General features: G+C 44.2%; 12 protein-coding genes and 1 long non-coding RNA gene across 16 annotated transcripts; 7 read left to right on the top strand and 6 right to left on the bottom strand.

Moving 5' to 3' along the window:
• Nucleotides 2,071-2,831, top strand: LOC110432587. Its single transcript, XM_021453343.1, has 4 exons — nt 2,071-2,199; nt 2,267-2,488; nt 2,578-2,749; nt 2,776-2,831. Exons 1-4 carry the CDS (start codon nt 2,071-2,073, stop codon nt 2,829-2,831), a joined length of 579 nt encoding a protein of 192 aa, XP_021309018.1.
• Nucleotides 4,687-5,137, bottom strand: LOC8075081. Its single transcript, XR_002449903.1, has 3 exons — nt 5,032-5,137; nt 4,849-4,941; nt 4,687-4,773 (listed from the first exon to the last, which is right to left on the bottom strand). It is a non-coding gene; the product is annotated as an uncharacterized LOC8075081 (long non-coding RNA).
• LOC8075079 (transcription factor bHLH79) lies at nt 14,684-18,798 on the top strand. Its single transcript, XM_002461583.2, has 6 exons — nt 14,684-15,161; nt 16,062-16,259; nt 16,418-16,483; nt 16,613-16,681; nt 16,765-16,836; nt 18,350-18,798. The coding sequence occupies exons 1-6, from the start codon at nt 14,871-14,873 to the stop codon at nt 18,479-18,481; spliced, it is 828 nt and encodes a 275-aa protein (XP_002461628.2). The 5' UTR covers nt 14,684-14,870; the 3' UTR covers nt 18,482-18,798.
• On the top strand, nt 22,296-29,820 carry LOC8063671 (DDT domain-containing protein DDR4). The gene is made up of 12 exons (XM_002461582.2): nt 22,296-22,865; nt 23,033-23,143; nt 23,647-23,733; nt 23,825-23,862; nt 23,948-24,029; nt 24,565-24,671; nt 24,742-24,919; nt 26,529-26,621; nt 26,714-26,837; nt 27,781-27,823; nt 27,908-28,108; nt 28,189-29,820. Exons 1-12 carry the CDS (start codon nt 22,389-22,391, stop codon nt 28,964-28,966), a joined length of 2,319 nt encoding a protein of 772 aa, XP_002461627.2. The 5' UTR covers nt 22,296-22,388; the 3' UTR covers nt 28,967-29,820.
• Nucleotides 30,200-33,152, bottom strand: LOC8063670 (HIPL1 protein). Its single transcript, XM_002459459.2, has 5 exons — nt 32,941-33,152; nt 32,669-32,826; nt 31,750-32,556; nt 31,436-31,652; nt 30,200-31,298 (listed from the first exon to the last, which is right to left on the bottom strand). The coding sequence occupies exons 1-5, from the start codon at nt 33,041-33,043 to the stop codon at nt 30,481-30,483; spliced, it is 2,103 nt and encodes a 700-aa protein (XP_002459504.1). The 5' UTR covers nt 33,044-33,152; the 3' UTR covers nt 30,200-30,480.
• On the bottom strand, nt 36,417-41,714 carry LOC8063669 (basic proline-rich protein). Of its 2 annotated transcripts, XM_021454409.1 has the most exons (10): nt 40,167-40,260; nt 39,847-39,906; nt 39,707-39,754; nt 39,213-39,298; nt 38,506-38,555; nt 38,350-38,416; nt 38,183-38,264; nt 37,695-38,056; nt 37,043-37,558; nt 36,428-36,954 (listed from the first exon to the last, which is right to left on the bottom strand). In XM_021454409.1, the coding sequence occupies exons 5-10, from the start codon at nt 38,538-38,540 to the stop codon at nt 36,730-36,732; spliced, it is 1,287 nt and encodes a 428-aa protein (XP_021310084.1). In that variant the 5' UTR covers nt 38,541-38,555; nt 39,213-39,298; nt 39,707-39,754; nt 39,847-39,906; nt 40,167-40,260; the 3' UTR covers nt 36,428-36,729. The 2 variants fall into 2 exon arrangements, with proteins under 2 accessions (XP_002459503.2, XP_021310084.1); XM_002459458.2 differs by lacking the exons at nt 39,707-39,754; nt 39,847-39,906 and adding an exon at nt 41,467-41,714 and having other exon boundaries at nt 36,417-36,954.
• LOC8075078 lies at nt 70,769-72,510 on the bottom strand. The gene is made up of 3 exons (XM_002459457.2): nt 72,409-72,510; nt 71,536-71,897; nt 70,769-70,993 (listed from the first exon to the last, which is right to left on the bottom strand). Coding segments are annotated over exons 1-3 (465 nt in total). The 3' UTR covers nt 70,769-70,992.
• LOC8075077 (heterogeneous nuclear ribonucleoprotein 1) lies at nt 74,919-80,723 on the top strand. 2 transcript variants are annotated; one of them, XM_002461581.2, is made up of 4 exons: nt 74,919-75,047; nt 75,287-75,555; nt 75,716-76,898; nt 80,257-80,723. In XM_002461581.2, the coding sequence occupies exons 2-3, from the start codon at nt 75,319-75,321 to the stop codon at nt 76,838-76,840; spliced, it is 1,362 nt and encodes a 453-aa protein (XP_002461626.1). In that variant the 5' UTR covers nt 74,919-75,047; nt 75,287-75,318; the 3' UTR covers nt 76,841-76,898; nt 80,257-80,723. The 2 variants fall into 2 exon arrangements, with proteins under 2 accessions (XP_002461626.1, XP_021309796.1); XM_021454121.1 differs by having other exon boundaries at nt 74,959-75,133.
• Nucleotides 86,134-87,989, top strand: LOC8075076 (AAA-ATPase ASD, mitochondrial). The gene is made up of 2 exons (XM_002461580.2): nt 86,134-86,743; nt 86,870-87,989. The coding sequence occupies exons 1-2, from the start codon at nt 86,193-86,195 to the stop codon at nt 87,801-87,803; spliced, it is 1,485 nt and encodes a 494-aa protein (XP_002461625.2). The 5' UTR covers nt 86,134-86,192; the 3' UTR covers nt 87,804-87,989.
• LOC8063668 (AAA-ATPase At3g28600) lies at nt 88,247-90,570 on the top strand. The gene is made up of 3 exons (XM_021453342.1): nt 88,247-88,306; nt 88,388-88,422; nt 88,832-90,570. Exons 1-3 carry the CDS (start codon nt 88,247-88,249, stop codon nt 90,390-90,392), a joined length of 1,656 nt encoding a protein of 551 aa, XP_021309017.1. The 3' UTR covers nt 90,393-90,570.
• On the top strand, nt 95,606-97,679 carry LOC8063667 (AAA-ATPase At3g28610). Of its 2 annotated transcripts, none has more exons than XM_021454931.1 (2): nt 95,606-96,356; nt 96,458-97,679. In XM_021454931.1, the coding sequence occupies exons 1-2, from the start codon at nt 95,698-95,700 to the stop codon at nt 97,392-97,394; spliced, it is 1,596 nt and encodes a 531-aa protein (XP_021310606.1). In that variant the 5' UTR covers nt 95,606-95,697; the 3' UTR covers nt 97,395-97,679. The 2 variants fall into 2 exon arrangements, with proteins under 2 accessions (XP_021310606.1, XP_002461623.1); XM_002461578.2 differs by having other exon boundaries at nt 95,608-96,356; nt 96,455-97,679.
• LOC8063665 (heterogeneous nuclear ribonucleoprotein 1) lies at nt 117,691-124,153 on the bottom strand. The gene is made up of 4 exons (XM_002459454.2): nt 123,912-124,153; nt 123,350-123,639; nt 122,009-123,191; nt 117,691-118,215 (listed from the first exon to the last, which is right to left on the bottom strand). Exons 2-3 carry the CDS (start codon nt 123,590-123,592, stop codon nt 122,067-122,069), a joined length of 1,368 nt encoding a protein of 455 aa, XP_002459499.1. The 5' UTR covers nt 123,593-123,639; nt 123,912-124,153; the 3' UTR covers nt 117,691-118,215; nt 122,009-122,066.
• LOC110432586 (pectinesterase inhibitor 10-like) lies at nt 123,726-124,211 on the bottom strand. The gene has a single exon (XM_021453341.1). It carries the CDS (start codon nt 124,209-124,211, stop codon nt 123,726-123,728), a length of 486 nt encoding a protein of 161 aa, XP_021309016.1.

Below are 141,582 nucleotides of genomic sequence, written 5' to 3'. Positions count from 1 at the left end.
TCATGGATTAACTAGGTTTAAAAGATTCGTCTCATCAATTTCGACCAAACTGTGCAATTAGTTTTTATTTTCGTCTATATTTAATACTCTATGCATGTGTTTAAAGATTCGATGTGACGAAAAATTTGAAAAATTTCACAATTTTTTTTGAAAACTAAACATGGCCTTATGTTTTTTTTTGCCTTAGCGTGCAAGGTACTCTCCTCGCCCTTTTTTATATTTAGCAATTATATAATATTTCTCTCTCTGATATAGTAACAGCTAACCTTTTTTATCAGCTCACCTCTTTCCTTTATTTTTTTCATCATTTTTTCCTTTGTCGCTTTTGGTCCATTCTGTCCCAAATGCCATGGAAAAGTGGACTCCCAGATTCAATCGTGTTCCCGGCTCCTAGTCATCACGTTTGGCCTTTGTGTTCCCGTGCCCAATCACGTGCTCACATGGGCATGCTATTTTGCATGTGTGCGAATTCCTAACCCACTCCATTATTAGGTCTTGTTTAGATCTAAAAGTTTTTTGGATTTTGACATTATAGCATTTTTATTTTTATTTGATAAACATTGTCCAATTATAAAGTAACTAGACTTAAAAGATTTGTGTCGCAATTTTACAGGTAAACTGTGAAATTAGTTTTTATTTTTATCTATATTTAAGGCTTCACGCATGCAGTGCCGGTCCTAAGATTTTAAGGGCTCTGGCGAATTTGTCGCAATAGCCCCTATAGACTAATGTTCTAAAAAAACATAACTATATGAGTACAAAGTACTAGACAAAAAATTGAACAAGGAAAAAACCGAAGTTCTATATAATTTAGACATAAATTGATTCATAATCAAGATTCACAAACCGCAAAAAGGGCACAAGGATAGAAGACTTTGCCTCAGCTAGTTAGCTTCCTAGCCGCCGTCGATCCATCATCTAGAACGTCGTCGTCTGGATTCTAGAACTCGAGCGTTGAAACGTTGGTGATCAGTGCTGGTGATGCTGATCGTGTGGTGACCTGATCGGTGTTGCGTGCCTACATCTCGGAATTTTTTTTATTTTTAGCCTATTTTTTAAACAAATTTCATTTTTGACACGGTTTTAAAAAAAATTTCAAAACTAGGCCGTTTGGCCCCGCCACCATGCATGGCGGGGCAAAAACATTGCACCCCGCCATGCATGGTGGCGGGGTTCTCCCTGCCACGTCAGCGCTGCATGGCCCTGTGTGGTGACGTGGACCCCGCCGTGGATCATGGCGGGGTAGGGGTTCCCCGCCGTGGATCATGGCGGGGTACGGCCGCGCCCTACTTAGTCGGCCGAACGACCATCTCTTCCCATTTCTCTCCCTCTCTCACCCCGAGTGTCTCTCTTTCTCTCCCTCTCTCACACCCGAGCTCCGCTCTTCTCCGGTGCCCGTCCGCGTCGTCCTTCACCTCCATTGCCCCGCCTCGGCGCCCCTCTCCGCTGCGTATTCCCCGCCTCGTCGTTCTTCACGGTTATTTTTCCGGCCACCCCTCGTTTGGATAAGGTAAATTTCTTACAACCTTTATGTTTTCATAGTTTAGATAAGTTCATTTGTTTATTTTTAATATGTTTAGTAAATCTCTTGTTACGTTACTTTGTTTAGTTATGTGATTTTTGTTGAATTATTTTCGCGTTTTTAGATGGAGGACTCGTATCGTGAGTCTATTTGGCGAAAAAAGGGTCGTCCTAGAGAGTTGTACCCCGATGTGTCTTGCAAGGATGCCCCCGTGCCTCCCGAGGAACCTATTCCTAACTGTGATTGTGGACATCCGGCACACGTGAGCCAGTCGAGACATCCGGATACTGCGGCACGTTGCTTCTATACTTGTTATAGTTATAGCGTAAGTCACTGTACCCTCTGTTTTTCTTATTGGTTTTTTATCTTTTTATTCTCAATGAGACAATTGAAACTCTTTTGTAGCCCTACTTCCGGTGCTTTTTCTTCCAATGGATCGACGGGCCGGACAAGTTTGACCCAAGAATTCTGCTTTTCTACCACGGCGTTGATCATTGCAAACGTGAGTTGTTTACTCGCTGGGTTCCGCCCCCCCTAACCCTCCTCCTATGACGGAGGAAGAGAAGGCCGTCGCCTCTGCACGGCGGCTCGAGGATCCTCCAAAGTGTCATTGCGGAGAACAAGCCGTGATAAATCCACGGAATGAACTAGAGTTCATTTGTCCTCTGCGGCGTGAAGTAAGTTTTACGGTCAATCTTAAAATTTCAGTTGCTTTATGTGTGTTCTAATGTGTTCTTTTTGTAGGATCGTGGTTTTCGAAAGTGCCGTTTCGCAGAGTGGATCTATGGTCCAAAGAGCCATTGGCCAGAGCCTGAGAAGCAGGAGGAGGTTCCAGAGTGGAAGAAGAAGCGGAGGTCTATTGCGCCTCCCGTGATGTGCAAATGTGGTGTTGAAGCTAGCTACGGCCTAGTTCCTTCAGGTCTTGGGATTGGCCACTTCTGTGGCCACATGATCGACTATGATGAGGTTTGCTAGGACTGTGCACATTTAGTACTACTATACTCATATATTTGTTTTTGTACGCTAACTTTGTATTCATATATTTCCCGTAACAGAGCACTCAGAAATGCAAATGGGAATCATCTGATGATGTATTTAAGTTCAAAGATGAGTATAAGGCAAGAGTAGCAGTTCGCAAGACGAGAGGTTATCCTGCAAACTACGTCACTGATTTTGTGAAGGACCATAAGAAGAAAATGCTTGCATTCGCCCAAGAGTTACGTGTTCGTAACCCTGCGAGTATTGCATGGAAGAAGTGGTCCGAGGAGAGGGAAAAGGAGATAGAGGAGTACCGTGCAAGGAAGGCTGAAGAGCATGCAAGGAAGGCTGCGGAGGAGGTTGAGCGAGTTGAGATGCAATGCTTGAACGATACTATTGCCTCATTATGTGCTAGTAAGTCATTTAATTTTTGAAAGTGAAACTGTTTGTTTCTCTGAAATGAATATGTTATTAATTCTTTAAATTTTGTACTTACAGAGATTGGATGCACCGGAAACTGGCAAGCAGATGTGGGCCGTGCTAAGTACGCGGAGAATATGATATTAGGGCGGGACGCTGCAGTTGGTGGCACCGCTAGCCGTCCGATTGTGGTCGAAGAGGAGGCCGAGGCGGAGGAAGACGACGACACCGGAAGGATAGGCGACCTCATTCGTCTTGCCGAGGAATTGGGGTACCCTCAGGACGAGCATGACTATGAAATGGGAAGGATAGGCGACCTACTTCGTCTTGCAGAGGAGGGTGAGGCGTCAGGACCGATGCCTGTCGGTGCCTCAGAGGAGGGTGAGGCTGCATACCACAACCAGAAGACATTGGTCTACGACTCATGGTGGCCAACAGACATGACCGAGGAAGAGGGACAGTTATACTCTCAGGCGGCAGAAGAGGCGGAGGCAGCTTACTACGAGAGACAGGCTAGTGAGGCCAAGACAGCGGAGGCGAGCATGGGTAAGGAGGCTGTAGTGGACGATTGGGAGTCCGAGGACGAGTTGCTTACGCAGTGGTGCACGCAGTTTGATTGATGTGGTAATGTATGTGAGTGGCTTAGGAATGAGACTTTTGTACTTTGAAACTTTTCATGTAATAATTTGTACTCCGACGTATTTCAATTTGATCGCTCCTCGCCAAAGTCCACAGCTGTCAGAATGTTTAACTAACATAACAATTTAAAAAGATTTTCTAATATGTTTAACTAATATAACATTTAAAAGTTTTGTTTCTTGCATGTTTACTAGCTATTTTTTTGTGAAATATTTAAAAAGAAATAGAGGAAGTCACTTTGACTAGTGCCATGAAAGGCAGCAAAGGTTCTGGCCATTTTCTGGCTAACCCGCCATGGCTGGGGGCGGGTTAGCCAGAAAATAGCCAGAACCTTTGCTGCAGTGTCTTTGTTTGGTTTTTGTTAACCGATTGTCCTCGTTCGCAACTGGTTTGGCAAGACTGAGATTTTTACGTAAATACCAAAGATACTTTAGAACGAACAACTTAAATAATTCTCACTAAGGCTTAAAAAAGGTACATCAAATATCTAGAAATATGTCACAGTTACCAACGTGCTGGAAATAACAATATGTCACAGGTACTACATGACAAGTCTCAACTGCTAAACATGTCTAATCTAATCATCGCCAGGGGTGTAGCGGTTTCGCGGCTTCCGTCGCCTCCTAGGATTGGTAGGCACCACGTTGCTTGTCCACCCCACGTCCGTGCGGTCTCGCCGCTGCCTCTCTCGCTGCCGCCTATGGACACGGTCCATCTCCTGTGTCGACGAAGTACCCTGCAAACAAGTACCCTAATGAGTAATTTTAAATTTTGAATCATGGAAATATAGAAAAGTAAAAGCACAGTATAGGCACCTGGTGCTCGACGTGTCTGTACTCCTCCTGTGTGTACTCCACCCCCTGTGTGTACTCCTCCGGTGTGTACTCCACCCCCTGTGTAGCAATAGGAGCACCGCCTAGCTGTGAGGTACCCATCTCCTCGTGACCGGTGAACTCCCACTGTAAATCGTCGTCGTCGTCGTCGCCACTAGTCGTGGAGTACTGAAGGGCCTCGTCGTCATCGTCCACGTCCGCTGGACCCTTCCCTGTGTACTGCGGAGTACGTACAGAGGAGGAAGCGGCCCTAGCCGAAGTAGCTCTGGTGGACAACGAGGCCGTCTGGCTCCTAGACAACATGGGGTGCAACGGAGGCTCATATGTCGTGTCTGCACAGCTCAGCTTAGCCGCTAACTTCTTGCAGCCCTTTTTGATTTTCTGTAGGATAAAATGACAACATGCATTATTCAGTTGTAATTGCTTTGTAATAATGAATTATTTTATCAAAAGTACCTTCACAAAGCTGCGAAGAGGGTTGCTCTTGTCGTCTCTACTCCGGAACAGTTGCCTACTAGCTTCCTCGGAGTAGTTAGACAACTGTTGTGACTACAACATCACACACAACATTAACTCGATCATTTGGACAACTGTTGTGCCATAAACATCAAATAATACATGAAAGTCCAAGGTACTTACCACATATCTATTTAAGGGGGCCCTAAGAACCTGTTTGTCAACCCTTTGCGCCTCGTCGAACGCATCGGCGATGTCATCCTCACCACCCTCATCTGCAGGGGTGTTGGTGTACGGGACCATGATATGAGTCCTCGTACTCCGGTGCAGCCACTGTAGGTACTCCATCCATCTGGTTGGATCGTGCGGTGGTAGTGAGTTGACGAGGGGAACCTGCCTGTGATACCAAGTCTGCAAATGTGCATCGTGCCTGACCGCCCAATCCTTTTGCGTGGACCGAAACCTACGATCAATCCTGCAAAAATATATTGCATTAGCAACGAGCCAGTTAATGGAAACAAACAAAGTGCCATCATACCTATGCAGCTCAGCGTTTGTGGAATACAGCGGTGGAATCCCCTGCAGCCTCCCGAACTGTCTGTAAACCCTGTAAGGGTAGTGCATCTCGACCACGTGGAAGAAGATGAGTGGGCCATCGTAAAGCCAATCGCTATCCTCCTCCTCGCAGCATGGACTAAGGTACCCCTCTAGCTCCCACCGAGACCACGGTGACCATGTGACCTGCAAAATTTGTAAACTTATTTTTAGTATTTCAAAATAAAATGCATTAATAGTGCATTTAGTACTAAAAGTGAATTGAACTTACGTAGTTGTGTGTCAACACGTCTAGCTCGCCAGTGTACTGCCTGTACCTCCTGTCTGCTTCGCCCCTGACTACCTTAGCATCTGTCCAGAGAAAAAGGGCGGTGGGTCCAACATCTTCATGCACCCATACCTGCAATTAACACAAACATAATGTCACAAATGCCTTAAGTGTTATGAACAAATCGAAATAGCAAATGCACTTACAGGCAAACCCGGAGGTTTAGTGGGCCTTCCAACTGGAAAACGCTCCCAAATCCAAACCTGAAGTAGATATGAGCAGCCACCTAGGTTTCCATTCGAAGACTGGCGACGACAGGCCTGGCAAAGCTGACGGTATGTCCATGCAAGCACCGCGGTACCCCAACTGTAGCCGGCAATGTTCTCCAGTGGCTGCATAAGGATTCTCAGGAAAATCCAGCTGATGCTGTCTCCTGAGGAATCAGGGAACAAGAAACCCCCCAAGAAGTGCCACAACCACACCTTTGCATACATCTCCACCTCATGATCTGGAGCATCAGGCGGTGGTCCTGCACCAAAGTTCTGCGTAATCCAAGACGTCGAGACTCCTGAGGTCTTCCTGCAATTACCAGTAAACCAATAATGTATAAATATAGATGTATCTAAAACGGTTGTATTAGTAATTTCAATGGGACTCAAATATGAACTTACTTGGTGCCTTTAACTTCAGCATCTGATGGCCGCCTGCCACAAAACTCCTGTACCAAGTCTAGCCAAGTAGACTCATCGACGACCCCAGTCACTGGATGACCAGACAAACTCAAACACAATATCATCTTCACATCCTGCAATGTGATAGTCATTTCTCCACAAGGTGTGTGGAAGGTGTGCGTCTCTGGTCTCCACCTGCATCGTTATAATGTTGTGTATATCAATTATTTGAGGGCACATATTTAACAAACAAATTAAAGTCATGTAAAATGTTATGTTACCTATCAACAAAAGCAGTAAGAACTGCAGGGTCTAGAGTGGGAAGTCCACTGTTGTAGACCCGGACGATCTCAAGAAAGCCTGCACGACGGATGTACGGCGCGTATCGCTCGTTCCAGCTGTGTACGTGGTGCGTGCGACCACGAAGCACACACAACGGCCTCTGCTGCTCCGACAAGGCCTTGGCCCGGTGGTCCTTGTCGTAGTCCGCCTCAATGAGGCTAAAGCGGGGATGAGGTGCCCGCGCCGCCATCGTGGCCCGCCTGTTTCAAAAATGAAATAAACAACATTAGTACAATTATTAACATTAGTAATAAGACAAAGCAAGTAAATTTGACGACAAATAACATAAATGCATGTTTACTAAGAATTTTGATAAGCACAAAGATTAATAAACAACCTCTTGTCTACCCCTCCTATGAAATCTAGCGTTATGACCAGGTTTCTTGCAAATGCTGCATAGGTTCTGCGCACGTTCTTCGTTGAAGTCACCGCCACCATACATGTCATCGCCATAACCTTTCATATTGTCCATATCGCCTTTCAGTCGCTTCTTCTTCCTCCTTCCCTTCCCTACCTTTCTTAGGTCCGGATAAGGCACGTAGTCCTCACCATAATATGGAGGCCACTGCGACTCGTCAAGGTACGGCTCGAAGCTCTTCTCCCAAACATTTAGGGTGTTGGCACGGAGATACAAGGGTGACATGTATGGTTCAACTGTATGGTCAAAACCTCTAAGCCGACAAGACGTAATCATGTGTGAGCAAGGGGCATGCATGATCTGAGGTACGTTGCAACTGCATTCTACTTTTTGAAGATCCACACGGTACGTTCGCCCACCAAATCGTTCGCCGCCAAGGTTTGTGCCCCCTCTAGCTCGTACGCTAAAAACAAGTCTATCTCGTCCATAGGCCTCGCCAACCTGTTGCTTGGACAACTCCTCAGCCTCCTGCAAATATTCGTGTGCAACCTTCCCCCATCTTCCAAGCTCCTCTTCATTCCTCAGGGCTAGGCCATACCGCGTAACAAAATATTCATTGCACTTCTTAAAAGAGAACTCAACAATACCGGACACTGGTAGAGATCGAACGCCTTTGAACACACGATTGAAAGACTCAGAGGAGTTTGTTGTCATTATGCCATACCGAAACCCACCCTCATCATATGCTAATGCCCACTTCGCTTTATTTTCCATCTGCTGATCTAACCATGCCTTGCCCGCTCGGTTCATCATCTTTTGTAGTTCCGCCATTGTCTCCTTAAACTCGTGTTCCGTACGTTTATTACAAAGTTCCTTTAACTTGTCTGCCACCTCCTTTTTCCGTTGACGGCGCCAGAAATTAGCGGCAAAATGCCTCATGCACCAACGGTGCACTAGGGGTGGGTGCCCATCAATGTGTTCACCGGCAGCATTAAGAATTCCAATGTGACGGTCCGATATCAAACAAATGGTGCGAGAAGGACCAAGGACGTGAAGACGGAGCAGACGCATGAACCATGACCACGAATCATTGTTCTCCCCCTCTGCCAAAGCAAAAGGCAGTGGCACAATTTGATTCTCAGGGTCTACAGCAGCAGCCATCATCAATGTACCTCTGTATTTGCCGGTGAGGAATGTGCCATCAACTAGAACAACTGGCCGACAATACTGAAATGCATGCTTACACTGATCAAAATACCAGAACACACGGTACAGAATATGCCTCAACGGGTTCTGAAGATAAAACCCTCCTGTGTATATGAACCATCTCATGCCAGGGTTGAAGTGTTGCATTGCACACAAAATGCGTGGAACCCTGTTATAGGCTTCCTCCCAACTACCCCACCGAATTGCCAGGGCAATTTGCTTTGCCCGCCATGCCTTTCCATATGTTACCTCATACCCAACAAAAGTGGCTATGGTCTCCTGCAAGAAAGACACCGATACGTCGTTGTCCGCATCTACAAGACCCAATATACGGCGAGCAAGGTACCGAGCTGTCAACTGGGGATGGTACCGTTTGCCCTTGTTAGTCTGGCATCTGTGCGGCTGGTCCACTGAAGTTACCTTCCACTTCCCATCACTCGACCGTTTCCGTGCATTCAACTTCCACGTGCACGGAAACCCTGCCTTGCATACTATTTGAAATTTTACCTCCTTGTCGGAATGCCGAACCGTGTACGACCTATGATGATACACAGCATAGTCCTGAAGGAACAACTTCATCTCAGACATCGTATTGAAAAGCATTCCCTTCTTGTGTATTAAATTTTCATGGTTGTACAATGATTCCTTACAAATCTGCAAACCCGTGTCACAAACCGCCATATGCGACATGCTGACATCCATATAATTTGGAACACCGGTAAAGGGCAAGCCAGCCTCCCTCAGCTGTGTAAGCTCTGCCGATGTATAAGAGGGTGGTGCAACGTAAGGTTGTGCCTCTCTAACCCGACCCCATCCTTCATATTCCTCTACATCAACTGGATACCCTGTGGCTAAATTGCCCTGAGTCTGCGTTGCATGAAGTACCTCAAGCGAAACGCCTGAGGGCATGCCACGAACCGGTGCACACATGCCAGGTGAACCTACTTCCTCATTTTCTGATTCTTCAGAACCAGAGCAAACATCATCACCAATCATTTCATCCTCTGCCGCCTCATTCTCCTCATGTTCAAACTCGTCTACATCAAAATCATTTCTTATTTGACCAACTGGAGGAGATTGAACCCGCTCCTGCGTCCAATTACCATCCAAGTCCATACTCTCCATAGTTTGTTGGACCTGCACACCACAATCACCATCGTCGTCGAAGGACGCCTCCTCATTCTCAACAGTTTCCAACACCAACTCAGCCATGCCCACATTCGAACCTTGGATGACCCTATTGTATCGGGACCACTCAGCTTGGTTGCACAACTCCATCATCACATAGTGTGCCCTATTCTTTCCAACATCAAACCTACCCTTTAGTGTGAAACCATCGCCAAACTTCAAACTCAAACGCTCACATAGATCACTGAAACTAGGGGGACCATCAAACCATTCCAAATCCTCAGACATATCCTCAAACTGACAATCCTCTCTCCTAACACTTCCTCCGTAAAAAACTCTTACACCGTAATCCATCTACAAAAATGCCCAGACATCCGATAATTAACTAACCGAGCAATACGGTAAAACAAATTACTACATAACTAAGTAACTAACTAAGTAATACTACTCGACTAACTAACTATATTATTAAATAATAACTAAAACTAATTAACTAATGAACTACTAAACAATTAAAAAACTATATTATTAACTAATAACTTAAACTAATTTATTAGTAAACAATTTAAAAAACTATATTAATAAATAAGAACTAAAACTAATTAACTAATTACCTACTAAACAATTAAAAAATTATATTATTAACTAATAACTTAAACTTATTAACTACTAAACAATTAAAAAACTATACTATTAAATAAGAACTAAAACTAATTAACTAGTAAACAATTACAAAAATTATATTATTAACTAATAACTTAAACTAATTAACTACTAAACAATTAAAAAACTATAGCAAAATTAACTAACAAATAAAATTTAAACAAATTACTAACTAGCTAGCAAAATTAAACTATATAAAAAATTATATAACAATGTAACTAATAAATTTTTTTAGAAAAATACCTTAGGCGACGAACGGCGGTGGGCGGGGCTGCTGGGGCCGGGGCGCGGCCGGAGCGGGCCGGGCGCCGGCCGGACCGGCGCGGCCGGCGGCGAAGGGCCGCGGCCGGGAAGGCGCCGTCGCCGCGCGGTCGGGGCCGGGCGCGGACAGCGAGGCGCGGCCGGAGCTCGGCAAGGGCCGGGGCGGCGCGGTCGGCGGTGGTGCGCGGCAGGGGCGGCGCGGGTGGCGGGGTCGGGGCCGCGGGTGGCGGGGTCGGGCGCGGAATGGATACGAACAGAAGACGGATGTCCTTTTGTGCACGCGGGCGTGCCCCGCCATGATCCACGGCGGGGTTGCCGTAACCCGCCACCGGTCATGGCGGGGTCCACGTCAGCCCCCGGGGCCATGCAGCGCCACGTGGCAGGGTCAACCCCGCCACCATGCATGGCGGGGTTCAGTGAATTTGTCCCGCCATGCATGGTGGCGGGGCCAAACGGCCTAGATTTGAAATTTTTTTGAAAAGCGACCTAAAATTGAAATTAATTTTAAAAATGGGCTAAAAATAAAAAAAATTCACATCTCGCTGTCTCACCAAGTGCCGAAGTGCGAAACAGAGAAGTCACAATCGCTATGTGCCGTGTGTAGGGTTGCGGACATTGGCAACTCGACTCCTCACCTTCTAGAAAGAAAAAGACCAAAAACTCATTTTGTTGATGAGCCGCTGCATCTTCTCGTTATTTCTAAATGACAACTGTTAAAGAATATGAAATCTTATATGCCTAGGTTTAAGCCTCTATTCTGTTTGGGCCCTCGGCTGTCGCACCTCCTACCCATCTTTTAGGACCGATACTACATGCATGTACCTCAAGATTCGATATGACGAGAAATTTTTAAAAAAATTTGGTTTTTGGATGAACTAAACAAGGCCTAAATTCTATCTATGACAAAACAGCTTCAGCGGTCGGGCTCAGTCAGTCACTAGTAGATCGCCTGCTCAACTGCGACTTGGTTATCTTTCCAAAAGAAAAATCGACTTGGTTTGATCTGAAAATTTCTGAATGCATAATACGGGCTTTGGAAATCACCGGTGCTGCTGCTGCTCGGCCTGTAGAGGGGCTACTCTTTCGTGGGCCCCACCAGCCCAGTACTTGCGTGGCTTGTAATAATGGGCCTACCATGGGTGAACCTTAAGCCCAAATAAGCAAGCACCCGATATGCTCCTCTGACCATTTTAGAATTTTGCATGTTCAGTTTTCTCACGACGGCAAAGCTCACACAAAATGTTGTACTATAGCACAACACCAAGATTAAAAGAAAAGGAGTCCTCAAGTATATTACCTCACATTTTTCTTCTCAATTCTCAGCGGTGAAAATGGAAACACCCAACATGAATTGTGCATAATCACTATAGGTGAAAATGGAGTCTAACGATATAGGTATAGAGTCGTTAGCTAATTCCAATCTAACATCAGTTTGAATGCCCAATCGTTATGTTATCCATGTGTGTTTCAAGTGCTGACCAGTCAAAAAAAAATTATCCATATCAAATCTTACCAACGAAAGTTAGGTCTTCTTAGCTAGCCGAATGATTGAATTCAAAATCTGAAACTAATCTACGCTATCCAGAAATAACATGTGAGAAGCAAACGATAATGGCTAAGAGGCTAGGTGATGGGATAAAGAGATGGTGTTCGTATATACTTCTTTTGTCCTTGAAAGTTGGAACATCTAGAGTTGTCCGGAGTCAAAAAAATCTAAAATTTTGATCAAATTTATAGGAAAAACATTAAAATTTATAGTATCAATTTAATACTGAGATTTATCATAGAATAAATTTGTATAAAATATTCATTTTATGTCTAAGTATTAATGCTCTTTTCTATAAAGTTAGTCAAAGTTAAAAAAATTGACTGAGACAGATCCTATGAGTTAAAACTTTCAAAGAGACACATAGTAACCTTTTTATACATTTGCGACTTTTAGGGCATGTCCAATATGGTGGTACACGTTTGTGACTTTAGGCGTGTCAAATATGGTGGTAGAAAATATCTAGCACTAGCAAGTTCTCAAGCGTCCGGCTGGCACAGCCTCCAACGTCACTTGTGTCACTGCTCTCACCTAAAATACTCGCGTTGTTACGGTACTTTAGTTTTCTTATACTTTATTTTTCTCACTTTGAATTGAGGCGGTGATTTGCAAGGAAACTATTATAGTTTCTCTAGATATTTATTATAGCCTCACATAAACATTTTGTTGATATGACAAGTTAGTTATTTGAAAAGAGAGCAAAAAAATCACAAACTGGATCTTAAGTTAGAAACCATGTTCACAAGTGGTACAATTGGTTAAGAATGGAGAGAAAATGAAAATGTGATTGGATAAAAAAATATTCTACAAAAACTATCCATTGGAACTATGACTTTTATATATAGTGTCTACAGAAATTAATAGATATAGAAACTATGCATAGTTTTTAGCATTGGGACTGCCCTAAAGGTCACTCCAGACGCAGTTATGATCTAATGATCTAGGGACATTCACTGTGGCCTTGTTTAGTTTCTTCCCAAAACCCAAAATTTTTCAAGATTTCTTGTCGCATCGAATCTTTGAACACATGTATAGAGCATTAAATATAGATAGAAATAAAAACTAATTACACAGTTTATCTGTAATTTGCGAGACAGATCTTTTAAGCCTAGCTAGTATATAATTGGATAGTATTTGTTACATACAAACGAAAGTGTTACAGTGTTCGTTTCTCAAAAAATTTTGGAACTAAACAAGGCCTGTTGGTGCCTGTTGGAGGAGAGTGATGGACACATGTTGGGTTGGTTGAAACAAAGCAATGAAGGGTTTGACTTTGAAGTGGGGTGCTAAAAGCAACTCCTACAGCTTGGCTATTATTGTTGTGGATGCTATTTTAAAATTTACATAGAAAAAGTAGGTTCTAACATGTTATCTGGTTTTATAAAATAGAAAGTTAGATATCTCTTAATTTTCGGTGGACATATATAGCCAACCACTGACACCGGTTATCTAATTCTATAAAATAGCAAGACTGTTATGAACTTCTTCTTTTTTAGAAAGTTTTATATTTTATAAAATGGTTAACCAATGAGATTTAGCTACTAATTTTAGCTAAACTTTAAGAGTTCCTCTAAAGTCAACTAAACTATTTTGTAGCAGATGGTGTATGTACACCGCGGGGAAGGAGAAGTTGAGGATCATCATCGCGTTGATTGAATGGAGAACAAATGAGGCCTTATTTAGTTAACCCTAAAACATAAAAAAAAAATTCAAGATTTTCCTTCACATTAAATCTTGCGGCACATATATAGAACATTAAATATAGATAAAAAACAACCATTTATATAATTTGCCTGTAATTTGCAAGACTAATCTTTTAAACCTAATTAATTCATGCTTAAATAATAATTGCTAAATAAAAACAAAAGTGTTACGATACCCTAAAACTTTTCAGCTTTTCAATTGAACAATGTCTTCTATCCTAAAGATAGAAGAAGATATACTCCAACCTAAATCCAAACCCTTTAAATAAAATATAAAAACTTTACTCTGTTTGCACCAATATTCTAGCAAAGTCTTATAAGGACATGTTCAGTTCAAGTTTCATGACCTAGTTTTAACACATCTATATTATTAAAAACAGTGCAGAAGAATTTTATTTCTATGAAACTCTCTCTATTCCCCAAAACTCTTACCATATCTCTCTTCATTAATACAGTGTCACATCAGCATATTTAATGTCCATAAAACTCTAATAAAACTCCATTAAAACTGGCCTAAGCTTCGCTTAGACAAGCCAACGATAGTATTTTGAGTGCAAATCATAAACTTCTTGTTCCAATAGAGCAGCAATAAACTATGCCCTTTCTTAGCACTCAATTCATCCAAAATTATAAGTTATTTTAGTTTTTTTTTTAAATTAAAGCATCTTAAGTTCGACCAAATTATCGATAAAAATCGGAAACATGTGCGTTGGTGTTATTTTTTGAACCGTTTAGTAGGATTACCTTTTTCATTTGGTAGAGTTTCTACTGCCTTTTTAATATAAGGCCTTGTTTAGTTTGCGATTTTTTTATTTGGATACTATGACATTTTCGTTTTATTTAAGAATTAGTGTTTAATTATAAACTAATTAGATTCAAAAGATTCGTCTCGCAAATTATATAATAATAATTAGTTATTTTTTATGTATATTTAATGTTTTATATATGGGTCTAAAGATTTTATGTGTTGAGATGGAAAGAAATATTTTTGGAAACTGGTTTTCTGTGTCTACCGAACGCACAAGATTTCACCAAACTGTTTTGCTTCCACTCCGGCGGTCTTCAGAGGGCAGCGGTCCAGCCGATTAGTGGTGCCAGCTAGCAGTAGCAGCCCCACCGGAATTTCAAATTATTTTTTTCCCAGTCGCGAGCGGCGAGTCGCATCGGCATCGGATCTCTTCCTCCGGTCTCCTCTGAGCTCTGAGCCTCTGATTCCGCGCCCACACTGCCACTGCCTCTGGCTCTGGCAGCCAGACCCACCTCCCCTCCCGATCTGGGAGCCGAGCTCGCCTCGCCTCTCCCAAGGCGGCGGCGGCGGCGCATGGATCCCGCCTCGTCGGTGGCCGCCGAGCTCTGGCGACCGCCGCACCTGCACCACCACCACCACCTCGCCTCTTCCGCCGGCCGTCATCCCCACCTCGAGGCCTCCTCCTCCTCCGTCGTCACCGCCGCCGCCGCCGCCGCCCGCTCCGGGGGCGGCGGCTCCAGCAGCAGCAGCCGCAGGAGGGCGCGGCGCGAAGCCGCGGCGCCGCCGGCCGAGGAGGAGCCGTCCAAGCTCGCCTCCACGTCCGGGACCGCCGCCAGTAGCAGTGCGGCAGGCGGCCGGGACTCGGTACGCCTGCCTCCTCCAATCGACCAATCCTCCTTTCCTCCCGCGCCGCATTGGCTCGCTGTGTGTGTGATCTGTGTCGCGTTGGTGGGCCCTGGGGTTCTGGGTTTAGCTAGCATGGTGGACTGCAACTGCGACGCCGGGAAATTGTTGCTTCGGCAGCTCGCCGCCGTGATCCGCTCGACCGTGCCGTCGGATTTTACTCTCGTTTCTGCTTGGCGCGCGGTCGCGGAGGCGCGGTTAGTATGCAGCATCGGTACTCAAATCAAGGCCCTCAGTGCGTCCAAATCAAAGCTAGTCAAAGTTGATTCTACTGTCTGAATTGCTGCCCTGCTGGCTCGTTGAGCTACCTGGTGAGCTTAAACCTCATGTGAAAGGGGGTTTTACTCGATGATGTTCGGGTTTGCTGGAAAACGACACGTTTGGGCTCGTATGTAATTTTACAAGTGTAGGCCCTATGTAGCTTCTAGTCAAACTAATTGGTCGAATATTGCTGTCATGGGTGTGGAATATTGCTGTCATGGGTGTGGAAATTCTAGTGGTTGCTTTCAAATAAACTGAAACCACGGCCAAATAGGTAGTTGCAGCATCGTTGTTTTGTCTCACCACGTGAGCAACGGTGTGCATTGTGCTGGTCCGAGAGCAGCTGCAGGGTTTTGGCAGCACATGCTCTTATATGACGCTGGTGCAGCATTTTGGTCTTTCCTACAACCTCCTGTAGCTTACATGCAAATTGTGACGCTTAATTGATCTCATTCTCTGTTTCTTACAGGCATTTACATTACCTTTCTATCATTGCAATGGGACAGGGATGAATTTCCTTGGTGTTTTTAAATACACAAAATAAAATGAGGTTGTTTCAGTTCAATGGATTCATGTGTATTTGTATATTCTTTTTCTTAGGCTGACCCAGAAGCAAAACGGTTGAAGCAGATGACACCTAGTGAAAATAATGACAGAAGGACAGAAGCTGGATCAAATTCAGGGAATGCTAGCAAGTCTGCTGATAAAAAGCCTGCACCTAAAGAGCCACCAAAAGACTACATCCATGTGAGGGCTAGAAGAGGTCAAGCAACGGACAGCCATAGCCTCGCAGAAAGAGTAAGCTCGTACCATTCTCATGGACTTCTCACCAATACTTTGATGCTTTCTTAATAGTTTGATAAGAGATCAGAATGCGCAACTGTTGTTTATAGCCTATGATAGAGTTGCAGTTGTTCAAATTAATGATCTGATCAACTCAATATGTGTACTGCTAGGCGCGACGAGAGAAGATAAGTGAACGGATGAAAGTTCTTCAAGATATTGTCCCTGGATGCAACAAGGTACATGTTGAAACCCATGGATTCAAAGTTCTGTTTTGTCATGCTTTTAGTTCTCAGTTACCATGTGAGCATGTGGGTGTCTTCTCTGCGTCCTTATTTTCAGTAAACTTTATATTTTTCTTTTGAAAGGTAATCGGGAAAGCATCAGTCCTTGATGAGATAATAAATTACATCCAGTCTCTACAGCGTCAAGTGGAGGTATGTGGTCTTGGGTCTCATCATCTCATGTGAAATGGTCTTCTTGTATATATTCTAATTAATTACTGACCTGTTCTATGCAGTTTTTGTCCATGAAACTTGAAACCATTAATGCTCATATGAACAATGCGACTGTAGCTTTTCCAACGAAAGATGTAAGTTTATTCATCAACTGTTCAATCTGAGTTTCCAGGATTCTTAATAAAAATGTTCAGCTTAGAGCGAATCATTGCACACCTTGTTTTCTCACACATACACAGGGTACCGGCTTCGGTGTTCTAACTATTTTGTATAACTTTTTATCTTTATCCTACTAAAATATTTTGGCGCACCTCTTGCCAGATTTTTGAATAAAAAACAGAGTACTGGCTTAAGTATTATAATTTTTCTAAATGACCTAATCTCGTTGCCCCTGTTAGCATTTCTATGTCTCACAAATCACAACCATACTAGCCATCTTAAGCTGTACTAGTCTATATGGCAAACTTTGGTACACTAAAAAAATATTTTTTGAATTCTGAAGCTTTGAACTCTATATTATATGAAGTCATTTGATGCTCCATCTGAACCGTTATAAGAGCAAGTATTATAGCAGGTTGTAAGCCAGCTAAATGCTGAGGTGGAGGAGAGAGAGAGTAAAAGCGGGCTGTAAGCTTACAGCCGGCTCAGACACAAAAACCAAGAAAATCTGTAAGACAGACAAGTGGGCCATGTATTAATAGTGATGAGCTAACCATTATAAGAGTGGGCTGCAAGAAGGCTGTAAAGAAATCTTACAGCTAGCAGCTGACTGTATTATAATACTTGCTCTAAGTGTGTCGATCAAGACTCATGACAAATTCCTAAATGCATATGCAAAATCCTTAACTCAAAACATTGTACTTCTGCAAACCAGATCATAGAGCTTAGCTGCCATCCCATGAGTTACTTTTCAGCTTTGTTCATGCTACATAGTAATATGGTCATAATAGTACTAAATTATGTGACAAGCTGCTGCTCAAGTTCCAGTTTAGACCACTGCTGTTGTTGCTCGAAACTGTAGATTATAGGAACAATACATTGTTGAATGGCATGTTAGTGTCTTTTTTATTGAGGTCTAGTTTAGATCCAAAAACTTTTTGGATTTGAACGTTGTAGCACTTTTTTCCAAGTACATTGTTTGTATTTGACAATTACTCAATCCATTCCAAATTGTAAGTCGTTTGACTTTTTTAATAACAAGTTTGACCACTCGTTTTATTCAAAGTTTTGTACAAAATATCACTTTTTTTTTGTTGTGTATTGGTTTATTAATAAAAGTTCTTCAAGAATGACTTAAATTTGACTATATTTGCACAAATTTTTTGAATAAGACGAGTGGTCAAACTTGGGATAAAAAAAGTCAAACGACTTACAATTTGGGATGGAGGGAGTATTTTCTAAGTATGGACTAACTAGGCTCAAAAGATTCGTCTCGCAAATTGTAGACAAACTACGTAATTAGTTACTTTTTTATCTATATTTAATGCTCCATGCATTTAATATGACGGGAAATCTTGAAAAGTTTTTGGATTTTAAATGGAACTAAATAAGGCCTGAGTTTTATTATGATGGTGTTTATTCTGTTAAATGTGCCTACAAACTTTCACAGAAGTTCAAAAGGGTTCACCAGTGCCTGCTTTCTTGCAGTTTGGTGCTCCGCCATATAATACTGCACCTAGTCTGACGTTGGATCCACAAACACCAAGGGAATATGCCCAGGGCTCGATGTCAGATTGGCTTCACATGCAGATCGGTAATGCATACGAAAGAGTGACATGAATAAAATGAGAACAAAAGTGAATTCCTTGTGATAGCCATAAAGAGTACCAGGATCAATCAAGTCCACAGTACCAGGTCCATTTTTATTTTCTCGTGGTTATCGTGTCGCCAAAGTTCTTTTATTCCTAATTTGGGGGCATAGTGCCGTAGATGCATCATTCCACATTCGTCTAGGAGGAAACACCGTCTTTCATTGTCTACGGATTTCGTGATGTATCCCGGGAAATTTTTGTAGCTTAGGAGAATCTGAACCTAACATTTGTTTTCAGAACGTTTCTCTGTTTTGAACCAGGAAAAAAAGAGAACTGCTCCAGTCCTCCCTTTTCTAAAAATGACACGAATCTCAAAAGAACTAATAAAAAAATAATTATTTTCTACTTGATTTATTTATGGGTCACGATTGGTCTTAGCCTATCCCCCTGAGCCCAGCCCATCCGCTGCTTGGTTAATTCGTTGGAGACGGCGTCGCGAGCAGCAACAGCGGCTGGCGGATCATCTCTACTCCTCCCTCGATCCCATATCGTCGTGCTGGTGGCCTGGCGTCTTCTTTCTCAACGACGACAGCGGGCGCCACCGAAGCTTCTTGCCGCAGCACGACGAAATGGGATCAGTAGAAGTTAGGGAGGACTGGAGGTGTAGAGAGCATCGGCCGGCCGCTGCTGCTCGCGACGCCGTCTCCAACGAATTAACGAAGCAGAGGATTTCTAGTGACTGGCCTAAATAGGCCTAACAAGGAGTACCGGAGCAATTCCCGGAAAGAAAACCGCCTAAATAGGTGTTTTCTAGTGACTGGCCAAATAGTTTCACTGAATTCTTACCAAGTGTTTCTGTTTCACTGTAGAAATGTTTTTAAAAGAAATTTTAAAACGTTTTTAGGAGAATTCGGATTCCTACCAAACATGTCCTATTTGATAATAATCTTGAGTGGAACTACCTCTGTCACAAAAAATAAAGAGTGGAACTATCTACATTTAATGGAAGTTCGCTAGTAGATCGCAATCCAACTTTTTCAGTGAAGAATCGAGCTAGCGGGCTGCCCTGAATTTACCCCATGGTAGCGTAACTCCGTGGATTCTAACTGTTTCACTAAGAGCGGGCTGCCCTGAATTTAGCCCATGGTTGGATGCGCGATAAACTGCCCGGTGGCCGGCGACCCTCGGACAAAATTTTCTTTGCCCTTCATCCGTTCTGTTCCTACTGCCGTCCTGTACAGTTCTCCGTTTTCTTCTTTGTCACGTCTTCCCCCGCTTGTTCTCGTTCCGTCTATGGCCTTGTTTAGTTCCCCAAAAATTTTGTAAAATTTTTCAGATTTCCCGTCACATCGAATCTTTAGACGTATGCATGAAGTATTAAATATAGATGAAAATAAAAACTAATTGCACGGTTTAGTCGGAATTAACGAGACGAATCTTTTAAGCCTAATTAGTCCATAATTGAACAATATTTGTCAAATACAAACAAAAATATTACTATTCCTATTTTGCAAAAAATTTTGGAAGTAAACAACGCCTATTTTCTTCCGCGTCCACCTCCGTTCCGGTTCACTCCGCCCCCCCCCCCCCACCCATCCATCCACCTTGTTGTAACTTCTTTCAAATTTTCCCATAAAAAAATGGTAAATATCATGTTCCGTTTTCCCTCCCACGTCACTCCGTTCTAGCTTCTTTTCATATTTCCCCATAAATATAAAAAACAAATAATTTCATTTTCCATTCCATATTTTGATTTTTCTCACATATAAATATAAAAGTATTATGGACCTTTGAACAGAAATTTCACCACCAAATCGTTAATACACTTTTCATATAAATAAAATTTATAACCTAACTAATCAAACCATAATCAGTTTGTTGTCTACCCTGGTCCAAATAAATATAGCTACAAGTTAACATTGTCAAACCAAAATTTCAACCACTTTTCGTCTTATCAGCATTTCTACCTTATGATGAAAAGCAAAAATAAAGTTATTTATATGTCTTAATTGTGCTCTCTCTATTACAAACGCCATTGTAATCCTTTACCGACTATCTTCACCTTTATTACTATTTTTCGTTATTAAGTTGTTTGAACGATTCATATTTTTTTAGATGTGAGTAATTCATATTGGTGGCATCAAGAAACCAAAATTTTAATCCTTACTCCCTAATCATATTGATTGGCTAAATTTTATTCTCCATCAGCGAATTGAATTGCTTTTTTCACTTGTGTACGACAACGCTATTCTACACCTTAGGTGTAGAATATTATTCTATACTGCAAGCCACAACTGAGTAGCAAAAAATACTAAGTAGTACTGAACAACGTTCAATATCATTTAGTACTGCACACAGGACCATAAAATACTGAATAATACTGAAACGTGAATACTAAATTCTGTTCAGTATAATAATTCAGTGTAGAATACACCTAGAGCGTAGAATAGCGCGCGCACACGCACATATCCTTTTTAATGCATCCTCGCTATATATTTAGTTATAACATGATTATAACCACCAACTATCTTCACGTTTATTTCTTTTTTTTTTATAATTACACAGTATAACTTAGTTAATCACAACCCCTGCATAGTCACTCTTATGAAAACACGTGTAGAAACCCGTGGTTGCCATTAAGTGACCAATAATTTGGTACACACTCATCTTATTATATTTTTACTATCAATGGACAAACTGTTTCTCTCATGTTCTCGTGCACAAATAGAAACAAAAGTACACTCCCTTGAGCCACAAATGTATGACACCCCCATTAAAGTTCGATCAAACTTTTGAGACTTTGACCATTCATATAGCTCCCAAATTATCTAGTTTTTAAATTAAAATACTATACTATGGGCAGATTTATCTTAAAAATCACTTTTTCAAAGCCATGTGTATCAAACACCTCAAAGACCATCAAAAATAAAAATGTCATACATGTCCTTAGGGAGTATGTGGTTTATTTGTAAGTGACTTTCTATTTTCGGTTAAGAACACCTATGCAAAGCTGCTGCCATCGACCAATGTTTTCAAATAGTAAATTTAATTGCTCTTTCATATGTTTCCCAAGTGCACAAGAAATAATTTCGTCAACCTCTTAAATATGTTTGCACCATACTAGATTATACATGCCACCGAGTAAAAATATAGAGTAACTGATAAATTTATTACAATGATAACTACAATATTTATATGTGTATTATATTAAAAAGAGAGAGTACAATGACAAGTAATATTTTTAGTAATAACTAACTTCTAACTCTAATGTCTTGTAAACATCTAAACACATGCATGGACATAGTTTGATATTCTATATTCCACTAATGCATGTATTTCTTTCATTAGCGGCAAAGTCCAACAAAAAACTTATATGATTCGAGGGTTAGTCGATCATAAACATTCGTAAAAAGGTGTGCATGCATACAAGCATGTGTGTTTGTCTATAATCCCACTAAAAATGGCCTATTTGTAGAATCACCGAGAAAAATCCGCTTTGCATCTTTATTACTAAATAGTGCATGAACGTTTTCAACTTTTCAAATTCAACTATTGCAAATACTCACATGTTCAATAAAAAATTACATCTACAAATTTGTTAACAAAGCTGTTTTGCATCCGTGCTAACTGCTGACACAGCACGCAGTCCTTTTGAAATTCAAAATTTCAAAATCAACTCCATACATGCAAAGCTAGTAAAAAAAAACGCTCGTGAAACGCAAGTACCCAACCAAACCAACCCCCCCGGACGGACACGGACACGCCGGCCACCCACGAGTCCCAGCCGGACTCCAATGCTTCACGTTGACGGCTTGACGCCACCACGCCTCCCCGGCGGCCCCGGGCCGCCCGGCTTTCCCATCCTGCCCCTCTCCTCTCACCTCTACCACGCGGAATCCCATTTTTACCCTTCTCACCTCCTCCGCTCCCCTCCCATGGCCTCCACCTCCGCCTCCCCGCAGCCCCCCGCTTCCCCTTCCCACCCAAACCCTAACCCTAGCCCCGACGCAGATCTCCGATCAGATCGCCCCATGCCTGACGCGGACGACGCCTCTCCGGCTTCCCCTGAGAAGCGGGAGGAGGAGGAAGAGGAGGAGGCGCCGGGAAAGGCGGCGAAGCGGGCGGCGCCGGCGGCGGAGGCGGAGGCGGAGGAGGAGCAGCAACCGACCCCGCGGAAGACGCGCCTCCCGCGCGCGTGCAACAACAAGCCGAAACCCGCGCCCCCCCCGCCGCCGCCAGAGCGCCCGCGCCGCCGCGCCGCGGCGGCGGGCGGCGGCGGCGGCGGCGCGGACGAGACGCCGCAATGCCGCGTGGTCACGCCGCTCGTGTCGGAGCCCGAGGCGCCCGCGGAGCTGCCCCGCTGGCAGCTCCGCTGCATGTGGGAGCTCGGCTCCGTCCTCAACTTCCTCCACGTGCGCGCTCCCTGCCCTTCTTCACACTCTCGTGTCGTGCTCCGGCGCTCGAGGGTCGCCGCCCCCCTGGAGCTCCGGGGGGGTTTAGGCTTGTGTGCCGTGGGTGAGGACTTGGCAGCTAGGGTTTGGGTTTGATGCCGCCGTTGCACTGTTTTTGGTGGGCGCAGGTGTTCCGGCCTCTGCTGAACATCACTGCGGAGTTCACGGCGGAGGAGCTCGAGGCGGCGCTTATCACTCCCAACGAAATTCTAGACGATGTGCATATGCCGCTGCTAAAGGTGGGCCTCTTGGTGGTTCAGCTTTAGCTTGTTTTCCCTTTCCTGTCTGTCAGTGAGTGAGGTGTATGTGTGCAAGCTCTTCATGTAGTCTACTTTATTTTTTCTGCTGCATGCTGTTAATTGCTTCATAATCAGATACTAAAATGTTAAACGTGTTAAGTTTTTTTTTCTGTAATCACCAAATTCGTCCATTTTCTAAGCTTGCGTGTCTTGTGTTACCGAGTTTGGAATGGGATGCTGCCTTCAGTTCATAGAAGCTTGCCATTGATATTTATGCTTACTTTAATTTAATGCCCACATGCAATAATGGCATCGCGCCCCACCATTATTCTTATTTGGTGAACTTTGCACTTGCTTGATAGGTTGATGACCCAAAGTTACATTTTTGTAACTGATCACACATACTAGCTGCCTGCTTATAGCCCCTTAGACAGTTTTATCCAATACATTTTAGCCATGCAAACATTGTCCTTGATTCTCATGCTTATTGATCATATCTGCAGTCAATTCCTCCTGTAACTCGCATGGCTATGGGACGTGGAACCTGGGTGACCGTCCTATGCAGAAAGCTGAAGGATTGGTGGCATTGGGTATGTGATATATCCCATGTTGCAAACAGTTTTAGATAGATGCAAGTAACAGTATTCCATTCAGTTGGACCTAATAAGGAACTAAATGCAGGTTGCAGAAGGTGATCTGCCAATAATTGCATCTCATGGGTTAGTCCCGCACACAGACATTCTTGAGTAAACCTTGTACTGCAACTTCACATTGACAAATTTTCCCAATCACTTCATCCTGCAGAACTGAAATTGAAACGTACAAAACACTAGAACCAGCTATTCGTTTAGTGATCTTGAAAGCGATATGTGATATCCGCGTTGAGGTAAGTGCTAATTTTATTTTCATTAACTGTGAACCAAAAGAAGTTTGACACAATGGATACTTCAGCCTTTCCATCTGTATACTCTTGCCTCATTTCTCGTAGTGTAGTACAATCATAATTGTGTGTATCAATTTCAATTGAATCTCAGCCTCCCAGTTTTTTGGAAACCTTATTTCCATGTAATGGTTAAATATTAACATGATCAATATCCACATGTTTGCATTTTTCGAATTATTTAACGGTTTAGCCTGCACATTTGAAAAATTCACTATCGAAGATAAATTCCTCCATGCTTCCTTTATTGAAATTTCAACAATACTTGCTGGCTATTGCTGTCTGTGCCTGTGTTATGAACTTGTGTTTGAAGCGAAGATATTGCTAGAGAAAAGCATACATTTTGCAGCATGTGTATTAAGTGCGTTTGACATTAGCTGATTGGTATGTGTATGGACATAGGTTGGAAATTTGTATTTGACATTAGCTGCAAGTTGATTTTAGCAACATAACTTATTATGAATGGATTTTGCTTTTGCAGCAAGAGGATATTCGGATCTTCATTGACAGTTCCCTTAAGCATGGACATGACATTTCTACTTTTCGTAAAGAACGGATTGGAGGGGATTCCCTTGGAATCTCATACTGGTACTACTTTATTTATCTTGAATGTAAAGAATTTCCATTATTTTGGTTTCATGCAAGGCCATGCAAACAGGTATGAAGATGATGAGATTCTCGGGCATAGATTATATCGTGAAATTAGACGAGTAGAACAGGTCAAGAAGGAGCCAGGAAAGAGGTCCAGGGGAAAAGGAGGATCTTCAGCTATTTCAGTTGTGTCCTACCAATGGGAAACTGTTGCGTCCACCTTTGATGAGTTTGATGATGTTGCAGTAAGTTTTGACTTTTGAGTTCCTCATATCTTCTCCCATAGAGTGAATAAGGCCCCGTTTGGTCCACAGCACTAAAGTTTAGTCGCTGTCCTCTTATCGAATATTTGGACACATGCATGGAATATTAAATATAGACTAATTACGAAACAAAATATACAGATTGAGACTAATTTGTGAGACTAGTTTTTTAAGCCTAGTTAGTCCATGATTACTGACATCAATCCATGTTTGCTACAGTAAATATGTGCTAATGATGGATTAATTAGGCTTAATAAATTTGTCTCGCGGATTACTGACGGAATCTGTAATTTGTTTTTTATTAGTATGCGAACACCCTATGCGACAACCAATGTGACATCCGATGTGACACCTATTAAACTTCAGTCCCTACATCCAAACACCTCCCTAAAATTGTATTAAGGTTGCAGTTAGTAATCTTTTGTGTACTAGTGAAGTATTGATTTATGCTGGATATGATGATATTATGAATTGGTTTTTTTATGTCATTACCAAAATAACTATCCTTGGAAGTTTACACGTAGGTATCCTGATATATAGTTTTTCCTGTAGTTTGTTTGTACTCCCTCCATTCCAAATTGTAGGATGTTTTGACTTTTCTACATAAATAGCTTTTGCTATGCACTTAGATATACAATATGTCTAGATACATAGTAAAAGCAATGTATCTGAGAAAGCCAAAACGTCTTACAATTTGCAACGGAGGGAGTACCACTTTATTGTGTTTTTCTGCTCAAAACAATATTGCTGTGGAAATCTTGGAGATGACCAAAATAGGGAACAATAGTGTAGGTAGACCTTTGTTGTGTTAGCCAAAATTCATATTTCAGAGTTAGTCTGCACAAACACTACTAAAGCAATTCAGAGGAAAATACAATAATTGACTAAAATATGCTAGTATTTATTTTGCTGGAGTTTTCCTTTGTTCTACTTGTATGGAACCCGAGAATTATTCCAGCGTGCTTAGATCTTATCAATGTCTACTTTAGCATTTTGGTTGATAGATTTGTTTTGGCAGAGGATTGTTTGTTTTGAGCTTGCTAATCAAGGATAGTTATTTTGGCAGATAAACTTTTTTTTTACAAATATTTATCTATATATATATATTACTATTTACTAACATGCAGCATTTTCTTTAACACAAGATGAATTACATATGTTCCAACCATGATTTATATCCAAGATAAAAACGGGAAAACTTTTTGGTTGTGACACATGGACAGGGTAAATGCATGACTGTCTTGTAAAACTGCTACCTTAAGAATTTAGTTGGATCATTTCCAATGGTGGTAGCAAGTGTTTCACAGTGTACACGGCACACTTGTTTTGAAGACTATGTTCATGCAGCCAAGTTATAATCATGTCCTGCAACCCATTCATCCAATTCTAAATAATGTGTCAATAATGCATCAATTTCTAGTTATAAGTTTCAATCAATTAACCATAGGTTGGCTACTGAATATAGTGTGCATGGTAGAAAATGCTGGTATGAAATATTAGTCAGATGCTACCTTTCCTTCGATGTCAGTTGTTTTCATTCATCATTTTTTTATTTTTGATATTAGCTACATTCATTTCCTTTGCTATGTAGGAAAAGCTCTTTTCAAGTCGGAACAGGACAGAGGTATCACTTGGAAAGAAGTTGAAGATTGAGTATCTTCCAGAGATAGAAAAGATCCATAAAGTGTGTAGCTCTAATACGCAGCCTGATAGATTTGTTTTGGCAGAGGATTGTTTGATTTGAGCTTGCTAATCAACTCTTTCTGATCCATGCAGAAGAAAGAGAGGTTGCTCAAAAAGCAACAGAGAGAAGCTCTCCTTCTTGATAGCTACTTGACATCAGATGGACTTACCACCGGCCGCTCTCTACGTGATAGAAAGCCCGTGACTTATACATTTGGTAAGCTTAAATACTGAACTAAGCATTTTAGGGGCCAAATTGCTCAGTATTGTCATGGGCTATCAAGTGGAAAATATCATAAATGCTTCGCTGGCATGTGACTATAGGCCTTATTTGCAGCCTCACAATGGATGGCATTTTTTAAATTGAGCATCTTGGTGATGGCACTGATATTTTTCTTCCTTGATTTGAACACAATGGCACTTAAGTTCTTATCATTGATCAACCTCTCTTTCTTAATTAATAATCCATTGTTCCCTTATCAGCAACCTATAAGCATAGTTACTTGTTAGTAGTATGAGTTCTTGGACCTTACACCAGGTTGATGTCTGAATTTTAATGTAACCTTTGCAGTTCTCTTATAGTATAACAATGGCTGTGCTTCTCTATTCAGAAGGCTGCAATTTAAAGTTAGGTCTTCTGTGTAGTACAAATTTGGAAGTGAATCTATGTTGGCCCAACATCCAACTGAATTCTAGTTATGGTCAAATGAAAAATTATCTTTATAATAAAGGAGAATGCTTTTCATACAACTCAAGTACTAACATGTATCTAAACCACATCCAACAAAGTTATGATCATTCTATCCAAGTGATTTCAACCACTAGATCATGATCCTGAATTTCAATCATTAGATCATTGCGTTAAGAAGAAAAAGAGTATAAATACAAGCTTTGTATAGCTATCAATACTCGTGAAGTGAACTTAATAACTTTTTGCTGTAACTAATTGGAAAGTTAATACAAACCTTGTATTGGTATGGTGGAATGATCCAAAATTTACCTGGTTCTAAACCCTTTTCCAGTGGTATCTGAAATCTATTCGTTTCAGCATACACTTTCGTTTGTGATGATTGGAATATGCCTTCAGTTTTACATTTTGATTGTTTGGTTAATTTCGTCATCTATTATAATTACAAGGTTTGAATTTGTTTTCAATGCAGATGACTATGATCGCTCAATAAATGAAGCCATCAAAATTACAAAGTATGCAAGTGATTCCTTTCTTGATAATTCTTATTCATAAGGAATATACTATATTGTAATCATCCCTTTACCATTCTTGTATAGGAAAAGAGAGGAGAACTCGGCTGAGCCTGTTGCTCCTACTGCCAATAGAAGGGCGCTTCCTCCAAGATCTGAGGCACCAAGCAATGGGAAGTTAAATGGTCCCTCACCAACAGCCAATGACTCAAATGATGGGAATTCTTCAAAGTCAGATGACTACCAAGACAGCGATGGTGAACAAGAAAATGAGGCACTTGATCGCAGGTACTCTTAGCGTGTGGTTTTTATCATTACCATACTCATGTTAGCGGGTGGCTCATGAGCATTTGTGTTTTGTGTCACAGCAACCGGCGAAGGAAAAGATCTCAGAGATACACACAAGACTTTGTTGAGGCTGTCTCGGATATTGATCCTAACTTTGATAGTGATGATGATATCATGGGAGAGGCAGTGTATGATGAGGAATACCTGAGAAGTCGCAAACAGAATAAAGCATCAAGTGCCTCTGAAGAGGATGAAGAGTTCCGGTTGGAAGAAGATGCTGAAGATGATGATGAAGAGGAATATTCATTAAGTAGCAGTGAAGATTTAGAGGAGCCGCAACCACAACGGCATAAAAAATTGGAAACTCGTGGCCGGCGAGGTACCAAGCTGAGATCTGTTGATGAAATCGAAACAGGTCTCAGACGCAGCAAGCGTTCTTCTCGTCCTCGTATTAACTACCGCCAATATGATTTTTCGGACTCGGATGCGGAGCCTGGAAAGGCATGGAAATCTGATGCATCAGATCCTGATGCTGGCTCCGATGCCGAGAATGATATGGAGCTCTCGACATCGAGTCAAGAGCAAGAGGAAGAAGAGGATGATAGTCGTGATGAAGAAAATGGTAATAATGTGAATGATAAAATGGAGGAGGACCACGCTGTGGCAGAAAATAAAGTAGAATCAGAGGAGGAGCAGAAGGAGCAGCCACAACAGCAGCCTGTAGAGAAGATGGATGCTCCCAGCAGGGAAAGTAAAAGTGTAGGAAGAACATTCCTAGATCTAAACGAGCTTGCACCTGGAGGTGGCTTTGATGATGGCCCAAGCTTGACAGTGAAAGATGACATGGACAACATTTAGGAAATAATTATTTTTTGATACATTTGAATGCTGTTGGTCAGTATTCTGACTTCCAAGCAAGGGCAGATCAATGGGCATGATGTCCTGCAATGAATGGTGCAACTATATTTTGGTGGTTTGAGCTGATGGCTGCTTCATTGATTTGCAGTAACAGGAGAGTCAGGTTCCACTGGAAGCGACTTTGAGCTTCTTCGGAGCTATTTTATACTTGGAGGCCATGAGGAGGTAGTTTTGCTTTTGATTATGTATACTACATGAAGGTCGCAATCGATCACAGCTGTGTTGTGGCCAGACTGATGCTGCATTGTGGCCGGTCTGTATGTAGGATATAAGTTTATTGCCTCCATTTATTTAGTTTTAGGCATGGTGATGTCAATGAGAGCATGGAGGGAAACCTGTACACTGAGTGCAGTGTGTCGGCATTTGCGACCTTTTCCACTTGTAGATTGTAGCTTTTAAGTCCGTGCAGGATTAGTTCTGTATCTATTATATCTGACAGACTGATTTTTCTGTCACACCTGTGTAGCTGACATTGAGCTGTCCTTAAATGCACCGGCATTGCTTCTCATTCACCCTAGATGGAGAAGATACTGCATGTATTCAGCTGATGTTGTAGCATATGGACATATCCATTACACTGAGAGTGGCTGGCCTGGAGATTGCTAATTTGCTGTATGGTTTATAAAATCCAGAGTTGTCCTCTGTGCATATTGGTTAGCCACAAAATTATGCAATACACAATCTAGTTCTTCCAATAGGCATGGCAAATTTATGTGAAATGTTTGGTGAATTGGGCTTCATATTTGTTGGAGGATTGTCTGTACATCACACAATACTATTTGCTCCTTGTTTCACTGTTTAATCTTCATATCTGTGTACATGATGGAAGAGATCAGTATAGAGATGCGTGGCTAGGAAAGGTCTCGTTTCATCGCCAAAATTGATGGGACTGACGAGTACAGGAGAATAAAATACTGAAGTTCTTATTTACGGAATGGGAAATTATCATATGATTTTTCCAGGAACTGTATGGAGTCCATTGAGGTCCTACCATATTCTGTTGCTACGGGCCATATCCCGAAAGGGTTGTAGAGAGTTTTTAAGAATTTGTTCCCTGATATGAATCGTATTGCTACTCATTACTGACAATTGCTACTCATTACTGACAAAGAAGCCTCATGATAGATGCTTGATAACAAGTGTACTGTTCCTGTAAAATAAAAGAAGAGAAAGTAAAAGTAACATGTTTACAATAATGTGCATCAAAATGGTTGTAGCCTTGAAGGTTTGTGTCGTAGTTTTCTGCTCAAATAATTGTAGTTTTGTGGAATTTACCCCCAACTGTTAACCAATGTTTCCCGCTTGAACCGAAACAAAGATCGGCAAAGAATTACCGGAAGAAAATCAAATGCTAACCTGCACATTTAAGTTACGATACATACATACACACATCAGCACGACCATCTGAAAATCGACAAATCGCTCTCATTCCAAAAACAGAGCACACTCCCTCCTCAAAAGCTGAAGCTCAGGAAGCCGAGCAGCGCTCCCGCCAGCAGCGTCGTCGCCAACGCCGCAGGCGCGTGCGCCATGAACGCCGAGCTCGGTGCTTCGGCGGGCGGCGGCGATCCCGCGCCCGGGGCCGAGCTCTTGACGGGGCACGCGTAGTTGCACTCGGCGGGGTCGACCACCCGGTACACGCCCTTGCTGGTGAGCAGGTAGACGTCCCTGTCGTTGTCCTCGCCGAAGGAGAAGATGTAGCCGAGCGACGGCAGCGAGCTCCCCGCGGCGAAGTCGCACGGGATGGGCGAGTTCTTGGAGCAGCCGAACGCCAACGCCGACACGTTGTACACGCCGCTGCCCTCCGGCGTCTCCACCCCGGCCCACATCGACTTGGCGTAGAGGTCGGCGTACAGGTACCGGCCGTTGAGGCAGGGGTCCGTCATGGAGCGGTAGACGTAGCCGCCGGTGATGGAGGCGGAGCCGACGTTCTTGTTGACGGCGTTGTGGTAGTATCCCATCACGGGGGCGATGGCGTTGATGGCGTCGGCGGAGGTGTTGCCGCCGGGCGTGGACGGCGGGTTGAACAGCAGGGGTCCCTCGAACACGCGCCACCCGTAGTTGCCGCCCTTCATCACCAGGTCCACCTCCTCGTACGCCGCCTGGCCAACGTCGGCGCAGTACAGGTACGACGGCTTGCCGGAGTCGAAGCTGCACCGCCATGGGTTCTTGAAGCCGAGAGCGAAGACCTCCGGCGCGAAGCTCGGGTCAGTGGAGACGGGGTTATCCTTGGGGATGGCGTAGTTTCCCCACCCAGCCGTGGTGTTGCCGCCTGCAGATACACCGCCATGAGTTCTTGTCAGGATCAAGTTAGATTCAGAGCTTGTTTGGTCTACTGTGATTTGTTACTGCGAACAAAATTCTTGATGCGGTAGTAAACTAGTAGTAAATCGAGTGGGATTTATTTACTTGGCATGGTGTTGACGTCGATGCGGAGGATCTTGCCGAGCAGCGTCTTCTTGTTCTGCGCGAAGTTCCAGGGGTCGCCGACGCTGCCGCCGTCGCCCATGGCGAAGTACATGTAGCCGTCGGCCGGGCTGAAGAGGATCTGCCCGCCGTGGTGCGTCGTGAACGGCAGACCCAGCGTCAAGATCCTCCTCACCTCCGCCGGGTTCGCCGAGGTCGCCTGAGTGATCGAGCCACATCCACATCGCATCGCGAGCGAATTAGTTTGACGGCGGCGATGGTTTAATTAGTCAGTGGACCGATGATAGATACGATACCGTCGCCGGCGTGCCGGAGGTGGAGTTGGCGCTGTACTCGGCGACGACGCTCTGGTACTGGCACGGCTGCTTGCCGTTGTCGGCGCCGAGCTTGGACGGGTCGCACCCGACGTCGGAGTTGCAGGCGCAGCGGCCGGCGCAGGTGGCCGACTGCGTCTTGTCGCAGTTGTAGGAGACGAAGAACCGCCCGTTGGCGGCGAAGTCCGGGTGGAAGGCGAGTCCCATGAGCCCGAACTCGTTGTCGAGGTGCACCTCGTCGGTGATGTCGAGGAACGGGTTCGCCGCGTCCAGCTGCAGCGTCTTCCCGGACCCCTGCGGCGGCACGGTGGCCAGGAACACCTTCCCGGCCTGGTTGCTCAGGAACACGCGGCCGGACCCGTCCGGGTGCGCCGCCATGTTGAGGTACGAGCCGTTGCCCACGCGCTCCAGGCACATGCCGTTGAGCGGCAGCGCCGGGCGGGAGGAGGAGTTGAACGCCGCGCCACCGCCGTCGAGGCACGGCGACGACGGCGACTTGCCGCCGCCGCCCAGCGAGCCGCAGAACTCGCTGGAGGACTGCCACAGGTCCGTCAGCCGCGGCGCCGGCGCCGGCGCGGTGCCCTTGGGCGCCTGGAACGGCGACCCCGGGATGGGCACGTCCTTGCAGGTGTCCCACACCTCCGTGCAGTAGTCCGTCGTCGTCGTCGTCGCCGCCGCGGGATTGGTGCTGCTCAGGCGGCTGGACACGCCGGTGGTGCTGCACAGCAGCGGCACCGTCCGCGGGGCCGTCGTCACGGTGTACAGCTCGCCGGCGTACGGGTTGCATCTCTGCGTGCGCAGCGCAGGGACGGCGAGGACCGATCAGCCGCGGCGGAGAAGAGAGCACCTCGAAAAGAAAAGAAATCATGGAATTGAAACACAGACAACCAAGCGACCGTACCGCGCACAGGATGTTCTTGACGATGTCGCCGCACGGCGTGCCGGAGATGTTCATGGCGGCGAACTGCTTCTGGACGGCGGCGTCGTCCGTGGCGTTGCAGCAGGAGGTGCCGTTGTAGCCGCAGAAGGATAGAGACGCGTTGATCGTCCTCGGGAACGCTGCTCATCACCATGATCACACACACACATCAGTTGCAACTTACAACAGCATCAGATGAACACAGCAATTAGGAGACTGACGACAAATGTGAATAAATTCCAAGAAGTGTGTACTTGAGTCCATGCACAGTTGCGCGCAATGGCCATCCCGGGCGGCGACGAGGAGCAGCACGGCGGCGGTGATGAGCATTGCCCCGGTCATCGTCGACGCCCTCATGGCGGCGCCTGAAAGGAGGAAGAGTAGGAGGAGGGGGTGTGAAATTGTGCAGAGGCAGAAAATGCTGTGCTACAACTTGGCCTTTATGGAAAGGAGGCAAGCAGGCAAGGCGTTGACCAAGGATTGGGATCAACAAGACAACCAATTGGTTGTTTGAGTAAGATAAAAATTTTGATGTACACATGCCATGCCGGATGGCGACAACTACGTGTATATACAATATCATCTGGGATGGCATTATGGCATAGTACCTGTATAGAGTCTCTTCTCGTGCATGGGAGGGGACAAATGTACCTGTATAGATTGTGAAAGTGGCAAGGTGAAACTGATGGAAAGATTGTCAACGGGGGATGGATCGGCACTCTGAAGATTGCCAAATCTGTTCAGTATTTTTCCGTACCTGAAACAGTGAACCTGAAGGGATTTGAACTCGCCATTGGGCGGCGCCAAACCTTAAATATTACAGTATAATAAAGTGCTAACCTATCTATCGGTTTCTTGAGGTCACCGCACTCCCTGATTTGGACCATCGAATTACTGGCCGCCCAAAACTCACACAAGTGGTTGTTGATCCAGCTCAGCTGCAATAGTTGACCTTGGGAGAAAAAGATACTATAGCTTAAGTCGTTGTAGACTGCTGGATTAATTGGAGGAACAAAAGGTGGTCACTTTGGACACTGCATCCTGTGTTTCTTTTATTTAGGGCCCCAAGGGAGGGTTTTTTTTGACAGTTCAGTACTGTGTGTACATGGGATGGGAAATGCTGAAGTCAACGAGGATGGGGCAGCAAGAGCCTGCTCACTCCAGTTGGAGCGAGTGCACGGACAAATTGGGGGTTGACGATATATGCATACTGAAGCCTGAACAGGCTTATAAATTGCAGGTAATTTGTCATTCAGCCGGTTTGTTGGGGGAACTGATTGGTGTATGGTGACGATGACCTGAACTGAAGCATGTGTGAGATTTCAAATTGCAAATTTCCGAGTCAACGCTGTGTGTCTGTGTGTATAATTGAGGAAACAGTTTTTGAACCCCAGTTGTGGTCATTCAGTAGTGGTTGGCTCTGGTTGCAGATGAGTCACTTGTTGGCGGCATATATGGTATGTATAGCTGGAGCTCAAAATTCCACTGGTTATGCTCATGTCTGATACTGATACTGATCTCCCTTCCAATTTCGCCGAGTCATATTTCTAAGCCTACATCTGCAACGTAATTGGTACAGAGTAATTTCAAATTAAAAATTCCAAATTTAAAATGTTCCTTTCGGAATTAATTAGATGTGCAGTTCAAATTTGATACTCAAATCTGTGTATCAGAATAAATGGGGACCTGTCCAGTTCGGCCAACAAACCATATAATACAATACAAAAGCTCAGGACAAAAGAAAACAACAAATTTGAGTTCATAACTTTTTTTGAAGAACTAAATTTGAGTTCATAACAGGTAAGTACTAGTAGCCCGTGTCCCTAAGTTTCCATTAATCGAAGCAACCAACCATCTAGCTGCAGCCGCACCCTTATCCAGATGCAAGTTTTTTTAAAAAAATTTCCTACACTGCAGCGCAGGCATGAAAAATCCACTACATTGTTTTGAAAGCTTCCTTAGAAAATAAAAATTTCTAAAAGTAGTGGATTTTTCATTGGAAATGCAATTGTCAACTTTGCGACATAATATGTTCTGTCTTAGCTTGTCTAGGTTCAATCAATTCATGTATGAAGGTACCTCAAAATTTAATCATGCAGTGATGCACGAGGTCTGTCTCCATGCTCCCTTGTACAGAGTTAGGGAAACAAGGAATATTTTCGGTTGCTCGTGGCCTAGATAAAGTCAGACTGTTTGTACAAAACGTGAGTAAAAGATCAGTCAGGATATGCTCAGTTCATATCGTCCTTCTGGCACGATAAGTCAACCAATCGGATGCTCTTTTTTTTTAACAATGTCAACCCAACTGCGTGACTGAACATTTGTACTTCTCACAACGTAAACCATGTCACCGGAGCCACCCCCCCCCCCCCCCCCCCCCCACATCCCCCTTTTTTTCTTTTGGCATTGCAGCATTTGAACATCAGGAAATTGAGACGTTGTGATCTTATTAGTAATGGAAATAAGTCATTACCTCCGTCAAATAAAAGAATGCAATTCTAACTCTAAGTTTGACTAAAATTATATTTGAGAAAATATCAATATTTACATCACAAACTATGTGTATTGTGGAAAATATATTTCATGATTAATCTAATGACACTTATGTAGTTGGTATTTTTTTTGTATAAACTTGATTAAACTTAGTGTTTTACTCTGGTACTATGCTCGATTGCATTCTTTTTTTCTTTTTGTTGGCAGTGCAGCGTTTGAGTATCAGCAAATTGCGTCGTTGTTAGAAAAAGTACCTCCATCCAAAAAAGAATGCAAAAAAGAATGCAATTTTCTAATTCTAGGTTTAATAAAATTATATTTAAAAAAACTATCAATATTTACATTACAAAATATGTATATTATAAAAATATATTTCATGATTAACCTAATGACATCGGTTGCATTCTTTCTCAGATAGAAGGACTATTTATGTGCTTCACAAGCCAAGTTGTTTGATTGGTAAAGAGTTAAAATATAATAATCTTCTATCCACTTGATTCTAAATTACATATAGGTACTTAACTTTTGCTATGTATCTAGATATACTCTTTTTAGATCCGTAGGTTTTACTGTGTATTTAGAAAAAACTAAAACAACTTATAATTTAGAACATAGAGGTTATTCGTTAATAAGTTAGTGATGGCCAGCCAGATAGAAGGTTGATGGGGTTGTAAGGCTCAACAAACTACTCAACATTCGCCTTTTCGATACTCCGATTCAGTTTCGATTTCCGGAGTGAACCCAAGCTTGTCCAGCTAGTCTGCCTAAATTGCTCGAGCTCTGCCCACATTATGCCGGCTCAAGTTTTCGTTGTTAGTGATATTCCTATACACACGTTAAGTTAGGACGATAATGTTTCTTATTGTGAAAGACAAACTTTATGAGTACTTGCTACAGCTAGACGATGAACCTTGATACGCACAACTGTCACAAATTCTTCGATGGTTCTGCCAAAAGACGTGGAGGCCTGAAACATGAACCTGGCCAGGTTTCATAGTGCGACTCACGTACAAAGATGGGTCACTTTCCAGGCATATTTGCAACATAAATGTTACACAGTTTGTAAACAGATATTCCCATCTGGTCGAATAAAATTTGTTAATTCAGATTTCAGTACAAACAGCACGAAATTCAAATGCTGCAGCATTATAGAACCGATGCCGACATTTGTGAATATCGCTAGTTCGCATGGGACCTCAGGTCAGCAGTTCTGTCATGGTTTTCAATGCAAATGCCCAGACACAAATAGAGCACATCAATAGTATTACCCACGACTATTAATATCTGCAAATCAGCCAGGGCACAAATACAGCTGGGAGATATTTCTTTGCTGCCAGCTTTTAAAGTTTCAAAGATCTCCAGCTTGTACAGTTGGGTCACAAAGAGCCTAGTATTTAAAGGTAGATTACAATTGTTTTCCCAGTTTTCGATTAAATCAAGGCAAGATTTTCCTTTGGGACATACGAAATGATCTCCGACTATTTAGGTTCCATGTCCAGGTTTTCATGAATTAAGCTGCTAAGTGCAATCAGGCATTTACTCTACTTGAGTTACCCATCAAGTGCCCCTAGTTCCTTCATATCTTCCAAGAATGCCATATAAGAATCATCCATACTTGGCGGCTTGGGCGCTGCTGAAGAAGGCTGGGCATCACTTCTTATGAGGGTCACCGAAGGCTTTGAAATGGATGCTGTTGATGACTGCTGCTGCTGCTGCACCTTTGGTTTCGGTTTGGGGAGAGCAGATTCTCTCTTGACACGAACTGATGCAGGAACCTGTAATGATTCAAAGGCGGAATGAGCAATCATACTACTCTGAAAGAGAGAGAATTCAGTCAAAAAAATACAAAGACAGATGGCATACCATGGCCGTCAGCTCAGGAGTGTGCTGTGCTAATGGTCTCTTTACAACTGTTGGGGCAGCTGACTTAACATATGATGGCTGCTGGGGTAACTGAGGCCTTGGTACGAAGGCAGCAAACTCATCTAGTTGCATAGGGGGTCCTGGCATAAATGGAGGCCTAAGCATCGGTGGCGGACCAGGGAGCACACCATACGGTGGCATTGGCATTTGGGACGGCGGAAATCCTGGAGGAGGTGGAGGGGGCCTGGTAACTCCTGGAGCCATAAGGGGTGGCCTTGAATCTGGTGGTGGCTGAGGTGGTGGAAATCTCATGGCTCCAGGAGCTAGCATATCAGATTGCATTGGAGGCCTTGGAGGTAAAGGTGGAAAACTGGGTGGAGGCGGTGGTGGTAAGACCCTCACTGCAGTATCTTCTTTAAGTCCAGGAGTGTCCTTTGAAGTGCTAGCGGCCTCCATGTCAGTTGATTTTGGTGGCAAACCAGGCGGCGGGGGTGGTGGAGGCAGGACAACTGACGGCTGCAAACAAGGTTACGTCAGACCAAATCACAAAGGACAGCATCCAAACATTTAAACATGAGGAAAGGGGATTTGTTGCATTAACAAATGGATTAGAAGCACTAGTAAATAAACAAAAGAGATCCAAAGTAGGTACCTGGGAAGAATTTGTTTTGCTCCCATTTGCACTAGACGCTGGTGGTGGATTTGATGGGGGTGGAGGTGGTGGAAGTACTGTATGACCTGATACAGGTTCTCTCGGAGGTGGGCCAGGAGGAGGTGGAGGTGGCGGAGGTAAGCCTGGTAGTGCTGCGTCACTGTTAGGTTTAGGGGGTGGTGGGGGCGGTGGTGGGAGTGGGGGCAAAGGGAAAGGTGGAGCAGATGGATCAACAGACTCAGAGGTGGCTGGCAATGGTGGTGGCGGTGGAGGGGGTGGTAGGGTCGATGGACCTTCTTCAGACTCTGACATGGAAGATGAGGCCCCAGCGCTGGATGAAGAAGGCAGTGGGATCCTTGGTCCTGCATGTCAACCAAGAAATGAAACTGAGAAAAAGCTAGTGATGATTACTAACTGTAAGGAGATAATTTTATGGACTTGAATTTTTTAAAAGAATATATTCATAAGCAAAAGAGAGAGGAATATACCTATAGATGATTTGTACATAGGAGGTTTTCCAGGTGGTGGTGCTCCAGATGGATTTAAGGTTGGATGATAGTAAACAGAGTCCTGTAGTATAAACATGCTAAGTATCTATTCAGATATGCAATAACCTTTACAAACAATTCTACATCTTATAAATAACATAACATACCTCAGGCTTAGGATTAGCTCTATCATCTTCATCTGCTGTAGGCCGCCTCTTTGGTGGTGCAAGATGGCTACGAGGAAAAAGAAAGCATATTGGCTGAGAAGGTCAGTAACATATCCATCTAATATAATCAAAGCATAATATATCAGTAAACCTCACCTGAACATAATCGGTTGCTCACCCTTCTCTTTCATTTTCTGTTCATATTCCTGGAAAAGATTATGAGAAAGTAATGAACTTCTATGTATGAATTTGAATTAGCAAGTGCCCACGCAGAAGTTGTCTACAAATTATAAAACTCCAAAATAGACTTTAGTGCAGAACTTGTGTCAAACTCAAAGCCAACAATTAATAAACATTCACTTTTATACTATGTAAAAATGTGTAATTAGACAATAGTTTCACCATGAATGCAAAATAGATTAGGAGCAAATAACTCCACATGTATAATCAAAATTCTTCTAGTTCCAAATCATACAATGTTGTCAAATCAAAACATTCAGTCAAGATAATTGCAATAATCACTGAAAGCATAAGTGGAACAAAATCCTTATCATAGTTCACTAGCAAGAGAGTGTATTTTACTACAATCATTCAAGATACCACTTTCCTATATCATGGTAAACTTGCATAGAAAATTGTGTGGCACAAAATGTCATGTCATAAATTTATTTTTAAAAAAAAAAACAGAACACCAACATTACATTGCACAGCTAATTGCCATAGCACTGCCTGAAAACATGTCCAAGTGGATGAAATATTTATGAAAAGGGGACAGTTTACAAATTATTACAATGTTATGAGTAGGATAGGTTGAAAAACATATAATATTAAAAATGTAATCTGGACTTCTGAAACCAAAATACCTTTCGTTTCTTAACAATAAGATTGTATGTATCCTCAAGCTGTCTTTTCTTATGTTTCCTAGCCTTGTCGAGAGCACCATCAGCCTCTGCACCAACAAAATAAAAAAGAATTTCAAGATTGACAAGCCTTAGAACAGACAAAAGTAATCATCAGTGCTACACTTCCACAGTCCCCACATGCAAGTAGATCTTTGAATTTATATGAAAGAAAATCAACAACGCTGCAAATTTACTAGCACAACTACAAGAGGCATGGTATTATAATTCAAAAAAGTACTCATGATGGATTCCAAACAGAAAATCTGGCCTAATAATCAACATAAATATAAATTATTGTAGCTGAGCCTTATAGTCGTACTGATTAAAATGCTCAAGAATGAACCATTAGATTTCCTATGCTAATATGAGCATTGATCACAAGACCGATGATGATCAAGACTATCAAGGCCTCTAGAAACAATGCTCATGGGAAACTAGAAAGTGAAATGAAATACCATGATGAAAACAGGGCCAAAGTAGCTATCAATTCAAAGAGGCAAATGCTGCAAAATATAATGCTTCATGAGGTCAGTACACACATATTTGGTAATTCCATGCTAATACCCTATGATGCTTTAAGATGCCTGAGACATACAGTTCTTTCAACAATAGGGTCATACTTGAAACACCAGACCAGAGAGAGATAATTAGCCAACTGCAAGAGTGAAATCAATGGAAAATTGCATTCAAACTAAGTTAGGAAAAACCAATAATCAATGAATGTACAACAAATGTTGACGAACAATGTGCAAACAATGCTACAGCTACGGATTAAATTTGTCATAACTATGCCAGAACAAGTAACATGATCTCTTGATATATGCATGCAGAACTAAATGTTCATCAAAGTGACTATATACTTTCTAGAAACATCATTTTCTGAATCGTTGTTCCAAATGCAGCTAATGTACTTACTCATCTTCTCCAATTTCTCAATCTGCTCACGTATAGCCTCCGGATCCTTTTTCAAAATACCAACTTCCCGCACCTTCTTCCTTTCCTTTTTGTTCTGGAAGATACAAGATAGGAGACAAAAGTTAAGCAAACTGAATCTAAAAAGCACACAACAATTGCAGGCAATTAGCTTGTTCGATACGCCAAACTAGTTTGATCCTCTAGTGCCAACTGCCAACCAACATGGCTTTGCTACTTGTACACGTAGATACATGTTCTACCACCAGAAAATATGCCTCAAAACTATTATTTTCATAACACAAAACTTACAAAACTCGAACCACCATTCTGTATTCTAGGCACAACATCCTTGGAGCAAATACTGATGCCTTTTGGAGGGCATACTATAGCAGAAGTTTCTATACAGGCATTTTGTTTTGCATTTTCGCGACAAATCTTCTCGAGTACTCCATTTACCTAACCACAAGGACAAACCAAATCTAGCAGGCACTAATATAACCTATAAAGAAAATCAAGGAACTTCTTATATTTCACTAAAGAGATATAGCCCAAAATCTTCCTAAAATAAACCGGCGACAATGCTAAACAAAATTACATATCAGAACAACACACAATTCACAGTCAAGCTGCCAAAATACTAGCACTAGTCACATGGTTATTTATCTGGTTCTTGTATGCCATTTAAGATCTTCAATTCACGAGACGTTTGCTTTGGTGGCCTTGCGGGGTGACCTGATCACAGCGCCAAGCCGCCAACCACTTACGTTATTTCTCATTTGTTTAATGTTTAACCTAACCAGTTGCCAGGGCAACAGAAGCCGCGCTTTCACAAACTCATTCCCGCTCGATTTGGACGGTTAAAGATTCCAGCAGTGAACGGTTGCTCAACCAAACAAAATAAGGACATTTCGGGCCCTTTACCATCATTTATCCATTTACTTCCTGTTGCCGTCCCGTTTCTTGAACCAAACGGCACCTAATTCAACATGTAGCACCACAAGGAAGCATCTTGGAAGGTATATGAGCTTTCCCATATCGAAATACTAGGTGATAATGCTTGAATCCACGGTAACGGACACTAAAGCAGACAAATCAACACCGTCATCAGATGAACCAATCTAGGCAGCTACCGCCACCACTCCCACCCCGGACAACCCTAATCCACCAGAAACAAGCCTAGCGAGTGAATCCACCAGCGTCATCATCGCGACTACGAAGCGAATATAGCCGCCGGCACGGAACCGACAGGGGTCGCGGGGAGCGGGGATAACCCTAGGGTTGGGGGCGGGCAGGCACTCACCCGCTTGAGCTCCTTCTTCCGCTGCTCCTTGCGGAAGGCGTCGGTGGGGTTCATCACCTTGCCCCCCTTGGTCGTCTTCATCTTGCCCCCCCCCCTCTTCCTCGTCCCTCTCGCCCTCCGGCGACGGAACTGCGGCTGCGACGGCGACGAGGGGTTCACGAGTGCGCCCGACCCGAGCGTGGAGGGGGGAGGGGAGGGGAAGGGGAGGATGCGTCCGGCGTGGGATCCGCCGCGATGGGATGGGACTCGGGTCCCGTCCGTGGTTATCTGTGGCCACGCAAGGCCCAAATAAACCGCCTCTCTCGCCCGGTAAATCCAGCCCAGCCCAGCCCATCAACAAAGGTTGGCCCAAGCAACCTGTGCCCGAAGGAATGACCCGCCAAAACGGAGTGAAAAGTGAAAACATCATCATTGCCCAAATGCGTTACTGCTTTTTTTTTTGAAAAGAAAATGCTCAAATAAGTATTTTATTTATCCACGTCATTATGTCATACAATCCACTAATCTGCATTCTAGCAGCAACGCGCGGGATATCCTCCTAGTATTTTATACTCCAATAACCTTACAGACGGTCGAAAAATACCTGCATGTAGCCTATGGCACCATCTAACAAAAGGCATAACCATCAATTAGAGAGTGCATTATGGAGATATTGACTCCATCACTGTAGACCACTTTTGTTCTTGTGTTATTTCCATCAATGCACGAAAGTCCAAATCAGTCATGTCAAATTCCCCAGCAAAAAATTGTAACATCCTAGCCTAGGGCTTAATAGGATGAATACTAACAAGTTGCAACTTCTTTTCCAGAAGCTCATCTCCAAAAAACTCTAAAGTTGAGCGTGCTTGGCCTAGATATATTTAGAGATGGGTAGCCGACCGTGAAGATCTTCCCGAGTGCGTACGAGTAAGGACAAAGTGCGCAGAAAAGACTAGTGTTGGTTTGTGAGGGTAGTATATGTCCTACAAAAGTTGCCAGATGTACGTAAGCGGGTCCGGTCTCGTGGAGACGGGACATTACAGAAACTCATGTCACACTTGCCTCCTTTTGATTTGTCCACGTCGTCCATGCCTCTAATCAAACAAGAAACATCCTTCGATCTGCCATAGATATAGGTCAATGCATGGGTAGCAACACAGATAGACTTGATCTCATTAAAATGATTCAGATCCTAGATCGATTTGAAGGTGGTGCTTGGCTTCAAACTCCATACAGTGGGTGCCGTGGCGACCTCAACATCTCATGTAGAAAAAAGAAGAGAGAGAGAAGTATAGACCTAGCCCAAGAGAACAACCTACGTTGAGAATTATGACAACCTTGGACGTCGCTGCACATGTGGATTGTCACTTTTGGCTCAAGCCAACACAGTTGTTAGCCTTTGTTGGTCAAGTCCTTAGAGTGCATATAACATGTATGATTGAGCCTATCTATTTAGGACAAGTATCACAGTCAAATCATCTATAGCCTTCTTGTACGTGACAACAATATGGACACTTCATGCAACATATTATTTGTTAGGTTGTTTTGCAATAGCTCTATATTAGTTAGTGGTTGCATATATATGACATACATGATGGTTAGAGTGATGTCTATCATATATTGTGAAAAAAAAAACTATTGCTTCATAGGTGATTTTACTCAATCTATTCGTCTACTCTCTACTTTAAAATTGTTCACATAAGATCTTATATATGACACATTTATTTCCTAGATACATGTGTGTAGGCTATAACAGTTATACAACAATCCTCTATAAGTTTTTGCAATGTCACATATAAAGATAACAATATACTCATTGTTTACAGATGGGACATACAATGGTTACACTAACATCTACCATAATATATATTAACTTGCACTAGTGTAGACTAAAAATGCTTACTTATAATATATATTATAGTAGATGTCACTTTTTTCTTTGGGCTAAAAATGCTTAGACTAAAAGTGCCTCTACATGTCACTGTAGATGTAAGCATTTTTTAGTCATTCTTTAGACGTATATATTATAAGGTTCCGTGATGGAACCTTATAGACATCTTTTTTTTGCCTTTGTACATATGACATTTACAACCTACCAAGATTTTTAGTCATATATACACAGCAGTAACTCCACAACCTACCTCAGAGGACCTCCCTTCATGACATACTTACATACTATCTCTTCACTACCTTCTTCACACGCTACAGTATGGTACAAACCATCTCAGACAATCATACTCTTATGCAATAAACCAGTCTTACCATTTCCCCACCATCTATTACATAGCTCCTACCTTCGCTTTGTGAATCCAAAATGCTTTAAAATAATACCAACGCCTATACTAGGCTAAGCCAAAGAAAGTTAAGGCTAAGAAAAAAAAGGTAATTGTTAAGAGTGGGAAAATAATAAAAAAATGATACCAACTCTAATCATATCTTCCATCCCTGACTACTTCCACGGAGCGACAATTTTAACCATTTAATGTGTCTTGCCTATATTACCCATAGGTTTTATGGAATTATTGCTACGTCATTATTGATTTTTCATTATTTTCTTTAGGCTCTCTCATCTGTAAGGAAAAGAATACGTGGTTACATAATGAACAAGTCATAGTATAGTACACAAAAATGGAAGACAAATACAACGCAACCTTACTATTTAGTAGTTTGTTCAGGTCATCGACTGCCCACATGCATGTGTTACTAGGCCTACAAAAAGATAGGCTCAATGAGCCACTTGAACTCAATTCGTGGAAATGATCATTTGTTCAAGCAAGTTGAGACGAGCGTGAGCCTAACCCTGTCTCATGCATGATCCTTAAGCCTCCACAAACCAACCACAAATACTTCTTCCATACCCATATTAGTTGTTGTTCTGGTTGACCCTCCTGTTTTTCGTAAAGGCTGTCGCCAAGCCACTGGATGCGGTCTTTAGACGTGTTCGCCCCTCGCAACGCGAACGCCCACATGCGAGCAAACTGTGGCCGCGTCTAAAGATGAGCAACATGCCGGCCCGGCACGGGCCCGTACTAGGCACAGCCCGATAGGGCACGGGCTTGTATGGCCTGCAGGCCACTGGGCCGTGCCTCCACAGGACACCGTGCCTGCCTGACGGCCCAGGCACGACACGTGGGCCAATTTTTGGGCCAGGCTGGCCTGAAAAGCACAAGGCCCAATAATCCTTTGGGCGGCCCATGGCCCGCTATATGAAAAACACCAAATTTAATACAGAATTCAACAAAACATAAGTAAATCACATTCGAGTTACACACATTGATACTTCACAATTCACATAACATAATATACTCACAGATCATATTTCACATGCCAAAAGTCATAAGTTTCACAAGTCACAAAACTTGATACTTTAAGTTTCACAAGTTCTCTCATACTGGGCCGACACCGTGCCTACTGTTTAGGCCGGGTCGTGCCGCCCGATGGGCCGAGGGGTCGGCCCAAGTACGGCCCGCTACGTGCTTTGGGCCGCCACGGGCACGGTTGGGATCGGGCCGTGCCGTGCTCGGGCGGGGCCAAATCACTGTGCTTTGGGCCATGCCTTTGGCCCGCGAGCTGCATGCTCAACTTTAGTCGCGCCCCACATGCAAGCAAACATAGCCTTACTGCAATAGCCATCTAAACCATGTTTGTTTCTCATAAAGAATGCACTTGCAACCATATTTAATAAGGGTAGACATAGAAAAATACCTCCTAGTTAATAATTCCTTGGTAGGCACAATTATGTCCTAAACGTCAACTAACCTGGGTGTGCAGGGAGTATATATATTGTGCATTTACATTGCATGAATAATATGAAACGCACATGTATAAATATATCTATTCTATGAGTTTTACTAGTACAAGATTAAAATATAAATATATCTATTTAGTAGTTTGTTCAGGTCATCGACTGCCCACATGCATGTGTTACTAGGCCTACAAAAAGATAGGCTCAATGAGCCACTTGAACTCAATTCGTGGAAATGATCATTTGTTCGAGCAAGTTGAGACGAGCGTGAGCCTAACCCTGTCTCATGCATGATCCTTAAGCCTCCACAAACCAACCACAAATACTTCTTCCATACCCATATTAGTTGTTGTTCTGGTTGACCCTACTGTTTTTCGTAAAGGCTGTCGCCAAGCCACTGGATGTGGTCTTTAGACGTGTTCGCCCCTCGCAACGCGAACGCCCACATGCGAGCAAACTGTGGCCGCGTCTAAAGATGAGCAACATGCCGGCCCGGCACGGGCCCGTACTAGGCACAGCCCGATAGGGCACGGGCTTGTATGGCCTGCAGGCCACTGGGCCGTGCCTCCACAGGACACCGTGCCTGCCTGACGGCCCAGGCACGACACGTGGGCCAATTTTTGGGCCAGGCTGGCCTGAAAAGCACAAGGCCCAATAATCCTTTGGGCGGCCCATGGCCCGCTATATGAAAAACACCAAATTTAATACAGAATTCAACAAAACATAAGTAAATCACATTCGAGTTACACACATTGATACTTCACAATTCACATAACATAATATACTCACAGATCATATTTCACATGCCAAAAGTCATAAGTTTCACAAGTCACAAAACTTGATACTTTAAGTTTCACAAGTTCTCTCATACTGGGCCGACACCGTGCCTACTGTTTAGGCCGGGTCGTGCCGCCCGATGGGCCGAGGGGTCGGCCCAAGTACGGCCCGCTACGTGCTTTGGGCCGCCACGGGCACGGTTGGGATCGGGCCGTGCCGTGCTCGGGCGGGGCCAAATCACTGTGCTTTGGGCCATGCCTTTGGCCCGCGAGCTGCATGCTCAACTTTAGTCGCGCCCCACATGCAAGCAAACATAGCCTTACTGCAATAGCCATCTAAACCATGTTTGTTTCTCATAAAGAATGCACTTGCAACCATATTTAATAGGGGTAGACATAGAAAAATACCTCCTAATTAATAATTCCTTGGTAGGCACAATTATGTCCTAAACGTCAACTAACCTGGGTGTGCAGGGAGTATATATATTGTGCATTTACATTGCATGAATAATATGAAACGCACATGTATAAATATATCTATTCTATGAGTTTTACTAGTACAAGATTAAAATATAAATATATCTATTTAGTAGTTTGTTCAGGTCATCGACTGCCCACATGCATGTGTTACTAGGCCTACAAAAAGATAGGCTCAATGAGCCACTTGAACTCAATTCGTGGAAATGATCATTTGTTCGAGCAAGTTGAGACGAGCGTGAGCCTAACCCTGTCTCATGCATGATCCTTAAGCCTCCACAAACCAACCACAAATACTTCTTCCATACCCATATTAGTTGTTGTTCTGGTTGACCCTCCTGTTTTTCGTAAAGGCTGTCGCCAAGCCACTGGATGCGGTCTTTAGACGTGTTCGCCCCTCGCAACGCGAACGCCCACATGCGAGCAAACTGTGGCCGCGTCTAAAGATGAGCAACATGCCGGCCCGGCACGGGCCCGTACTAGGCACAGCCCGATAGGGCACGGGCTTGTATGGCCTGCAGGCCACTGGGCCGTGCCTCCACAGGACACCGTGCCTGCCTGACGGCCCAGGCACGACACGTGGGCCAATTTTTGGGCCAGGCTGGCCTGAAAAGCACAAGGCCCAATAATCCTTTGGGCGGCCCATGGCCCGCTATATGAAAAACACCAAATTTAATACAGAATTCAACAAAACATAAGTAAATCACATTCGAGTTACACACATTGATACTTCACAATTCACATAACATAATATACTCACAGATCATATTTCACATGCCAAAAGTCATAAGTTTCACAAGTCACAAAACTTGATACTTTAAGTTTCACAAGTTCTCTCATACTGGGCCGACACCGTGCCTACTGTTTAGGCCGGGTCGTGCCGCCCGATGGGCCGAGGGGTCGGCCCAAGTACGGCCCGCTACGTGCTTTGGGCCGCCACGGGCACGGTTGGGATCGGGCCATGCCGTGCTCGAGCGGGGCCAAATCACTGTGCTTTGGGCCATGCCTTTGGCCCGCGAGCTGCATGCTCAACTTTAGTCGCGCCCCACATGCAAGCAAACATAGCCTTACTGCAATAGCCATCTAAACCATGTTTGTTTCTCATAAAGAATGCACTTGCAACCATATTTAATAGGGGTAGACATAGAAAAATACCTCCTAATTAATAATTCCTTGGTAGGCACAATTATGTCCTAAACGTCAACTAACCTGGGTGTGCAGGGAGTATATATATTGTGCATTTACATTGCATGAATAATATGAAACGCACATGTATAAATATATCTATTCTATGAGTTTTACTAGTACAAGATTAAAATATAAATATATCTATTTAGTAGTTTGTTCAGGTCATCAACTGCCCACATGCATGTTGAAAGAGCATCTAGGCCCTTAGTGATTTCGGTGATTAATGACATTGTTGGTTACTATGACTAACGTGTGTTTTGCAGTGGCAAAGTCATAGGTAAGGTCATGGTAAATAGGTACTCGATGGACAGGGACGTACATGCCAACTTAATAGTGGAAATCGTTTTCGGTTTTCAAAGGACGGATGGACATCGTCAAGACTAGACTAAGTCTAAGTGCCATACGGTGAAGAAGGGCACTTAGAGTAGTTTAGGACTTTGTTTTTCTTTGACCGTACTATTAAGAGGGGCTTTGATCTAGTAGCTTGACTTAGGCAAGGCTTTAGGTTTAGGTGTGGTGCACACTTGGTAAACCTAGCACTAGGCAGCTCAGAGATAGTCCTTAAATCGAGAGGAACAAACTTCGTGTTGGAGCGTTCGCGTTTCGACAAAGTTCGGGTGCCCAAAGGGGCACCGGACGCTGCACCGGACGCTCTGTGAGTGCGTCCGGTGAGGTCCTTAGGCGTCGGAACAGTTTAGTGCTTAGGGTTAGGCACCGGACGCTGGCACCGGACGCACCGGGCAGCGTCCGGTCCCTTACCCAGGGAGCTTGCGAAGTTCCCCTGAGCACCGGACGCTAGCACCGGACGCACAGTGTAGCGTCCGGTCCCATGCGCAGGGAGCATGTAAATTTTCCCTTAGCACCGGACGGTGCACCGGACGCTGAGAGTTAGCGTCCGGTGACCTGTCAGAACGAAGTACAGTTAGCCGTTATGCAGCACCGGACGCTCGGTGCAGTGCGTCCGGTGCAACATAATGTGCGTCCGGTGACCCCGTTTTCAGTGGAAAACGGTTGGCTGACCTTTGGACTTCGTGGATAGTATTTATACTCCTCCACCTCGTCCATGAGAGCTCTCTTGCCCATTTGAACATCAGAGAAACTTGTTGTTGGAGCAAGAGTGTTGCAAGAGCCTAGAGAGGATTGAGATTGGAGTGATTTCTTGAGAGAATCCTTCTCTAGTGAGTTCCAAGAGTCAAGTGTGCATCCACCACTCTCTAGTGCCTTGTTTGGGTCAAGTGAGAGTTCTTTGCTTGTTACTCTTGGTGATCGCCATCACCTAGACGGTTCGGTGGTGATTGGAGGCACGAAGATCACCCGGAGTTCTTGTGGGTGGCTCGTGTCAAGCTTGTGAGCGGTTTTGGGCGATTCACCGCGACGGAGTGTCGAAGAATCAGCCCGTAGAGAGCACTTGGTCCTTGCGCGGACCAAGGGGGAGCAAGACCCTTGCGAGGGTGCTCCAACGAGGACTAGTGGAGAGTGGCGACTCTCCGATACCTCGGCAAAACATCGCCGAGCATTTTTTTTTCCACTACTCCTTTACTTTCTAGCATTTACTTTGTGCTTTTACATTCTTAGAATTGCCATGCTAGAATAGGATTGGAACTAGGTTGCAAAACTTTTATCCGGTAGCTCTCCAAGTCACACTAGGCACAAGGGGTTGAATTGGAGCTTATAGGTTGCTTAAATTTTTAGAGAAGCCCAATTCACCCCCCCTCTTGGGCATCTTGATCCTTTCAATTGGTATCAGAGCCTAGTGCTCTTTATTTAGGCTTCACCGCCTAGAGAAAGATGTCTAACGGGGATGGACCGCCACCCATGTTCGATGGGGATGACTTCCCGTATTGGAAAATACGGATGGAGTCATACCTTGAGGCATGCGATATAAAGTGCCTAAAAGCCGCGACCGAAGGGTTTGCCCCTCCGGAAAGAGCCACCGCTCTTACTCCACAAGAGCAAGAAAACGAAAAGTGGAATGCAAAGGCCAAAAACCACATCTTTAGAGGTCTTTGCAAAGAGGTGTTCAACCGTGTTCGGAGTCACAAAACCGCCAATGAACTTTGGAAGGAACTTTGTGCGCTCCATGAGGGAACTAAGAGTGAACACGAGGAACGGTATCACCTAGTGATGAACAAGCTTAATACTTTTGAAATGCTTCCTAAAGAAAATGCTAATGAAATGTATTCTCGCTTGAATGTCATTGTAGAGGAGCTAAATGGACTTGGGCTTACACAAATGAGTACGGCGGATGTAGCAAGGAAGATACTATGTGTGCTTCCCATTGAGAAATATGGGCACATAGTAACCGTGCTTCATCAAGGCGATCTTTCCACCGCTACACCAACCACCATATTGGGGAAGATCAATGCTCATGAGATGTACATGCACATGAATCCTCAAGATGGCTCCTCATCGGCCAAGAAAGAAAAGAAGGACTTGGCTCTCAAAGCTTCTCACAAGGGCAAAGCCAAGAAGATTGAAGTTGAGTCATCAACTTCAAGTGATGATGATGCATCTATTGCCCTCATGGTAAGAAGAACCACAAAAATGTTGAAGAAACTCAACAAGAATGGAGTCAACTTTGACTCCAAGAAGAAGAAGTTCTTCACAAGTAGCAAGAGGAAGCCCATCTCCGAAATGGATTGCTACAATTGTGGTGAGCTTGGTCATCTTGCTCATCAATGTCCAAAGCCCAAGAAGGACAAGTACAAGAAGAAGAACAAAGAGCAAGATGACTCAAGTGATGACGAGAAGAATGACAAGAAGCAATACAAGAAGAAAGGTGGCAAGAAGAAGGAGCACTACAAGAAAAAGAATGGCAAGGCTTATATTGTTGGTGATTGGCTCACCGACATTGAAAGCTCAAGTGGTGATTCATCCGGAAATGAAAGTGATGATGAGAAGGTTGCCGCCATTGCCATTGATGCTCCATCACCATCATCTTCACCACTATCTTCATCCTCTACACATCTATGCCTTATGGCTAAGGGTGACCGGAAGGTACAAAGTGAGGATGAGAGTAGTGAGAGTGATAGTGAATATGAATCACCTTCTTATGATGAACTTGTAAAATTGCTTAACAAATACACAAAAGTCATAAGAAAGACTAGATGTGAAAATGAAAAGCTTGAACTTGAAAATGAGACACTTCTAGCAAAGCTTAACTCTAGTGATGAGCTTAGAGAACAAAATGAGATCATGACCACTAAGCTCAAGGAGCTCAAACTCTCTCTAAAAGAGCTCAAAGAAAAACATGATAAACTTGAGAGTGTTCATGATGAGCTTATCACTAGATATAGAGCAATGAAAGAAGAACTAACAACTCTAAAAGCAAACTATGACAACCTAGAGATTGCTTATGAACTTGCAATTGATGAAACACATGTTGCTACTAACAATGTTGCTAAGCTTGATGTAGCCACATCTTGTGATGACTTACTTGTGGAGAGCACAAGCAAATGTGTTGATTGCAAGGGCAAGAAAGTGGTAGTGGCCGAGAATGATGAGGACACTATCAAGCTCAAGGATGAAATTGTCATGCTCAAGAAAGAGTTGCAAGATCATGCCAAGCACAAGACATTTGTGATTGAGTCACTTGATCAAGACAAGAAGCTTGCATATGAGAACAAGTTACTCAAAGAAGAGAATCAATATCTTAAGCTTGGTTTGATGTATGACAAGCAAGAAGAAGATGAGACATTCATCTTGGATGAGTTAGCTAGCAACAATGACCCAATCATCAAGAAGCTAACTCAAGAGAACAACAAGCTCAAGAAAGAGAAGGAACACCTAACCATGGGGTTAGCAAAGTTCACTAAAGGGAAGGACCTTCAAAGTGAGCTTTTCATGAACACCGTCATGAAGATGGACAAAAGTGGGATTGGCTATAAGGCTCATCAAACAAAGCTCATCAAATCTCTAGCCACTCATGATCAAGCAAGCAAGCCAAAGCCAAAGAGATGTTTTGAGTGTGGTCAAGAAGGACACTTTGCTCATGAGTGCAAGGCGCCACTACCACCACCCTTGCCCAAGCATGCAAGACCATTTGCCTTCAATGCTCACTACATTGTAAGGAAAGACAAGAGTGGCAAGGTCAAGGTTAGCTTCATGGGGCCATCAAACAAGCAAAGGCCAAAGAAGATTTGGGTGCCAAAGCAACTAGTTGAGAAGGTCAAGGGCCCTAAGCAAATGTGGGTCCCTAAATCTCAAGCTTGATCTCTTGTGTGTAGGTGAACTACAAGACCGGTGGATCACATTGGGTAATTGATAGTGGTTGCACTCAACATATGACCGGAGATCCCCGGATGTTCACCTCTCTTGATGAAGATGTTGACAATCAAGAGAAGATCACATTTGGTGACAATTCAAAAGGGAAAGTCAAGGGTCTAGGAAAAGTTGCTATTTCAAATGACAACTCCATCACAAATGTGCTCTATGTGCAATCCTTGAGTTTCAACTTGCTCTCGGTTGGACAACTTTGTGATCTTGGATTTGAATGCCGATTCAAGAAGAAGGAAGTAATTGTGACCAAGGAAGATGACAATGAAGTGATATTCAAAGGCTTCCGACACAACAACTTATATGTAGTTGATTTCTCATCAAATGAAGTTGATGTCAAGACTTGCTTATTCACCAAGACTTCGCTTGGGTGGTTGTGGCATAGAAGGTTAGCACATGTTGGAATGGGCACACTCAAGAAGTTGATGAAGAAAGAATTGATTAGAGGCTTGAAGGATGTGACATTTGAGAAGGACAAGCTTTGTAGTGCATGTCAAGCAGGCAAACAAGTTGCAAACACTCATCCAACCAAAGCCTACCTCTCTACTTCAAGAGTGCTTGAGCTACTTCACATGGATTTGTTTGGACCAACCACATATGCTAGTCTTGGAGGCAACAAATATTGTTTAGTCATAGTTGATGATTTCTCCCGGTACACTTGGACATTCTTCCTGCAAGACAAGGCCGAAGTCGCATCAATATTCAAAAAGTTTGCAAAGAATGCCCAAAATCAATTTGATGTGAAGATCAAGAAAATTAGAAGTGACAATGGCAAAGAATTTGATAACACCAACATTGAAGAGTATTGTGATGAATTGGGAATCAAGCATGAGTTCTCCTCAACATACACACCACAACAAAATGGGGTTGTAGAAAGAAAGAACCGGACATTGATCACCTTGGCAAGAACAATGCTAGATGAGTACAACACTTCGGAGAAGATGTGGGCCGAGGCAATCAACACCGCATGCTATGCATCAAACCGGCTCTTTCCTCACAAGTTCCTAGAGAAGACACCTTATGAGTTGCTCAATGGGAAGAAGCCCGATGTCTCATTCTTTAGAGTGTTTGGATGCAAGTGCTACATATACAAGAAGCGCCAACACTTGGGAAAATTCCAAAGAAGATGTGATATCGGCTACTTGGTTGGCTATTCATCAAAGTCCAAAGCATATAGAGTTTTCAACCATGCCACAAAGATGGTTGAAGAAACATTTGATGTTGAATTTGATGAAACTAATGGCTCCCAAGGAGCAAGTGATAATCTTGATGATGTAGGTGGTGAACCTTTGAGGGATGCCATGAAGAACATGCCGGTGGGAGACATCAAGCCAAAAGAAGATGATGATGATGTACAAATCATTAAGCCACCATCCACCTCACAAGGTCCACAAGATGAAGACAAGGATGTGAGAGATGCTCATGAAGACACCCAAGTCACTCATGAGCAATCGGTGGCACAAGCACAAGATGTTGATGCTCCCCAACCAACTCCTCAAGTGGCACCAAGAAGAACATCACATCTCCTCCAAGATCACTCTCAAGATCTCATCATCGGGAGTCCATCACGTGGTGTAACTACTCGTTCTAGACATGCTTTATTTATTGAACATCACGCTTTTGTGTCTCTTGAAGATGAACCAAAGACTATAGAGGAAGCTCTTCGTGATGCGGATTGGATCATGGCCATGCAAGAGGAGTTGAATAACTTCACTCGCAACCAAGTATGGACACTTGAAGAGCGGCCCAAAGATGCAAGAGTGATTGGAATAAAGTGGGTCTTCCGCAACAAGAAGGATGATCAAGGCAAAGTGGTGCGCAACAAGGCAAGACTTGTGGCAAAAGGCTTTTCACAAGTGGAAGGTCTTGACTTCGGTGAAACCTTTGCTCCGGTGGCAAGACTTGAAGCAATCCGTATCCTACTTGCATATGCATCTAGTCATGATATCAAGTTATTTCAAATGGATGTGAAAAGTGCTTTTTTAAATGGTTATATTAATGAGCTTGTCTATGTTGAGCAACCCCCCGGTTTTGAAGACCCCAGGTACCCCAAGCATGTCTACCGGTTGTCCAAGGCTCTCTATGGTCTCAAGCAAGCTCCTAGAGCCTGGTATGAGAGACTTAGGGACTTCCTCATTGAGAAGGGCTTCAAGATTGGGAAAGTTGACACAACACTCTTCACCAAGAAAATGAATGGGGAAATCTTCATTTGCCAAGTTTATGTTGATGATATTATTTTTGGCTCTACTAATGAAGATTTTTGCAAAGAATTTGGTGATTTGATGTCCAAGGAGTTTGAGATGTCCATGATTGGCGAGCTATCCTTCTTCCTAGGATTTCAAGTCAAGCAAATGAAGGAAGGGGTCTTTATCTCTCAAGAGAAGTATACTCAAGATCTTCTCAAGAGATTCAAGATGATGGATTGCAAGCCAATCAAGACTCCCATGGCATCAAATGGGCATCTCGACTTGGATGAGGGAGGTAACCCTATTGACAAGACTCTCTATCGTTCCATGATAGGAAGTCTACTCTACCTCACCGCATCTAGGCCTGATATAATGTTTAGTGTGTGCATGTGTGCTAGGTATCAAGCAATGCCTATGGAATCTCACTTGATTGCGGTCAAGAGAATTCTTAGGTATCTAAAATACACACCGTGCCTAGGCTTGTGGTATCCCAAAGGTGCAAGATTCCATCTTGTAGGCTATTCCGATTCGGATTATGCCGGGTGCCGGATTGATAGAAAAAGCACATCCGGAGGGTGTCATTTCCTAGGTAGATCACTTGTCTCTTGGATGTCAAAGAAACAAAATAGTGTTGCCTTGTCAACGGCCGAGGCGGAATACATAGCCGCCGGTGCTTGTTGTGCACAAATACTCTATATGAAACAAACTTTGCTAGACTATGGAGTAGTGCTAGACAAAGTACCCTTGTTGTGTGACAACGAAAGTGCCGTAAAACTTGCAAACAACCCGGTTCAACACACCCGCACAAAACATATTGACATCCGCCACCACTTCCTTAGGGATCACGTTGCTAAAGGTGACATATCCCTAGAGAATGTGGGAACGGAAAATCAATTAGCGGATATCTTCACAAAACCCCTAGATGAAGCTAGGTTTTGTATGTTGAGAAATGAACTTAATGTGCTTGACATGTCTAACTTCACTAAAAGATAAAAGTTGTGTGTTGAATCTTTGTAAATAACTTTTGCTTTGCATTTCATGCATACTATATCTAAAATCAAACTTGCATGTAGTGCTTGTCTAACATGGTTAAGATAACCCCCTTGAGTGTGTGAAAAAGCTTAACCTTGGAACAAACTTGACAAGTTTAGTTTACTTTCAAGAATTGCACTACAACTCATTTCATATGCATTCTTGTTAGTTGATCTTTTCTTTTCGGCTATTCTTTGAGCATCCGCTGTGTTCGTCCATAGATAGGGGGAGCATTCCAAGCTCATTATGAATTAAACCCCTAGCTTTATGGCCATACGATGCTCCTTGGTGATTTTCTCGAACTATTTTCTTAAAAATCTACTAAGCCTATGGCTAATTATTTGAGAAAACTTGAGGGTTTGAGAGGTGTCACTCATACCAGTTCCATTTTGTGTTTAGTTGTGTACTTTTGAAGATGGAACCTGGTTGGGTCAAAGTCGGACGTGGTGCTTAGTTCAAAAAGTGCTCAGAGGAGCACCGGACGATGCACCGGACGCTGCCTCTGAGCGTCCGGTGCGTTGTGTGTGCCAGACTGCACTCACCGGACGCAGAAACAGTATCCCTGTTGCGTCCGGTGCGGTGCGTCCGGTGCTCACTAGGCGTGACCCGAAGCACCGGACGCTAAAGCCAGCGTCCGGTGCCCGTCGTCCGGTGCAAAGCCTAAATGCAAACCTCTCTGCGCATGAGTCCGGTGGTCACCGGACGCGTCCGGTGCCACTTTAAGAGCGTCCGGTGACCCCGCGGCGGGCGCATAAAGCCCGCGCCCAGGGATTTCGCGCGACCGTTTTCCCTTCTTTCTCCTTCGATCTCGCCGAGCCGCGCCCTTGCCCCTCGCCCCGTGCCCTAGCGCCGCCGCCGCCGGCGACCTCGTCGGATCCCGGCGCTCTTAGAAGCTTGGCCCCGGCGCCCAGATCCGCTCCGAGGTCTTCTCCATTCTCTTCCTCGCGCAGATTCAAGTCTTCTCGCGAGTCTTAGGGTTTGGGTGAGTTTCAAATCCCCTGCTCTCAAGGTGCTTGATCTTATGTGTCTAAGGCAATTGATTTAGGCTTTGATTCCGATTTCGATTGTCTCCGCGTTGCAGCACCTTGAGGAGAAGTTTCGCGTACTCCGGTGATTGTCGATCGAGAGATTTCATCCGGAACGCGTCTCGTCCGTGGATCGTAAGCCGTTCGCGTTCGTATCTTGTCTATTCTTGCGATCCATAGGCTTATCTCATCTCTAGTCGATACGATTGCTTATATAGACCTTATCTTGTCAATTCTCTGCAGTACATTGTTCTCCATTGCCCGTCAGTTGCTTGTCGGACGCTTGATTTGCTATGGCTCGTACCAAGAACGTCAGTGGACCGACAGCCGGCTCAGGAGGTTCCCCAGGAGGCGATGGTGGAGGTGATCCTCCTCGTCGTTTCTCAGCGGCAGAGAAAGGCAAGGGAAAGAAGCTGGCCACCAAGAAGCGCAAGACCAGTGACAGAGATGCAGAGGTCGCAGAGGCAGTTGCAGCAGCAGCTGAGGCAGCCGAGAGGGGTGGTCGTTCTGGTTCTCTGAGGATCGGGGATGATCTCACGCCACGTCAGAGGCGTGCAGTGCTTGAGGCAGAGGCTTTCCATGGATCCCCTCCAGGGACCGTGACGATTGGAGGACAGAGGGTTAGACTTGTGGTTAGGGATCCGGCTCAGGAAGGTACGGACACAGAGACAGAGACCCAGGCAGAGGGTCCAGCAGAGGGACAGGAGCAGGAGCAGCCACTGAGGAGGTCGACTCGTGCTCGTACTCAGGTCACTCCCCGGACTGGTACGCAGGGTCAGTCCGCCTCCACAGCTCGAGCCACTCCGGCTAGAGGCACTCCAGCTTCCCGCCAGAGGCCAGTCAGGATCCACAGGGATCTCACCCTTGTATCAGCCAGAGAGATCCAGCAGCTGCGGTTCGTTCCATTTCCGACTTGGTTTCCAGCTGCCAGGGATCCCAGAGCCGGTGCCCGCTTCTACACCGTAGTCCAGGAGGACATTCACGAGGCATTGGTTCGCTCTCAGTCACAGTTCAGGGAGCACAGGGTGATTGACCTGGAGATTCTTGGGAACGTGGTAGGGGCAGATATCCGTCAGTATTTTACGTACCTCCACGGTCTCCCAGAGCTGCTAGCGCTTCCAGGTACTTATTGCGAGCAGTGGGTCAGAGAGTTCTATGCGTCAGTGTGGATTTCTCCAGATCACACCTATATCCACTACGCACTGGCCGGGACAGACTACAGAGTGACAGCTCAGAGGGCTAGAGAGGTGCTTGGACTGCAAGCCTCTCCCACCAGGATTCACCAGCTGTGCTACGGGAACGTGGATCCTCCTCGTCGTCCTCACGGTGGTGAGATACCACCAGTTGACTTCGTGGCTCCATGCTTCCGTGCACCTTTTGGGGAGGGCTCCAGCAGGACAGTGGCAGACTTGACACGCCCAGCCAGGATCCTCGACTTTGTGTTGAGAAAGACTCTTCTTCCCAGGACAGGCTACAGAGACGGTTTCACTCGTATGCAGCAGTGGCTTGTCGCTCATTTGATCTCGCAGACAGAGTTTGACTTGTGGGATCTTATTGTCTCAGAGATAGAGGACACCATTTCAGAGAGCTTCAGGGGCCGGCGTCAGTTGCCCTACGCACATTGGATCACCCTACTTATACTCCGTGGTAGGCCACTGCCCCTGCCAGCTCACTTGCAGAGGGAGTTGACAGAGTCCGACACCGTCTTCCCCCACTACGACCCCCGACAGATGCTGAGGGCGCACCACGACCTTCGCGGTGCACCTCCTCCTCGTGCTCCACGTAGACCGGTGCCCCCACCTTCTCCTAGGGGCACCCGCAGTACAGCAGCTGTTGCAGAGACAGAGGAGCAGCAGGATATAGCTATTGGGGCGTTTGCAGATGCAGAGGCAGAGGGCGAGTTTGACTTCGCCTCAGACAGTTCAGATGACGACTATCAGCCGCCAGTGACAGATCTCCCTCCCAGAGCACATGACCACGAGGCAGGCGGTTCTTCGAGTGCTTCAGACCCCGCCCTGCTTGCTATTCTAGAGGGGATGAGGGCAGATCAGCGCCGTGCAGCTGAGGAGCAAGCGAGGCGGGACAGGGATCAGGCTGCCATCAATGCAGCCATGCAGGCCAGGCAGGATGAGCTCCAGCGTCAGCTTCTCACCTTTCAGGAGCAGCAGCTTGCTTTCCAGGCCCAGCAGACAGCGATGATGGCCGCTCTGATGGCTGCCTCCGGGATTCAGCTTCCGCAGCTCCCAGGCACGTCATCTGTCCGACCACCTACTCCTGCGCCCCAGACTCAGAGCCCGTCTCAGCAGCCGCCACAGCTACCAGCTCAGAGTCAGCCGTTTTCGACTCCACAGCACCAGGTCTCTCAGGGTGCTATTTCTTCAGGCTTTGAGCAGGTACCGCAGTTTACCCCTCTCCGCTCAGGCTTCACTCCTCAGTCAGCTTCAGCGTCACAGCTAGTGTGGGACTCGCAGACAGATCCGCACCTCAGCTTCACCTACAGTGCTCTGACTGGTGACCCTACGCCTCCTCCTCTGCAGGCCCCTGCAGTCTTTACGGCGCCAGTCACCACTACAGAGCTTCTGTCGTCATCTGTAGCGTCGTCCGAGCAGCTTGCACCATCTATCACCATACCAGAGACGACAGCTACAGCGACCGAGTCCGTGCCAGCCTCGTCAGCCGGACTCGAGCAGCCAGCACAGCCTGTGACAGCTCCAGAGCAGACCCGGACCGCTTCTCCAGCACCTGCAGCTTCAGAGGGTCACTCCACCTCCTCCGCCTCGACGGCCGACAGTTCAGATGATGCAGCTCGCTTCGTGGCCGTGCCGAGGGACTTCACTGCTCCGCCTCCTCCACCGGCTTCTTAGGTTTTTGGCGCTTGATGCCAAAGGGGGAGAGAGTGCGTATGAGAGAGTTAGGAGTTAGGGGGAGCTAGAGAACTAGAGAGGGAGTTTATTCTTTTGAGATTTTTTCTATGTGTGCTACTCCATCATGCATCATGTTTACTTCTATACATTGCACTTGTGTGAGATACTATAGTTTATGAGACATGTTTTGAGCTTAACATGATATCTTAATGTCTTGTGTTTTGGCTCATATTCTTTTTGCTTCCGCGTTTCTACTCCGATGTTCTTATGAGCCTCATGATTATATCCTGTTGTATATCACTCACATATTTGGATGCAGGGTATTGGACTTGGTTGATATAAGCATTACTAATCCTTTGATTCTTATTGTTATATGCTTATTGAAACCAAGTCACTTTGAAAACCTCAACTCTTTTTACACCCGAAGTTCTTGTCATCAATCACCAAAAAGGGGGAGATTGAAAGAGCATCTAGGCCCTTAGTGATTTCGGTGATTAATGACATTGTTGGTTACTATGACTAACGTGTGTTTTGCAGTGGCAAAGTCATAGGTAAGGTCATGGTAAATAGGTACTCGATGGACAGGGACGTACATGCCAACTTAATAGTGGAAATCGTTTTCGGTTTTCAAAGGACGGATGGACATCGTCAAGACTAGACTAAGTCTAAGTGCCATACGGTGAAGAAGGGCACTTAGAGTAGTTTAGGACTTTGTTTTTATTTGACCGTACTATTAAGAGGGGCTTTGATCTAGTAGCTTGACTTAGGCAAGGCTTTAGGTTTAGGTGTGGTGCACACTTGGTAAACCTAGCACTAGGCAGCTCAGAGATAGTCCTTAAATCGAGAGGAACAAACTTCGTGTTGGAGCGTTCGCGTTTCGACAAAGTTCGGGTGCCCAAAGGGGCACCGGACGCTGCACCGGACGCTCTGTGAGTGCGTCCGGTGAGGTCCTTAGGCGTCGGAACAGTTTAGTGCTTAGGGTTAGGCACCGGACGCTGGCACCGGACGCACCGGGCAGCGTCCGGTCCCTTACCCAGGGAGCTTGCGAAGTTCCCCTGAGCACCGGACGCTAGCACCGGACGCACAGTGTAGCGTCCGGTCCCATGCGCAGGGAGCATGTAAATTTTCCCTTAGCACCGGACGGTGCACCGGACGCTGAGAGTTAGCGTCCGGTGACCTGTCAGAACGAAGTACAGTTAGCCGTTATGCAGCACCGGACGCTCGGTGCAGTGCGTCCGGTGCAACATAATGTGCGTCCGGTGACCCCGTTTTCAGTGGAAAACGGTTGGCTGACCTTTGGACTTCGTGGATAGTATTTATACTCCTCCACCTCGTCCATGAGAGCTCTCTTGCCCATTTGAACATCAGAGAAACTTGTTGTTGGAGCAAGAGTGTTGCAAGAGCCTAGAGAGGATTGAGATTGGAGTGATTTCTTGAGAGAATCCTTCTCTAGTGAGTTCCAAGAGTCAAGTGTGCATCCACCACTCTCTAGTGCCTTGTTTGGGTCAAGTGAGAGTTCTTTGCTTGTTACTCTTGGTGATCGCCATCACCTAGACGGTTCGGTGGTGATTGGAGGCACGAAGATCACCCGGAGTTCTTGTGGGTGGCTCGTGTCAAGCTTGTGAGCGGTTTTGGGCGATTCACCGCGACGGAGTGTCGAAGAATCAGCCCGTAGAGAGCACTTGGTCCTTGCGCGGACCAAGGGGGAGCAAGACCCTTGCGAGGGTGCTCCAACGAGGACTAGTGGAGAGTGGCGACTCTCCGATACCTCGGCAAAACATCGCCGAGCATTTTTTTTTTCCACTACTCCTTTACTTTCTAGCATTTACTTTGTGCTTTTACATTCTTAGAATTGCCATGCTAGAATAGGATTGGAACTAGGTTGCAAAACTTTTATCCGGTAGCTCTCCAAGTCACACTAGGCACAAGGGGTTGAATTGGAGCTTATAGGTTGCTTAAATTTTTAGAGAAGCCCAATTCACCCCCCCTCTTGGGCATCTTGATCCTTTCACATGTGTTACTAGGCCTACAAAAAGATAGGCTCAATGAGCCACTTGAACTCAATTCGTGGAAATGATCATTTGTTCGAGCAAGTTGAGCCGAGCGTGAGCCTAACCCTGTCTCATGCATGATCCTTAAGCCTCCACAAACCAACCACAAATACTTCTTCCATACCCATATTAGTTGTTGTTCTGGTTGACCCTCCTGTTTTTCGTAAAGGCTGTCGCCAAGCCACTGGATGCGGTCTTTAGACGTGTTCGCCCTTCGCAACGCGAACGCCCACATGCGAGCAAACTGTGGCCGCGTCTAAAGATGAGCAACATGCCGGCCCGGCACGGGCCCGTACTAGGCACAGCCCGATAGGGCACGGGCTTGTATGGCCTGCAGGCCACTGGGCCGTGCCTCCACAGGACACCGTGCCTGCCTGACGGCCCAGGCACGACACGTGGGCCAATTTTTGGGCCAGGCTGGCCTGAAAAGCACAAGGCCCAATAATCCTTTGGGCGGCCCATGGCCCGCTATATGAAAAACACCAAATTTAATACAGAATTCAACAAAACATAAGTAAATCACATTCGAGTTACACACATTGATACTTCACAATTCACATAACATAATATACTCACAGATCATATTTCACATGCCAAAAGTCATAAGTTTCACAAGTCACAAAACTTGATACTTTAAGTTTCACAAGTTCTCTCATACTGGGCCGACACCGTGCCTACTGTTTAGGCCGGGTCGTGCCGCCCGATGGGCCGAGGGGTCGGCCCAAGTACGGCCCGCTACGTGCTTTGGGCCGCCACGGGCACGGTTGGGATCGGGCCGTGCCGTGCTCGGGCGGGGCCAAATCACTGTGCTTTGGGCCATGCCTTTGGCCCGCGAGCTGCATGCTCAACTTTAGTCGCGCCCCACATGCAAGCAAACATAGCCTTACTGCAATAGCCATCTAAACCATGTTTGTTTCTCATAAAGAATGCACTTGCAACCATATTTAATAGGGGTAGACATAGAAAAATACCTCCTAGTTAATAATTCCTTGGTAGGCACAATTATGTCCTAAACGTCAACTAACCTGGGTGTGCAGGGAGTATATATATTGTGCATTTACATTGCATGAATAATATGAAACGCACATGTATAAATATATCTATTCTATGAGTTTTACTAGTACAAGATTAAAATATAAATATATCTATTTAGTAGTTTGTTCAGGTCATCGACTGCCCACATGCATGTGTTACTAGGCCTACAAAAAGATAGGCTCAATGAGCCACTTGAACTCAATTCGTGGAAATGATCATTTGTTCGAGCAAGTTGAGACGAGCGTGAGCCTAACCCTGTCTCATGCATGATCCTTAAGCCTCCACAAACCAACCACAAATACTTCTTCCATACCCATATTAGTTGTTGTTCTGGTTGACCCTCCTGTTTTTCGTAAAGGCTGTCGCCAAGCCACTGGATGCGGTCTTTAGACGTGTTCGCCCCTCGCAACGCGAACGCCCACATGCGAGCAAACTGTGGCCGCGTCTAAAGATGAGCAACATGCCGGCCCGGCACGGGCCCGTACTAGGCACAGCCCGATAGGGCACGGGCTTGTATGGCCTGCAGGCCACTGGGCCGTGCCTCCACAGGACACCGTGCCTGCCTGACGGCCCAGGCACGACACGTGGGCCAATTTTTGGGCCAGGCTGGCCTGAAAAGCACAAGGCCCAATAATCCTTTGGGCGGCCCATGGCCCGCTATATGAAAAACACCAAATTTAATACAGAATTCAACAAAACATAAGTAAATCACATTCGAGTTACACACATTGATACTTCACAATTCACATAACATAATATACTCACAGATCATATTTCACATGCCAAAAGTCATAAGTTTCACAAGTCACAAAACTTGATACTTTAAGTTTCACAAGTTCTCTCATACTGGGCCGACACCGTGCCTACTGTTTAGGCCGGGTCGTGCCGCCCGATGGGCCGAGGGGTCGGCCCAAGTACGGCCCGCTACGTGCTTTGGGCCGCCACGGGCACGGTTGGGATCGGGCTGTGCCGTGCTCGGGCGGGGCCAAATCACTGTGCTTTGGGCCATGCCTTTGGCCCACGAGCTGCATGCTCAACTTTAGTCGCGCCCCACATGCAAGCAAACATAGCCTTACTGCAATAGCCATCTAAACCATGTTTGTTTCTCATAAAGAATGCACTTGCAACCATATTTAATAGGGGTAGACATAGAAAAATACCTCCTAATTAATAATTCCTTGGTAGGCACAATTATGTCCTAAACGTCAACTAACCTGGGTGTGCAGGGAGTATATATATTGTGCATTTACATTGCATGAATAATATGAAACGCACATGTATAAATATATCTATTCTATGAGTTTTACTAGTACAAGATTAAAATATAAATATATCTATTTAGTAGTTTGTTCAGGTCATCGACTGCCCACATGCATGTGTTACTAGGCCTACAAAAAGATAGGCTCAATGAGCCACTTGAACTCAATTCGTGGAAATGATCATTTGTTCGAGCAAGTTGAGCCGAGCGTGAGCCTAACCCTGTCTCATGCATGATCCTTAAGCCTCCACAAACCAACCACAAATACTTGGTAGGCACAATTATGTCCTAAACGTCAACTAACCTGGGTGTGCAGGGAGTATATATATTGTGCATTTACATTGCATGAATAATATGAAACGCACATGTATAAATATATCTATTCTATGAGTTTTACTAGTACAAGATCAAGTAGCTGCTTTGCTTAGGTTTATCAGTAGCGTGAGCAACCTACCGTTACTCACAAGTAGATCAATACTACTACTTGCTCATGATAAAAGTGAAAGGAAAATGGTGACCAGTTAGGGGAGTGGATTGGGTATCGGTGGGTGTGAGATGTTATGTCCCGCGGCCATGGGGCTTAGCTCGGTTACATTGTTTTCCCTATCCGTATTGATTGAGGACCGTCAATTATTGTGGATGGTAGTGAGGTCACACATTTTTTTATCTTGTGCATATACTTTCTTATAGGAGCGGGAAGACTCATTACTCTCTTGTCGTGGGTTTCAGCTCTTTCTAGACCGACTGGTTGCAGGCGGGGATAGGTGAAAGGTCCTAATATGGCTAGAGGCGGGTGAATAGCCTATTAAAAATTCTACAAACTCACTAGAGCAAGAGATTAGTAATTAACAAAGTGAAGCTTTTTGCTCTAGCTCTAATGGGGTGTTTGCAAGCCACCTATCCAACAATTCTAGTTGATATGATCACTAGGCACTCAAGAGCTATGTCACTACAAGCTACACTAGTGAACTATGCTACACAGAGCAAGACTATCAACTAAAATAGTTACACTACTTTGCAGTAAGTAAATAGAGAGGAAGAGATATTTATACCGTCGTGTAGGGGATGAACCAATCACCAATATAAACAATCAAGCATCAGGAGAATGTCAATCAAACACAATTGAGACACCAAATTTTCTCCCGAGGCTCACGTGCTTGCCGACACGCTACATCCTCGTTGTGTCGACCAACACTTGGTGGTTCGGCGGCTAAGAGGTGTAGTACGAACCTCGGCCTCTCTAGGACACTGCAAGAACCTACCCACAAGTGAGGTAGCTCAATGACATGAGCAATCCACTAGAGTTGCCTTTGGCTCTCCGCCGGGGTAGGCACAAACCCCTCACAATCACCGAAAGATGGCCACGAATAATCACCAACTCGTGTCAATGCTCCTCCGCTGCTCCAAGCCGTCTAGGTGGCGGCAACCACCAAGAGTAACAAAAAAACCGTAGCTAGAACGATCCCCAAGTGCCACTAAATGCAAACACTCAAGCAAATACACTTGGAATCACTCCCAATCTCACAAAGATATATTTAATCTATGAAGGAGATGAGTGGGAGGTGTTTGCTTAGGCTCACAAGGATGTCAAGTATGCTAGAATGCCAAGAGGGAGAGCCCCAAGCCGGCCAACATGTATTTATAAGCCCCTCAAACAAATAGAGCCGTTGGCTTCTTCACTGGGTTGAAATCGGGGTCACCGGACGCAACGCAGGGAACCACCGGACGCTCAAGCCTACGTCCGGTGCCCTGAAAATGGCCACATGTCACCTTTTTTACTTTTACACGTCGATCTCTTAGCGGTCACCTGCAGACCACTGGACGCGGTCAAGTGAGCACCGAACACGTCTGGTGCACACGGTCATGTACGCAGAGAGGTCTGCAAACACACGGGGTCACCGGACCCACACTACCGGACGCGAGCCACTATAAACGCTCAGGGGCACCGGACGCGAGCCACTGTATGCACCCTAAGCGTCTGGTGCCCTTAGATAGAGTCACTCACAGAGGTCAAGTAGCACCGGACGCACCAGCAAGGTTTAACCCGCGTCCGGTGCAGAGCGTCTGGTGCCTAACCCTAACACAGTCAGGCACTGACAACACACCAGACGCGCAGGCTCAGCGTCCGGTGCCTCTGCGGCCTGCGTCCGGTGAGCGAGAAACACTCTCGCAACTTCTCCAAACTTCCCACCGGTGCAATAGAAAATATACATTACATTTTCTCAAAAGCGTCGAATCCCGCTGAGCTTGCTCGGCGGGAGGGAGAGAGGAACCCAACCCCTCTCTACCCTTCAACCTCCATCTCCTTCTCAAAGTGTGCCAACATCACCAAGTGTACACCACGATGTGCAAGTGTGTTAGCATTTTTACAATCATTTTCTTCGAAGGAGCTACGTTAGCTCACTAGGTTCTAAATGCATGCACATGAACAAAGACACCTAGTGGCACTTGATAACCGCTTAGCCAAAGAATTCCCCTCTTTATAGTACGGATATCTATCCTAAATGTGATCACACCCTCTATGGTGTCTTGATCACCAAAACCAAAACCCTAAGCAATACCTTTGCCTTGATCTCCATAGGGTTTTGTTTTTCTCTTTCTTCTTTTCCAAGTTGAGCACTTGATCATCTTGTGATCATCACCATCATCACCATGATCATCACTTGCTCCATCACTTGGCATGTACCAACCTTATTAAGTGTACACACACTTAGTATAGAGGTTAGTACTAGGGTTTCATCAATTATCCAAAACCAAACTAGGGCTTTGAATAGGTGGAGGTCTAAGCACCATAGTAAGGCTGGGCCTTATATGTTGGGGCTTAGGGTCCATGTTTGAATAGGGACCTAGACCCCCTCGATATGAGTGGAGTGGGTTGGTCTTGTTTGTACCTGGGGTGCAGGCGAAGCATGTGTTTCGAGGTACCCAATTGGGATACATTGATTCACGAATCGCTGTTGTTTTGACGGTATGACTTGACTATGGTCTAGCACCGTAGCAAGAATTGAGGAGAAGATGGTAAAATGGTTTTTCTTGCTCAACTCTTGCTTGAAAGCAGAATAGGTGCTTATATAGAATGGTTAGCTAAGTAATCATGACGGATAAATAAAATAAATCCTAAGGATGAACTCCTACTAATGGTTTCTGTAAAATAAATAGCACACCAATCACATAGTCTACCATGTCCTTAGGAGTTAGAAATATATCTCTTCAGTCTTGCGAGTACATTGTATACTCAGGGTTTATTTTATCATGTTGCAGGTGCAGCTTGAGGAGCTGACTTTGTGTGGAGGATTCTACTGGTGGGCATAGTTGGATCCTTCTATCATTTCTGTTAGATTTATTTCCGCTGTTTATTTTCTGCACTCTGAACCTTGGTATTGTAATAATAAAATTTGAGACTTTATGTTGTATGAAATGGACTAAGTATTGTAAGTTCTACTCATTATTGGATTTTGGATGTAAACATGGATTGTTTCAAGTTCTCCTGGTTGGGTGTGCTCGACGAAACTGTCTGAAATAGTTATCTTTTGGGGTATTTAGTGTCTAGTGGAAGACAAGTACTACTGAAGGTGCGTTAGGTGTGTTATTTCAGAAGGTTCCACCATATTTCTGAAGCTAAAATTTAAACTAAATTTAGCCTACTTTTGAAAGCATATTTTAAAACTTCTATTTTGAAGAGAAAAACCTATTCAAGCTTTAATATGATTTTTAGTTAAAAAATACTTAATAGGGTTTTCAATTTCATTTTGTAGACAATAAATTAATGCACAAGTGTGAAATCAACAAACAATCAAGTTTATTATTTTTTTAAAAATCACATTTTCATTATAAAATGGAGAACAGATTAAACAAAGATGGGAGAATTTTAGAGAAATAATAAAAAATATTTATTTTATTTATTTTTTTATTTGCATCCCAAAATATATTGAAATTTTGGGTGTGACATTTTTTCAACTTCCTGCACACCATCGGCTCCGTGGACACTGCACCATATCATCCACCGGGGTATATTTCCTTTCGATAGTTGAATCTTCGACTCATTGACACTAGGTCAGTAGGCCCTCATTATCCGATGATCTGCTGGCTTTGTCCTAGTGCTACCAGTGTATCTATCATCCAGTGGAACTATTCTGGGTGGTGGAGGAGAGGGGTCTAACCATGCCACACTTATTGATGAGCATTGTTCCACTCGTGGTTGAACACAAACTTTTCTTCCTTGTCATTGATGTTAAGATTAATCTCTCTAGCTCCCACATCACGTTTACATTCACGGTGCTCAAAAATAGCCTCCTAAGGATGCAATGGTTTTTGGTGTCCACTTTGATGTCGAAGGCCACGAAGTCCATGGGGATGAATAAATCCAGATTTTGACTGGAATGACTCTCGATAGGATTGGTTGGTTAGATGCAAGCACATAGCAATAGGGACATAATGGTGATTCTAACCAGAATATCCCTAGTAATTCAGTTTATTAAAGACTGCCTTGGGCATGATGATGATGCTCGCTCCAAGGTTATAGTGTATGGTCGAAATGGTATGTCTTAATTGAGCATGTGATTATCTTCCAAAAAATTGAGCATGTGATTATCTTCAAAAAAATTGAGCATGTGATGGTGAGATAACTAGGATTCTTCTTTTTTAGGAAGATTACGTGTTTAGGATCGCCGCCATGCTACACACTTAAGTTAATTACCTCCATAGTGGAAACTGGACGTTTGTTATTGAGGAAGTCTTTGAGTTATTTTGCATTTCATAATTACCTCCGCAAATCCCAAACTAATCATCAACGGTAGGCTTCCTATTGTGATGAGGGAATGGTAGGTTTGTGGTGTTGTATAACCCATGAGGAGACATCTTTCTCTAGACTTTATCACTAGTAGGTGATGTCGTCTCTTCTCCTCCTCCTCCCCCTCTTTGTCGGTTGCTTCCTTGTCCCTTTTCCCTATTTCAAATGGATGCGGTAGGTCCCAAGTGGTTTTACCCCTCTCCTGGTCACCACATCAACATTTTCTCTAGGGGCACGAGAAAGGGATCATCCTAATGCCGCTAGATCCAATGTGGAATTAGTTTCCTTGTTTGTGTCCCTTTAGGGATAAAAATAACACCATCTCTGTCCTCTAATAGGGAAACTCATGAGAATCAGAGATCAGGACCTATTGACATCCCTAGGTTTGATACTCTAATTATCTTTATCACTTGGAACCTAGGTTGTGTTTGATTTGGGAACAAGGAGAGACAAGAATGTCCATTACACTTTTAACACGGCTTAGTTAATTCTTGACTTTACCTTTGCTAAACCATATTCTATAGGCCTCACTCAGTTCTGTATAAATTAAGTGCAATTCAATTTGTTATTGACCTCATTTTGCTTTCTGTCTATCCACTCCTGCCCTACCTAGTTCGTTTCCTATGACCCCGGTGCTACATCCTAAAATGCAAACAAGCAAGCTCGTGTATCCACGGGACAAATCCCATTTGAAATGGATGGTGTGAGTTTGTCAAATGCTTGACAAGCCGCTAGATTAGCGGTGCATAAACCATGTTCGTCAACCAAGTTTGTTTAGTGGTCGTAACGTAATTGGTTAGATATTTTACAGATTCCCTATATATATTTTTATTTGTTACACTATTTCTGTTAGGTAAGCCCACTTAGCTCAGAGGTTAGAGCATCGCATTTGTAATGCGAGGGTCATCGGTTCAAATCTGATAGTCGAATTTTTTTCTATTGATGTTCCATGAACAAGAATTTCTTTTTTTCTCCAAATTAAATGGCGATGGGATCGCTCCATGCCTATGTTTGGTTGAGGGGCCAAGAGCATCCCTATTTTACGTTTAGTATGAGGGACAGAGAGACAAAAGATACAAGGACATTTGAGATCTTTAGACAATCAGTGGTACCTAAATGTCAGTCTCTTTCACCTTCTTATTCTCTCCTCACCACAGACAACCTTCATTTGTTGCCTCCGTGCCCCTCGTGCCTCATCTAATACCTTCCAAAACCACGACCGCCCTGTATACCACCTTTGCCACCCCTATTTGAAGGTAGAGTCAACTTGCCCATAATAGGCCAATCGTGCTGCTGTCCCGTGTCCCTTTGCCTCATTCGCAATGGGCTAAGGGTGTGCTCGGCCCGAGCTCATTGCCTCCCTTCCTCCTTCATGCTATGAGTGAGCTTGGGCGCACTAGTGCTGAGCTTCCCTCTTTTTGTGGGGGTGCGGTACTATGAGTCTTGGCTCGTCTCCAAGCAACACGCTCGGTAGAAGGCAACGCTAGAGTGTCATGTCGATGAGTGGGCGTGGGGTAAAGCTGACATGTGTACATGAGGGAAATAGAGATCAACATTGTAAGTGATGTACAAGCTTGTTCTTGTTTCCTTAGGGATAAAGCTAACCCTGAATCTAGAGGGATACTTTCTGAGAGGATGACTCTTCCCCTCGTGTCTCCAAACCAAACGTCACTAAAAGTAGGATTGTCCCATGCCATCTCATTCCATCCTCTTAACGCCGCACCACCTAAAAGGATGTGGAGAAGGCTTCTAATTGCATACCATCATCTAGCCCAATGACTCCTTTTGACTTTTTATCCCTTCTTTCTCTTGTTCTTCTTTTCTCGGTCCCTAATTATAAGTCAAAGCATATTAAGTTTAACCCAATTTATATAGTAAAATAATAATATTTATGATATCAAATAAATATGATTAGATTCTTCGTTAATTATATTTTTATAGTATACCTATTTGATTTCATAAATATTCTTTTGGTCAACAAATGATGCCATAAATTTTTGTAGTTCTATAATTTTGGTCAAACTTTAGATGCTCCGACTTTAAAAAAAGTGGGATGACTTATAATATGGAATGGAGGAGACATCTTTTATCTGGCTGTTTGGACACTTTAATGTTCTTTATCCTATTTTTTATGACATCCCTTATAGAGTCTTCACTTAGGTTGAATTCTATATTGGACTTTCTTTTTTAAAAGATGACCTATATAAAAAAAAAAATGGCTTTCTAGAAAATGGAAGTGCATGTGGAGTAGAAAAATAGGCTCCTTTGAAGGAGCACATTAAAAAATGCACCCCCAACCAAAAAAAGAAGGGTAAGGGGTTGACACTTCTTGACTACGCAGTAACAACAGTAAGTATGCATTCATTCTGCAATTTCTGGCAGAGTCCATTTTACTGCTGACGGCGTATTCATAATTTCACTTCTTGTCCTACGGAGTATTATTCTGACGGTGGTAACACTGTTTATTTTATCATTTAATCCTCACAGAATGCGAAACCAATTAGCCACGGAAATTAGCTATCAACTTGCACCGTCAAAGTTAATGAGTAACAGAAAATCTATCCATTATATTCTAAAGTTACAGATAGATGATCACACAATTCCACATAAGTCTTAAGTGCACAAACAATGTCAAACAACAGCAGCAATCTGCGTTCTGGTGTCAATCTGCAACCAATCAGCAGCTACATTTGTCTCATCTTGCTCACTGCTCCCAGCTAAATATGCTATATACGTACAAGATACTAGATACATGTGAAAGTTGATGGACACAATTTTGCACCTTGCATTAGGACTTCTCGATCCTTGAAGGCCACCATCTTGCAACTTTGATCTCAGCCCAAATCTCTGAGGTCCACAAGACAAACACATAGTTGATATGAGCAATTAGAACAGGAAAACAAAGTTGTGATTTTGATAAGATATGACTTACGAGGTGGCCTCAATATGGATTAACAGAGCTACATAAGCAATGTTAAAGGCTCCCCTCACTAAATCTACATATACAATATTAATTGTGCAAATCGCTTCACTAGCAATACAGTTACTGATATCATGACATTTTGTAGCCTTCAGATTTGATTTGGAGGACCATTTGTGGAACTTCGGCTATCACACTCCTAGAGTGTATGATCAAACATAAGGTCTACCAACCTAAACACTTTGTTAACCAATAACTTCACTTCTTTTATATTGTTTGGACCTTTACATTCAGATGAAGCCTCAAAGCTCAACTGTTGTTCTATGAAACAAAGATAATAGGATCGTCATGTTAAGTGGATATGCTAGTGTCCATTAAAAACTTGTTTCAGTAAAAGAAATACAGACTAGTCACAATAATTATATCAAATTAAATAAAGAAGAAGAGTGAGGTCAGTCAGAATCATTACCAGTTAGGGCACACATCCCATCTACTTGGTCGCTTCCTCTTAGGAGGCAACATTTCCACAGGATTTGGTACATCCTTTTTTGGAAAAACTACAGGCCTTGCTACATCAGAAAGCATTTCTCCATCTTCTGGTTCACTCTCAGTGTCAGACTCTTCACTGATCCATCCATAGCAGGGACGCCTTGCACGAGGAGGTCCTTTGGCTGGAGGCAGTGGCAGTACATGTTCTAGGGTAGGTGAACTGTTGGGAGAAGCTTGCCGTTCAAAGGCTGACTGAGATTCATTCGATGCCTCACAATCCACACATGAAACTTCCATACCATTTTGTGGTGATGCCTCTTCTGCAGCTGCTGCTTCTTGTTTCTACATAACGAAGACACATCCATTTGAAATTCTAACTGGATGGCAAAACAAATCCCAAGAAGTAATTTGTTAAAAATGAGCGACTTTTCTTGACAACTTCTTGATGACTAGCAGAAATTTTGATCATAATGTTGTATGTTTCATTGTGAGTTTTGATAGTAATTATAAGCAGGTTTGCAAATACTGACAGGGCTGAGAGCTCGACATGGATGTATGTCCATAAATATGCAAATTTAGAACATCAAGTTCCTGCTTAGAAAATATTGTCCTAAGGTACCTGTGTACTTGGATCGTAGGATAGTGAAAATGCTTAAAGATTTCAATATTCCAAAGGAATGTATGCGGCACATATATGTATTTGGGGATCAATGTTACAACTCTACATACTAGCATAAGAGGCTATGCACAACTAAGATGTAAAATTCAGGCAATCAGAACCCACCCAAGCGATGAAAATCAAGAATAGTGACAACGAAGTGCCACAGACAGGCGAGAAAGAAAGGGAATTCACCTGATCCTGCTGCTCCTGTTCTTCCAGGAGTCTGTCAAGCACGACACGGTATGATCCGTCCTCCAGCAAGAACCACCCATCTTTCCCGTACACCTGTATCATCGAGTATCATGGACAAAGCAGTCAGTATTCCTTATTCTTCAGTCAAACATTTGTTGCATTTGTCAGAGAAGAAAAGGAATTCCTCAATCAAATACCGAGTCATCTCTCTTTCAAAATCTGAACAATCAACAAAGAGCACAACCAACTAGCCTCCAACATTCAACTAGAGTTTCTCTTTGTAATCTCCCACGTGGTGAGCACAACCCCTCTCACATTCAACTTGTTTGGAGGCCCAAACAAATCACAACACGGTGCCCGATGATCCCTAGCTCCAAAGCATCTAGGTGGTTGGAACCACCACAAATAACAAAAACAACAAAGCCGTCGTACTCAACTAGTGCCACAAGATGCAAATGCACTAGAGCACTCTCAATCCCAAATTTGATCTTTTATGATCAAAGTGAGTGAAGTGTGTGTCTCAAACTCTAAAGGGTGGGGACATATGCAAGGAATGGCAAGAGGATGGCCATGGCTGGCCACCACCTCTATTATAAGCCCACCAACCAATGGAGTTGTTACCCTATAGTTGTGCTTTATGTGGGCGCACCAGAGCTCCGATTGAAGTTCTCAATGACAATAAAACTAGCCATTGTGTCTGTTAGTCTCTTCGGTTCTCTCTCCAATGAGGGCACTAGAGAATACCAGTGAATGTTGGCTGCCAAACCCCCCAAACAACCTCTCTAGTTAACTATCCCGATGCGTACTCTAGTACCGCACCGGATGTCTCTGATAAGTCTCGATGGACTAACTTTCCGGTGGATCCACAGGAGATCACGATATCCATTTTGAAATTTCCCACGAGCCTGGCCATGCTCTAGCGCAAGTTTTGGTGACACCACTCGGTGCAAACCTGAATTATCAACTTCTTTTTTCAAGGAAAGAATACCCTGAACTTTGAACTAGACATTATTAGCATGCCTTGGTGGGGTCTCCAGTGAGCCCACTTGGCATGTGGTATTTTTAGTGCGGAAAAGTCTTTCCCTCCCTCAATTTTCATGGAAATATATTTTCCTCCGTCAACTCCAAAATCAGATAAACCACCTCCCTCAAACTTTTAAAATAGTGTATTTTATCTCTCTAGAGCAGTTTTGAAAGGAGTTTGATATTTTGCTATAGTGGTGGTGGTTTTGTCTTCTTTTTTTTTATTGTTTTGGCTGAATCTTTGAAAAATTATAGTAAATCACAGAAAAAACATAAAATAGAAAATCTAATTATGTTGGACTCTACATGAGTAGATCTACACAGTGAATATATAATATGATATGTTTTAGTAAGTTTTTGCTATGAAGGTTTTGTCTTATTTATTTTTTATTTGGCTGAATCTTTGAAAAGTATAATAAATCATAGAAAAATATAAAATAGAAAATCTAATTTTGTTGGACTCTACATGAGTAGATATACATAGTGAATGTATAATGTGATACTCCGTATCGGATTTAGAAATCGTTTTGGACAAGGTTTGAGTTAAACATGGGAAATATAAAATCATCAATAACTTTTAAATTGTTGAGTTTTGCAAATATGAAAATTATATGAATAGGTCTGTCTTAAAAAATACTTTCATAAAAGTACAAATATATTATTTTTTTCTAAATATTTTTATAAAAATAAGAGGTCAAAGTTGTGTTTTGGAGACCGTGCCATTGTCCTAAATGACTTATAAATCCTATATAGAGGGAATATGCTTTAGTTCAACAAAATAATTATAGAAGTTGCAACTATGAATTATTTTATTTAATTATAGAAAAGCATAGATCGAAAGCTACAACAAAAAATTGTAGTAAAGCATACCATATTATATGTTCATTATGTAGATATGCTCATATGGAGTCTAACAAAATTAGATTTTCTACTTTATGACCTTTTTGTAATTTACTATGATTTTTCAAAGATTTACCCGAAATAAATAAAGGAAGACAAAGACAAAACCTTTATAACAAAAACTTTGTACTAAAGCATATTATATTATATATTCACTGTATAGATTTACTCATGTGGAGTCCAAAAAATTAGATTTTCTATTTTTATGATTTTTCAAATAATTTACTATGATTTTCAAAGTTTTAGCCGAAATAAATAAAAAAGAAAAAGACAAAACCACTGTCACTGTAGCAAAACAAAACCATCATTCACTATAGCAAAACCGTCTCGAAAACTGCTTTTAGGGAGATAAAATACATAGTTTAAAAAAATTACTGGAGACAGTTTGTCCGGTTTTAGAGTTGATTCAGGAAAAAACGGGTTTTCGTAAAAGTTGAGGAAAGAATAATAGACTTTTTCGTTTCAATGGTGCTGTCAAGCCCAGTTCGGCAGGCAGAAACCCGAGCCCGGCCTGCAGGCGATGAGAAAGCAAAGGCCGGGCGTGCGGCCCAGTATTGGCGTGTTTGGTGCCGAGCGCGAGCACCCTGCTGTGTCGTGTGTCTGTATGTATGAAGAAGGCTAGCTTACCCTCTGCGCTGCCTCTTCTTCACCCTGCCCTGCGTCGTCCTCGGATTGCTGACGGATCCCTCCTCGCCACCGCCGTCGCGGACCCACCGGTAAGCGTCCCGATCCCCCTGCCCGCTCTTCGTGTACGGAGGCTCTGCCCCGATCGGCGCCGCTCCGCCGGATCGCGCCGGATCTGGTACGGATCTCGCCCGCCCCGCGCGTAATTCCGCGATCGCCGCGTCGCGCCCAGCTAGGAGATCCAGCCCCGCGCGCGCGCGGGAATGTGGATAAGTACCGGCGTGCGTTTCTGGCTGACGACGTGCGTCTGTCCGTGGTGGGTTGGTTGCAGGGGGGAGAGGAGAGGGAGGGGAGGCGGGAGCGATGGAGGCCGCCGCCGCCGTCGCCGACTACGGGAAGCTCTTCGTCGGCGGCATCTCGTGGGAGACGAGCGAGGACCGCCTCCGCGACTACTTCGGCCGCTTTGGGGAGGTCACCGAGGCCGTCATCATGCGGGACCGCAGCACGGGCCGCGCCCGCGGCTTCGGCTTCGTCGTCTTCGCTGACCCCGCCGTCGCCGAGCGCGTCACCATGGACAAGCACATGATCGACGGGCGAATGGTACTAATCTTCCCTTCCCCTCCCCCTCCCCTCCCGGGTGGCCCGCCCAGCGCCCAATTCTGCTGCTGTAAATAAAGCTTCCGCCTTCTGTTTGTTTGTTTGTTTGTTTACCCTGTTGATTGACAGCTGAATTGTCCTGTCCCTGTTTCGATTCATTCAGGTGGAGGCGAAGAAGGCGGTCCCCAGGGACGACCACAGCATCGTGAGCAAGAGCAACGCGAGCAGCATAGGGTCGCCGGGGCCTGGACGCACCAGGAAGATCTTTGTCGGAGGCCTGCCCTCGAACGTCACCGAGGCGGACTTCAGGAGGTACTTTGAGCAGTTTGGGGTCATCACTGACGTGGTTGTGATGTACGACCACAACACGCAGAGGCCGAGGGGGTTTGGGTTCATCACCTACGATTCGGAAGACGCCGTGGACAAGGCCCTGCACAAGAGCTTCCATGAGCTGAATGGTAAGATGGTCGAGGTCAAGAGGGCTGTTCCGAAGGAGCAGTCGCCTGGACCTGTCGTGCGCTCGCCTGTGGGAGTGGGGCAGAACTATGCTATGAACAGGGTTCATAGCTTCCTCAACGGCTTCAACCAGGGTTACAACCCAAACCCCATTGGAGGTTATGGCATGAGGGTGGATGGAAGGTATGGCTTGCTTTCAGGTGCACGGAATGGGTTCTCTTCTTTTGGCCCAGGTTATGGGATGGGCATGAATGTCGAAGGCGGGATGAGCGGAACGTTTGGTGCAAGCTCTGGTTTCATCAGCAACTCCAATGGGAGGCAAATGGGTTCTTACTTCAATGCAAGTTCCAACAGGTTGGGTAGCCCTATGGGGTACCTTGGTCTTAATGATGTTCCAGGATCAATGTTGAGCTCCATGTCTAGGAATGTTTGGGGTAATGGGAGTCTAAACTACCCGAGCAATCCTACAAACATGAATGCTTTTGCTTCACCTGGAAATGGGGGTCAAGTCGGTATTACTGGCGACAGTTGGGGAGGTCTCCCTTCTGCTCATGGGATGGGAAGCATTTCAAGCCTTGGGTCAGGGAATCTTGGTCGTGGAGCTGGAGATAATACCTTTGGTTTGCCTTCTGGCAGCTATGGGAGAAGCAACTCAACTGGTACAATTGGTGAGCCTTTTTCTGCATCAGTCAATACGTATGAAGTGAACAACCCAGATACATATGGGAGCAGCTCTATTTATGGTGGCACAGCCTGGAGGTTCGCATCATCTGAGGTTGACATGCCTTCTTTTGGTCATGATATTGGAAATGTTGATCCAACTATCAAATGAGACATGTCAGCAAGTCACATGGGCAACTATCCTGTTAACAACAATCAGCCAAGCAGAGGTCAGTTTTCATTTCAACATTTTTCTCTGAAGTTCTGAATTGCGCATAGATTTTCCATTCTGTAAAAAGGAACTATGCTACATAAATGTGTTAATTACTTCAATGGCTGGGGGGAAAAGTGAAGCGCACCTCCTCTTTTTGGTTTAAGAAAGCATTGCATCTATCCAATCTGAATACAAGTTTCATGGCACTGCCTTTGTTGTGGGCTCCTCTAAATTCCATTTATTATTCAAGTAACTTGAGTACTGGATCCATAACATATTGGTTAGTCTGGCTCTGTGCTAATTAAAGCTTGAGTTTTGTTACGTGTTGGTTGACTGATGTATTGATGTTCTTCCATAACAATAACATAGTAAAAATAGAAATCATATAGTTTTGACGTCCTGTACTCCTATGACATTTATAGAACTTGATTGACAATGGATAATCAGTACATTTATAAAACACTTTGTGGACTTGTTCTCATATGAATGTGACATGTGCGTCTTCACAGTTAGATTGTTACTTTGCAGCATAGTGAATTTTTCACGCTATTGTTTCCAGATATTCAAATAGAATATTTGATTTTATTTGTCTTTTCTAAGCATTTTCTTGCTTTCTTCAGTTGAGTTTTAACTTATGCCAAGAAGATTAATAGGAGTAGACTGTAGATCTGAATTGTAATAAAATTATTTGAAGTCACTGGTCTATTGGTCCATGCATTTAGTGTTGCACTGTTCAATTTAACTGTAGAAGAAGCACTGTACAAGCTTCTTGCACTTGATTTGGTGAGATTAGGATAGGATATTTGACTTGATTTGTGCTGAGTAAATCAAGGAGTTTAGGAAGCAATTTATGTATGATGTTTTCAACATTCTGGTCAAACTCTGGATATATTCAACGATATTTGACACACTGGCCGGGAATTTCTAGTGGCCAATTTGTTCCTGCTGAGCGCCAAATTTTGCTACAATTAGTTTTGCAGCATTGTCCTGTAGCTGAGTGTTCAGTACACTGTTGGAATTGTGTAGTGCTGTGCCTATACTAGGTAGTGTATCAACATAAAACTGATGAAAAGATTATGAAAAAGAGGGATATACCATCAGGTTTTCTTAACATCATCATGTATATATGTGAAGGTTGGTACTGTATAGGTGAGAGCAAATGATTTTATCCAAATATGTTGCTCGTTGGGTAACATCACCAATTAATCATTAGGAGTTTGCTCCATGGTCCAAAAAGAAATTGAAACTTTTGGCTTTTCTTCAAGGGTTGTTTTTGTGCTCTTGTTTCCTATGGTATTACATTTTTCACATTTGCTTGCTGTTTGTAGAAGTAAAATAGTCATCAGGAAACTTGACAAAATTGAGACTCAATAAGGGAAATGCCTCTGCTTTTGTAGAATCTATCATGGCATAACATGGTCTACTTAGCTTTATAAACTTTCATAACATGGTCTACTTAGCTTTATAAACTTTCATAACATGGTCTACTTAGCTTTAAATTTTCATAACATGGTCACTTGTTGTTAATGTAGTTTAGTATACTGCATACCATTTATTTTTATTACAAATGTAGTCTTAATCTTTCAACTATGGTAAATGTAATCTAGAACTTTGTAGGATGTGTTCTTGATTACTGTTTCCTTCTAACCCAGTAGAGCTCTGCATCAAGCAAAACCAAAACCCTTATCATGCTAATAATTTTCTTACAATTATAAATACTTGCAATTAGTTACTATGAAAATTTGTAAAACTAGTACAGAGTAGGAACCAAGTGGAGACCAGCCAATCAACTTTTGCACCAATTTATAGCTGATTTATGGTAGTTTTAACTAGTCTGTCTGGTTACCCGAGCTGAAAGTTTATATACTTACAGAATATGGAAGCGCTGATTAAACGAAGCTTAGAGATTAGGGAGGATCCGCTCACCATTGGAATAGAACACCACAAAACCAACCATTATGCTGCTTTCTGGGCATTTGTTCCATTTCTTTCTTTCCATTTTTCATACACAATGAAATGGGAAACATCTTAGTTACTGAATATGTCTTATAATGGATGTTTAATATTTCAAGTTTCTTTTGCTCAAGTTTAATCACATACTTTAATGACATAAAGTGGGCGTTGGTTAGCCATGGCTAGGATTCCTGGAACAAGAGCCACTTCATCGTTTTTGCCTTTTTTCATTTTTTTATTTTTAGTGTATTGTTTTAATTGCATCAGTTAAGCATAAGTAGTTCCACCAAATTGTGGGTTCATTAAATCCGTTATTCTAAGTTATGAAGCATATTTCTCTTTTTGCTTGACAACTGTAAAACAAGCAGCATTGTTCTTATATTGTACAATAGAGACAGTTGTTGTCTATTCTGTGTACTTGTTCGCCAAGATGCAGAAATTGAGGACAAAGCATCTATTTGTCATACTCTATGGGACTAATACTATTTGAAATGTTGAAATAAATGTTTAGGTCAGTACATGCTATTTCACCTGTACATTCAAACTAGAGCAGAATTTCAGAAAAATGGTGTTAAAGCTATTATGAATAAGTTGATAACATTTGTGTTTCCTACATCTAATCGATTAGATTTCTGGAGATTCTGTTTTGTTGTTATCTTTTAAAAACAAAATATCAATCAGTTGCAATTTTAAATGGGAATTTTACTGTGGGTAGGTATTATTATACCTGGCTAAAACTGAACTGGAAACAGAATCAAATTTGAATGATATACACAAGGAAGCTTGATGCTAGAAGATGTTAGTAGTTGGTTCACTGAGACTTGAGCCATCTTTCTCAAAACTAGTGTCCTAGAGATGTAAGATATAGATTATAATTAGGATGGGCAGTTCATTTTCATGAATAGATCTGGCCAGCACAAATTCATTATGGTGTAACTTGAAATTCAATGCTGCAACTTAACATGAGAATTTTGCTGTAGTTGTTGCCATACTTGGCCAAAATTGTCCAGCAGAGTTGAGAGCATACTGCTGGAACACCATTTTTTTTGTTCAGAAAGATTATCTCAGTAGTATGTCCCTAAGAATTGAGTCATCTGCTCAGCTAGTGTTCTAGAAATGTATGATATATAGATTTTAAATTGGATGAGCAGAAATGCAGAATCTTCATGCATGGAGTATCTGGTCAGTTCCAATTTCGTTATGGTGTAAGAAAGGCCTGCTTTTCACCCGAGCTGTAGTCCATCCTGAACATGAACTTTTCCTATGTAGTACACTTTTTCCCCCCTTGTATCAGATACTAAACTATATATATGATTGTTTGTTTCTTTATTTTTATAAAATGAATTTAGTTTGTTTGTTACATAATTTGAGGACAAATCATAATTCAAGATCTAACAATGATATGATGGCTCCTTTTGCAGGTATCACTTCCTAGGGAGAGTATTACTATATTCCATATATGACTTGGGGTAGATGAAGCACCCATTCAGCCAGGCATCCAGTCCAGGTGCATGGCTGTGAATTGGTGATTGTCAGATTAATATACAGGTTAGTTTTGTCTAGCTAACCAGCGGTGTGGTTTGCGAACACCAACATGCTAGAGGTGGAGGAGCTGCTAGAGGAGGGAGCGGATACAGAAACATTTTGTGAATGTCTTTTTGTTTTTGGGGTCATGTTTTAGTTTTGATTCGTATGCGTGGTGAGGCCTTTTGGTTTTTGAATGAGATGTAGTAATTATTGCGGCACATATTTAGAAGTCCATGTTCCAACATAAGCTGGAAAAATGTCTGTATACGGATGAACATGTATACCAACCAAAGGGATGCTGTATTATACATTAGCCTGTGTGTTTTTTGATCCGTTTTTAACCATTTGTTTTCACTCTGGAGATTTTGCTGTCTTGCTCATGACTTATGCATGCAGTGGTGTTTTCTCCCCCTTCTTTTTTTTTGGCTGTACATAACTGGATCTGATTATTTGGCATATGTACGTTATTATTGTTAAAAAGCATTCCTGTGAAATTGACAGGTTAAATTCGGCTTCTCATGGTAAAAAAAAAGGTCATATGTTTTAGTTAGCATACATATGGGCATGCCCTTGTTTTGCTTCTCCTTGGAAAACGACTTTTTGCTCCATGTGGATGTGGACATTGACGCTGGCATTTGTGTGACTTGGGGCTGTGGGCTAAATTTCGGCGGCTGAAACGGCCGCCCCAAATTGGTAAACTGCTGACTAGGCACGACCGCTGGGACAAAACCAAATTATCATTTGGGACAAAACCAAATGATAATGCTGGTACCTTGTTTGGTGTTGGTGAAGTTTTTAGTTCTCACCAGCTTCATCTCAATAACGTTAACTTAAAAAAAATTAACTTCACCGACTCCTTACATTTGATAATTCACTAGCAAATATGCCACTGTGTTGTAACGGGAGAAAAATATTAAATGACCATAGAAAGTGATGACATAATATTACATATCTATTTATATTTATCTTTTTTATAAAATTAAAAGTCCACTATTTTATTGATAACCATGACATTTATGGTATTAGATAGTTAATATTTATAATAATATATAGCTTAGAGACATATTTATTTAATAATAAAAATAGAAATTAGTCAAACTTTATCTTACTCTAATATTACCTCTTAATATAGCTTAGTATTATATTAAAATATGAGAAGTTTGTTGCTAATTTTTTTTATTTAGATTAGATTCCTATGAAATATGATATATCAGTTAAATATATATAGATTATGAATACATGCGTTTATGAAGTGTTCATATGAGTTAACAACACATCGTGCAAAGGTAGTGTAAGCACCCTCAAGTATAAATTTAGGTAAATTAGTAAATTAGTGAGATATGCAGAAATGGTGCTAAAACTTTTACCACAAATCAAGCATCATATTAAATAGACTACCCTAAAATTTTCATAATAATTAGAGCAAAATAACTATAATTTTAATTTTACACTAAAAAACATAGGCAAGCATCTTCAACAAAAAATATACTAAAATTTATGATATTTTTTGTTTACTGCATGGATCTACATATGTGTAGCTGAACAAAATTTATTTTGTAATTTTTAGATTTTTCTATGAATTACTATGCATTTATTAATTTCAGCCGATCAATTTTACACTAAAAAGCATAGTCAAGCATCTCCAACAAAAAAAAAAATTTGTGATATTTTTTGTTTACTGTATAGATCTACATATGTGGAGCTGAACAAAATTTGTTTTGTAAGTTTTAGGTTTTTCTATGAATTACTATGTATTTATCAATTTTCAGTCAATTAAAATAATAAAAGAAAAGTAAATTAATAGGATAAATATTTTGTATTTAGACCCCTATAGTTTCTTTAATCTCAATATGTTGTAATATATAAAGAAGATTTTATATTGAAAATCTTAAAAAAACTTTTATTCTTTTTTCCTCTCTGCTAGTGGAAGCAACGATTCCATCCAGACGGACGGACGCGTGGGCGGGCTGAGTCAGCACTGACGAGCAGAAAATTTTTTGACAGATTAAAATTTTTACAATTTAGTAGTAGGAAATAGAAATAGATAGATTTTCAACTACAGCTATAGAAAGAGTTTGTGCAACAGTAGCAAATAGTGTTGTTACGTGATGAGTAGCCGGAGCCCGTTATGGTTGGGTGGCTAACTTGGGCCTTGGATTTCTAGAGCTAAATTTGGTTGGTTTAGTTGTCTGTAAACGGGCTAGAGCCTACCTTTGTTGGCCGAAAGTACCCCTTTAATTTAGAGAATAACCAAATTGATCGTTCAATCTAGGCCAGGCCAGAGCCAGCTCCTGTGGTCGTTCTCATTACCTCTCCTGTCCTGTCCTTGTCACCACCGCTGATCCTTCTGACCGATACTTTGCGCCTCTCCACTAGAGCTCCTGCCGGTCACCACCCCATCATATCGGATCTGCAACGAGCCACTCCGTCAGAGCCCTCGCTCGCCAGCACGCGACCATTGAGAGCGTCGAGGTGGGCTGGGAGGAGGATGCCTGGCGCCGACACCAGAAGCGTGCCGTGGAGGAGGATGGAGGAGAGGTCGGCAGCTCCTTCACCGCGACTCGCCATCGGACGAAGCCGCTCCTCCTTCACCTCCCCCGCATCTCCTCTGCGTCCTTGAGCTCCGACGAACTCCGCTGGCTAGATCTCCTATGGGCTCACGCAGCACACGGGGCCAAACGGCGGTGCGTGCGATGGTGGCGGCGACGTCGTCGTCGGAGGAGCAGCAGGATGCTGCAATGCGGTGGTGGCGTGCCGGAGGAGATGATGGACTGCTGCTGGTGCTATCTTCCATGTTTTTTTTGTGTTCGTGCTGAGCTCCGTCCGGAGCTGCTGCCCCTCCGATGGCGTTCATGAGAAGTGGTGCACAGCAGGTGTTGTTCGACGAATTATAAAGAGATGACTCTATTCAAGCTAAACCAACCAACCAAACACACTAAAAACTAGACAGATTTAGATAATATATACAACCAAACAAGTCCATCTTGACTCGCTAGAGACAGGCTCAATCTGCCTAGCTTATTTTCTAGCCACGCTAGAAGAAAGAGGGCCTTCCAGCAGCCAAGGAAGAGAAGTTGCCGTCTTTGATGTTGTGTTGCGGAGCATGATTCGCTTTCACGTCGTTGGAGTCTCTGGCATCTTTTACTCGCATGCAATGTGTGTCTCCGAAATTGCTGGGCTCCAAGGATGCTTTTCCCATCGTCCCAGCTGGTTCTAAGTTCTAGTGACTTTTGTCAAGTGGTTTTACATGCATTGTGGCTCACGTACTAATGACTGGATTCAGCACTAATCAGTTTACGTGCAGTGTGACTTTTGTCAAGTATATATATAGTTTTATGTTTATTAGAGTTTGGAGGACATATACGTGGATGGCATGATGATCGATCCTCTGAACGAAGTACAGCGGCCACCACCGCCAGCACGAGCTTGTCGTGATCGTGACCCGCTAGCCTTTTCAGAGGATAATGCCTCCTCTGGCCTCTGCTGTTGGCAGACGCCGGACGAGGATAGGATAAAGCACCGCTTTCTCCCAGGCTCAGTCGCTTCAGAACCCTTTCTGGTCTGCTGCCAGCAAAGTCACGACTCCAACGGTGCAGAAACAAACAAGTGAAACAGTTGACGAGTACATGGTGATTGTCCAAAGACAAAATCAAAGCTATTAGTGTTATAGGTTCTCCGTTCTCATGCAAAAATTCAGAATCAGAATGATCTTAGATTCTACGGACAAAGCCACTAGACAACACATGTAGAAAGTTGGTTAAACTTTTTTCTTTTTCAATAATACTCTGTATGATGTTGATAGAAAATCATAAAAATAGCATCCAGGTTTGCTAAGGGTCTCTCTTTGTTATGGCTTTGTGGGGCTTTAGCTTATAGTAACATAGCTTTAATTAACAAGCCGAAGTCAGTGAAGCCTAAAATACATGGCTTCAGTAGTTAGTGAAGTATAAAAAAAATCCTTGCTTTAGTACTAGTGCATTTTATGGTGAGAGAGAAAAATAGCTCGCGTTACTACAGTACCCTTGACATGACAGGAGGAATGAGCTTGTAAGCTAAAATCACTTTTACTTTTCAGTTATGGAATATTGTTTTTCTCTCGCAACAAATCAGCATCATCATCAGCCAAAAAACAGTTAGCCGAACTGACCCGACAATAAAAACTATGCCAAAGTAGGCCCTAAGTGTAATAAGAAATGTCTGAAATTAATTACTAGTACGTAGTATGACACACAACCCACATTAAGGATTACTGGTGGAGTTCGATCAAGATTTTAGGTGTTGAAGAACATACCTTTGGGTGTTTCTAGTGCTGGTCGTCGAACCACACCGACCACTAGTGTCCCCACCATGAAGCATATATACTTCCTTTTTTTTTTCATCATCCACCACACAACTACAGCCGAGGCAAATAACACCCCTATTGACGACGTGTAACGTGTTGTCGTGTCGAATAGGGGCGCCTCCTCATCCACACCCAAACACCAACGTGAACCATTTGTTGCTCCTCACCAGTCACCACTATGCATTAGCCGCAACCGATGCACTCTGTATTCATGGTCACGACTAGCAACCACATCGTCGCTGCCACTCCCATATTCCGATCCCCTCTTCGTGAAATCTCTCCTCTCCTACCTAATCTCCTCTCATGACCGCCACAATAATGGTGCAGCCGACTACTCCTTGTTTGTAGAAGCTTCAACTCACAGAATCCATATCGGTAAAATTCTTTAAACTTCCATTAACTTTATAGAAAAAAGCATAATATCTATGATATAAAATGAGTATCTTATAAAAATATATTCTATGATAAATCTAATAATATTAATTTGATACTATAAATTTTAGTATTTTTTTCTATAAATTTGGTCAAAATTTTTAAAATTTGACTTAAGACAACTCTAGAAGTTACAGCTTAATTACAGGGATAGATGGAGTAACAATTAGGGGTAGCCGCACCAGGCGTAGATTGGTGACACGACGTCAAGAAACTACGGTTCATTTTGCATGAAAGATCGAATACCATGTGGCGGAGGCAGTATTTCGTATGCCACGCTAGTAGCTAGGTGGGGCATAATTGAAACACAATGCATGAATCAAGCATGTATACTAAGGCTCCATTTCATCAGGCTTCCACTGTGTCTAGCACAAACTTTGAATGCATTGTTGAACATCATTGACCACTGTAGCAAAAATGGTTCCAACTTTCACAAAATCTAAAATAAACCATGGACAAGATCTCAACGAGCCGGTTATTTTAAGGCTTCATGGGTTCCCACTATAATAATCGTACGACCGAGAACATTGTAGCACTTTCATTTACATTTAACAAATATTGTCTAATCATAAATTAATTAGGTTCAAAAAATTATCTCCTAAATTACGAACAAACTATATAATTAGTTATTTTGTTAATTTATATTTAATGCTCTATATCTGCCGTAAAATTCGATGTGACAAGAAATCTGATTTTATAAAATTTCTCGGAAACTAAAGGAGGCCTAGTATTGAGAAGTCCTTTGGAGCTTATGCTGCTCAGTTAATCACGAGCAAAATGTCCAAAATCAGAGGACGCCGCAGAAGGCCGAACCCATTGGCAAGTACGAGCATTGAGCAACGGCAGCCAGTGGGTCCCACACCCTGACAGGCACCTTTTCTTCTCCACATATCCACCACCCGGTAGTGCACAGCACAGTCCACGTTCCGCAGTGCACAGCAGAGGAGTGCCCACATGCCGCCACACCCGAGACCGAGAGCCATGAAGAGTCCGGCGCCGGTCTCGCCTGGGCTGCTGGAGCAGATCGGCGGCCTCTGGTCGTCGCTCGCCGGCGTGATGCTCGTGTGGAGCATGCTGCGGCCCTACCTCCCGCGCCAGCTGCTGGACCACTTCGCCGGGCGCTTCCTCCGGCGCCACGCGCGGTGGCTTGTGGCGCTCGCCGACCCTTACCTCACCGTCACCGTCGCCGAGTACGACGGCGAGCGGCTGAAGCGCGGGGACGTGTACGAGCATGCCAAAGCGTACCTCAGCCACCGGTGCGCGCGCCGTGCGCGGGCGCTCCGCGCCGAGCCCGCGCGCAACGCCGACCGCTTCGTGCTCACCCTGGGCGACAACGAGGAGGTCACCGACGAGTTCCGCGGCGCCACCGTGTGGTGGCACTCCGTGCCGTCGCCCTCCCGCCACCATGGTCCCATCACGTGGTACGGCGGCGGCGGCGGCGGCGGCGGCGTCGTCCTGGACGGCGCCGGCCGCACGTACCGCCTCGTGTTCCACCAGCGCCACCGCGACCTCGTCGTCGAGTCCTACCTTCCCCATGTCTGCCGCGAGGGCCGCGCCATCATGGCCGCCAACCGCCGCCGGAAGCTCTTCACCAACTCCGGCGACAGGTGGGCCGGGACGGGACCTATTGTTGTTGTCCGGCCGGCCGGAGCCGGACCACGCACTGGTGGTCAGTGCTTGATTTCCTCGCGATTAACCCCTGCGCCGCCGTGCTCTGTTCTTCTTGGCAACAGGTACGGGAACTGGAGGCACGTGGTGTTCGAGCACCCGTCGACGTTCGACACGCTGGCCATGGACCCGGCTAAGAAGCGGGAGATCATGGACGACCTCGACGCGTTCCGGAACGGGAAGGACTACTACGCGCGCATCGGCAAGGCGTGGAAGCGCGGCTACCTCCTGTACGGCCCGCCGGGGACGGGCAAGTCCACCATGATCGCCGCCATGGCCAACTACCTCGACTACAACATCTACGACATCGAGCTGACATCCGTGGCCACCAACACCGACCTCCGGCGCATGTTCATCGAGACGAAGGGCAAGTCCATCATCGTCATCGAGGACATCGACTGCTCCCTCGACCTCACCGGCAACCGCAGCAAGAAGAAGCCGAAGAAGGCGCCGGTGCTGGTTCCCGGTCCCGGTCCCGCCGACGATGACGTGACGAAGGCGCCGCCGCCGGCGTCCGAGGGCGAGCAGTCCTCACCCCGCGACGCGACAGCCAGTAAAGTGACGCTCTCCGGCCTGCTCAACTTCATCGACGGCCTCTGGTCGGCGTGCGGCGGCGAGCGCATCATCGTGTTCACGACGAACCACGTGGAGCGGCTGGACCCGGCGCTGATCCGGCGCGGCCGCATGGACAAGCACATCGAGATGTCCTACTGCTGCTTCGAGGCCTTCAAGTTGCTGGCCAGGAACTACCTCGCCGTGGACGCCCACCCTCTGTTCGACGACGTCCGGGCGCTGCTGCAGGAGGTGGACATGACGCCCGCCGACGTCGCCGAGCTCCTGACGCCCAAGTGCGCCGCCGCCGCCGCCGCCGAGGACTCGTGCCTCGCCAACCTCGTGAAGGCGCTGCAGGTGGCCAAGAAGGCCACCACGGCTGAGGCCTGTGGCGCCAGTTGCAGCATCGTCATCCACGACGACGAGGAGGTAGTGGAGGATGAGTAGACCTAGCTGATCCAAGATGTCGTTTGTTTAACTGCATCCTGTGTTATGTTGCAATCCTTATGGGAGTTGCATTATTCCTAATGTACTGTAGTGGTCTGTGACTTTAGGTTCATCTTCAGACATGAATTGAGTTAACCTTGTTTGATTATCCTTCTTTGGTCAATCTGTGCTTAGAGACACTCGTAAGGTGTTTTGTTATTGTTTGGCCTTCTCTATGGATGGATTAATTAGTTGGCATTGGCTGAGTGTAGAGGTTCAGAGGTGGAGTGAGACAAGAACACTAACCAAATTCGCCCTCGGTTCACTGCTGTTCTTCATCTGAAATTCTGAATACTTAGTGTTGTGCTTCACACCAGTTCCGGTGCCTTGGCAGCCCTATCTTGCTGAAAAGCTATGACAGAAAATACTGGTTGCTGATTTATTGTGAGAAAAAAATATTACTGATGGATTCAGTTGATAAGCTCAAGCGAACAGGATATCCTGCTAGAACAGACAAAACAAAGGTACACATTTCTCACAACAAATCAACAACGAACAATACATTCTAAAATTTAAAATAACCTTTAATTTGACACAAAATGCAGTTACTCGCTGCAATGGTTGAAGCAGTAACATGGGTGTAAGGATGAGAATAGTGGTCTAAACGGGTATTTATGATTATTCTCTATTTAATTTAATGAACTAAATAAATAATTTTTTTCTCATTATTTATTTATTTTATATTTTATTAAATTAGACTAGAAAAGGACTATGAATATCAATTTAGAGCTCTCATCGCCATCCTTACAAGTTACAACTACAAAACGAGCAATATGTCCAAAGACAGAAAGCCTATGGCCATGGGGCCCACAACCTGACAGCTATCGACCGTTCGTCTCTATGGGTGTGTTTGGTTGGTAGCCCACCTTGGCCATGGCTCATTTGGGTCAGTTTTTGGATGTTTGGTTGACTAAAATCATCCTGGGTTCTGGCTGGAATGGGCCTGCCGTACCGCTGGAACCTGGCCAGCTTTGACCGGATGAATTCAGAGTCACGCCACAGTCCACAGTCCAGAGCCTGCAGCCTGCAACACAACATGCCGCCGCGCCCAAGAAGCATGAAGAAGAAGAACCCAGCGCCGGTTTCGCCCTGGTCAGCGCTCGCCGGCGCGATGCTCGCGTGGAGCATGGTGCGCTCCTACCTCCTCCCACACGAGCAGCTACGCAGCTTCGCCGCCAGCTTCCTGCGTCGCCACGCGCAGCGGCTCCTGGGGCTCGTCGAACGGGAAAAGCACGACCGCACACCGTCGCCGAGCACGACGGCGGGGAGCGGATGAAGGGCTGCGGGGACCTGTACGAGCACGCCAAGGCCTACCTGAGCCACCGGTGCGCGCGCTGGGCACGGGCGCTCCGGGCCGAGAGCGCGCCCGCCAGCAGCGGCCGGGACCGCTTCTTGCTCAGCATGGGCGACAACGAGGAGGTCAGCGACGTGTTCCGCGGCGCCACCGTGTGGTGGCACTCCGTGCCCGCGTCCGCCGGACGCCACCGTGGCTCAGACGGCCGCGACGACGTCGACGACGGCGGACGCACGTACCGGCTCGTGTTCCACCGGCGCCACCGCGAGCTCGTCGTGGACTCGTACCTCCCCCACGTCTGCCGCGAGGGCCGCGCCGTCATGGTCGCCGGACGGCAACGGAAGCTCTTCACCAACGCCGGCGGCGGGTGGTGCTCGATGTGGAGGCACGTGGTGTTCGAGCACCCGTCGACGTTCGACACGCTGGCCATGGACCCGGCCAAGAAGCGGGAGATCATGGCCGACCTCGACGCGTTCCGGAACGGGAAGGAGTACTACGCGCGCATCGGCAAAGCGTGGAAGCGCGGGTACCTCCTGCACGGCCCGCCGGGCACGGGCAAGTCGTCCATGATCGCCGCCATGGCCAACTACCTCGACTACGACATCTACGACATCGAGCTCACGTCCGTGGCCACCAACAAGGACCTCCGGCGCATGTTCATCGAGACCAGGGGCAAGTCCATCATCGTCATCGAGGACATCGACTGCTCCCTCGACCTCACCGGCAAGCGCAGCAAGAAGAAGAAGAGGCCGAAGGCGCCGACGACCGAGGGCGAGCATTCGTCAGCCCGCGACGCGACAGCCAGTAAGGTGACGCTCTCCGGCCTGCTCAACTTCATCGACGGCCTCTGGTCGGCGTGCGGCGGCGAGCGCGTCATCGTGCTCACGACGAACCACGTGGAGCGGCTGGACCCGGCGATGGTCCGGCGCGGCCGCATGGACAAGCACATCGAGATGTCCTACTGCTGCTTCGAGGCCTTCAAGGTCCTGGCGAGGAACTACCTCGCCGTGGACGCGCACCCTGTGTTCGACGACGTCCGCGTGCTGCTGCGCGAGATCGACATCACCACCGCCGACGTCGCCGAGCTCCTGACGCCCAAGCGCGCCAACGACGGCGACGGTGGCGGCGGCGGCGTGGACTCGTGCCTGACCGGCCTGGTGGCGGCGCTGCAGAAGAAGGCCAAGGCCAAGGCCAAGACCGGCGGCGCCAGTCGCAGCGACGTCGTGGTCCAGGCCAAGGAGGAGATACAAGATTAGGCCTTCGATAACAATGTCGTTTGTTTAAGTGCGTCTTGTTGTGTTGGTAACTTGGTAGCTGCAGCAATTAATCCAATCATGTTGGAGTTGCATTTGTAATGTGCTGGGTGGTTTAATAAGGAGTTTCTCCATCTTCAAACATGCATTGAACTAGCTAGCAGCCTTGTTTATTGGTACATCTTCAGTTTGAGCAAAACATCAAACATGGCCCAAAAAAAAACCGAGAACATACGCGGCATGTATTTCATTAAGCAGAAATATGGTGAATTGAAGTGTGAGAGAGGCCAGGATCTGCTGTTCTGCTCATTAGACTACTGCGATGTACCGTGTGGAAACATGCGTGGATGTGCATGGGATGCACGGCTTGCGCTCCGGAAAACAGCAGGCCTCGTGCTTGTGACAGGAGAAGGTTTCACAAGAGACGTGTGGCCTTGACCAGTGCTAACTGCTAAAGCAGCAGCAGCAGCAGCATACTTCAGCGTTTCTGGGTTCCCTTGTTGAGATTATGCCTGACGAGTCACGGTGACTGGCCTGACTTGGACCGTGAAAACTTTTTAATTTGCAATTGTAGGAGTACTATTGTTTTGTGCAACTCTATGTTCCAACAACTTGATTTCTACAAAAAAAAAAATGACGCTAGGGCCATTATGTCAGTGAGGAGAGGGAGGCGGAGTTGGGGCTGGCCCAGGTGGGGAAGAGGAGAGAGTGAAGGGAATGGGCCGGGAAAGTGAAGGAGAGAAGGAGGAAGGAAGAAGGACTGCGACCGAAAAATTTAATCATAATTACTATATTTTTAATATTTTTTGTGGGTGCGCTCGCACCTTATACTATCTATATAGATCCGTCTAATTCGGAACGCGTCGAGGTCGTCCATGATCTTTCTTCTTGGCCGGTTCCATGGCCAGCGTGTCGAACGTTGTCAGGTGGTTGAAGTTGACCTAGCTCCATGACTTATGGTGAGGCGCCGCCGCTCCTGCTCGGTAGCAGGTCGTCCAGCACCACTGGCGGAGCCACCGCCCGGCCACCTCGGGCGACCGGCCGGGTTTCTCCCCAAAATTTAAAAGGAAATTTTTTTTATAGATTCGTATAGAATTCTATAATTTTATAATTAAATATTTTTTTTTTCTTAATAAAAATTGCCCGAGCTCGTAAAAGCTTCACCACTGGACCAGCACCACCGAGGACCAAAGCACCCGCGGAACTTGTCGGTGACGTCCTGGCCGTCGCGCATGCTGATGACGAGGCCGTCGCCGCCCTCGGCGCGGAGCTCGCGCGCGTCCTGCAAGGTGCAAGCACACGGCGCCGCTCAGGTACGCCGTACGCCTTCACCTCCTCGTAGTCGGTGGTGTCGGTCTCCGCCAGGGGCTGCAGGCTGGAGATGAGGCGCGCCAGGGCCGGGCACTCGAGGATGTCGACGGAGACGTAGAGGTCGACGACGTTGAGCAGCCGCCGCACGTGGAGTGCGGCGGAGGAAGAGGTACGGTTGAAGTAGGTCAGGAACAGCCGCCGCGGCGCGTACGTACGCCGTGAGCAGCGGCGCCAGGAACCACGACGACGCGAAGTTGGCCAGCCACCCATCGCCGCACCCGCGCACACACCGCGCCGGGATTGTTCGCGGAGGAGGCAGAGACATGGCGCCCGTGCGGGTTGCGACGTCGAGAGGCCTCTTCTTGCACGGCGCACACGAGATTCTATGGGGCCACGCGCCGGCTGTAGTACGTGCCCGTTACAGTTTCGAAATGTCAGCGTACGATTGGGAGCCCGTTACAGGGTTCTTCTAGGCCTGTTTGGATTCCTGGGCCTTGTTTAGATCACCTCAAAATCTAAATTTTTTCAAGATTTCTCGTCCATATCGAATCTTATGGCATATGCATAAAGTATTAAATATAGACAAAAAACAAAAACTAATTTTTACAGTTTATCTGTAATTTATGAGACAAGGCCTGTTTGGATTCCTGGGCCTTGTTTAGATCACCTCAAAATCCAAATTTTTTTTCAAGATTTCTCATCACATCGAATCTTATGACATATGCATAAAGTATTAAATATAGACAAAAACAAAAACTATTTTTTACAGTTTATCTGTAATTTATGAGACAAATCTTTTGAGCCTACTTAATCTACAGTTGGATAATAATTGTCAAATACAAACGAAAGTGCTATAGTATTAAAATCCAAAAACTTTTCGGAACTAAACAAGGCAAACAAGACGAATTGAAAATGTTTTCATGGGTCTTGTTTAGTTGGTGAAATTTTTTAGTTTGACTATCGTAGTATTTTTGTTTGTATTTGATAATTATTATCTAATCATAGACTAACTGACTCAAAATAATTCATCTCATAAATTATAGGTAAAGTGTGTAATTAGTTATTTTTTTTTATATTTAATGCTTCATGCATGCGTCTAAAGATTCGATGTGACAAAGAATCTTGAAAAAATTTGGAATTTTTTTTGGAACTAAGGCCTTGTTTAGTTAAAAAAAACTTTGTAAAATGGACACTGTAACACTTTCGTTTGTATTTAACAAATATTATTTAATCATGAACTAACTATACTTAAAAGATTCGGCTCGCAAATTACAGACAAACTGTATAATTAGTTTTTTTAATCTATATTTAATGCTTCATCATGAACTGTAAGATTCTATGTGACAAAGAATCTAAAAATTTTACAAAATTTATCCGAACTAAACAAAGTCTAAACAAGACCGTGGACTGGCCTGTTTGGCTGTGCAGTGAATTGGAGGAAAATACGATTCCCTTTCCCAGGCCCGAGTCGAAGGCCTGCATCAAATTCAGAGGCTGGCAGAAAGTCCATAGATTGCCATATATTAGCTCAAGGTCCATGACCCCAGAAAATAAAAAGAAACCCCGCGGCGTCCATTAAGGACAGGGTATCACACAACTATAGATCGCCATATAGCCCAAGGCCCATGAGTCCAGCCCATGACATGTTTTCTTATGAGTTTTGTTTGGGAAAACAATAAAAATAACAACCCTCATAGAATCATCTTAGATAATGGGCCAATGATTATGTTAGTTGAGCGAGGCATTTCCATACACCGCCTGGAAAGATTTAAATCACTCATTTATATGTAGATGTCTTCTCAATCCTTATTATTAAAAAAATAAGCATCTATATCAAGTCGAATCTAAATGGACACAGATCCACTAAAAAGACGTATCAGAGCTACTCTTTGTTCATTAATATGAACTGTCCTCTTATTTTTAAATTGTAAGACATTTAGCTTTTGTGGATACATTGATTTGTTATGTATCTAAATATGATGTATAATACATAGCAAAAGCAGGAAAGTTCCATCATATCACCATGTCTAACGCAATGGTTCCATCAAAGTCTTGTTTTCTTCCAAACACTTCTCTCAAGTGCCGTTGTAACGTTATGTTTTTTGTTTAAAAAAACAATTGTATTTTGCAATTTCTCCTATGAACAGTTAAACCTGCAATGTCATCGTGGTTTAAAAGACGACTATGGGATTTTAGACCATAAGTCCACAATGATAAAAGTCAACGCAGAAGTCTACGGTCCGGCACATACTATGGCCTTGATTAGTTCACCCTGAAAAACTAAAAAGTTTTTAAGATTCTCCGTCACATCAAATTTTGTGGCACATGCATGAAACATTAAATATAGACGAAAATAAAAACTAATTACACAGTTTAGCTGTAAATTATGAGACGAATCTTTTGATCCTAGTTAGTCTATGATTGAATAATATTTGTCACAAACAAACGAAAGTGCTACAGTACCGAAATCTTTTCACTTTTCGGAACCTATATGGTCCGTACGTGTTCGTGACGGCCACGCAAACGAATATCATGGCCTCGCAGACCGTCACTTTCACGTGGCAAGATGATGGAGAAAGTTTAACACCAGTAAACAAAAAAAAAAAGAAAAGAGGACGAAAGGTTCTTCCTGCCCGTTTTTTATATTTGCTTCCGACGACGACAATGCCGGAGACTCGCTGGAATGGACCGCGATGCGACGGGGAACCACCTTTGTCTACGTGGAGACGACGAAGCCGTGTGACGATGCTTTCGGTTCAGGCCTTGTTTTGGTTTTCAAAACATTTTGTAAAATTTTTCAGATTCCTCGTCACATTAAATCTTTAGACACTTACATAGAGTATTAAATATAGATAAAAATAAAACTAATTGTACAGTTTGGTCGGAATTAACGAGACAAATCTTTTAAGTCTAGTTAGTTCATGATTGGACAATATTTGTCAAATACAAACGAAAGTGCTACTATTCCTATTTTGCAAAATTTTTTGAAACTAAACAATACCTCAGACCACGTGAAGACGTATAGAGTATTATTTGAATTAATTAGGATAATTCAGATCTCGATTCTCTCTACGACTTATAGAGAAAAACTGACTTGATTTGAGATCAGCACAGCGCCTAGCATCTCGAATCTCTCTACTCTACGGCTTGGAACAGAACTCAAATTCGGATCGCACTAATGGCAACTTCAGTAGTTGAGGTTCAGCATCTAGTCTAGTCGTCGTAACGGGGCTCCGGCCAACTGTTTCTTGACTCATTCCACGGCCCATCGTCAACACACATCAACTTCATCCAAAAAAAAAAACCTCGATCTTGGCTTTTCTTGCGTTTGACAGAAAAAATGGGTATATGCAACTTGCAAAACTGTGGAGCGTGTTAAGTTGGATGGACCGTGGTAGTACTTTGTACACGAAAGCTATCTTCGACATCTTGGCTATTTTTTTACGCAGATTATTTCAAAAAGTATGTTTCAATAGATGTATTATTTGGTTTTATAAAATAGAGAGTTGTCCATGATTTTCAGCGGTCATATAGCTAAGCACTGTATCTAACTTTATAAAATAGCAAGGCTGTTGTAGACCTCTTTTTTTTTAACAAGTTTTTATATTTTACAAAATAGCTAAACAATAGAATTTGGCTTCTAATTTTAGCCAAACTCTTAAAGTTGCTTTTAGGCCCCGTTTGGTTTGTATTGATAAACTTTAACTTATATCACATCGAATGTTTAGACATATACGCATGAAGTATTAAATATAGATAAAAAATAACTAATTATATAATTTATATGTAATTTATGAGACGAATTTTTTGAGCCTAATAAGTCTATAATTAAAAACTAATTGCCAAATAAAACGAAAATACTAATCAAACACGCCCTTAGAGCCCTTAGACGGTGACTGATGAAGAGTTCATCGGCGGCAGCAAGCACGGGCTTCTCCAGCTACTAATAGGCATCTCCCTGCTCGCTCACATTGGCACCGCCGCAGCCGTAGCTGCCATGGCAGAGCACGGCAACAGGGCTCTGGCGCGGTGGCGGCGGTGGGTGCTGGCCAACCTGGGCTCCTTCTCCGCCCTCTTCACCAACACCAACTTCGGCTCGGCGTGGCTCATCCTTGCGCCGGTGGTGTCGCTGGTGGCCACCTACGCGCCGCGGCGGCTGTTCCTGACCTACTTCAACCTCTTCCTCCGGCGCCGCGCGCGGCGCCTGCTCAACGCCGTCGACCCCTACGTGACCATCGACATCTCGGAGCCCGGCGGCGAGGTCCGGTACTCCCGGTACGGCCCCGTCTCCGACAGCGACACCACCTACGAGGAAGTGAAGGCGTACCTGAGCGGCGCCGCGTGCTCGCAGGACGCGCGCGAGCTCCGCGCCGAGGGCGCCCGGGAGGGCAACGGCCTCGTCGTCAGCATGCGCGACGGCCAGGACGTCGCCGACGAGTTCCGCGGCGTCTCGCTCTGGTGGTCCTCCGTCATCGTCAGGGACGTCCAGGGCCAGCGCAAGGGCGACAGGCGGTTCCAGCGGCTCACCTTCCACCTCCGCCACCGCGGGGTCGTCGTCGACGAGTACCTGCCCCATGTCCGCCGCCAGGGCCGCGAGATCCTCTTCAGCAACCGACGCCGGCGGCTCTACACCAACAGCAAGTCACGAGATCCCTAGTACGCATCGCAAGCTCTATTTCGATGGATCCATTTGATTTGATTGCTGATTTTATCTGCGTCGTCGTCCATGATGTGAATCTGATCCGTCCAAGCAGCAGCTACGAGTACAAGTCATGGAGCTACATCGACTTCGACCACCCGACGACGTTCGACACGCTGGCCATGGACGGGGCCAAGAAGAGGGACATCATGGACGACCTCGACACGTTCCGGAACAGCAGGGACTTCTACCGGCGCGCCGGCAAGCCGTGGAAGCGCGGGTACCTGCTGTACGGGCCGCCGGGCACGGGCAAGTCCACCATGGTGGCCGCCATGGCCAACTACCTCGACTACGACATCTACGACGTGGAGCTGACGGTGGTGCACACCAACAGCGACCTCCGCAGGCTGCTCATCGAGACGACCAGCAAGTCCATCATCGTCATCGAGGACATCGACTGCACCCTCGACGTCACCGGCGACCGCGCCAGCAGCAGCAGGCCGCGGCGGCGAGAGGCGGCCGACGAGAAGCCGCCGCCGCCGCCGCCGCGCGACACGGTGACTCTGTCCGGCCTGCTCAACTTCATCGACGGGCTGTGGTCGGCGTGCGGCGGCGAGCGGATCGTCGTGTTCACCACCAACCACGTCGAGAAGCTGGACCCGGCGCTGATCCGGCGCGGCAGGATGGACATGCACATCGAGATGTCCTACTGCAGGTTCGAGGCGTTCCAGACGCTCGCCAAGAACTACCTCGACGTCGACGACCACGAGCTGTTCGGCGCCGTCGAGGAGTTCCTGCGGGAGGAGGACCTCACGCCGGCCGACGTCGCCGAGTGCCTCATGGTGGCCAGGCGCGCGGGCTCCGGCGAGCCTTCTCGCTGCCTTGAGATATCGATCGATGAGCTGAAGAAGAGAGCGGCGGAGAAGGCCAAGGCCGAGGCAGAGGCCAAGGCGAGAGCAGAGGCGGAGGCCATGGCGTGGGCGGCGGAGGCAGAGGCCAGGGCGGCGGTGGAAGCAAATGCGGCGGCCGCGAGGGACCGTGGGAATTCGCGGTAATTTTGAACACGACGAACAGAAAGTTTGGATGTGTGGGAATTTACTAGTAGCAATCCTGAAGGCCTGTTTGGCTGTTTGAATGCCTATAGGATTTTGAAAATCAGACTGGATTCTTGCGATGCCCGAATCCATCAGCCTCAGCTGCTTTAGGTCCTGTTTGAATCCTTAGGAGTTTTATAAGAATGTACGTACTAGATAAAAAAAAATCTAATATGTGTTTTATTAGATTCTGTGTGTCTGTTCGTTAAAACTCAGTAGGATTTTAACAAGACTTCTTTTTCTACATTTTTGAAATCTCTAAGGACTCAAACAAGGATTCTAAAATTTTCTTTTTCTAGATTTTGAGCTGAACGACTCTAAGGACTCAAGAATTACCGACACGGAGCCTCGTCATTCTGTTCTTCCTCTCTTCAAGCACGCTGGACAAAAAAGCTTTTGAGCTGGCTTGGTGGCTCCTCTCAAAAGTGCTTCCATTGAACTCATTTCTCTTGTTACCTTTTAAAATGACATTGACTTGTTTTTGAATGAAATGAACTCAGATTTCTGAAAAGCTCAAGAAGCGCACACTCCTCACCTCATTAGGCTCGGCTCACTGAGAGCAACTCCAGCAGGGCCCCTACTTGAGCCCCTATAGCTAAATATGGGTGCCCAGGTAAAAAACAGCACTCCAGCGGGGCCCCTACTAGAGCTCCAATTTGGGGTGGGCACCCAAATCTTCCCTGCAGCCCTTATTCCTATTGGCCCAACAGCCCAGCCCTCATCCTGCGTGGTGTGGCAATTACCTCATCACACCGAACAAGCGCAGCTTCGCCCATCTCCCTCCAGCGCTAATTTTCACTACCGCGCTCCCTCCCTCCACCTCCGACCTCCACCGTTGGGCCTCGCCGCCATCCCTTCCGGTGAGAGTGGCCTCTCCTCGATGAGCGGGAGCAGCCCCAGCCATGGTTATCGTGAGCGTCGAGCCTCCCCTTCTTGTGGCCATGCAATAGCGAAATGTTTGACCCAATGACGAGTGGGTCCCACATGTCATTGTCTGCCAGTTTGGATTTGGGGGCCTTCATTTAGGTGGTACTGTTGGAGTGGAAGCAAAAATTTTGGGCACCCAAAAGTAGAGGGAGCACCCAAATAAAAAGTAGGGGCTCTGTTTTGGGGGCTACTGCTGGAGTTGCTCGCTCGGTTTAAAATTGGGTCTTAGCATCCCTCCAAACCAAAGTTCCTAGCATTTCTTGCCAACCCATGGTGCTTATTGAACAAAGCTTGAAGAACAACAAAACATAAGCTCGAAAAAAGAAATGTTTGGCTCAAGACCAGCTATTTATTTCAAATGTTTTTGTACACAAAATATCGACATGTGACAGGTTAGATATATATAATTTTTCAACCCATGAAAAAACCACTTTTTTCTTTTTTACAATCTGACTAAGAGCATCTTTCCCTAAAAAAAAATTAAGAGCATCTCTAAGAGGCTTCCCAGAATGTACATTTAAGTAAACCTGTTTTCTATATTTTTTACCCTCCAATAACTTTTCTATATCTTGTGTACACTCTAAAGAGTCATGAGTCATCCTCGCTTTCTATTTTTGACTAGTCTTGAACCGATGATGTTTATATCTGAAGATTCAATTAGAAAGACTGTTTGAGTTTTTTTTTTACCAAAATCTTGGCCATTTTGACGCTGCCCCGGACTCTAGTTGTAGCCGCCTCCCCCGCCGTCCAGCTACGGACGTTGTGGCCGGCAAACAGAATGACGAGGCTCCGTTGTCGGTACCCGTGACCGTAAAATAAGCTGCTGTCACAGTGCGCGCGTGCCTACTAGGAAACCTCTGACCGCCAAGGCAGCAAGCAAGTGGAAACTGTTGCTTTTGCCCTGTTTTTCTATGCGCGCGCATCACCTCACCAGCGTGGAACTGATGAAATAGCCGATGTCAGTGGCAAAGTTCACAAGTGTGACCACCTTCCTGCTTTCTTGCCACTGATAGATTAGTAGTAGTATCCTACGACGTGATGAGGAGGATAATGGCCCGTTACATCGACGACTTGTGACATATGGGTGCAACATCCAGTCACCGTTTACTTTGTTGCCGGCCGGCGCAACCACTCCTCTTTTTTCATATAATCTATACTTTTTTTTCCCAATATATTTTGATGGTCATTGCCTTGCCTATGTGTCCACAACAGCGCAAGGCTTGCGGCATGAGGTGTGGTGAGCTACACGCCCACACCTATTCCTTCTGCCTTTTCTCGAACAAATGGGGGGAAAAATTATTCCTTCTACTGGACTTTTTTTTAGTGTTCAACTGAGCCCTCACTCTGTACTTACGAATGAGTCACAGGCATATGACATATTGTTAGTTAAAAGATTTATCATTTATTAACTGTACTTATTGGCATGAAAACCGGCCCGCGCGCTGTGCCTTGGGCCGAAGGCCAGGCACGAAACCCGTAAAGGCACAACCCGCTAGACATGACGGCCCGTAGCGGCTCAACGAACACGGCCCGTTGGACATATATAACCTTAGTAGAGGAAACCGATCCCTCAATGCTTGGGCCACTTGGAGCATAGCGAAGGGCTCAAAGATGAGGACGGTGCTTCAAACGGGTACCCGCGGTTCTTCTCTAGTGTAACTAAATGGACTAAATGAAAAAAAATGAGAGAAGGAATTGCATATTTAGTTCATTTAGGCTCTCTTTGCCACAACTCAACTTCACTAGTAAAGCTGTTTTTTTAGAAAATAGCGTCATGAGCAACTTCTTAAATGAAGCTAAACTATTTTGGAAAAAGTGTTTGGTAAAATAGCTTCAGCAACTACTTCTTGCATAGATGGAAAAAAGAAATGAGGGAGAGAGCTGCAATAAGCTATTTTTTTCAGCTTCATCCCACTCATGTTTTTGTAAGAGAAGAAGAAAACAACTTCACTCATGAAGCTGTACTAAATAAGGCTTTAGTAGAACCACGAGTATCCATTTGGAGGGTTATCCCATCTCAAGCACGTTTGCCAATTCTTAAGGCAGCGGACACATGCGTAAAAAAATCATATATGTAATAGGGCAAGAACAGGACACCGCGCCTCGTATCGTGATTGCACTACCGGATTGGGGGGGTTTGCCGTGTGCCTGGGGCACACGGCAAAGCCCAAATCGCTCACGGCGAAGGCTTTGCCGTGTGTTGCTCACGACGAAGAACACACGGCAAATTCTCCCACGGTAAACTTTAACTTTGCTCACGGCGAAATTGCGGGCACACGGCGAAGTTTTGCCGTGAGTCAACACTGACTCACGGCAAAAAAAAAAGGTGACGGAAGGCGTGAAACGGTGGGGGACGGTTTGACGGCAACGTTTGCCGTGTGTTGCACACGGTAAACCTTTGCCGTGAGCTAGAGTGGGCACACGGTAAACATTATAATGAATTTTTTATTTTTTTAAAGAGGGTTTGCCGTGTGCCTACATGGTAGCACACGGCAAACATTGAATCTTTGCTGTGTGCTACCATGCAGGCACACGGCAAAGTCTCAATATTTGTCGTGTGTCAGGGTGGGCACACGGCAAACCTCCTTCCCAGGTATGGACTAGGCGGCCTGGTAGGCGGGTTTGCTGTGTGCTATGGTCATAGCACACGGTAAAGATTGGTTTTTGCCGTGTGTTATGGCTCTAGCACACGGCAAACCCCCTTTCCAGTTTTTTTTTGTTTTTGCAGCCACATGTATCATAGCACAGCTTACATTAATCACACATAGCACACAAATATCACAATATATCACACACTTGCCACAATAACCACGATATACCAAATCTCTCACATACATATAACGTACATGTCACATACATAAACACATGTTCATCAGCAAGTCCATCACAAGTCTGAGGAAACCACAAGTTCAACAACACGTCCGATAAAACGACAAATTCCATGAACAAACTACAAGTTCACCAACCGAATCCATCTCGTCTGCCCCATGAATCGCCTGGAGGTTGGTACGGATTGACATGGTCGCTCCACCCACCGTCTTGAGGACTTTGCTCATTGGGCGCTTGAGTAGAACCCTGGGAGTGAAGCTGCACAAAGGATGAGACAAACGTGTCATAAGTGAATTTTGAGATTAAATACTTGAAGTTGAAGATATACATAGTGGTTTCAAATGAAAATTTTGGCAGCACCTCCCGTGCACGGGGAGGTTCCCAAGACCTGCAAGAAAAGCATCAGCACGAAGGCCGACAAGCACAGCGGCACGATGGCCGGCCGACATCCACAGCGGCTCGATGGCATGCAACCACAATTACATCTACATCTACAATGGTAGAGATTGCATGGTTAAGTGAAGTGAAACTCACTGGGCTAGGTCCACCTAAAGCGGGTGGAACGTACAAGTTTGGTGGCGGAGGTGCTCCCATCTGAGCCCACGAGTTCGCATGTAGATGGCCATCTCCCTGTATTGTGTCTCTAACTCGGTGATCCTGACTTCCTTTTGCGAAAGCTGGGCCTACAAGGTTGAACACTTGTGTTACAAAGCTATGTTATGATTGAACGATTGAGCGTGAATGAAACAGTGAGAACCTGGAGGTTGGTGATGATGCAGTCGGCTGCGGTCGGCCTCGAGCGTACCCCAGAGCTGCTTTGGCCCTGGCGCCTGTCCTTTGCTCTGATCTGGGAGAGAGTAGGAGTCCTCGAGGAGTCAATCAAGGGGTCGGCAACCCAGTACCGCCCATGTTGCTTGCCTCCCCCTGCCCTCATGGCTGCTTCTCCACTAATGGCCTCATTATAGGGATCGAAGTCAGGGCCATGGATCGCATGTGCTGAATCACAGTATGAGCTGATCCGGCTATGGACGGTGGAGTTGGTGTACGCCTCAGGAGGGTCGTCCGAGCTGTAGGTGATGTCGGCTGTCGCCTTCCCCTTCTTGGACAGAGCATAGGCCCCCAACGGGCCTATATCCTGCCCAGGGTGTGCGGCTTCCTGCGAAAAAAACAAGAAGATGATTAGAGGGTATGCACATATGACCGTTAGAATAAATCAATAAATCCTTATACTTACATATCTTTCTATGTATTCCTCGAGGGTAAGGCTCCCTTGATGGTGTGATGGACCTGGCATCTTTCTGCGTCGCACGCGGGCAGCGTCGTGCTGGTCCCACCATTCCTGGCTGCACCACCAGTCCACCATCATTTCCCAGCACATCCCTTTGCCCTCCACCCAATGCGGTGGCACCTACACGTGATCAAGAACATGAAATTTAACAAGACCAAATTAACGTTACTTAAACTACCAAGAAATTAATGTTACTTACAAGCATGAACTGTTCCTTGGTCAGTGTAGTGTCCCTGGCGACATCTTTGTGTATCTTCACATGCTCGTACTGGGCCTTGTAATTTATGATTGCCTGGATGCGCGCCTCTGAAAGGTCCTAATATGGCTAGAGGGGGGGTGAATAGCCTATTTAAAAAATTCTACAAACTCACTAGAGCAAAAGGTTAGTAAATAACAAAGCGAAGCTTTTTGCTCTAGCTCTAAAGGGGTGTTTGCAAGCCACCTACCCAACAATTCTAGTTGCTAAGATCTCTATGCACACAAGAACTAAGACTTTACAAGATACACTAGAGAACTAAGCTACACAAGTCAAAGTAAGCAACTAAACTAATTACACTAGTTTGCGGTAAGTAAAGATAAGATGAGATATTTATACCGCCGTGTAGGGGATGAACCAATCACCAATATAAACAATCAAGCACCGGGAGAATGCCAATCAAACACAATTGAGACACCGATTTTTCTCCCGAGGTTCACGTGCTTGCCGGCACGCTACGTCCCCGTTGTGTCGACCAACACTTGGTGGTTCGGTGGCTAAGAGGTGTAGCACGAACCTCGTCCTCACTAGGACACCACAAGAACCTACCCACAAGTGAGGTAGCTCAATGACACGAGCAATCCACTAATGTTGCCTTTGGCTCTCCGCCGAGGTAGGCACAAACCTCTCACAATCACCGGGAGATGGCCACGAACAATCACCAACTCGTGCCAATCCTCCTCCGCTGCTCCAAGCCGTCTAGGTGGCGGCAACCACCAAGAGTAACAAGAAAACCGCAGCCAAATCGATCCCCAAGTGCCACTAGATGCAATCACTCAAGCAAATGCACTTGGAATCACTCCCAATCTCACAAAGATGTTTAATCTATGAAGGAGATGAGTGGGAGGTGTTTGCTTAGGCTCACAAGGATGTTATGTCTGTTAGAATGCCAAGAGAGTAAGCCCCAAGCCGGCCAAACACGTATTTATACCCCCTCAAGCAAATAGAGCCGTTGGCTCTTTCACTGGGCGAAACACGGGGTCACCGGACGCTCTTAAAGGGGCACCGGACGCTCAGCCCTTGCGTTCGGTGCTCCAACGTCAGCCGCGTGTCAGAATCTAACGGTAACCTGCAGAGCACCGGACGCTGAGCAGGTTGGCACCGGACGCGTCCGGTGCACACCGGACTCATGCGCAGAGAGCTCCACAAACTCGCAGGGTCACCGGACGCACCCTCAGCGTCCGGTGCTCACCGGACCCATGCGCAGAGAGGGTCGCAAAACGCCCGCACACCGGACGCTAACCACCGGACGCTCAAGCCAGCGTCCGGTGCCTATCGTCCGGTGCCTAACCCTAACCGAGTCGGGCAGCCTGCACACCGGACGCTCAGACACAGCGTCCGGTGCCTCTGAGCCAGCGTCCGGTGAGTGTTCCTCAGCGAGAAACACTCCCGCGACTTCTCCAAATTTCCCTCCGGCACAATAGAAAATATGCACTTCATTTTCTCGAAAAGCGCCGAATCAAAGTGTGCCAACACCACAACGTGTAAACCAACAAGTGCACGTGTGTTAGCAATTTCACAATCATTTTCTTCGAAGGAGTTAAGTTAGCTCACTAGGTTCTAAATGTATGCACATGAACAATAACACCTAGTGGCACTTGATAACCGCTTAGCCAAAGAATTCCCCTCTTTATAGTACGGCTATCTATCCTAAATGTGATCACACCCTCTATGGTGTCTTGATCACCAAAAACAAAACCCTAAGCAATACCTTTGCCTTGATCTCCATAGGATTTTGTTTTTCTCTTTCTTCTTTTCCAAGTTGAGCACTTGATCATCTTGTGGTCATCACCATCATCACCATGATCATCACTTGCTCCATCACTTGGCATGTACCAACCTCATTAAGTCTACACACACTTAGTATAGAGGTTAGTACTAGGGTTTCATCAATTATCCAAAACCAAACTAGGGCTTTCAGCCTCGTAGTGCATGTCCTTGATGCTCTTGACACATTTTGTTCCAAAAATGTGATTGGCCTGTTCCTCATATTTGGGCTCCACTCTAAAGAAATCCTGCATGTACACGTGATGTAGACAGTCATTATGTATAGAAGGACTAAAGAATGTGAAGTGGTGAGCAAGTGCGAGGAATTCTTACCCACATCTCCTTGATCACCCTCAAGGCCTTGTTGCCGAAGTTCCTGCCAAGTACATCTGTGGTATCCGGCGCGCCTCCGTAGTGCTGAAATGTCCATGCCGGCTCCGGAGCCCCCGCAAGAGTGACCACGCCAGGGAAGTGCAACCTGCACAAGCCACCAAGGATGGTACTAGGGTGTCGTTGGTGAGCAACACCCGCTACTAGTACCTTAAAGGACCTGCACAAGTGGTTAACCAAAATTAGTAGTTCATATTGTGAATTTGAACATAAGGAATGTCGAAGTAGTGCTTTGAAACATACTTTTGCCCTCGTGGCCGAATCAATGGGCGATGGTCGATGAATATCGGTCGATTGGGAAGCTGATTGGGACCTCGTTGCCAGATATCTGGCGGGGCCCCGTCGTCCTCGTCCTCGTCCTCGTCCTCGTCCTCCTCCTCCTGCTCCTGCTCCTGCTCCTGCTCCTCGTGCGCCCCGGTGGTCGTCTCCTGCTCCTCCTACTCCCAGGTGGGCGTCTCCTGCTGCTGCACCATGGGTGTCTCTCCCTGAAGACTGCTAACGCTCCTGGTCCTCCTGCTCGAGGTCCGCCTCGACCGGCTCCTCGACCTGCTCCCCGACCCCTCAGGCTGCTCCTGAGGCTCCTCCCTCGGTCGGGCGTACCGTGACCTCACGTTCCTCATGCCGCCCACCATCTTTGTTCAGTGACCTGCATGTAAGAAGAGTAAATCAGTAACCACAATTAAACATCATGTACTTAGATAGAGATGCAAATTAATGATAACATAATATTACATGTATTAGAAATAATCATCATCTTCATAACCGGCATTCGGTGCATCCTCCATCTCATCATCTGTACCAGCCATGTCTAGGTACTCATCACTAACTGGAGGAGCATCGATATCGTTATTGTCATTGTCTAAGCATAACTGCTCAAGTAATTGTAAGTCCCTCACATCTTCAACCTCAACGTCATCGTCATCTTCAACAATAATGGCCACATCCATGGCTTCAGTTAAGTCTATCACAAAAGTCCCTTCTAGACCCTCTTCTTGATAGAACTCCCCTTCATATGTGTCCGTGTCAAGGTTGTAATCTTCCTTGTTTGGTACCGGTACTCCACCGTGCGGCGATACCTTGTGCACAACATCCCAACCCTTAAGACGTGCATCAGTTTTGCACGGGTACGACGTATAATAAACTTGTGTGGCCTTTTGGGCCACAATGTATACATCATCTCCTGGTAAGACGGAATCCTGTCGAATTTCGACTAGCCCAAGATCATCAAAACCATCGACACGTGGTCTCACAACCTCCTCCCTCGTGCGATCACCTTCACCGTGGTAGGTCCATCGGGTATAGCCCTGCATAAACCCAAACTTGCAAAGATGCTGCCCCATGACCTCCTTCGTACGCTTCCGCGTGTTTGCACACTTCACGCATGGACACCAGGTCATACGGGCGCCTTTAGCCCTGGCGAATGCTTGCTCTAAGAAAGCCTCGATCTTCTCAATCCATTCCAAGGAGATGTCTCTCTGACTTGGCCGGCCAGTGTACATCCACTGATGGTCATCCATCCTCTAACATATCATGCAGTAATGTAAGAACAGAATGCATCTACACGATAGCCCTATTAACTAATAGGTGAGGATAGGTCCTAATCCCACCCGAGGATGCGTAGATGGAGTTAGTTTCCATGTCAACTCCGATCTGAGACGAAATTTCGGCAGCACCTCCCCGCTGTTCTCCAAATACACGTCTCGACGGGGAGGTTGTGTACCCGGAGAACAACAGGGAGGTGATGCTGAAACTCTATCTCAGATCGGAGTGGACCTGGAAACTAACCCCATCTACGCATCCTCGGGCTGTCCAAATAACGTGGACAATTCGAAATAGATACGGTCGTTTCCAACCGTATCTCTTTCGAACGGGAGACGCCTAACTCGGTTACGTAAACGACGACACAAATAGAATGTGCGGTTATACCTTGGGTGGCGGTGAAGTCAGGCTAGCGATGCAGGCAGACCCACGGCTTCGAGGAACGCCTGTGCTCCCACGACCTAACGTCCTCCTGCAAAAATAATAGTGTCAAATGAAAATTTCGGCAGCATCTCCCCTACACGAGGAGGTTTCCAAAACCTGCAACAAAACAGCGGCACGATGACCGTCAAACACAACGGCACGATGGCCGGCTAACACAACGGCATGACATCAATATATGTTCTCACCGCTACATCAATTAATTCATCTCTGTATAAGTAGTAATCAACTAATCCATCTCTGTTCCCTAATTGAGTTAGGGTTAGAGATTTGGGGAAAATAGTTCAATGACAATACCTTTGCTTCAGCAGGGACAGGGAGGAGACAGCCGAGGCGCCGACCGCCGTGCACCACCGCGCTAGGCGCCTCCGGGCTCTGGCCAAGAGTGGGCGCGGGATGCCGCGCAGCTGGCGGCTAGGGAGGCGGGCGCGGGGTGCAGGGGGGTGGTGGCGCAGAGAGGGCGGCGGCGCGCGCAGCGGCGGCAGCGGCGGGTCGTGCAGAGGACGGTGGCGGCACGGCGGGCAGGGAGCGGTGGGGGGCGCGGCACGGCGGGCAGGGAGCAGTGGGGGGAGGTCGGCGACGTGGCAGGGGGCGCGGCAGGGGCGCAGCAGGGCGGTGCGGGGTGATGGGGGGCAGGCAGGGGGCGCTGGGGCCTGGGGGCGCGTGGATAAGGCCCGAGGGGGGTTTGCCGTGTGCTAGATCAGGAGCACACGGCAAACATGGCCTCTTTGCCGTGTGCTGGTTAAAGTGGCACACGGCAAACACTAAACAACATTTTATGTTTACAAACATATTAAACAATATTTTATATTTACTTAATAAATCAATTTTTTATGTAATTTCTTTGTCAAATGAACTTCACAATGTATATTCCATGTTTACAAATATATTACACCATTATTTCATGTGTTTATTTCTTTAATTTGAATTTTCTCGTTTCAAAATCAATAAATGCTGAAAATAATTAAGAAATAGCAAACGATTCCGAAATATTCCCAAATGTGCACACGACACAACCTATGTGGTGTAGTGCCTACAGAAAAAGTTTCGAAATCAAACTCAAATATGAAAGTCGAATCTACTTCAACTCATACTCCTTCACTCATAACTCTCTCATACTTCTTCGAAGATTGTTTGGTTTCTACACATCATATAAGGCAACTTGTTTGAAATCTCCCCAAACTTTTTTTATGACTTCTATGTATTATAACATGACATATGTACAAGTTTCAGGATTTACGGGATCAAATAACATTTATTAGAATTTTTGAAAAGTACCGACGCATGTTCGGCGTCGTGTCTCCTAACCACGGCATTCGAAAGTCATTTCCATTTCGAATGTGGGTTCTTAGACAGGGTTGGGTAACATGAAAATTATTTTTTCCGCATATTTTTCCAACAATTTCACTGAGTCGTAGTTCAAATTTGACCGCATCCGGAAAAATGAAATTAAATGCTGTTAACTGCAAAAATATAGCAAACATGTTTCAAATTTTATGAAATTTGAGTATGGAGTTACAAATGGTGAGTGTGTAGACAAGAAAAAACTTGGAGGGCAAAATCTAAAGAAAAAAAAGACAAATTGTTCGCCGTGTGTTGCACACTTGGCACACGGCAAAGTTTGTGTTTGCCGTGTGTCAGCCACAAGCACACGGCAAACCAGGCTTTGCCGTGTGCCTAACGGCCGCACACGGCAAACGTTGACGGCGGGGGGTTGGCGTTCGTGTGGAGTTAGTTTTTGCCGTGTGCCTTGTTTTTGCCGTAGGTTGCTCACGTTAAAGTTTTGGGGTTGCCGTGTGCCTGGTGTTTGCCGTGAGCAACACACGGCAAAGACCAGGTATACCGTGTGCCTAGCGTTTGCCGTGTGCTTGAGCCGGGTACACGGCAAACCCGACCTTTGCCGTGTGTTGCTCACGGCAAACTTTCGGACACACGGCAAACGCCGGCTCTCCGGTAATTGCCTAGTGTAGAATCGAATCACACTTGAGCCTCTTCTTTAAATTGTGTCGTCGTTTCGATCTTCATCATTTGAGGGCCTTGAACAATGCCATCGTTTCGCAGCTCACCCGACCGACCAGCCGTCGCCACCGTATCTTTCCTCGACCGGATCGACGCGGTATCTGCAGTCCGCAATCCTGTGTGCGTGCTTTGCTCTGCTGAGAATAAGGAAAAGTAGGGAGGTCTAGGTGCAAAACGTTTGTTTTATTAGTTTAGTTTTTTTTTATTTTTTAAATCGGTTGAAAATTGATAAATCTTTTTCTAATATATAATTATAAAAATTTCAGTTCACCAAGTATCTTTATGTCTGTCAATATTCTATTTCTCGTGGGTGGCTGTCTAGGACTCATCAGCTCTTGCACCACTTTCATGGCCAGCCAGGACTCGGAAGACAGCATAAACAATATATAATTAAAATTAAACATGAACTAGCTTATGGAGCTACATGTCGACGCAGCGTCGGCACGATGCACCTGGCACACCCAGCGCACGCACACACCCAAGATCACATCATACCTAAGGGCGATGAGTCTGTCTTGGCATTGAAGATCATGTTGATTGGGAGGCCCGGCCCGACGCTGCTCCCCGACGACTCCTTGGAATTGATCTGAGTTAGCAGTAGCGCTAGAGGTTGTGTCGGTGCATTTCAAGGCCCCTGCACGACGTTGAATAATTGACAGAGAGAAGAGAGATGCAGATGGTCGGAAAAGATAAATCCATAGCGGCATGTACTCATACGAGGTACAATAGCTCGTGTTAGCCAATAGTCATATAGAGTCCCAGACAAAACATATTGAATCATGTCTTCCGTATCTATATCTATATACCTATTAATAAAAGATAAAATTTTAGATTTTTTTCCATCCATCTATTCTTTTTGTTGTCTTCCTCTAACTCTTTCACTAATATATAATGTCAAAATTTTAGTCCGCCAGAAAATTTTGTCTGCCAACTCTTTGTTGCTAGGTTCGGTTCGAACTACGTTTGGACTGGTTCTAGATGGAATTGGTTTGCTATTGGGTTTGATTATAACTGGGTTTAACCAGATGATATAGTACTCCAGGACGAGACAATGAAAAAGAATAGAAAAAAGGTAAAGTAAAAAATAGAAAATTTTATATGTTTTTTTATTTGAATAACTTAAAGATGAGTAATCTATTTATATTAGGATTAGGATGAGGATTTCTTGCTATCAAGGTTACCATATATAGTGTCAATATAAATCTAAATCAAACTCTTGAACTAGAATTTCTATTTAGATTACTCAAAAGATTGAAGTAATCTATTTATATTAGGATTTGGACTCTTTGTAGCTATCAAGGTTACTATATATAGGACCTATATAAAACTGGAATCAAACTCCATATCATGTAGACAAGAGCTATTTTAACTTGTATAAGCACGAGTTATATATAAGTTCGGATAGAAGAAACTCTGCATTGTTCGGTAGTATAGATATAGATTTGATAGCTTTTTTCCTTCCGTTACAACACATGGGCATTTTTGCTATGCATAGTAATTCGTAGAAAAATAAAAAAATAACAAACAAATTTTGTTCAGCTCAACATATGTAGATCCATGCAGTAAACACAAAATATCACAAATTTTAGTATATTTTTTTGTTAGAGATGTTTATCTATGCTTTTTAGTGTAAAATTGAAATTGTAGTTATCTTGCGTAATGAATATATATTCGTCTAACAAAACATGATTGATCCACTTGCACACAGTCCAACATGGGTGCAACTCTTGAGTTATAATCAAATTTGCTGGAATTCATTGTATCCATCATTTGCAAAAGGTCAGAATCACATCGTTAATATCTATTTAAGACATTCTGCAAAAAATAAGTATTGCTACAGGTAAAAGGTAAAAATAAGTTGAAGAGGGAAGTTAGACTATCTCCAACAATCATTACCCAAAACACAAGACTTATTTGTCTTTTTGGGTAGTGCTACAGGTAAAAGGTTCCATATCTATTTTTAATCTTCTCCAACAACAAGATCTAAAAGACAACAGTCTCTACAAATGGGTCTCGAGGAGGGAGGATACCCAAATTTGGGTTATGCCTCTCCTGATATCCAAAATGGGTCTTCTATGGATACTCTATTGGAGGCTATAAATAATGTGTTGGAGACCCATTTTAGATTTAGGTTCCCAAAATAAGTCTCCTATTGAAAATAGCCTTAGGTGATCACACGTGAGTCGTTCTTGAGCTTTAGATGTTCTCTGCGATCTCCGGTTCAAGTTCAAGGGACTTGCGTGAACAGAACTCCGAAGCTCCGTCTGCTTTGTGTACCTGCACATGTAGGTAGAGCATATCTACCATACGACATACAAGTTAGGAGTGTCTCGGTGGGGTATAGAGTTTGATTTTAGGTTGGATTTGAATCAAAGATACGATCAGTGAATAGATCTGTGAGCCGTAAGTCAATATGAACATGCAACATGTTACCGTTTAGCACAACTCAATTTCACCAGCCAATCATTTTTTTTCTTTAGCTCTATGAACACATTTACCGGTAAACTAAAGTTATTTTGATAAATCATTTAGGAAAAATAACTCTGTATGTAGATTTTTTAAAATACTCTCACAGAATCGTACATATGGCCCATAAGTGTGAGGTGAAGCTGTGAAACGCTATTATTTTTAGCTTCATTCCATCCCATTTGCTTGTGAGAGCATAATTTTAAGAAATTTGATTGGTGAAGTTGTTTGTAAAATACTTATTTGACACAAAACTGCTTCAAACAGTTAGTGATGTTGCTATATATAAGCTGTGCCAAACAGTTAGGGACATATCTCTATATATATTTGATAATTTGCAGTATTTTCTTTCCTGTCAAATCAAATCAAATCAAATCAAATCAAAGTAAACTATAAGACGCATTTGCTACTTGTCGGAAAGATCATCGTCGTCTGTATAGGCCCTGTTTATTTCTCACCCAAATTTTTTTCATCCATCCTATCGAATCTTTGGACATATACATAGAATATTAAATGTATATAAAAAAATAAACTAATTACACAGTTTGGTTAAAAATCGCGAGACGAATCTTTTAAGTCTAGTTACTCCATGATTAACCTTAAGTGCTACAGTAACCCAAATATGCTAATGATAGATTAATTATACTTAGTATATTTGTCTTGCAGTTTCCTAACGAGCTATGTAATTTATTTTTTTATTAGTTTCTAAAACCCCTCCCGACGTCCTTCCGACACATTCGATGTGACATCCAAAAAATTTTCATCTTCAATCTAAACAGGGCCATAGTGTATACTCGTAGTCGCTGTCGTCGTCGTCATAGTCATTTGCATCTATATATAGTGCCGTTCCCCGTTTCCTCTATCAGTAGCCATGGCTTCAATTCCATTTCGTCCCTGCCCTTAGTCACCGGGATCGCGGGTCGACGCGGCGATCCTCGTTCCCGGGAACGTCGTCCCAAATCGCGGAACGGGAACGCGCAGGGACGGCTGCCGGAACGCCGGCGGAACTCGACCCCGCCGCCCGCGGGAACTCGACCGCGCCACCACGCGAACTTGACCGCGCCGCCGTGGGAACTCAACCGTGCCGCCGCGGGAACGAAAGGCCAAGCGCCGCATCAGGAAGAACAAGAAGTCGCGCGGAGCGTCTGCTGCATCGGGGCAAGGTGAGGGAGGCGAAACGCAAGCGGTCAGCAGCGCCCATTAATCAACATCGAGAAGGTGGAAGGAGCCGAGCATCTGCAGGAACGTTGTTCCTTGTTCCTTCTCGTCCCTCGTTCCTTCTCGCCGTTCCGGGAACGTAGTTCCAAATTAACTTGGATCACGCTTCATGTTAATTTAGAACGTGCTGAAGCTGTATACTCAGTCGTTCCGAACAGTATTGAAAATTGGCGTACCACGTTTCTCGTCCCGGTTCCTCGACACGGTGACTAAGTCCCTGCCTCCGGCCTCCGCCTTCGCCTTATCGTCATTCGTCGCTGGAACTGGAACTATCATCATCACTGAGATCAAGACAGTCATCATTAATGGCCCCCACGCATGTCTCCGTTCCACCATTAGCCATTGCTTCCGTTCCACTTGGCTTCGCCGTCGCCGTACCGTCGCCTCCGTCCTCCTCCTCCTTGGCAATGGCAACCTTGGTGACCCTACGGATAGATTTCGCGTCTCGTCCACAGCGTGGTGAAGGCCGCTCGAAGCAGCAGTAGGACATCTCTCGACGTGCATGTCCATCCGCCCGCGCCGGATCAGCGCCGGGTCCAGCTTGTCGACCAAGTTGGTGGTGAACACGATGATCCGCTCGCCGCTGTGCGCCGACCAGAGCCCGTCGATGAAGTGTTGAGAAGGCCGGACAGGGTCACCGTGTCTCGCGGCGGCGGCGGCAGCGGCTTCTCGTCGGCCTCTCGCCGCCGCGGCCTGCTGCTGCTGGCGCGGTCGCCGGTGACGTCGAGGGTGCAGTCGATGTCCTCGATGACGACGATGGACTTGCTGGTGTCGACAGGCGATCACCCAGCTGGACAGGCCCTCTAACAAGTGCTTGGTACGCTTGTGATGAATTGGGTTCGCCGACATATACACTGCAGATACATTGTCGCAAATAGGTCATAGTTGCCTTCTGAACGCTGCACTGCAGTTCGCCAAGCAATTGACGCAGCCATATGCACTCGGCTCCTGCGTTGGCAACAACACGGTACTCCGCTTTCGAGCTGGACCTAGAAACTGTAGGTTGCTGCTTCGACGACCAACACACCAGAGAGCATCACCGAGGAAGACACAGAACCCTAAAGTTGATCGTCGAGTGTTTGGACACCCAGCCCAATCAGCATCAGAATAGGCAGTAACAGAAAGCTCATTGTTAGCACGCAACCACAGTCCCATGTCGCTGGTGCCACGGATGTTGCGGAGGACGCGCTTTAGAAGTGCTTGATATGGACTCCGAGGATCATGCATATGAAGGCACAACTGTACACTCCATTGTCACACACGCTCGAGCAGGGATTTTCAAACCTAATCCTTGCTATGCGCTTACTTCTTCCTTCCCATCGATTAACGGCTCTATTTCACCATTGTCGTCATCGGTTCGGGTTGCCCTCCTCGATCCTCACTGGTATGTGGCTATGGAACATGAATTCACTGCTTTGTAGGCCAATCGCACCTAGAGGCTTGTTGATCACCCCCTGGTGCCCACGTAATTCCTGGTAAATGGTTGTTCACTCATAAACTCAAACCTAACGGCTGTCTTGATCGATACAAGGCCTGGTGGGTTGTGCGAGGCTTCACCCAGCGAGCTGGTGTCAATTTTGGCGAGACTTTCACACCAGTCATCAAGCCAGCCACGATCCGCACGGTACTCACCGTTGCTGCTTCCCGGAAGTGGCCGACACGACAACTTGATGTTTCTAATGCTTTTCTTCATGGGCATGTCCACGAACATGTCTAGCAACCCACTGGCTTTGTTGAATCTTTGCGACTGAACGTTGTATGCCTACTACTAGACAAATCTCTCTACGGCCTTCGCCAAGCACATCGGGCATGGTTTGATCGCTTTGCCAAGTTTATCATTAGCATTGGGTTCAAACCGACACGGTCAGATGCATCACTGTTTGTTCTTCGCCATGGCAAGGACATCGCCTACTTACTGCTTTACGTGGATGATATGGTACTTATTGGGTCTAGTGAACCTCTCCCGTGTCGTGTCATTGACCATTTGCGTGCTGAGTTCACGCTCAAAGACCTTGGTGAGCTACAGTTCTTCCTTGGGATTGATGTCAAGCGCACTCCAGCTAGTTTCTTCCTGTCCCAGCAGCGCTATGCCGACGATATCCTCGAGCAAGCGGGCATGGCGAACTGCAAGCCAGCCACGACGCCCATTGATACCAAAGGGAGCTGACTTCTGATGGAGAACCGATCCAAGCTGCCACCGAGTACCGCAGTCTGGCCGGGTGTTGCAGCACGTGCCCTCAATATATCCGTCATGGAAAATTATATATTTTATGTGGCGGACGTATTAAGATGTCCGCTGCGGTAAATTGATTTACCGCAGCGGGCAAAAATATCCGTCGCGGTTAATTAAAAGTGCCCACTGCGGTAAATCGCACAATTTACCGCAACCGGCAAAAAACACGCTCGCCACGGAGTGAACAGTAGCAACGTCACGGAAGTTTATTTCTGTAGTAGTGATGGCAGCTACGGTTGGCTGCGGCGCTGCCAATGTGAGTGAGCAGGGAGATGCCTATTAGTAGCTGGAGAAGCAAGTGCTTGCTGCCGCTGACGAACTCTTCATCAGTCACCGTCTAATATAGCTTTCCTGTACAAGGTTTTCCCTTACCCATGGTTGGCAATCCCTCCACGGTTATTTTTTTTCAATCTGTCTAACTAACAACTAGTTATTTTAGCACCTCACAACAACTAGATTTCTACCCATGCACTTACACTATCTTACAGTATTTACAATGATCTTTTCAGCGTATTTTATTGAATAAAGTGATGTAATATGGAAATAATTGTATATCTCAAAAAAAAATATGTCAAAATTTTCAAAAGATGTACAAACTATTTCTATGAATTATATGTCAAATTATTCATAAATTTCAGACAAAAAATGCAAATCTTCGCAAATCGAATCGCGGGGGGAGGGCAGCCGCAGTGGAGGGCGGCGCTCGGACCGGTCTCACTAGTTGCGAACATCCATTCAAAATAAATCAAGCGATCAATTCTTTGACCAGACATAATAGGAAAGTTTTCATTCTCACTTTTTTAGACAGTGTAATGGTATTTCACTTTACTTCGCTTCTCTCTCTTTTTAAACAGGCATGGTGGACGAGCAGGCATTCACTTCATTTCACATAAGTCATACATTCTAAATATTTTAATGTTTAAAATAACAAAATACAAAATAGAAGTTGATAATAAAAAATATAAGTTAATAGAAAAAGTAAGATAACTATACACATAAAACACAAGTTAAAAACATAACTTTTAACAGTAAGTTAATCAAATAAGTTAGGGAGTATACATATGAAAAGAAAAGTTAGACACATACCACTATATATAGTCAAATAAATTAGTTAACGTATCATCAAATAAATTGGCTGCTGGAAGGGCCTCTTTATTAGAGCTCTAACCGGTTCCGGCTACTCATCGCGTAACAGCACTATTTGCTACTGTTGCACAAATCTCTCTTTCTACCTATAGTTGAAAATGAATTATCAAATGTAAGGAATCGGTGAAGTTAAAAAAATTTACAGTTAACGTGATTGAGATGAAGCTGGTGAGAACTAAGACCTTCACCAACACCAAACAAGGGGAACGAGATCCTCTGCAGTCGGGGGCAGCAACTGCTCCCTACAGTCAGAGGCATCCACGCCGTTCATCGAAATCAAACGGCCACTGACTCGCAACATTGTTTTGCCCCTGAGTCTTCCGCAGCGTTTTTTTTTTGTCCCTGAGTCTTCTGAGTACTGCTGCCTTGTTTAGTTTCCGAGAAATTTTATAAAAAATTTCAGATTTTTTATTATGTTAAATCTCACAACATAGGACTGTAGGAGTATATATGAAGCATTAAATATAGATTAAAAAATAATTAATTACATAGTTTGTTTATAATTTGCGAGACAAATTTTTTGAGTCTAGTTAAGGTTCTGTTTGCTTGTCTTATAAGCCGTACTTTTTTCTGTCACTCAACAATGTTTTTTCTCTCACAATAAATCAGCGAACATTACTCTCAGCTATGGCTTTTCAGATAAGCTGTACATGATTGAATAATATTTGTCAAATACAAACGAAAGTGTTACAGTGTCCAATCATGCACTAACCTGTCAGTTGGTCTCAAAAGCCATGGTTGAAAGTACTGTTTGCTGATTTATTGTGAAAGAAAAATACTGCTGTCTGACAGAAAAAAATACAACTTATAAGACAAGCGAATGGAGCCAACTAGGCTCAAAAAATTTGTCTCGTAAATTACAGATAAACTGTGCAATTAGTTATTTTTTAAGTTATATTTAATGCTTTATATATGTGTTGCAAAATTCGATGTTATGAAAAATCTCAAAAAATATCGCAAAACTTCTTAGGAACTAAACAAGGCCTAAAGAGCATACGTATACGTACCTCGCGCTAAAAACGCCAGCAACAACGTTGTGTTGGTTGGCCAAGGCTCAGCGGCGCTTGGAAGACTCGGCCACTCGGGCCTTGTTTAGTTCGTAAAAAATTTTAGCTTTGGCTATTATAGTATTTTCATCTGTATTTGATAATTATTGTCTAATTATGAACTAATTAGGCTCAAAAGATTTGTCTCGTAAATTACAGACATACTGTACAACTAATTTTTGTTTTCAACTATATTTAATATTTCATGTATATGTTCAAAGATTTAATATAATAAAAAATCTTTAAAAAAATTTGAGATTTTGAAGCGAACTAATCAAAGCCAGGTGCAAACAAAGCGTTCGCAATTGCCGTTCAATACTCCTGACTGCAGGGAGCAGTCGCTGCCCCTAACTGCAGAGGATCTCGTTCCAAACAAGGTACCAGCATTATCATTGTTGAGATCCTAGCTGATTTGTTATGAGAAAAAAACACTGCTGAATAGCTGATAAACTCAAGCGATACTAAGACATACCATCGTCAATGTCCACATCCACATGGGGCAAAAAGTTGTTTTCCCAGAAGCAGGAGAAGCAAAACAAGGGCATGCCCATATGTATGCTAACTAAAACATATGGCCTTTTTTTATCATGAGAAGCCGAATTTAACCTCTGTCAACTTCACAGGAATGCTTTTTAACAATAATAACGTACATATGCCAAATAATCAGATCAAGTTATACAGCCAAAAAAATGAAGGGGAGAAAACACCACTGCATGCATAATTCATGAGCAAGACAGCAAAATCTCCAGAGTGAAAACAAATGGTTAAAAAACGGATCAAAAAAAAAACACACAGGCTAATGTATAATACAGCATCCCTTTGGTTGGTATACATGTTTCATCCGTATACAGACATTTTTTCCAGCTTATGTTGGAACATGACTTCTAAACATGTGCCGCAATAATTACTACATCTCATTCAAAAACCAAAAGGCCTCACCACGCGTACGAATCAAAACTAAAACATGACCCCAAAAACAAAAAGACATTCACAAAATGTTTCTGTATCCGCTCCCTCCTCTAGCAGCTCCTCCACCTCTAGCATGTTGGTGTTCGCAAACCACACCGCTGGTTAGCTAGACAAAACTAACCTGTATATTAATCCGACAATCACCGATTCACAGCCATGCACCTGGACTGGATGCCTGGCTGAATGGGTGCTTCATCTACCCCAAGTCATATATGGAATATAGTAATACTCTCCCTAGGAAGTGATACCTGCAAAAGAAGCCATCATATCATTGTTAGAACTTGAATTTTGATTTGTCCTCAAATTATGTAACAAACAAACTAAATTTATTTTATAAAAATAAAGAAACAAACAATTCATGTTCAGGATGGACTACAGCTCGTGTGAAAAGCAGGCCTTTCTTACACCATAATGAAATTGGAACTGACCAGATGCTCCATGCATGAAGATTCTGCTCGTCCAATTTAAAATCTATATCATACATTCCTAGAACACTAGCTGTGCAGATGACTTAATTTTTCAGGAACATACTACTGAGATAATCTTAACAAAAAAAATGAGGACATCATTATGTTCCAGCAGTATGCTCTCAACTCTGCTGGTCAATATTGGCCAAGTATGATACAACTACAGCAAATTCTCATTTTAAGTTGTAGCATTGACATTTCATGTTACACCATAATGAATTTGCACTGACCAGATGATCTATTCATGAAAATGGACTGCCGGTCCTAATTAATCTGTATCTTACATCTCTAGAACACTAGTTGAGCAAGATGACTCAACTCAAGTCTCAGTGAACCAACTACTATGATCATCTTTTCAAGAGAAATAAAGATCTTCTAGCATCAAGCTTCCTTGTGTGTCATTTAAATTTGACTCTGTTTTCAGTTCAGTTTTAGCCAGTTATAATAATAGCCAGACACAACAAAATTCCCATTTTAAATTGCAACTGATTGGTATTTTTGTTTTAAAAAGATATCTACAAATTCTATTAAACTTCATGTTATTACTTTATAGACAGAATTGGCATAATGCCAGAATGTTAAACATTAATCACCGAAACAGAATCTCCAGAAAACTAATCAATTAGATGTAGGAAACACGAATGCTATCAGCTATTCATAGTAGCTTTTGAACACTAATTTTCTGAAATTCTGCTCTAGTTTCAATGTATAAGTGAAATAGCATGTACTGAGTTGTCTAAACATTTTTTTTCAATATTTCAATTAGTATTGATACCCTTTCGAGTATGACAAATAGATGATTTGCCCTCAATTCCTGCATCTTGATGAACAAGTACATAGAATAGACAAACAACTGCCTCTATTGTACAATATAAGAACAATGCTGGGAATTTTACAAATTGTCAAGCAAAAAGAGAAATATGCTTGAACTTAGAATAGCGGGTTTTAATGAACGCACAATTTGGTGGAACTACTTATGATTAACTGATGCAATAAAAATGATACACTAAAAATCTCACAAAAAGATGGGCAAGATCGATGAAGTGGTTCTTATTCCAGGAATCCTAGTCGTGGCTAACCAACGTCCACTTTATGTCATTAAGGTACGTGTTTAAACTTGAGCAAGAGAAACTTGAAATACTAAACATCCATTATAAGACATATTCAGTAACCAAGACGTTTCCCATTTCATTGTGTATAAAACAACAGAAAGAAAGAATTGGAACAGGTGTCCAGAAAGCAGCAATGATTGGTTTTGTGGTGTTTTAATCCAATGGTGAATAGCAGGTCCTCCCTAATCTCTAAGCTTCTTTTAATCAGCGCTTCCATATCGAGCATAGACATCTGTAAGTATATAAACTTTCAGCTCAGGTAACTAGACAGACTAGTAAAAGCAAACGTAACTCAGCTATAAATTGGTGCAAAAGTTAACTGGCTGGTCTCTACTTGGTTCCTACTCCCTCTGTTCCAAATTGTAAGTCATTCTAGCTTTTCTAGACAATTAGCTTTTACTATGTATCTAGACATAATGCATATCTAGGTGCATAGCAAAAACTATGTACCTAGAAAAGCCAGAATGACTTACAATTTGGAATGGAGGGAGTATTAGTTTTATAAACTTTCATAGTAACTAACTACAAGTATTTATAAGTGTAAGAAAATTATTAGCATGACAAGTGTTGCGGTTTTGCTTGATGCAAAGCTCTAGTGGGTTAGAAGGAAACATTAATCAAGAACACATTCTACAAAGTATATGGTATGCAGTATCCTAAACTACATTAACAACAAGTGACCATGTTATGAAAGTTTAAAAGTAAGTAGACCATGTTATGAAAGTTTAATGCTAAGTAAACCATGTTATCAAAGTTTAAAGTTAAGTAGACCATGTTATGAAAGTTAAAGCTAAGTAGACCATTTTATGAAAGTTTAAAGCCAAGTAGACCATGTTATGAAAGTTTAAAGCTAAGTAGACCATGTTATGCCATGATAGATTCTACAGGAGCAGAGGCATTTCCCTTATCCCAAATCTCAATTTTGTCAAGTTTCCTGATGATTATTTTACTTCTTCAAACAGCATGAAAGCAAATGTGAAAAATGTAATACCATAGGAAACAAGAGCACAGAACAATTCTTGAAGAAAAGCCAAAAGTTTCAATTTCTTTTGGACCATGGTGCAAACTCTCCTAATCATTAGATGATGATGTTACCCAAGGTGCAACATATTTGTATAAAATCATTTTCTCTCACATAGACAGTTGACAGTATCAACCTTCACATATATACATGATGCTGCTAAGAAAATCTGATGGTATATCCCTCTTTTTCATAATCTTTTAATATGTTTTATGTTAATAATACACTACCTAGTCGTTCAGGCACAGTACTACAGATTTCCAACAGTGCACTGAACATAATGCTGCAAAACTAATTGTAGCAGAATTCAGCTCTCAGCAGGAACCACTTGGCCACGAGAAATGCCCAGCCAGTGTGTCAAATATCGTTGAATATATCCAGAGTTTGACCAAATGTTGAAAACATCATATATAAATTGCTTACTAATCTCCTTGATTTACTCAGCACAATGTTGAATGAATTTGGCACGAGAACTATACCAAGGCAAATATTGATGCAGATGGTTTTGAAGAGAGTCAAGAGACAATGCCAGTGTTCATACAAAGCTGCAGGGGCTCCTTAGGTTGAAGGGACTGACAGGTAAGCATCCTGCTCGGGAATGGAGCCAGATTGTTCGGTTCCTAGCACTCTGATAAGCATGGGGCTAAAAGTCCATTTCCAGTCGAATATCCTATCCCAATCTTCCAAAGAAAGGGCAAGAAGCTTGTACAGTGGTTCTTCTACAGTTAAAGTGAACAATGCAACACTAAATGCAAGGGTCAATAGACCAGTGAGGCAGTGACTTCAAATAGTTTGATTACAATTCAGATGTACAGTCTACTCCTATTAATCTTATTAGCATTAGTTAAAACTCAACTGAAGAAAGCAAGAAAATGCTGAGAAAATACAAATAAAGTCAAATATCCTATTTGAATATAAAGAAACAATAGCGTGACTAATTCACTATGCTGCAAAGTAACCATCTAACTGAAGATGCACATGTCACGCTCATATGAGTACAAGTCCACGAAGTGTTTTATAAATGTACCGATTATCCATTGTCAAGTTCTACAAATGTCATAGAAGTACAGGATATCAAAACGATATGATTTCTCTGTTTGTTTTGTTAAGGAAGAACATCACTACATCAGTCAGCCAACACGTAATAAAACTCAAACTTTAATTAGCACAGACTAACCAATATGTTATGGGTCCAGTACTCAAGTTACTTGAATTATAAATGGAATTTAGAGGAGCCCACAACAAAGGCAGTGCCATGAAACTTGTGTTCAGATTGAATAGGTGCAATGCTTTCCTAAACCAAAAAGAGGAGACGTGCTTCACTTTTTTCCCCAGCCACTGAAGTAATTAACACATTTAAGCAGCATAGTTCCTTTTTACAGAAAGCAAAACCTATGTGTAATTCAGAATTTCATAGAAAAATGTTCAATTGAAAACTGACCTCTGCTTGGCTGATTGTTGTTAACAGGATAGTTGCCCATGTGACTTGCTGACATGTCTCATTTGATAGTTGGATCGACATTTCCAATATCATGACCAAAAGAAGGCATGTCAACCTCAGATGATGCGAACCTCCAGGCTGTGCCACCATAAATAGAGCTGCTCCCATATGTATCTGGGTTGTTCACTTCATACGTATTGCCTGATGCAGAAAAAGGCTCACCGATTGTACCAGTTGAGTTGCTTCTCCCATAGCTGCCAGAAGGCAAACCAAAGGTGTTATCTCCAGCTCCACGACCAAGGTTCCCTGACCCAAGGCTCGAGATGCTGCCCATCCCATGAGCAGAAGGGAGACCTCCCCAACTGTCGCCAGTAATACCGACTTGACCCCCATTTCCAGGTGAAGAAAAAGCACTCATGTTTGTAGGATTGCTCGGGTAGTTTAGACTCCCATTACCCCAAACGTTCCTAGACATGGAACTCAGCATTGATCCCGGAACATCATTAAGACCAAGGTACCCCATAGGGCTACCCAACCTGTTGGAACTTGCATTGAAGTACGAACCCATTTGCCTCCCATTGGAGTTGCTGATGAAACCAGAGCTTGCACCAAACGTTCCGCTCATCCCGCCTTCGACATTCATGCCCATCCCATAACCTGGGCCAAAAGAAGAGAACCCATTCCGTGCACCTGAAAGCAAGCCATACCTTCCATCCACCCTCATGCCATAACCTCCAATGGGGTTTGGGTTGTAACCCTGGTTGAAGCCGTTGAGGAAGCTATGAACCCTGTTCATAGCATAGTTCTGCCCCACTCCCACAGGCGAGCGCACGACAGGTCCAGGCGACTGCTCCTTCGGAACAGCCCTCTTGACCTCGACCATCTTACCATTCAGCTCATGGAAGCTCTTGTGCAGGGCCTTGTCCACGGCGTCTTCCGAATCGTAGGTGATGAACCCAAACCCCCTCGGCCTCTGCGTGTTGTGGTCGTACATCACAACCACGTCAGTGATGACGCCAAACTGCTCAAAGTACCTCCTGAAGTCCGCCTCGGTGACGTTCGAGGGCAGGCCTCCGACAAAGATCTTCCTGGTGCGTCCCGGCCCCGGCGACCCTATGCTGCTCGCGTTGCTCTTGCTCACGATGCTGTGGTCGTCCCTGGGAACCGCCTTCTTCGCCTCCACCTGAATGAATCGAAACAGGGACAGGACAATTCAGCTGTCAATCAACATGGTAAACAAACAAACAAACAAACAGACAGAAGGCGGAAGCTTTATTTACAGCAGCAGAATTGGGCGCTGGGCGGGCCACCGGGGAGGGGAAGGGAAGGGAAGATTAGTACCATTCGCCCGTCGATCATGTGCTTGTCCATGGTGACGCGCTCGGCGACGGCAGGGTCAGCGAAGACGACGAAGCCGAAGCCGCGGGCGCGGCCCGTGCTGCGGTCCCGCATGATGACGGCCTCGGTGACCTCCCCGAAGCGGCCGAAGTAGTCGCGGAGGCGGTCCTCGCTCGTCTCCCACGAGATGCCGCCGACGAAGAGCTTCCCGTAGTCGGCGACGGCGGCGGCGGCGGCGGCCTCCATCGCTCCCGCCTCCCCGTGCCCTTCCCTCCTCTCCTCTCCTCTTCCCCCTGCAACCAACCAACCAACCACCCACCACGGAGAGACGAGACGCACGTCGTCAGCCAGGAAGGAAGGAAGGAACGCACGCCGGTACTTATCCACATTCCCGCGCGCGCGGGGGGCTGGATCTCCTAGCCGGGCGCGACGCGGCGATCGCGGAATTACGCGCGGGGCGGGCGAGATCCGTACCAGATCCGGCGCGATCCGGCGGAGCGGCGCCGATCGAGGGCAGAGCCTCCGTACACGAAGAGCGGGCAGGGGGGATCGGCGGGACGCTTACCGGTGGGTCCGCGACGGCGGTGGCGAGGAGGGATCCGTCGGCAATCGGAGGACGACGCAGGGTGAAGAAGAGGCAGGCGGGGGGCGGAGCAGAGGAGGAGGAGGAAGAGGGGGGGTGCGGTGCGGCGGACGGAGGAATGATTGAATTGGAGAGGAAGAGTGGGGGAGAGAGCGGCGGAGGGAGGGATCTCGCTCGCTCGCTCTCACATCCGCGGAGAGTAGCTTGGCTAGCCTTCTTCATACAGCACAGACAGGCAGACACAGGGTGCTCGCGCTCGGCACCAAACACGCCCCCCCCCATATTGGGCCTTTGCTTTCTCATCGGCTGCAGGCCGGGCTCGGGTTCTGCCTGCCGAACTGGGCTTCACATCGCCACTAAAACGAAAAAGTCTATGTATATTTTTATGAATGTATTTTTTTCAGATAAATCTATTTATATAATTTTTATATTCGCAAACTCAACAACTTAAAAGTTATTGATGATTTATATTTTCAATGTTTGACTCAAACTTTATCTAAAATGACTTCTACCATATTATATATTCAATGTGTATGTGTCTTCATTATGCAGAAACAAGAAGCAGCAGCTGCAGAAGAGGCATCACCCACAAAATGGAATGGAAGTTTCATGTATGGATTGTGAGGCATCGAATGAATCTCCCCTGGAACATGTACTGCCACCGCCTCCAGCCAAAGGACCTCCTCGTGCAAGGCCTGACACTGAGAGTGAACCAGAAGATGGAGAAATGCTTTTTGATGTAGCAGGCCTGTAGTTTTTCCAAAAAAAGATGTACCAAATCCTGTGGAAATGATTCTGATTGGTAATGATTCTGACTGACCTCACGCATCTTCTTTATTTAATTTGGTATTGCGGACATAATTGTTGTGACTAGTCTGTATTTCTTTTACTGAAACAAGTTTTTAATGGACACTAGCAAATCCACTTAACATGACGATCCTTATTATCTTTGTTTCATAGAACAACAATTGAGCTTTGAGGCTTCATCTGAATGTAAAGGTCCAAACAATATAAAAGAAGTGAAGTTATTGATTAACAAAGTATTTAGGTTGGTAGACCTTATGTTTGATCATACACTCTAGGGGTGTGACAGCCGAAGTTCCACAAATGGTCCTCCAAATCAAATCTGAAGGCTACAAAATGTCACGATAGCAGTAACTGTATTGCTGTTGAAGCGATTTGCACAATTAATATATTGTATATATAGATTTAGTGAGGGAAGCCTTTAACATTGCTTATGTAGCTCTGTTAATCCATATTGGGGCCACCTCATAAGTCATATCTTATCAAAATCACAACCTTGTTTTTCTGTTCTAATTGCTCATATCAACTATGTATTTGTCTTGTCGACCTCAGAGGTTTGGGCTGAGATCAAAGTTGCAAGATGGTGGCCTTCAAGGATCGAGAAGTCCTAATGCAAGGTGCAAAATTGTGTCCATCAACTTTCACATGTATCTAGTATCTTGTACATATATAACGTATCTAGCTGGGAGCAGTGAGCAGGATGCGACAATGTAGTTGCTGATTGGTTGCATATTGACAGCAGAACGCAGATTGCTGCGCTGTTATTTGACAGTGCTTGTGCACTTAAGACTTTTGTGGAATTGTGTGATCATCTATCGGGAACTTTATTATAATATAATGGACCAATTTTCTATTTACTCATTAACTTTGTCGGTACAAGTTGATAGCTAATTTTCGTGGCTAATTGGTTTCACATTCTGTGAGGATTAATAAAAGAAACCGTGTTACCACCGTATGAATAATACTCCATAGGACGAGAAGTGAAATTATGAATGCAGTAAAATGGACTCTCCCAGAAATTGTAGAATGAATGCATACTTACTGTTGCTGCTGCGTAGTGAAGAAGTGTCAACACCTTACCTTTTTTCTGGGCTCCACATGCATTTGCATTTTCAGGAAGCCAATTTATTTTATATAGGTCATCTTTTACAAAAGGAAGTCCAATATAGAATTCAACCTAAGTGAAGACAGTACAGGAGATGTCCTAAAAAATAGATACTAAACATTAAAGTGTCCCAAGAGCCAGATAAAAGATACATCCTCTATTCCAAATTATAAGTCATTCTAACTTTTTTAAAAGTCAAAGCATCTAAAGTTTGACCAAAATTATAGAGAAAACTACAAAGATTTATGACATCATTTGTTCGCCAAAAAAAAAGATTTATGAAATCAAATAGGTATACTATGAAAATATAATTAACGAAGAATCTAATCATATTTATTTGATATCATAAATATTATTATATAAATTTGGTTAAACTAATATGCTTTGATTCTCTAAGAAAGTTGGAATGACTTATAATTTGGATGGAGAAAAGAAGAACAAGAGAAAGAAGAGATAAAAAGTCAAAAGGAGTCCTTGGGCCAGAAGATGGTATGCAATTAGAAGCCTTCTACACATCCTTTTAGGTGGTGCGGCGTTAAGAGGATGGAATGAGATGGAATGGGACAATCCTACTTTTAGTGACGTTTGATTTGGAGACACGAGGGGAAGAGTCATCCTCTCAAAAAGTAGCCCTTTAGATTCAGGGTCAGCTTTATCCCTAGGAAACAAGGAACAAGCTTGTACATCTCTTACAATGTTGATCCCTATTCCCCTCATGTACACATGTCAGCTTTACCCCACGACCACTCATCGACCTGACACTCCAGCATTGCCTTCTACCGAACGTGTCGCATGGAGACAAGCCAAGACTCATAGTACCGCACCCCACAAAAAGAGGGAAGCTCGGCTCCAGCATGCCCAAGCTCACTCATAGCATGAAGGAGGAAGGGAGGCAATGAGCTCGGGCTAAGCACACCCTTAGCCCATGACTGCAGATGAGGCAAGGGACATGGGCAGCAACAGGGTTGGCCTATTATGGACGAGTTGACTCTACCTTCAAATAGGGGTGGCAAAGGTGGTAGAGGGCAGTTGTGGTTTTGGAAGGCATTATATGAGGCAGGAGGGGCGGGGAGGCAATGATGGAGGTTGTTTGTGGTGAGGATAGAATAAGAAGGTGAAAGAGACTGTCATTTAGGTACCACTGATTGTCTAACAGATCTCAAATGTCCTTGTATCTTTTGTCTCTCTATCCCTCATACTAAATGTAAAATAGGGATGCTCTAGGTCCCTCAACCAAACATAGGCATGGAGCAATCCCATCCTAGAAAATTGTAATGGACCAGTCTTGTCTCTCTGTTGACACTTGCTAACACCACTTGAATACTAGGTTGTCATCCCCAGCATGGCACTAGAGTGTACTATGGTATTTATACGCACATAGATAAATCCGCAAGCGCACAGATACCATTGTAGCTTTTACTCGGTTAAAGGTTTTATCGTATCCACAGGGAAACGGGAGAACTGATCTACGCTCTAACTTAACCTAGATAGATAGGTAGGTGTAAATAGGAAAGATGGTAGAATTGAATAAGAACAATATTAAAGGTAAGATAACAATGGGTGATAATATGGGAATAGAGAGTATAGCAATCTAGTATATGGGCGATGGTAGGAGAATAGAGAGGATAACTATGGTTTCTCTACTTCAAAAGGGTATGTATATGTCTGGGACGAACCACGTGATAAGAATACACCACAAAGAATGCTTATCCATAGGCTGATAAACCCTACCAGTCCTGCTAACGGGAGGTGGACTATAGAGGACCAACTTAGCTGTCACATACGTGGCCTACCACACGATCTGGCTAGATAGGGGATATCCACAAGTAATCTAGGTCTAAGCACCACGCTTACACCTATACTACAACTCTAACCTATAGGGTCCTATAGATTAAAAGTACTCAAAAGAGTTGTGAAGCAGAACATACATGAATAGTAATTGCATAATGAAATAGAAGTAGATTACCAGAGTCATCCCATGAGCAAGCTTGATTAGAGCTTGATCATGGCAAAGTACAATCTGAGGAAGAACAGACAGGTCGGCCTCTCCTCCAATCCTCCCTCACTCTCCATCTCGCTACTATCTAGATCTACTCTAGTTTAGAGAAGAGAGGAGAGCTCTCATCTCCAAACCCTAGCTTTTGCTCTGTCTATGAATAATGAATAGGGATCAAGGGGTGCCTCCTCTAGGGGCCAGGGGGTCTGCTTATATAGCCCTTCCAAATGAACGTGGGCCGTCGGATCAAACCGACCTTAATTGCATGGTTTTCCTTGATCCCTTAGGTCGGTGGAGCATGATCCGCGAGGCAGAGCCTGATTGGCTCCTGTAGCAGGGCGGGCGCCCAAGGGGGGAGGGCGGGAACCCTGCCCCTGGGCTTGCTCGGCCTCCCGTTCGTTCCCGTGGCTTCTGGAGTCTTCTAGATGATAGAAATTTGCCGCACACGTTAATATCTCTATGTAAACCCAACGTGTGGGCCTTTCCTCCATATTTCCTGATAACCCCCTGTAGAAATAGACAAACACCAAAACTTATGGAATTCTGTCAGATAAAACCCTAAGTCTGGGTGTTGGTTGTATTTGGATCCTTTTATTTGTTTATTTGATAATTAAATTTGGTACTTAAGGACCGTCAACACTCTCCTTGTTCCCAAACTAAACACAACCTAAGGTTCCAAGTGATAAAGATAATTAGAGTATCAAACCTAGGGACATCAAAAAGTCCTCATCTCTGATTCTCATGAGGAGGTTCCCTATTAGAGGATAGAGATGGTGTTATTTTTATCCCTAAAGGGATGCAAACAGGGAAACTAATTCCACATCGGGTCTAGCGGCATTAGGATGATCCCTTTCCCATGCCCCTAGAGAAAATGTTGATGTGGTGACTAGGAGAGGGGGTAAAACCACTTGGGACATACCACATCCATTTGAAATAGGGAAAAGGAACAAGGAAGCAACCGACAAATAGATTGATGAAGAGGCAGAAGAAGAAGAGACGACATCACCTACTGGTGATAAAGTCTAGAGAAAGATGTCTCCTCATGGGTTATACAACACCACAAACCTACCATTCCCTCATCGCAATAGGTAGCCTACCATTGATGATCAGTTTGGGATTTGTGGAGGTAATTAAGAAATGTAGAATAACTCAAAGCCTTCCACAATAACAAACGTCCAGTTTCCACTATGGAGGTAATTAACTTAAATGTGTAGCATGGCAGTGATCCTAAACACGTACTCTTCTTAAAAAGAAGAAAAACCCTGGTTACTCACCATCGCATGCTCAATTAGGACACACCATTTTGATCATACCCAAGGTAGTCTTTAATAAACTGAATTACTGGGATATTTCGGTTAGAATCACCATCATGTCCCTACTGCTATGTGCTTGCAGCTAACCAAGCAATCCTATCAAGAGCTGTAGGGAACATTCCAGTCAAAATCTAGATTTATTCATCCCTGTGGACTTCGTGGCCTTCGACATCAAAGTGGACACCAAAACCCATTGCATCCTTAGGAGGCTGAGCATCGTGAATGTAAACATAGATGTGGGAGCTAGAGAGATCAATCTTAACATCAATGACAAGGAAGAAAAGTTTATGCTCGAGCCACGAGTGGAACAATGCTCATCATTAAGTGTGGCATGGTTGGACCCCTCTCCTCCACCACCTAGAATAGTTCCACAGGATGAACTAGTGTCAACGAGTTGAAGATTCAACTATCAAAAAGGAAATATACCCTGGTGGATGATATGGTGCAGTGTCCATGGAGCCGGTGGTGTGCAGAAAATTGAAAAAAATGTCACACCCAAAATTTCAATATATTTTGGGATGCAAATAAAAAGGTAAATAAAATAAATAATTTTATTATTTCTCTAAAATTCTCTCATCTTTGTTTAATTTCTTCTCCATTTTATAATGAATAATGTGATTTTAAAAAAAAGAATAAACTTGATTGTTTGTTGATTTCACGCTTGTGCATTAATTTTATTGTCTAGAAATGAAATTCAAACCCCTATTAAGTCTTTTTTAACTAAAAATCCTATTAACCCAAAATTTCAAAAATAGAAGTTTTAGAATATGCTTTCAAAAGTAGGCTAAATTTAGTTTAAAATTTAGCTTCAAAAGTGCTTCAAAATATAGTTAAAATTATTTGAAAATTATGTCTCTTAAAACAAGTTTAATTTTAATTTGACAAATATGTTCCAAAAGTATTTGAAATAAATGGCTATTGAAATTAGTATTTGAAATATTTACAAAACAAAAAATGGTCAACTTTGTTTTTGGGTCAAATCCACTTCTCAAATCCATGCCAGCTTTCCACTTCCTTTTTCTTTTTCTCCAATTTCTTTTCGACCCGTTCTCTTTTTCTCTCCATGCCAAAGCCTGCAGTCATCCCAACAAAGCAACTGATCATATGGTAGCCCAACAAAGGACTGAGTCCTTCAGAATTTGCCTCCCTTATGGAGAGGGGTTGTGAAACATAGGAGAGCCATGCAAGCCAAGATTTCAAAATGTGTGAGGTTATTCTTGAGTGTTATCAGTGTTCTTGCTTGGATTTCTTGAAGATTGTTGCTAATGAAGACTTGGTGACCTTCCTTCCTTGGTGGAGTTCTTGTTGAGAAGGCTACAAAAGATTTGCATAGTCTTGAGGCCTACCATTCTGGAGTGGAGAATAGCATTCACTAGTGGATGGGAGCTTAATTAAGTCTTTGTGACTCTTGGTGGTCCAATTTGGATCAGGGGGTTGTGGTAACAACCTGCTACCATTGCAAAATATGGTTGTCTCTTTTCATTCCTCTTATTCTTGCATTACTTCTTATTTAGCTATCAGATTAGCTTATTGTGTGCAAGTTCTCTTTGAATGTCAAGTAGGATTGCATGTGTAGAATGTGCTTAGCATAGGTTTAATTCTTGAACTTAAGGACATCATTCTTAATTATTGTGAATATTGCAGACATATTCAGTGTGATAGCCCTAAGGACTCACTAGTATGAGGCTTTTAATTCGCCTAGTGTTTGAGCAACTTCATCTTCCAACTTTGCTCTCGACAAGGCTCAGCAAATAGGAGGAATTATGATGTGGACATGTGGTTGGACTGGTACACGAAGATGGCTAAAAGCAAATGCTCATGAGTGCTCACTAGAAGACTTAGACTTCAAGATTTGGATCCAGGGCAAATGGGAACGTCCCTATTCTGATGGCTACTCATAGGAGGTAGTCAGGTAGAACATGAATTGATGGTCTTGTAGCCCCCGTCAACACCATCTTAAGGTCTTGTAGCCCCCGGTTTGATAGGCCATAATAATAAATAGTCTAAGGAGACATCCGGCTCATGAGGTTGAGAAGAGAGACTCCATGGTTGAGCAAGGTTTGGGCAATCTTTGCCTTCCATGTTCTGGATCATAGGTTTGAACCGAGCTAGAGAAAAAAGCGTGAACATGGTTCAACCACCAGAGGAGCAAGAATGGATGTTGCCAGGTTGATATACCAGGCATCTAACAAGGATATAGCTCAGAATACACATAGTGGGCCATTGCGTGTCTTGTCTAGTCGGTCGAGATGGCTAGGTTCCTTTAGAAGATCCCCAAGGTCAACTATCAATGAGACAATTTCGGGGGATTTGGCTAAAAGTAAATACACTGGTGATTAACATAAGCAAATTTACCACTCATAGACTAAGATAGAATTATTTACTTAACAAAATACTATCAGTAATAAAAATAACCTAGCCAGATATTGGGGATGCTGGTGATTAGCACGAGCAAATTTACCACTCATATGCAAAGGTGGAATTATTTACTTAACAAAATAATACTATAAGTTATAAAAAATAGGCTGGCCAAAGACCATACGTCCCATTGATTAGCACAAGTAATTTTAACACTCATAGACCACAACTGAAGGGTCGAAATGGCGAACTATATGGGATGAATAGTTCTTTCTAAAAAGTTATCACATCAGCTAACCTTTTATTACTAATAATATGATATCTGTCTATAAATAATTTAGCACAGACCCTTGAGTAGTAAAATTAGCGGTGATATTCATAGCTTGACTAGAGACCTGGCACGTTGAACTAATTTAGCTAGAGGGGGAGAGTAAATAGCCTATTTAAAAAATATACAAACTCACTAGAGCAAGAGGTAAGTAAATAACAAGACGAAGCTTTTTGCTCTAACTCTAAACATGTGTTTACAAGCCACCTAACCAACAATTCTATTAGTTATTGTCACTATGCACGTAAGAGTTGGGTCTCTACAAGCTACACTAATGAGCTTAACTACACAAGACAAAACTAGCAACTAAACTCATTTCACTACTTTGCAGTAAGTAAATGGAGAGGAAGAGATATTTGTTTCCTGAGGTTCACGTGCTTGCAGACACGCTACGTCTCCATTGTATCGACCAACATTTGGTGGTTCGATGGCTAAGAAGTGTAGCATGAAACTCGTCCTCACTAGGACACCGCAAGAACCTACCCACAAGTGAAGTAGCTCAATGACACGTGCAATCCACTAAAGTTGCCTTTGACTCTTTGCTGGGTGGGCACAAAACCCCTCGCAATCTTGGGAGATGGCCGCAAATAATCACCAACTCATGTCAATGCTCCTCCACTGCTCTAAGCCGTTTAGATGGTGACAACCACCAAGAGTAACAAGAAAACCGCAGCCAAATGGATCCCCAAGTGCCACTAGATGCAATCATTCAAGCAAATACACTTGGAATCACTCTCAATCTCATAAAGATGGTTAATCTATGAAGAAGATAAGTGGAAGGTGTTTGCTTAGGCTCACAAGGATGTCAAATATATCAAAATGTTAAGAGAGCCCTCCTTGAGCTCGCCAAATAGTATTTACATGTTACTCACTTGTGGGGTGCCTTGTCGGGGACGTCGGACGCGCCGACGCAGGGTGTCAGATGCGCCTCCACCATCCGACGCTCTCCTGACAGGCGTGCGGATTGCTGCCACATGTCCTATGTTGAATGTGACCCGTTGATCTTGAACAATCACTTAAACGTTCGAGTTCAAAGGTAACACGCGTCAGATGCAACGCATCGAATGCGCCCCTCACATGCTAGATGCTACTTAGGGAGCCCTTCAAATCGCACGGTCGTCAGGCGCGTCTAATGCGTCCTCACCGAACGCTCCCTGACGTCCGACGCGCATAGCCTGAGTCGCTCGCTCGCGCAGTCGCTAACATCACTACTCGTCGGATGTTGGAACAGTGCGCAGACCGCGTCCGATGCTCACTCGTTGGACGCTCTGACGCACACTCAACACATGCGCCGCTCAACCACTATACACCGGACACTGGACCAACTACAGCGTCCGGTGAGTGCCCACGACTTCGCCTCCTCTTCAACCCTTTCACAAATATGCTAACCACCATATGTTTCACCTTGCACACATGTGTTAGCATATTTTCACAAACTTTTTCAAGGGTTAGGTTAGCTCACTAGATTCTAAATGCATACGCATGAATAGTGACATCTAGTGGCACTTGATAACCGCTTAGCCAAAGAATTTCTCTCTTTATAGTACGACTATCTATCCTAAATGTGATTACACCCTCTATGGTGTCTTGATAACCAAAACTAAAACCCTAAGCAATACCTTTGCCTTAATCTTCATAGGGCTTTGTTTTTCTCTTTCTTCTTTTTCAAGTTGAGCACTTGATCATCTTATGGTCATCACCATGATCATCTAGCTCCATCACTTGGCATGTAGCAACCTCATCTAATCTACACACATTTAGCATAGATACTAGTACTTTAGGTTTCATCAATTATCTAAAATCAAACTAAAGATTTCACACGCCAATGATTAGCACAAGCAAAATTTACCATTTATAGGCCACAGTGGAATTATTTATTTATTAAAATAATACTATGAGTAATAAAATATTGGCTCACCACAGACTAGACATAGCGGTGATTAGTATAAGCAAATTTACCACTCGTCATAGACTAGGATAAAATTATTTAATTAACAAAATGATACTATCAATAATAAAAAATAGTCTGACCGGATACTGGAGATGCTGGTGATTAGCACGGGCAAATTTATCCACTCATAGGCAAAGATGAAATTATTTACTTAACAAAATACTACTATAAGTAACAAAAAAATAGGTTGACCGAAGACCAGACGTCCCGTTGAGTAGCACAAGTAATTTTATCACTCACGGGCCACAATGCAATTATTTACTTAACAAAATGATAGTATCTATAATAAAAAATATTTGACCGGAGAGCAGTGTAATTAGCTATGACAGTTACCGAGGCGTCCAGTCTCCGGGCACTGTATAATTTATTACTGATAGTATCATTTGGTTTAATTCAGTCTAGATCCTTGAGTAGTAAAATTGGCGGTGATAAGCAACGTCCAATATCGGGGAATGATCTCACAAAGTTTTTTTTGGCTCCTACTACATAACAGTCTAGCCTCTTCCTTTATCTTGCCAATGAGTGCTTCCATTGTGTTATGGCAGCAATCAAATATTCTTGCGTTTCCCTTTCCAAATCTCCCACGCTACTAAAATGGTTACGCACCGCCTTTGCCGGCAACCCTGGAGAAGTGGATGGCAAGTTGCCACCTGTCTAAGTACGCATGGCATTCCAAACTCAGAGGCTATAGTGCAGTGTGCAAATAAGTGAATGGCAGATTCATCCGCTTTATGGCACAGGAGGCAAACCTATTGATTTGAGACAACCGTGTTTTTGGAGTCGATCTGAAGTCCAAAGGTGATTTTGGAAAGCAAGCTAGACAAAGAATTTGCATCTGGGAGGGGCCCAAATGTGCCATGTGAGCTTGTCATGGTCGGTGGAAATGGAGCCTAAGAATTGAGTCAAGTATGCTGAGAGCTAGAGGAAAAATGTTACCTTTATTGTTATGTTATAATGTCCATCTACAACATTCATCTTTCTTCCTTGAACAATATACCCTGACCCTCCCTAGGTCACTCTTTCGACATTAAACTCAAATTCATCTGACAGTCTGCTGAGATAGCAAAAACCTAGACTCATGCATGTTGTAAACTTTGGATATATACCCATTGGAGGTTCTTCTTTGTCATAAGCTACAATGTAGGTATAGGTAGTAAAGGACCTATCCTCTTCCTGGTGCTCCTCATCAGAGATTCAGACTCGAAGTCACCGCTCTCACTATGAGCAGCTCTAGATTTACCACCAGTTAGGTACAGACCTTCCTCATGAACACCCACATGCTCATTAATTATGTGGTTTGTTAGGATTCGCTAGATAATTATCATCAATAGGCTCATGACTTGTCAGGGTACACCAACTAATATTCTGATAGTACTAGTAATATCTATATCAAGGCCGCATTGGGGCACTCACAATGCAGACTCTATCATAGAGTTTAAAGTTATTTATTACCTCAAACAATGTGGACTTAGAGTCTAAATAAGACTTGGAGTCTTATTTTTTCTACCTCTTTCTTCAATAAATATGCTGTCACATCAGCAAAATACCATAAATAACATGTAATTAATTGTCTTGGACTCTGTGATAAAGTCTTGCATTGTGAGTGCCCTTATCATATTATTTATGGATCATCGCACCAGGTTAATTTGATTGAGTGTTTGCTTGAGTCTGGAATCGAACTAGGTTGCACAGTTCAGTTACAACTATGTTTGGGGGAAGAAATTAAAGGCACCACAGGGAAATGGAGTCTGGAATCCACAATTGTCAGTAAATGCTCTGGCGCCGCAATGCATGCAGTTAACAATTAGCTTCACTTCATTTGTCTATTGGCTGCTGCTTTAGCTGCCCAAAGTGCTCACGCAGCGCGCACGTGACAGCAGCAGCACTGCAGCAGGAGGCGGCGGCAATTCAATTTTCAAACTCGCCCGGCTGAACCGTTGCAATTGCAATATCCATTATTGATGGGCTGAGATGGGCGCATGGCATGTGGTCCGAGGATTAAGCCCAATCAGGTATCGACCTTGGGCCTCATCGGGCTGAGCTGGAGTTGTTGTTACCAGAGCTGAAAGTGAGGGATTTTTTTTTTGGGTGAAAAATTAGCTGAAAGTGTAGAATGAAGCTAGAGTCATATCAGTTCTAACTTCTAAGACTGGTATGTCTAGTTTAAAAAAAATTGTCAAATCCATGCAGAGGAGTCAGGGGAAGTGGTAGTAATCTTTAGCAAATTGATTTGCAAGTTCATCAATATATAATACTCAACACAAACTGGAAACTTTATATGATTACGCGTACATTTCACTAGCAACGGCTACATATTCATCATGTGCTAGAGCATCACCCTACTCCTTGCTATAGCTTCCTTCTTATACTCTGTTTCCCTCCGTCCAAAACTATATATATATTTTTTGTTTTTTTTGACAAGTTGAACTTTGACTATATATATACAAAATATGTATCAATACAGTACATTAGTTATAAAATATTTTTTTATAATAAACTTATTTAGATGCATAAATACTAATAACTAAACTTGAGGTAGTTTAACTGATACAGATCTTATACTTATATTCTTTTATGAATAGGGAGAGTATAGAATAAGGCACAAGGGAGGTGAAAATGACAAGTTTCTCTGTTCCTTCTATTTATTATGACCTCCGCGTCAACAACTTAAACACAATAATATCAACAGCAACAATTTAATAGTAGTACTTGCCGGTGGCCACGCACAAAAAAATGGTCTATCATTGTCACCTTTCTGATTCATCATATCTGGGGGATAGAACCGGAACGAGGTATGACCAAATGGCCCTGTTTAGTTCAAAAAAATTTCAAGATCTTTTATTGTCTTAAAAAAAGATAATTAATTATATAATTTATCTATAATTTGCGAAGTGAATTTTTTGAACTTAGTTAGTTCATAGTTAGATAATAATTGATAAATAAAAATAAAATACTACGTATCCAATTTCAAAAGTTTTGCCGAACTAAATAAAACCTCAACAAGGACACATCTCAAAAGTAAGACAATCTTGGCTGCCAAGGAAAAAGGGCCCCACTTTTCCACGCCCTTCAGACAAAGATCGATCTACCACGTACTCCTTCCATCTCCCAAATAAATATCCGTCCCATAAATAAATAGATTTCTTTGACTCCTACGATTTATGTTTGACCATTCGTCTTTTTTAATTTTTTTATGTACATAATAAAATAAATAAATCATTATAAAATATATCTAATAATAAAATCAGTTATGAAAAAATAAATAATATTTATTAAAAAAATTTAAATAAGACGAAAGGTCAAACATGAATCATAGAAGTCGAAAAAATGCAATTATTTGTAGAACGAATGACCCATGATCAGAATGGACTTGCTTTCGCACGTGTCAGCACCTACGTCGGCAGTCAAAACAAGCGTCCGTGACCGTGACTGGCTACCTGCTTCAGTCCATTTTCCTTCCTTCTCAAAATATTTGAGGTACCGGTGCGATCAGCTGCATCTGCATCCAATCCAAGATAAAAAAAAGTAATAATATAACTGTGACATATCTATATGATGGTGTGTCAACATGTTGCTTGTAGTGTAGTCCTCGTGGCCGTAGGACCACGTACATAAAAATAGTGTCAAGATTCGTGTTCCCAAACCGAACAAAAACATAGCATTTAGCTCGACGTTTATAAGTAGGGTATATAATTTTTATTTGAAAAGTTATATATATCACCCTGTTTTTTTAACACTACTTGAGCAGTATTTTTCAACGAAGGAACAATATTTTTCTCTTATAACAAATCAACATCATCATCAGCGGCAGCTAAAATTTAGTAAAACGGAGTTCTCACTTAAGATGTGCTTGTATTGTAAGGAACATACATTTCAAGGCACAAGGCACTATGTGTTGTGTGCCCATTTATTATTTTATTTAAAAATAGTGATATCATCTTAGTTAATAAATAAGTTTTCAAATTTTGCTTAGATAGATGTGAACTATAACTAAAGATAGTGGGTGAGTTCACCCTCCCTTTTCTTTCCCTTCCTATCTTAGCTTGTTGACAACCATGCAGAGTCAACTACCACCTCTGTAGCGGCCAATGTGCAACCACAACAACGGTGTCATCATGGTATTCATTAGTGTAGTTCTAACCATCTAGTGCTCATCCTTCAATATCGTGATAGAATGGAGCAACCTCATCATAAGCCAATATTTTTGAATGGAGCAACCTCATTGTAAGCGCCAGATTATAATCTACTAGAACCTTTGCCTACATGTCCTTTTTGGGATGGTGGGATTTATGTCAACCATCCATACACTAAGGAACAATGCACAGTCTTTCCTTGGCATGGAAAACCTTATGAAGTTTATCGGGCTTGGTGTCCTCAAACCCTAATGGAAAAGGCACACGCTTGATAGAGGTCCTCTGTGGTAAAGGTGTTGTCATTGCCTCTCAATGTTGAAGAAAGGGGTTCACACACTCATGGAGTTGGTCACTTGGACAATCTAGAAAGAAAGGAATGCTTGACTCTTTAGAGTTGCCTCTAAAGATGCTTGATAGATTTTGAGCGACATGGTCGAGAACATGACCAACTTATGGGTTGAGGCAAGTGCTAGGGCTCTAGGTTGTATTTATGAAAGCATAGTTTAGTCTAGGACTTGTAGTTAGGGCGAGAGGGTGTTATTATGTGAAATATCTCTTTTGGAGTTAGGACATAGATACTCCTTGGTGACATGTGTTGTTGTAACTACAAACTCTTAATTCTTCTACTAGATGAGGCTCTTTTATGTATTTGAGAAAAAAAGGAAAAAACTATTTGCACCTATAGATATACAACTAATTGGGTATTTCTAAATAGGGTTGTGCTATGTGTCTGGGGAAATTTATATCTGATCAGGCAACGATTCCATCCATTGGATCGAAATCCAAAGACTTAGGATCTTCTTCTTCCTTTGACTCATATGATCGCTCATTAATGCATGCTACCCCGCCTCACCTCCTCCTGTGGTAGCACCGCTGTCGGGTCCGCCGCCACTACCCCACCACGCTAAACCGCCTACACTAGTGTGGTTCCTCTCACACCCACCCTCTCCTTGCCCACCGGTTGTTCAATGTTGCGGTAGCGCCTTCATCGCCTCGCCACCCCGTCATTTCTCTCATCAGCATTGTTGAGCCTACATGCTTCTGAAGCCCTCCCTTCTAAGCCAAGCAGTGCCTCCTCGCCTACGGCAACCTACTACGTCACATCGGCGCCCGCTTCATCGCCTAACATTCTCCATTTTCAAGCACCTGCGGTACATGAAGTGTGTTCTAAGTACACATTTAATTTCTGGAATTAATGAGTAGAACATTTTTCACAATAGAATGCACCCCTTTATGAACTAAGGGTAGATATTCTATTAAGACCTTGTTTAGTTCAAAAAAATTAGGATTTGTCTACTTTAGCATTTTCGTTTGTATTTGGTAATTATTGTCCAATCATATACTAACTAGAATTAAAAGATTCATCTCGTAAATTACAGGCAAACTGTGCAATTAGTTTTTTTATCTATATTTAATGCTTTATGCATGTGCTACAAGATTTGATGTGATGAGAATCTTGATTTTTTTTGGATTTTAGGTGGAACTAAACAGGGCCTAAGTTAATGCATAAAATTTTTGAAGTTTGTGACTCAGTGCTAGGTGAGCACGCGGCTGGGAAAGTGCACTGCAGACTATGCATATTTAGCGCATAAGAATATTTTTAGATAATGGATATAAATATCCGGCCTCTACAACCAGAGGTGTACACAGCCAATTATTTTCGAAACAAAAAGAAAGAGCAATCCATGGTCTTGAACAATGACCAGAATATTAGAGCAAACTGTAAAAATGTTTCCATCTTTTATTTGAAATATCTAAGGCAATAATTTCCAACTTTTTGCTTATCGCCGAAAGAATGGCTTTAGCTTGCTCATCACGCTGCAACGGGGCCCAGAAGCGTAGCCAGAATGCTCCTCTGAAAATAACCTGGGAGTTCGAGGTTCTTCTTTGCCGCCAACCACTTGGCCTTGTGTAGGGTGTTCACATCCGCCAATGCAGCGTTCCTGATGCTCCGTCGTAACTCTTTGTTGGGTGCTGACGGCATCGCTAGGATCTGGGCACGCGGAAAGGTAGGCGGTGTAGTAGCCCCAGAAGGTGATGCGGAGACGACGGTAGCAAGTGGCGGTGTTGGTGAAGTGCCACCTGCCGCCGGCGAAGACGGTGCGTAGATATCTCCGTCTTCGACCCATGTCGAGGAGGTCGCTGGCTTCACGCCCCCCTCCACAAGCGTTGATGTGGCCATGACCGACTCACCCCCCTCCTCAGGCGCCGAGGTAGTGGGCGCGCCTCCTCCTCGGACAAGGCAATAGAGGGAGCAGCGAGCTGTGCGCCCTCCTCCTGGAGCACAGCAGCCAGCGATGGGGAAGACGGCGCGTCCCCCTCCTCCACGGCCCCCTTTGGCACGGCTGGGGTAGCAGGGACCGGCGATCTGATGCGGTCTCCACCACCGAAGGAGCAGCCGTGAGGGCAGCAGGCAGGGCATCGTTCTCCTTTGCAGCAAAGTCGCCCCCTGCTTTTGTAGGAGCAGCAAGGGACTCCTCCACAAGAGCAGGCGAGGGAGGGGGCGAAGGCGGTGTAAATCCCCCAAGAACCTCACCAGCTGCGGCATCCGTGTCAGAAGCAACATCCCCAGTCATGTGCTCCGTCGAAAGTGACACAACAATAGAAGAAGAGTGAATTTTGTTAGTGGAATTCACTATATTATTATAAGCCACCAATTCTTCTTCTGTCGGTGGTGAGTAAGTCATCCGCGGAGACCCAATGTCTGACTCCATCATGACTTTAATGCTGATCTCATTCAAGAGTTGCTCACATGCCAGATCCAACGCCTCATTCACCAAAGCAGCCTGCTTCTGAGGGGGAAAATTCTATGAAGGTTGTGGAGGTTTCTGGGAAGTATTATTGTTACCCTGAGGATTTGGAGGGTTCGCACCATCTGCCTCCTCCATCACCCGGTCTCCATCAGCCTGCTTATCTTTGTCTTTGTCCTCTAATAAATCATCATCCTCCAGGTCGGAGTCAACAACCTGTGGGGCTTCCTCAGCTTTAAAGTAGAGGCGGTAAATGCCGCTCCCAGCACAAACATCAGCCAGAGGAGGGATTTTCTTAGCATCAACGACCGCCACTAGGATGCGGACCTGACCAGTCGCCCGAAGATGTACCATATCTACCTTTTGAGTGGCCCCAATGATGGACCCCATTGCCCAGAGAGGAAGAAAAGCTCGAAGCATCCTGGGTACTCTTGTGACCGTTACCCAGACTTGCTCCAACATCCTAGTAGGTTGTACATCATCCACAAATTTTTCAAAAACAATAGTACCCTCTTTGTTCTTTGTGGTGATGGAACCAATAGCGAGCATACGATCCAGCTCCTCTATGGGATAATCCTCGCTAGTTCGGCCTGTAGCAACTGAGCAGAAACTTCACCCTTTTCCACTATGACGAGAGCAGCAGTTGTGGACTGAAGATTGTCCACTATATGATTATTCCTTGCAGCTTGGATTTGGAAGAAACCATTCCCATCCTCAGCAGCTCCACAGAAGGCCACCGAAGGCTTGGGACCTCGCAGTAGTGGGCACTGGTTGGTGAAGTGTTCATCTGCACAGATCGTGCACTCCAACTTGATAGATGTGTCCTTGCGCTTCCTCTTGTTGTCGTGTACTTCATCTACCACGTTGTCGAGGTTGATGGCACCGTCTATAACCCCAGCAACACCGCCGGAGTGA

Source organism: Sorghum bicolor, chromosome 2 (assembly GCF_000003195.3).
Source record: "Sorghum bicolor cultivar BTx623 chromosome 2, Sorghum_bicolor_NCBIv3, whole genome shotgun sequence".
Classification (NCBI taxonomy): Eukaryota; Viridiplantae; Streptophyta; class Magnoliopsida; order Poales; family Poaceae; genus Sorghum; species Sorghum bicolor.
Note: the sequence above shows the minus strand (reverse complement) of the source record. Positions and strands in the feature narration are given on the sequence as shown.

Excerpts from the sequence above, each read along its gene's own strand:
- LOC110432587 (XM_021453343.1), top strand. The coding sequence starts at position 2,071 with ATGACGGAGGAAGAGAAGGCCGTCGCCTCTGCACGGCGGCTCGAGGAT. Across the intron at positions 2,489-2,577 it reads ACATGATCGACTATGATGAG|AGCACTCAGAAATGCAAATG; the intron begins GTTTGCTAGGAC and ends TTCCCGTAACAG. Across the intron at positions 2,750-2,775 it reads CGCCCAAGAGTTACGTGTTC|AAGTGGTCCGAGGAGAGGGA; the intron begins GTAACCCTGCGA and ends ATTGCATGGAAG.
- LOC8075079 (XM_002461583.2), top strand. The coding sequence starts at position 14,871 with ATGGATCCCGCCTCGTCGGTGGCCGCCGAGCTCTGGCGACCGCCGCAC. Across the intron at positions 16,260-16,417 it reads GCCATAGCCTCGCAGAAAGA|GCGCGACGAGAGAAGATAAG; the intron begins GTAAGCTCGTAC and ends GTGTACTGCTAG. Across the intron at positions 16,837-18,349 it reads TAGCTTTTCCAACGAAAGAT|TTTGGTGCTCCGCCATATAA; the intron begins GTAAGTTTATTC and ends GCTTTCTTGCAG.
- LOC8063671 (XM_002461582.2), top strand. The coding sequence starts at position 22,389 with ATGGCCTCCACCTCCGCCTCCCCGCAGCCCCCCGCTTCCCCTTCCCAC. Across the intron at positions 24,030-24,564 it reads TATGTGATATCCGCGTTGAG|CAAGAGGATATTCGGATCTT; the intron begins GTAAGTGCTAAT and ends TTGCTTTTGCAG. Across the intron at positions 24,672-24,741 it reads TCCCTTGGAATCTCATACTG|GTATGAAGATGATGAGATTC; the intron begins GTACTACTTTAT and ends CCATGCAAACAG.
- LOC8063670 (XM_002459459.2), bottom strand. The coding sequence starts at position 33,043 with ATGAGGGCGTCGACGATGACCGGGGCAATGCTCATCACCGCCGCCGTG. Across the intron at positions 32,557-32,668 it reads TCAAGAACATCCTGTGCGCG|AGATGCAACCCGTACGCCGG; the intron begins GTACGGTCGCTT and ends CTGCGCACGCAG. Across the intron at positions 31,299-31,435 it reads CGACGTCAACACCATGCCAA|GCGGCAACACCACGGCTGGG; the intron begins GTAAATAAATCC and ends GTGTATCTGCAG.
- LOC8063669 (XM_002459458.2), bottom strand. The coding sequence starts at position 41,547 with ATGAAGACGACCAAGGGGGGCAAGGTGATGAACCCCACCGACGCCTTC. Across the intron at positions 38,057-38,182 it reads TATGTACAAATCATCTATAG|GACCAAGGATCCCACTGCCT; the intron begins GTATATTCCTCT and ends GTTGACATGCAG. Across the intron at positions 37,559-37,694 it reads GCAAAACAAATTCTTCCCAG|CCGTCAGTTGTCCTGCCTCC; the intron begins GTACCTACTTTG and ends CCTTGTTTGCAG.
- LOC8075078 (XM_002459457.2), bottom strand. The coding sequence starts at position 72,510 with ATGATACAGGTGTACGGGAAAGATGGGTGGTTCTTGCTGGAGGACGGA. Across the intron at positions 71,898-72,408 it reads AACAGGAGCAGCAGGATCAG|AAACAAGAAGCAGCAGCTGC; the intron begins GTGAATTCCCTT and ends TTCGTTATGTAG.
- LOC8075077 (XM_002461581.2), top strand. The coding sequence starts at position 75,319 with ATGGAGGCCGCCGCCGCCGTCGCCGACTACGGGAAGCTCTTCGTCGGC. Across the intron at positions 75,556-75,715 it reads ACATGATCGACGGGCGAATG|GTGGAGGCGAAGAAGGCGGT; the intron begins GTACTAATCTTC and ends CGATTCATTCAG.
- LOC8075076 (XM_002461580.2), top strand. The coding sequence starts at position 86,193 with ATGCTCGTGTGGAGCATGCTGCGGCCCTACCTCCCGCGCCAGCTGCTG. Across the intron at positions 86,744-86,869 it reads TTCACCAACTCCGGCGACAG|GTACGGGAACTGGAGGCACG; the intron begins GTGGGCCGGGAC and ends TCTTGGCAACAG.
- LOC8063668 (XM_021453342.1), top strand. The coding sequence starts at position 88,247 with ATGGATTCAGTTGATAAGCTCAAGCGAACAGGATATCCTGCTAGAACA. Across the intron at positions 88,307-88,387 it reads CTAGAACAGACAAAACAAAG|TTACTCGCTGCAATGGTTGA; the intron begins GTACACATTTCT and ends CACAAAATGCAG. Across the intron at positions 88,423-88,831 it reads GTTGAAGCAGTAACATGGGT|AGTCACGCCACAGTCCACAG; the intron begins GTAAGGATGAGA and ends GGATGAATTCAG.
- LOC8063667 (XM_002461578.2), top strand. The coding sequence starts at position 95,698 with ATGGCAGAGCACGGCAACAGGGCTCTGGCGCGGTGGCGGCGGTGGGTG. Across the intron at positions 96,357-96,454 it reads AGCAAGTCACGAGATCCCTA|CAGCTACGAGTACAAGTCAT; the intron begins GTACGCATCGCA and ends CCGTCCAAGCAG.
- LOC8063665 (XM_002459454.2), bottom strand. The coding sequence starts at position 123,592 with ATGGAGGCCGCCGCCGCCGCCGCCGTCGCCGACTACGGGAAGCTCTTC. Across the intron at positions 123,192-123,349 it reads ACATGATCGACGGGCGAATG|GTGGAGGCGAAGAAGGCGGT; the intron begins GTACTAATCTTC and ends CGATTCATTCAG.
- LOC110432586 (XM_021453341.1), bottom strand. The coding sequence starts at position 124,211 with ATGGGGGGGGGCGTGTTTGGTGCCGAGCGCGAGCACCCTGTGTCTGCC.